The sequence below is a fragment of the Odontesthes bonariensis genome, chromosome 18 (assembly GCF_027942865.1).
Source record: "Odontesthes bonariensis isolate fOdoBon6 chromosome 18, fOdoBon6.hap1, whole genome shotgun sequence".
Classification (NCBI taxonomy): domain Eukaryota; kingdom Metazoa; phylum Chordata; class Actinopteri; order Atheriniformes; family Atherinopsidae; genus Odontesthes; species Odontesthes bonariensis.
The window spans coordinates 20,763,095-20,867,459 of record NC_134523.1 but is presented as its reverse complement, the minus strand read 5'-3'; the positions used below and the strand labels follow the sequence as shown (position 1 = coordinate 20,867,459).

Genomic DNA, 104,365 nt, shown 5'->3' with positions numbered 1-104,365 from the left:
GTCAAGGGTTTCCGCATTAAATCAGTCAGCAACCAATCAAATAATTACTTTACGGTTGGTGGGCAGATTACAGTGAGAAACGTTTGTCAGGCATTTGATTTGAGTCGTCGTCTAGTGTCTATCCACAGAGATGGATAAAGTATTTAGACGATTTAAAATCAATGTTTCTACACAATAAACCTATTATATTAGCAGTAAAAGTCTATCATTCAGTGTAGGAGCTATTTGTAGAGTTAGCTTTTGTTTTTTGGTTCTAGTTGTAAATTTAAGTAACTAATTATGAGTAACTTTATTTGATTCATTTCAGTGCTTTATTTAGATTAGATTTTTCTTGCTAATATTCTTTGTTAGTTATTTGTTTTGAATATTTTGTTAATTGGGTCACACTGTGCACCTGAGTCTATTTATGTAGGTAGGCACCTGGAGTACCAGCATGCACTGGGGTGGGCCAATGGTTTTTACCAGGGAAAGGGAGAGAGCAGTAGGTTTTCTTTGTTCTTTTGTTTGTTTTATTGTTTTGGAAATAAATCTTCAGAAAAACGCAAGAATTAATTTTTGGACATTCATCTTCTTTTGCCTGCGTTAAACCACATCCCCATGGTGCATCAGTGGCCTTTTGATTTAGTTTGGTTTAAGTTTAATTTGTTTTTTATGGACAAATGGCCACTACAATCAAGTAAAAACCAGCCCTTGGACTCAAAGGAAGGATTATATTCTAATCATTGGACAGATTGGATTTCCTTGGATTATGGACTGATGATCAGCATGGATTGCTTTGTTCAACACCTTTTGTCATCAACATTAACGGGACACTGCCGGCGGCTCAGATAAGTGCTCAGCCTTCACACTGCATGGAAACTGGTATGTAATACTACTGCTGTATTGGACAACAGACAAACGAGTGGAGTTTGAAAGTCAGTATTTCATATCAAACCGGGAAAGTTTGAACGGCGCTGAATTGCCGCACGTCACCATTACGCACAACAAGCAGTGTTGAAAGAATCAGTAAAATGTCTGATACACCGAAAGAGACTGAAATGTTGCCAGCTAAAAGGAATATAAAACTCACTCCTAAAGGATTGTGCTTCTTTATAGAAATGAGTCAGGAAAAAAGGAGTGTAAAATTCAAACAAGCAAAAAAATCTGTGGAAACAATCACTGCGTTAATGGAATCAAATGAAAATGTCAATTCTGTGAATTTGGAGCTTGTAAATCTTATCCAGTGTTGTCAAGACGCAAAAGAGCTGCATGAATCTTTAATAAACTTAGCTTTGCCACAAGATGAAATTAAAAGACACTGTGAATACTTCGAGGCAAAGATGACAAAGTTGAATGATTTTACTGAAACTGTAAAACACTGGCTTTCCGAACTGGGGCACCCATATGTGTATCAAAATGTTGAATCTCCTGATGATCAAGGTGCCACTGATGAGATAAATCCTGATGATAGCGTTTCCAATGTGTCAAGTGTCAAGGGAAGCTCAGTAAAACCAAACTCCCAGCTTTCACGAACCTCCTCGACCGCATCAGCGCGTATTAAAGCCCAGGCCGAAAAGGCAGCGCTGACGCAGCGCGTTGCTGCTCTAAAAAAGAAACATTTAATCGAAGCTGAAGTGGAAAAGCTGAGGAAAGAAAAGGAACAACTGGAACTTGAAACTGAACTGGCTGCAACAAGTGCAAAACTTAACGTTCTGGAGAACAATTCATCTGTGTGTGACTCAAAACGTTCAGACGGGATGAACTCTTATTTTGAAAGGAACATTTCTCAAAGATCAAATGTATTGAAGCCTGATGCTGACATTTTTGTACCAGTAACCTTGGATAAAAGGATGAATGTTATTGATGTGCCTGTTATACCTCAACCACAAGTTGTTAGGCCTAAACAAATCCGAGAAACACGAAAAGATGAGATGTTTTTGGATGTTAATGATCCAATTCGATTTAGATCGGCTGCTGATCAAAATCAAGCAGGTCTGGTACACCCTCAATATCATTCTCTGACAAATGGCTCTCAAGATGAAATTGTAAACATTATGCAGAGACAAAATGACATCGCTGCTCTGCTAGTTCAACAAAATCTGAGCTCTATGCTTCCATCAAGAAATATCCCCGAGTTCGATGGAGACCCTCTTCACTTCAGGGCTTTCATTAGAGCTTTTGAAAATGGAGTAGAGGACAAAACAACTAACTGGAGTGATCGTTTACATTTTCTTGAAGAATACACCAGGGGGGAACCAAGGAACTTAGTGCACAGTTGCCAACACTTGCCCTCAAAGATGGGATACAACAAGGCCAAAATTCTTCTCGCAGAGCATTTTGGAAATGAATACAAAATTGCAAGTGCTTATATGGAAAAGATTCTTAACTGGACACCTGTTAAAAGTGAGGATGTTAAAGCATTACAGTCGTTTTCTCTATTTCTACGAGGATGTTCAAATTTAACAGAGCAAATGACACAAATGAAAGAGCTGGACTTGCCCTCTAACATGAGAAGCATCATCATGAAACTTCCGTACAAGCTAAGGGAAAGATGGAGGAATGTTGCTTGTAACCTACTTGAGCAAAAAGGTCAGAGAGCACTATTTGTCGATCTTGTCACTTTTATTGAAAAGCAAGTCAAAATTGCCTCGGATCCGCTTTTTGGCAACATTCAAGACTCACCACCTACCAAATCCATGTCCTTCAAAACCAGCCATTTCATGCAAAGGAAGAAAGAAAGTAGTTTTGCTACCAATGTAACCACGATAAAGGAAGGAGACATGACTCAATGTATAGGAAATAAAATCAAGCCCTCCTCAATTCAAAGTTGTCTGTTTTGTTCACAAAGTAGTCACTTACTGGATAACTGCTCTCAGTTTAGAATGAAATTACATCGGGATAAGATTAATTTCATCAAAGAAAAGGGAATATGTTTTGGTTGCCTGAAAGTAGGCCACATGAGCAAAGACTGTCGCAGTCGCTTGGATTGCAGCGTGTGTCACCAAAAGCACCCAGGAATCCTTCATATTGAGTGGCAGGATAAAGGTACATTCTCCAAACAATCACAACAGACTGCGAGCCTTCCAAGTGTTTCTACCGTAATGTGTCAGACCTGTGGTCATATTGGGGCCGGTGCTGAAGATGATTCTATCTTTTCTGTTGTTGCAGTTAAAGTTAGGAGCCCCAAGAGTAACAAGACTCTATGGACATATGCTTTTCTGGACCCTGGAAGCTCAGGAACATTTTGCACAGAGAGCCTGGCAAAAAAATTAAATGTTAGTGGTAAAAAAACAAGTTTTTTGATGAGAACAATGGGACAAAAGAAAATTGTAAATGCTCACATTTTGTCAGGTCTTGAGGTGTCTGCCGTGGACAGGAACGATTTCATCCAGTTACCTGATGTTTTAACACAGAGATCCATGCCGGTCTCCTCACTCAATGTCCCTCGACAAGAGGATCTTGTTCAATGGTCATATCTGAAGGATGTAAAGGTCCATGACATTGAGGCAGATGTAGACCTCCTAATTGGAACTGATGCCCCCAAAGTAATGGAGCCTTGGGAGGTAATAAACAGCCAAGATGAAGGACCCTATGCAATAAGAACCAGGGTCGGTTGGGTTATTAATGGTCCACTTCGTGGCACAAGCTGTAAAAGTGGCCGCCCTGCTGTAACAACCAACCGAATCTCCATTGAACATCTTCAAGACATGTTGGTTCAACAATATAACCACGATTTTAATGAGAGATCAGCTGAGGAGCAGTCTGAAATGTCCAGAGAAGATGTCAAGTTCATGAATGTTGTAAGCAGCACAGCAGAGATGATTGAAGGTCATTATTGTATTGACTTACCTTTCCGACAGGAGGATTGTGTCCTGCCAAATAATCGCTGTATTGCAGAACAGCGCCTTCAAAGCCTGAAAAGAAAATTTGACAGGAACAGCACATTTAAGGAGGAATACGCTGCATTCTTAAATGACATGATCGCTCAAGGATATGCTGAAGTGGTGCCTGCTGATGAACTAAAACAAACTGAGGGAAAGGTGTGGTACATTCCCCACCATGGAGTCTATCATCCCAGAAAAGGCCAACTTAGAGTTGTTTTTGACTGTGGAGCAACATATAAAGGGACATCACTGAACTGCCAACTCTTGCAGGGACCTGACCTGACTAATACTGTCATTGGAGTCCTCATTCGATTTAGGCAAGAACATGTTGCAGTAATGGCAGACATCAAAGCCATGTTTCATCAAGTACATGTCCCAGATAAACACATCAACTTTCTCCGCTTCCTCTGGTGGCCAGATGGTGATACTGCACAGTATCCACAGGAACATCGCATGAGAGTTCATCTGTTTGGTGCTGTATCCTCACCAAGTTGTGCAAATTATGCTCTGAGGAGAACAGCAGAAGACAATGCACAGCATTTCCCACTTGAAGTGATCAATACAGTGAAACATAATTTTTATGTGGATGACTGCCTGAAAGCGATGTCTTCAGACGTAGAAGCAGTACAGATGATCAAGGATTTGACTGCTCTCTGTGAAAAAGGAGGATTTGCTCTTTCAAAATGCATCAGCAACAGCCGTACTGTGCTGCTGTCAGTCACAGAGGAGAGGAGAGCAAATAAAATGATGAAGCTGGATTTGGACATTGATCAATTTCCAACAGAGCGAGCACTAGGGCTACAATGGTGCATTGGGACTGATATGTTTCAGTTCAGAACTTCAGTTCGAGAACAACCACAGACCAGAGGAGGCATTCTTTCAGTGGTCAGCTCTCTTTATGACCCCTTAGGATTTTTGGCCCCATTCAGTATGCCAGCCAAATTGTTGCTACAGGAGCTCTGCAGGAGAAACCTGAAGTGGGATGAAGTAATTCCCCATGCCTTCTCTAAACAATGGTCTGAATGGCTCCAGGATCTTCAAAAAATGGATGAATTCAAAGTGGAACGCTGTATTAAACCCAGAGACTTTGGAGTCCCAGTTTCAGAACAGCTTCACCACTTTTCTGATGCCAGTCAAGTTGGATATGGAACTGTGTCTTACCTGAGACTGGAAAAGGATGATAAGATACATGTAGCATTTATTTTGGGAAAGGCTAGAGTTGCTCCCCTCAAGCAGACCACAATCCCAAGATTGGAACTCACAGCTGCAGTTCTCGCTGTTCGAGTTGACAAAATGCTACGGAAGGAGTTGCAACTTATGCTGGAGAAATCAGTTTTCTGGACAGACAGCACAACAGTTCTTAAATACATCGCAAATGAGACCAAACGATTCCACACTTTTGTGGCAAACAGAACTTCTGTCATCAGAGAAGCCTCAGATGTTGAGCAGTGGAGATATGTGGCTTCAAAAGAAAATCCAGCAGATGAGGCATCAAGAGGAATGAAAGCTCAGGATTTCCTGACAGGCAGGAGATGGTTAAATGGACCTGAGTTTCTCTCCAAACCAGAGGAGGAATGGCCTAATCTGAAAGGAGATTGTGATGTGGTTTCTGACGATGACCCAGAGGTCAAAAGGGACTTGACAGTGAATGCTATTGTCAAGGATGTGGAAAAGGCCACCAGCCAGCTGATCAATTATTTTTCATCCTGGAATAAGTTAAAAACGTCTGTAGCTTGGTTTTTAAAAATCAAAGCAGCGCTCATGACATTGGCACAAAAGAGGAAGGAGTTTAGTGCTTCTGCAGGCCCTAATGAAGAACAAGAGGTGGACAGGAAAGTTCAGAACTTTAAAGTCACACTGAAAGGGCAAAGTCTGACTCCTGAAGATCTTGTGAAAGCAGAGGAGTCCATCTTTCTGTATGTTCAAAAGCACAAGTTTGAAGCTGAAATCGCCTCACTCAAGAGTGGATTTAAAACCATCTCCAAAGAAAGCACGCTGTACAAACTGGATCCAATGTTGGATGATGGAATCCTCAGAGTTGGTGGTCGGTTGAATAAAGCAGCATTGCCAGCAGAATCTAAACATCCGGTGATTCTTTCTAAAGATATGCATGTATCCACACTCATTTTGCGCAATATCCATAACCAACTGGGGCATGTGGGGAGGAATCACATGCTGTCCAGGTTACAGCAAAAATACTGGATAACTAACGCAAACTCTGCTGCCAGGAAGGTAATATCTGACTGTATTGTGTGCAGATGCAAAAGGGGAAAGCTGATTGAGCAAAAGATGGCTGACTTGCCTGAAGAGAGGGTGCTGCCTGAAAAAACTCCTTTTACAAATGTGGGAATTGATTATTTTGGCCCCATTGATGTTAAGAGGGGCAGAAGTCATCTTAAAAGATATGGAGTGCTGTTTACATGTTTAACGAGTCGTGCTGTGCATCTGGAAGTAGCTTATACACTGGATACGGACTCCTGCATTAATGCAATTCGGAGGTTTATCTGTAGACGAGGTCCAGTCTCCGTTATCAGATCGGATAATGGCACAAATTTTGTTGGAGCCAACCGGGAACTGAAGGAAAATCTGGCTGCTCTAAATCATAGCAAAATTCAAAAGGCTTTTGTTCAGGATGGCATAAAATGGAGCTTCAACACACCAGCAGCTTCCCATCAAGGTGGTGTTTGGGAACGTCTGATTCGTTCAGTGAAAAGCATTCTCACCTCAGTACTGAAACAACAAACTCTGGATGATGAAGGGCTCCAGACCGTCTTCTGTGAGGTTGAGGCAATTCTCAACGACAGACCCATCACAAAAGTCTCGGATGATCCAGATGACCTGGAAGCTCTTACACCAAATCACATTTTAATGTTGAAAGGAAAACCAATCATGCCACCAGGACTGTTTGACAAAAATGATCTGTACGTAAGGAAGAGATGGAAGCAAGCACAGTATATCGCTGAATTGTTTTGGAAAAGATGGCTTTCGGAGTATCTACCCATGATTCAGGAGAGACAAAAATGGACAAGGCCAAGGAAAAGCCTCGCTCCTGGAGACATTGTTCTTGTCGCAGATGCCTCAGCTCCAAGAGGATCTTGGATCATGGGGAAAGTTTTGGACATCAGACCAGATGCAAAGGGCCTGGTACGCACTGTGCGTCTTCAAACAAGGACCAGTATTCTGGAGAGACCTGTGACGAAGCTCTGTCTACTAATGGAAGCAGCAGTCTAACATCATGACTCTCGTTCTCTATCTCAATTTCTCTCTAATTAATATGTGCTTTATTTTGCAGATTCATCAGGAAGATGGTCCATTTAGAGCTTATATGACATATAGAATAGATCTGTCTCGTAGTTGTAGATCCAGAATTAGCTCCTTTTTGTAGAGAACTGTAATTGTGATATTATGCACAATTAGGGGCCGGAATGTAGGAGCTATTTGTAGAGTTAGCTTTTGTTTTTTGGTTCTAGTTGTAAATTTAATTTACTAATTATGAGTAACTTTATTTGATTCATTTCAGTGCTTTATTTAGATTAGATTTTTCTTGCTAATATTCTTTGTTAGTTATTTGTTTTGAATATTTTGTTAATTGGGTCACACTGTGCACCTGAGTCTATTTATGTAGGTAGGCACCTGGAGTACCAGCATGCACTGGGGTGGGCCAATGGTTTTTACCAGGGAAAGGGAGAGAGCAGTAGGTTTTCTTTGTTCTTTTGTTTGTTTTATTGTTTTGGAAATAAATCTTCAGAAAAACGCAAGAATTAATTTTTGGACATTCATCTTCTTTTGCCTGTGTTAAACCACATCCCCATGGTGCATCAGTGGCCTTTTGATTTAGTTTGGTTTAAGTTTAATTTGTTTTTTATGGACAAATGGCCACTACATTCAGAGTTTTACGAGTTTAAAAGAGCAAAATGTGGTCCTAAGAAGAGCTTTAGAGGAACCTATGACACCCCATAGTACAGTGTACCATATAAGCAGTGGTGCAGAGCAGGTTGTGTATACCCCTCACATTCATTACTGCTTTACAAGTCCATTTCTTTCTTCCTATAAAGGAAAAGCCAAAGCCTGCCAGTGTCTACCTTTCACTCGTACTAGTGGCCTTCATTTTACGCGTTGGTGACATTTCTGCTTGAGATTCAGGACAAGAATCTTGTACTGGTCCTTTTTTTTTTTTCTGTCAAGCCAGCAGAGGAAATGTGCTCATGTGCAAATACTGCTAGACCAGGAGCCCAGAGGGGTCAGCCTAGCTGGGAAGGTTACCAATTTTTATGGGTACTATGATGTCTGGCATGGTCCCCAGATAAAGGAACGGCACGTCTGCCGGGTTCCCTCTGGTGGGTGTGGCAAGGGGGGGTGTAAAACTGGCACCCAAAAAATGGGCTAGGTTAGCTGGTGAGGTTACCACTTGAAACCTGTTGCAAATTGTTTGTCATGGGCCCCTGATTGAGGAATGGCCACTGCCAGACATTTTTGTTGGTGGGCGGGGCTTGCCAGACATAATTAACTGGGGGGGAAAAAATGGGCTAGGTTAGCTGGTGAGGTTACCACTTGAAACCTGTTGTAAATTGCTCATCATAGTCCCCTGATAAAGAAATGACCACTGCCAGACATTTTTAGTGGTGGGTTACCCCCGGCAGACGTCCCCGTACGATGACACCCCCATAAATGGGCTATATCAGCTGGTGGGGTTACTGATTGAAACCTGTTAACAATTGTTTGTCCCCTGGTCCCCTGATTGAGGAATGGTCACTTCCATACATTTTTGTTGGTGGGTTATACCCACGCCAGACACCCCATTGTGAATGCACCTTCTTGTGAAGTCGCCTGCACACAAAGCGACTGCCATCTTGACCATGTGACCCAAATATAATCAGTTCATGTATTATAGTGTAAGCACACAAGATTTATTGCAAAAAGGTTGGCCATCTAGAAAGTGTTGGGCTGAATCTCAGATGGCGCACTTGTGCACTTCGGGGACTATGTTTTAGTGCGTAATTAATATGCCATACGCACTAAAACATGAACACTTCAGTGCACAAGTGCACCATTTGAGATTCAGAGTAGGTCTCAAGATGTAACCTGCACTTAATATGGAGTGTTGGCAACATACAAGGACTGGAGCAGATCCAAGCACTTGTTCAAAAGTAATGGGCCAAACATAAAGTCGCTCGTGTTAAAAATCGGTCATCTTAAAAGCCTTGCCCTGCGAAATCAAAGCTTTTCATGTACCAATCATAGAGCATTACCACACAAAATTTGGTGAAGATCCGTCCACTCTTTCAAAAGTTATAGCATTTACTCGAAATATCTGTGGTAGTTGCCAGCAAAAAACATAAAATCTTAATTGTGCGCTGAATAATGTCCTGAAATTTGAATCAACATAAGTCCGTGTCACTTTGTCTACCGAGTCAATTACTAATAGTATTTTCGACAACTAACACCTTGAGTGTTACTTTTTTTCCTAACACAACGTAAGGGATAAAGGAGCTGTTCCTTGCCACATGTACAGTAATATCCCATCATCTGAAGGCTTCAGATCACCGTCCTCATTTTCCAGATTTTTCACATTTTTTAAAATCTCAAATTTCTGTGTTCATTCAATCAATGGGAACGGACTGTTATTTGGATCAAGCCGAAGACTGCTGAAGGTTGGTTCAAACATTTTCTATTATCATGTAATATTAATATTCATGAATTTTCCCATTTCTTTATAAATGTAGCCCTATCAGTATTTGCCCCTCCTTGTTGAGTTCACTATTTGCATATGCATGTATGTATGTATGTATGTATGTATGTATGTATGTATGTACATACTGTATGTGTGTACATATATCTGTATATCTGAAGGTTGCAAAATCACTGCCTGCAAACCCATTCTTCCAGATATAGGCTTAGGATCTTAGAAAGTCATTCAGTTGATAATTCTGAATATTTAATTGATAGACCTAAGAATTATTTAAGCTTATAGGCCTTCCACGATGAATTCTGGTGGTGACTTGATCATAATCTATCTTGCTTCAGTGCGCTGATATGTACTGAGATGGACGGAGACAATGAGGAGGGAGAAGAGCCAACCCAAGGCAATGGCTTCGAAGAAGGACTGCCCCAACAGAGTACACAAGACACAAATGAAGCACGCTACCTGAAACTGATGGAGATGAGTGGAAACATCAGTAAGGCAAGTGTAGTTTTTTCAGTACCAGTGTAATACAGGTTCCTCACATGCACATCACCCCCTCCCCACCCTATGGAATACACTCGCCCACCAAGTGCCCCTTCACTGGCCATGTTCAGAAAAAGATGAAAAAGATCTTTTTTCAGAGGCCTTTGGCTGCAGGTTCCCAAAAGCACGCATACTTACACACACACACACACACACACACACACACACACACAGACACCTACTGTATGTCTATGTTGACCTATGCCTCTTACTTTTGCAGGAGAGTCCACTGACGAATGTGAAGAGGGTTGATTGTGCCTTGCTGCCACCGTCACGACGAGCTCTGGAGATGCATGTGCTTAGGACACGTTATGTGAGTATTGTCTGGACGCTGGCAACACTGCCATGTCCGACAGATGGCTTGTCAGTGACCGACTATGGGTGGTGTGTGAAAGACGGAATGTTGCAGCCAAACTGGTTCAATGGTCCAACTATTCCACACCACTTATTCTCAGCGAGTACCGAGTCACACAGTCAGGAGGACAACACTGAGTCCTCAGATGAGCCTTGGAGTGAGGAGTCTGAAGACTCAGACCAGGAGGACTAACACTACAGTTCACTGTTTGTCTCACACACCTCGGTTTCGAGGTAAATTTTTATTGTTCTATGTTCTGCTGTACTGTTATGTCACATGTGGTATTTTTAAACTATATGTTAGTTTTAATTTCTATGGTTAAGCAATTTACAGAAAACAGCTCCAAGATTAATAAACTGAACAGGATCATTAAATTTAACAGCAAAATAACATTTCATTGGTGTGTTCATTTGTCAAGACGTACTTTGAGTGATGTAACTACAAACTCCCTAGTGGTCACGAGGGCAGGGGTACTCCACTACTGGAAATGTCAGAGAACCATAACTGACAACAGGATTCAACTGGTAACCCCACCAGTTGATCTTTCCCATTTTTAACCCATTGTAATTGATGTCTGGAGAGCCCCGTCCACCAACAAAAATGTATGGAAGTGGCCATTCCTCAATCAGGGGATCAGGGGACAAACAATTGTTAACAGGTTTCAATCAGTAACCCCACCAGCTGATATAGCCCATTTTTGGGGGTGTCATCGTACGGCGGTGTCTGCCGAGGGTAACCCACCACTAAAATGTCTGGCAGTGGTCATTTCTCTATCAGGGGACCATAGTGAACAATTTTGAACAGATTTGAATTGGTAACCCCACCAGCTAATCTAGCCCATTTTTGGGGGTGTCATCATATGGGGACGTCTGCCGGGGGTAACCCACCACTAAAAATGTCTGGCAGTGGTCATTTCTCTATCAGGGGACTATGATGAGCAATTTACAACAGGTTTCAAGTGGTAACCTCACCAGCTAACCTAGCCCATTTTTTGGGTGCCAGTTTTACACCCCCCCTTGCCACACCCACCAGAGGGAACCCGGCAGACGTGCCGTTCCTTTATCTGGGGACCATGCCAGACATCATAGTACCCATAAAAATTGGTAACCTTCCCAGCTAGGCTGACCCCTCTGGGCTCCTGGTCTATGCTGGTCAATTTTGTGTCAGTTAGATCTGACAGTACTCATGACTACATGTCATTGTTTATAACATTGTTTATCATCCCAGACTCAGAGTGGCCTCATAGAACATTAAAAAAATGTCCAAAGGTTAAGATTTATCGCCTTTCCTGGCACCACGGCATAAAAAGATGATCTTTCAGAGGACCTCATAAAAATGTTAGAAATGAATACAAGCTACTTTATTTTAAAGTTTTTAAATTAAACTTTCAGCTAATTCTTATAAAGTGTGACCTCGCACAACACTGTGTGTTATTATGAACCCACTGTATGTCATAACATTTGGGACCATATCTTTGAAGCATGTGGCTGCCCTTTTCTCACAGTTGTATATCAATTAGTTCCAGAGCAGAAGTCCAAAGTCTGACATTCACATTGAAGTATTTCATAATTCAAATAAAATTTTATGATTAGATAAGCTTTTACTTGTAATCTCAGACCTAAACATTCTTTTTCTTCATTTTCATTGTTTATGTAAATTGCTGTAACACTAAATTCCTAATAAATCTGTCTCTACAATTATGTTCTCCATACTTCATTTTTTGCAGATTTCATTCTCTGTTGTCTTTTTAAATATGAGAAATGTTGTCACACAAAATTTCAGACAAATGTCTCAAAACCCCGGAGATGTGCATAAAAAAAACAAAGTTAAGCAACAGACACCAAAAGCTACTCAGACAAACATCTATTTTAGTTACTTGGGTGCACTCACCATCTGAGAAAAACACTGAAAGTTAATATGCTTTAATATCTGGAATCTAAATAACAAACAGCTGACAACCATCAAATCCTTGATGAGAGTTTTGCACGAGAGTCTGAATCTTCCAACTATTTATTAACTACTTATGATTAAGCCAGCAAATAGCACGGTTGCAAAAGCCTACTGCCGTGTATGTAGGTCCGGGAGTGTCTCTCTACAAAAATAAATATAAAAAAATATGGATAGAGAAAAAGACTTTCATTTCCCCATAACTGCAGAAGGCTGTGTAATCACATGAAATGATAACACAACAAATATTAGAGCATATTACAAGATAAAGCAGATACATGACAAAGAAACCACATTTAACGTTTTTACTCAGTTTGGCTAATACGCCGCTTTCTTTTTAGAAAAAGGTCAATGTTAAATCTGTGAGTCAAACCAAATTTTTAATGTATCTGTCATGTTCCCAGCAAACATCTAAAGATTGTGTCAAAAACTAAACTCCACTAAACTCACACCACTTCTTTTGAGTTTAAACATTCAATTCTCTTGTATAAAACACGAAGAAAATCTGTAAATCTGCCTAGAAAAGATGCTGGAACTCATGAGCTGAACTCTGTTTGCTTAAGAAATTAAACATCTACTCTCTCGTTTTAAAAGCTACAGATAATTAGGCTGTGATGCACAACTTCATGTGAAAAGAGCCACATAAAATCAAGTGGAATCAGAATCATCAGAGGAATTTTGAAACTCTCAACTGTGTGAACGAATCTGCCAACAGACTCAGGAAGTAATAAAGTTTCACAGTCAGTGTTCACGGCAGCACTGATCATTGCTGAAATATGCTGGAAATGTTGTCCGTCCACATGACATACCTTTTGTTGTTTTCTGAAACCTCTCTGTAAATGAGTTTGTTACTTCATATCAGGGCATTACAGGTAGTTCAGAGAACTGGATGCAAGTTGAATAGATTCTTTAAAACTATGTTAAAGTTAGATATAGAGTGCATATATGTGTCTTATCTCACTTTTACAAATAAAAAAAATTAAACTGCCACAACCCTGGCTAATCTACATTTATTACACACTTTTCTATTTTATCAAGGCAATCTGATGTTTTTCACAGATTAATCATTTGCAATTGTTTTTCAGGCTTATGACCTTAACAAAAACCCAGCACTGTTAGACTTTGGGGGTGACACTAATATTTATAGTACATTCCCTTTTTCAGAGCTTTTTAACATTTGTTACTGAGCGAACATGCTGTCTTGCTCTTGTATTCTTATACACTCCAAAATAAATAACACTTTCTTCACAACTCAGAAGCAGACATAGGAGAACATTTCTGTGTTCAATGAATACAAATACATAATTGTTACTGCTTGTTTTCCTTTTAATTTTATTCTTAACGTCATACTATACAGACATTTTGTCATGTGAACATCGTTTCTTTTCTTCAGGACAATCTGACCAAAAAACAAATTGCTTCTTACTTCTAAAGGCAGTAATGCAACTCTTTTTGGAAATGTAGTGGTCATGGCTGGCAGCCTTTGTTTTGAAAATAAATTTGCAGGGAGTATGACCACTCCCACAATGTTACTGAATCATCAAATCGGCTTGAAAAAGTTCAACTGGACTTCTCTTCTGAGTCATGCTTGCAGTTGCCCTTATTCAAGCTCTGAGGATTACCCTGAATGACTGAGACACATCTCCACAGAGTTTCAAACTCTTTTTCTTTCATCAGTCTCATCTCTCATCCTTGTTGTAACCCCCCTCTTTTTGCGCTTACTAAATGTCCTCTGTGCTCCCTCCCCTCTCCTCACCCCTCCATCCAACCTTCCCCTTTCGGTCCACCTTTTCCTCCCAAAGCGGAAACCAAATCCTCCTTTCTCGCGGCTGACAGCTTGGAGTCCTCCAGCCATGGAGGTCAGAGCATCGTTTCGTTTCCACCCATCTTCCCCCTCTCCTCCATCCTGATAGTGCATGCTTTCCAGGGAGTTAACCCCAGGGAAAGGAGAGAGTGGCAGGTCCATGAAATCTCCTCTCTGGGACCTCAGCAGTGCTCCTTCTTCTTCCCATCGCTCATCATCCTCCTCCTCCTCCTCTCTGGGCTCTAGCAGGTCTGAAAGATGGTCTTGAAGCCACCCTGGTATTGTTACAGGGTCCTTTGAGTTCTCCAGGGCAGCCTGTAGGTGCTGCAGGGCAGACTCCAGCTCACGTCCGTCCACTGTAGGTAGGAGAGCAGTGGAGGTCTGGGGATATGTTGTGACTGTTCGTGGGATGGGGCAGAGGAGGGCAAGGAAAAGGAAGGTGAGCTGTGAGGCACCGAGATGGAAAGACAGTCTCATCTGAAAAGAGACGAGCAGGGATGAGGAGGTTATATAATATATTTGAATCCTTTGTTAATTACCTTTGTTGGATAAAAATGTTACTTCTTCTTCACTCAACTAGTGTAACATCAGCTCATGGTGTAAAAAAAAGAGTGACGATAAATGAGAAATTAATAACGTTCCATGAATTATCAAACACATGAAAAAATGCAAGAGCAAAATAAGTAGTAATGATATCATATATATTAGTAATATTTTAAGAGCAAACAGAAATCGAATAAATGATTTGTATAGATTGAAAGCCATCCGGACATAATTGCAAATGTTTCCAAAATCTGAAAGACTTTTTACGTCATTAAACTGAAGACTCCACACAGTCATGCACGAGTGGCAGAATAACACAAAAACAGTTTCCATGCGAGCCTGGTCACTTAACAACAGATGTACTGTGCACTTGCTTTATTGGTTGATTAGAAATCCATTTTTTTGATGTGGTTAAAACTGATACTATGTGTGAACTACATAAAAGCAACATTATATCAGCAAAATCTCCAGTGATGGGCTGAACAATCTATTTAGTTGCCGTAACACAAAACTGGCAAAGTTTTCTGGGGTAGACTCATGTTAATTAGTATGTCGTCTACATCTCATGGACATTGTGGACTTTTTATGATTTATGGAGAAGTTAACTCTTGATCTTCCTGCCAATATTGTAGGCCTTTAGATGAATAGGTTACAGTTCCCACTGAGTCTGGGAATTTACTTAGAAATATCTGTTTGAAAGAGATTATTCATCTGCTAAGAAAATCATCCACAAAGAGATCGGTTACAGCTATACTGTGACACAGAATGATACATGAGGTCATTCCTGGCAGCAACAATAACCATGCATAAAAGCTTCTATGATGGTGGAAAAATGGACTGCAACAGTATAATTTCCCTTTGGGATGAATAAATTATTGTTTAATTTCACCAGCATTGACTGCTAGTTTGCTTTGGCCACCCAAGAAAATTAAGTCAACAGCAGAGTATTTGATGCCAAATCAAACCTCCAATAAAGATTAATCAGACTTGCTACTGTTTGTGGATGAGTCCAATTAAAAAACCAAAATTTGACTTGCACAAAAAATGTGCCAAAAAAAGACTTTGCCGTTCAAAAGCTACATTGGAGCTCTAAGCAATAAGTTTGCCAATAACTGCACCAGTTTGGCACGGAAGGAAAATGTATTTTTTGGAGAAGATACTCGTGTGAACTGTGATGCATGGTGATGAAAATGGCATGATTTGGTTATTTTTCACCGGGTAACTCTCACGCATTGATACCACTGCAAATTTGAAATTTCAACAGGAAAGCAATCCTCATTACTGGAGCAAGAAATGTCTCGAAAAAAAAATAAAATTACAAACAGCTACTTGTAATAAGGCAAATTACTCCTATTTGACAATAGTTTCTGGATGCCACAGCCACCGTGCATAACTAAGCTATTTTCCAGCTGCTTTGGATACAAAGAAAATCAATAAACAATTCACTGAAATCTGTTAAGAAAAATAAGGCAGACCAACAAGAGAACTTCACCACGTCCCCAATTTCCCTTTTCTTACCTTGAGCGCTGTCAGACTTGGTGAATCTTCTCTGACATTTGTCGCTTCTGACCTTTTTAAAGCTGCCAACCTCCCCTCCACCACCCATCTATCACTCATTGGTCCCTCAGCCCTCTGACGCATGCAACCCCATGAATCGAACGCCATAACTGTCATTCTTTTAGCTGAGAAACGTGGGCCCATTTCAGCGCCAAGGCCAAGAAAGTTCACCTAATTATTGCGGCTTGATTGGGGGGAGAGGAAGGGGATGCAGACGGTTCATTAAGATTTTTCTGAGGTGAGAGTCTCGGGAAGAGAGACAGCTTTCTTTTATTCTTGTGCTCATAATGAAGATCGTCTCACTGGGAAGGAAAGACGCACCTGAAAGAATGCCATTATCATCTTGTGATAAATCCACACGTTAAACCAAATGGTGAATTAAGACACCATCAATTTATGCAACAAAAGATGAGGAAGACCAGTCTTATCATAAGGTCTTTGATTTTGGAAAAAACTTGAGATTTATGGCCGTTTAAATATTGAAATGTTAAAGGACAAAGCATTTTATCTTTTCAGCAGAGCATTGTTAAAGATAAATAGTTTGAGGGGATACCAGGAAGTTGACTACATATTAAGGGTCTAATAAGTTCGTTGATCAACAGCTGATGAGTAACAAATGAAGGAAAGCAGCACTTAATGCAAGAAAGATGTGAAAAGCAATGTAAACCAACACTTGATTTGAAACCCAGCACAACTTTCAGAGTATTTCATATCAGTAGGATGTCTGGTTTGTGTGTCCAGCATGTTTTCTGTGTTTATCCAAGGGGACAGGACAAGGATCTTTCGATGTTTTTGATCATCAGGTCAATTTTAATGCAAGCCATGATTTTTAACTACTTTGTTTTTAATTCCAAACCTTAACCGAGTAGGCTGATTTGGAATGTTAACAGATGAAAACAGGATGAAACAGAGTGAAACTGTATGAGAACAGGGACTAAATGCAGAAATGACATTTCAAAGGAAAGGGACTTTGAGGTACTAGTAGTCTAGACATGACTCGTTGTAACTTGGCAAATGTGAAATTGTCTGTTGAATGTGTTACAACAGTTAAAATGCGACTATTTCACATTACGACAGTAATGCATGAAAAAAAACTGTCTGAGGACACTCATCAATAAATCAATTCTATGTTTCACATCTTGTCTTGTGACTGGGATGGATACAAATTCAATTTTGCAGATTCTCTTCCACTTGATTCACACGCTTCCTGTTTAAAGTCTGTGTAAACAGAAGCAGTGACACAAAACTTAGAGGAAAGAAAAGCCGGTTAACAGTTGATGGTTTATTCACTAGTCACCTGAAACATATTGACGCCTCTATGAAAATGTAGCCACAATACTTTATGAAAGTGTTTGTTGTTGGACTAACACACCCCATGATTATCAACCACACTTTATATAATCAGTATGAAATTAACAGTTAATCAGAACAATTAAAACCTAAACTATCATCTCACATAAAAAAAACATAAACATAATAATTTTTGCTGCACAACTCTTAACTAGCAGTACTGTGGTGTGAATTGATCAGGATCACCCTCCCTATCTATTTCTTCTCCTGCCTCCCCAAAGTCCCCATGGGAATCTAAAGAGGCGATACACCCTGATGCACCATGGGAATTGTAGTCTAGGAAAAAGGCAGGGCTTTGTGGTAGCTGGTGTGACGACTGATTGACGACTGGGCTTGTAGATGGCTCGTTGATTGGAGCAGTGAGCAAGGAGAGCTGCAACTGGTCGATGGTGCTAGTGGGGTAGGGCTGTAATTGATCTGAAGGGGAAAAGGCTGAGGGTGGGGAGGTGGTCGCCATGGCAACAGCTCTGGGCGGAGCACAGGGAGAATTGACCTGAGAATCATCAGAGTTGAGGGAACGCCTCAGTTTGGCCCGAGCGTTCTGAAACCATACCTGAGGGGATAGAGAGGTTAGGCAAAGGTGACAGTCTGACACAAAATGAACACTGAGAGCTGCAAAAGACTAAAAAGAGATATAACTGACCAAAGAGAGACTGAAAACAACCACAAAAAGAAACAAAATTACTAAAAAGAAATGCAAATAACCAAAAATGGAGACTGATCAGTAAGAAATTAAAAACAACCCAAAAGCAGCTCAAAAACTACTAGAAACAGATGAAAATTTACCAGAAGATTAGGATTAAACTGTGCAAAAACACACAAGTGAAGATCCAAATAAGAAAGGCTTGAATCCAAATAAGAAAGGCTAACAATTACAAAAAAAGCAAATGTAAAAAACAAAACAAAGACAGTGACACAAAAATGAATGTTTGAGTTTGTTTGTGTCTGTTAAAAAGCGTTATAGAGGTCTGTACCAGCAACCTGTTTGATTACCAGACAGTTCACCTGCTGCTGACATTTTATGTAATGCAGATTTAACCACTTTTAGGCTCACTATTCTCACTCTCTTTAGTATTTTATAGGGTCATTGTGTTTATTTCAAATCTTTGTATAAATCTGTACAATGGGTATGATTTGTAAAATTCTACCATTTTTGGACATGGGCCCTTAAAGGCGTGTACCTGCAGGACCCTCTTGGGCAGGCCGGTCTTATGTGCAAGGTAGGTCCAGTCTTTACCATCAGGGTTGTGCTTCTGGGCAAAATAAGACTCCAGGGCTCTGAGCTGCTCGCTGCGGAAACACGTCCTGATTCGCTTGGTCCGCCTGCGACTCCGCCCACCTGCCACCCTGTCATCCGGTCGTGGTTCTGGACTGCTGAGCGACTCCTCCCCTTCACCTGACACCCGGTTTTGACCTGTCTCTGACATTAAAAGTGCTCTGTGAGCTTGATGAGATGTATTTTAGCCTCATTAAGTGCATTACTTTGATTTTACAGCAGATTTTGGGTAAGTTCAACAAAATTGATCGGACTTTCAACCTGGTTTTAAATGACTTTTCTTTGTTTTGAATTGATTTATTTACGCTCATGTCATTGTTTCACTAACATTGCATATTTATTTATTCTTCTTTTAGTTGTGGACCTGAAATACACTGTAGGATTGTATGATTTCATGGTTTTACTACTTTTACACTTAGTGTATCCTCACACAAATGTCTGATTTCAAATTCAAAAGTTTCCTCAGTTTTTCCTCATTTCATCACTCCTTATAGTGAGTGCTGTGCTGAATAAAATCCTTCATTGCATTAGAGTTGGGGTTGGACGAGGTGGTATTTTTAAATACTTATTTCTGTTGTTTTTACTACTTTTTGCTTTTTCCTTCTGTAAAGCACTTTAAATTACGACTACTGAATGAAACTGCTGCATAAAATCTTAATTCAACTTAAGTTCTTTGATCAATGTGACTTTTTTTAATCTTCTCTATCTAGCATATTTTTGGCAATTTTTCATCAAATCAGGTCAAGAAGTGGCTCTTGGTAGGTCAGCAGGTTAAGCAGGTCCAAATCCAGACCCATGGTCCTTTTTTACACATCAGTTCCCCTCTGTCCCACTACCCTGACTTTCTACTTGTCAAACAAAGGACATGAGACATTTGGTGACCAGCTCTAATAATGAGAGTTTAATTTGAACTTTCAAACCCAAGCAAGAGGACAATATGTGGACCTAAATTTGACAGCCCAACCAACACTATTTTGGCCATGTTTGGATTAAAAAAATACTCCTTCTAAATGATGGATTTGATAGAAAGTCTATTTGCTTCAAAACCTATTTGGACCTTCTTTAAAGTGTATCTCAGTTTTGTAGCTGAAATCTGAACCTAAAACATGATTTTTTTTTTCATTAGAAAAATAGTCTAGTAGCTGAATCAAATACAATAAAAAAAAAAAAAAACAACGGGCACTTTTTTTAACAGGCAGATGATGTAACCTAAAGGTTTCTCAGCTATTTCTAATTTTCATTTGCGTCATGGTTAGTTTTATCACAGCCACTGAAATTTCGTCTTTCCACATAAACATTCGATCTTCTTTGTAAAACCATGCAAAAACTCACCTTCTTTCAGATTTAGTTTGAGTGAGGGGTCATGTGGTGGCAGGTTGTCCCCATCAGCGTAATAATGTGACTGGCAGTAGAGGTTTGGGCCCTGCATGCAGTACAGGTTCCCTGGCATTAACTTCACATCACATTCCTGTAAAACATCGTGAAAAATTGTCTGCATTCATTTTGCATTTTCAAAAGAAAACAGCTGAGCTTTTAAGCTAACCTGGCAGGAGAAGCAGTGAGGGTGGAAGGTCAGCTCGCCAGACCTCATGACCAAAGCGGAGGGTGGGATTGGCTGGAAACAGCGAGCACACTGACCACCTCCGAACAGCCTGGCCAGCAAGAGAAAGCACAATGATGTCAGAAGTCTTATTTGTGTGCCTGAGACGTTGGGGAGTAAACTGCTTCAGAGTGGCAAATCAGTTGGACCTGCAGTAGTCCTGCTGGCAGTAGATGTTTCCGTCTCTCCAGTAGAGGGAAGGGTGTGTCTGCAGCTCACAGTGACACTGGCTGCAGCGGAGGCAGGCGCCGTGCCACACCCTCCCTGCGGCCAATAGGAAGAAGCGATCGCACACCTGCTCACCACATCCACTGCACATCAACGGCTCATGGATGGACACAGCTGTTGGAGCCTGAGACAGGTTTAATGTTACTGAAAACATCCTACAGCAACGGCTTATTGTTTGAGTCTTTACACCCTAAAGTTATTATGAAGAAATAAATAGCCAACCGTGATCAAACCCAAGTCACGACGAGCGTCATCTGTTGAGCAAAAGTTTGTCATTTTTTGTTTGATTTTATTTCAGGATATGAATTGTGAGCATATTCTGAAAAAACAAGGGACTAGTTCAGCATTCTCATCCAGTAAGTCTGAGAAGGAGTGTAACTTTCATAATTTTTTCTAATTTTCTCATAACGCTCTACAAGATAAGTAATTAACACGCTTGTGTTCTGTGTGGCATAATATCAGGATTAACATTTGTGTCTCTGGTTCATTTGGTTTTCTTAAAAAAAAAAAAAAAATTGCACGAGTTGTAATCAATGCTAATTAGCATTTAGCTTCTGGGAGGATCAGAAAGTATTTGTCCTTTTTGGCGTGTTTCATAATTTAATATTTGTAAGGGTGTTTTTCTTTAAAACAGTAGTGACAAACATTTCAGTGTTAAATATATTAATTCATTGGGGAAAAAAATATAGACAAGAAAATAACTACTATTAAAATCATCTCCAGGAGTTGGGTAAGACAGTGAATGGAACACATTCATCACAGAAATATTGATGCAGCCATTATGATTACGTTTTCTGTAGCTGAACTTTCTTCTACCGCTGCCGGGCCAACGCTGAGTCCCCCCCCCTCTGCGTCATCACCAAGGTCGCTGCCATACAACAGGTCCTCGAGGGCCCGGTCGTCTGGAGACATCATAGCTGTCCTGAGAAGGCAGAGGGGATCATTATCAGTCCTCTCTGCAATCACAGCTTTCTTTAGAGAATTAAAAAGAGATGCATTTAATGTTTCCATTAATAACGACGAGTGTTTGACATCAACAAACTCTTTTAATGCGATAAATATAAAGGTTGAATCAAGTTTACAATATTCTGTATCTCTACATAGAAGGCTTTGAATGGTTTTACAACTCTATAAATATACAATTTTGTATTGATCTATTTTTCTTTATTCTTTTGAGCACAATTGCGTTTTCTTGAACTGCTTTTATGTTTTTGAACCAAAGACAGCTACTATCATCATTATTGCTACTGGACTCAACATATCTCCACTGCAAATGTGATTAAAATTAAACGTGGCCCAAGCAACTAAATCTTATTTTTACCAGGTTGATGAACACTTTGCAAACGACATTGTAAGATTGGGCCTTTACCACATTGACAAAGCTTATATTTGTGATTTATATCGTGCTTAAAAATTCCTAAAGAAATAAAAAAAGTCACATCAGAACCACATTGTTTTGTAAATGGAGTGTGTGACTTTGTGAAACTATGTTCAGATATAATCAAATTAGAGCAAAATTTGCAAAAAATTCCACAAATGCCTTTTTTATTCTTCAATAAGGATTGCAGAGTTTGGATCATTGTTCAACATCGATTTTACATTTGAAAGGCTACAACAAAATAAAGTCTGCAGAAAGAAAGTGGACCTTTAACAGTCTGGTAGATAGAAGACTGAATTTGACAAATTACAGTTTCTACATCAATTTTTATTATTTTCATGCAAATTGATTTAACTTAAGTTAAATAAATGTGTGAAACAGCTCTCACGGTTCGTGCAGTTTTGAGTTATATGTATAAATTGAAGAACTCTTCATAAATAAACAAACTGATAAAGCGAAGGAAAGATCAATTAATGAAATTATTTACAGCCCTGAACTACACAATAAAAATATATGTGCAGGTCTATTGAGAGAACTTACCGGTCTGGTATAGAGGCTTTTGATTGGCTTTCCACTGAGTGTGCGCTGTATGAGCTCTACAGACACAACCCTTTAAGAAAGATCAGAAGAGGAAGGTCCAACTGTACGAAGTCCTGATAACGAACACCTCCCTGCTTTTACAAAAACACATATAGCATTTTCGTCTCAACCACAAATCAAATGAGCACTCTCTTCCCGCTCCAGGTGCCTTCTGGATCCTCCTGTCTTGTGGTTTTGGGGTCAGTTTCCCTGACCTGGGATCTGCTACTCCTCCTCATCCTTGTCCAATCCCTTTTCAAGCATCTGATCTGTCAGCTGTCCCAGGTGAAACACCTGTAAACAAGAACCTAGCTGGCTCAGAGAGCAGGTGAGAAGCAATGTGATTGGCTGCCTGGTCAGCAGGTGGATGGGAGGGGTGAGGGCCGCACCCCGGGGACCAATTATAAAACAAAAGGTGTTTAGAAGGACATCTGGGACCTGTGCTGGAAGATGAAAAGACGCCTTTACCATTGATTCTAGATTTGAACCAAACTTTTTCTTTCATTTGGCTTTTTCTCCCAGAAGGAACATGACAGATAATGTCTAGGACACAAAAATGAGAAGTGTGTGTCTGATACAATAATATCAGTTTATTTACAAAACTACAGACACAGCTGTAATAAAACCATGTATAAGCCTCTTTCATCACCCACACACCCAAGGGGTGTAAATATAAATTAAAAATATCTGCAGTACTACCTGGTGTGTAGATGCAGAATTTTGAAATTGATTTAAATGTAACATAAATCATTCAGCAGTCACCCCTAAAATCTGTATCATATAGTTGTAACTGAGGAATATGGAACAGCTTGTGATCTCCAAAAAGAAAGCAAAATCGGAAGTTTTATATGGCTGCTGTTGTTTTGTAATTCATGGAAGTACACTTTGAGTATATAAAGGCTATTTATAGGTAAATAAAAATATAATTTATAACTATAGAAACATTAAATCAAATTATATCTATTCAAACAACTCAACCTGATAAACTGGCACCCACACACAAGGTGGCGCTCAGAAAGGTTAGTCACCAGCAAATGATTTGCCAAAACACTATTTTCTCCACTTAGTGTACATGTTAAAGGCTAATTTTAAATAAGCAAGGCATAACCAAAGGCATTTCAAAGACTCTGAATTCTGGTTTAGATAGTTTTTATTTGTTTATTCATAATTAGTGCAAGAATATTGGTAAGAAGCAAAAAAAGAAAAAAGAGATAAAAAAAAAAAATCAGTTGAACAAGGCAAGGATAAGAATGATAATAGAATATGTTTGACTTAAATTGTGGAAAAAGTCATCATTAATACCCTGTACACAGTTCAAAATTCCAAAATGAAGACGTCATTAAAGATCTGCTTCTCTTCTGTGACCTTCAATGCTCAAAGACTCTGAAATTCACGACATTTTACTCAAACACAGCGTAAGTCTGTATAAAGCAGATAATGATCTTCACCTTAAGTTGTAGCTCAATCAGAGAGTGTTTCTTTTCAGAGGCAGTGAGTCTGCCGTTTTCTACAGCTGATGGCATACATGAACACAGCTGTGCACAGACCTTCTGCTTCTTTAAGGATCCACACTGTAACTGCTTTTCATTATAATACATTTTTATTTCAGGTTTGTAGCAAAATCCAACGTACAAAAGCATAATGATTTGGGTTAAGAACAATATAAGTTATGTTGTGCCAGAAATAACGAACGAGAAACAAAACAACTGCATCAAGTGTATCCATTTAAGATCTTTGAACTTTGTTCTTCTGTGGACACAGTGCACACTGTATAAACTGATTAAAATTTAAATACTGTAGTATTTTCCGTGCTTCCAATCGCACTGAGCTGCCTGAAATCCCACCATATTTATTACATTGGGGACTATATCTAAAATGGGATGCCACAGTTTTTGGATCACTTTTGTTTAGCTTGGTACTTCAGTGGCCATTTTGTGCACATGACATAATGTTATATGATATAGACTTTAACTCATTTTTCCAAGCCCCCTAAAAAACATGTCTGGCACATATGCTTATTGGGTTTTTCTATTATCATGAGCCATGTAGGATTTCTTTCCAAATTTCTTTCCAAATAAAAGTTTGCAGATTTATTATCTCCCACAGAATGCACTGTCCCTGAACTCCCTGACAGGCCTTCTTTAACTTTATGACACCACCAGTAGGCCTATTTGCATATAGGTTAGTCTATTGGCTGTTTCTGAATCCCATCCATTCTGAATGTACATGTGTAGTTTATAGCAGTTTATACATCTTTTACCAACATGTGTCACAAAAGATGACTGAAAGGCTTCACAACTTACCTCTCCCCCTGTATTATAACTGTTGCTCTCTCATGGTATTTCCAGGTGCAAATTTCATAAAACTGGATGGGAAAACTCCCACTGCTGGAGGAAAGTTGATGTCTTACATTAAACAGCAGGGGACATAATCCCAATATCAAAGACCAAGAACACATGAAAATGGAAATTTCCAAAATACGTCAAATTTCACTTTTAACCTTTAGATTTTGTAACTATAGAAGACAATTCAGCAGCTGCTGAAGTTGTTTTAGGTTCTCTGTATTATAAAGCCTTAAACTCTTTCAGTACTTTCATAAGAGTCTTTCATAACATTTAATAAGGATTTAATGTTATGACGACTTCTTGTATTTTTACTGATGATTATGAGTGATTCCTGTCATCGATCTCAACCGTGCTGATTTTTATAAAAGACCAAATTTATTGTTAACACTTAATGTGCAGTTTCAGTTGAACAAGATGAGTCGCCACCAAGGTCGCTGCCATACAATCGCATTACGCAATGCCGAAAATCTCAATTTACTGCTCACCTGTGGCTGTAAATTAATTAGGGATTAATGCAGGAGTAAAGATAAAATATTAAGCAACAAATGAATGTTTGCAGTATTTTTTTCTGTAAACAGGGATGAATCTAAATACTTTCAATCCAACAAATTCAACTCTGCGGCTTTCAGTTCAATCATTTTATTGTTGTATTCTTTTAGGAGGCACCGTACATAAAAAAGGAAGATAAAACACAGAGATGTTTGCAAAAAGACAACAAAGCAACACACAGAAGACAAACACTGAGAGGACGGTTGGCAGCTGAACCACAACAGGTGCAAACTCATTCACCTGACTGTGTCCATAGGGTGTTTACTGAGGAGCCACAGTGCAGGGGACGTGTCTCACGGTGAACAGTGGGGGGCGCTGCCGAGCTTTAAAACTGGGCTGAATTAGAGTTTGGCTAATACAGAATGGGGAGCTTAAACAGGCCTCAAATAACACCCAAGTCCTGAGTTTGGTTTGATTGTAAACAGTCAAAATGAACAGACAAAAACATAACAGACAACCTGGAACTGTAGCTGTATCCACGAAATATGCACAATTTCTGAAGTTGATCAATAGACCAGACTTCCACAGAACATTCTACATAAAGAGCCAGAGTCACCTGGAAAGCCAGGGGTGGCCCTGAAGCTATGTTTATTCATACAATACAGTTTGTGATGCCATATCATGTCAGGTAATCTGTTTTAGTCTGAATAAAAATTGTGACAGATGGTTAAGATATTCCAAGTTCATCAGTTTCACAAACCATCAATCTGATGCTTTGAATATTTTCATGATAATCTCTGGAGACTTTTCATGTTTTGACTCTTTTTTTTTTTGGATTCTATCAAACATATCAGACAAAGATCCTGATGAAAGGTGCCAACGTGACCAAAGCCCTGTAGATTAAGAATGTGTTTGCTCCTATTGAGAAAAAAAACAAAACAAAACAAACAAACAAAAATTAAAAATATATATATATAGGATTTATAGGATTTCTAAGTGGCCTTTTTGAAACCTAGACTCGCTCAATATGTTACCCTAAAGGTGGCTGTGACATGATAAGCAATCACCCCATGGCTCTAACATTTGGGATTTCTCTTCGATATACTTTCATTTTCCTTCTAAAAGACATAAACACGAGCAAACTGGGCGAGGTGAAAAATGCCTGCAGGCTGACAGAGACTGACCCTTTTGTTTCCAAAATGTTTGATTGATAAACATCTGATTGAGCTGTGTAATGCTAATAGTTGTCTGAGGACCCAAAACCTGGACTCCACTGGCTGAAAATTCAGCTCAGTCCAATCAGGTCTGGCTGTGGTCTCTTTTCAAAAGATGTTTGAAACATGTCAGGATTTGGGAAATTTTGCGTGGGTTCAATGAGCATTTTCTATATCTACAAAGCCCTTTGGTTTAGGTTTCAGTTTTCTGAAACTACTGGCACACGAAAGCGGTGGTGGCTGCGAAGGAAGGCATAATTTGTGTTATAATTTGTGAGAACACCACCTCTATATATTGAGCAAGTCAGAGCCGCACTGCTATAAGATGATGCTGATAAAAAGGAATCTGTACAATCTACAGTAACATACTGATAACTGACTTTATACAAATGAAAAAATATGTCTTAATCTTTTGAAATGTGTGTGTGCGAGTAAATGTGTGTGTGCACAAAATCATGAACACACTTCTGTCAGAGAGTGTGTTTAGGAGTCCATCATCATCTTTCTCACTTTTATCCTCTGGCTGGAGGGCGGAAGGTTGCTGGTCTCATCTTCATCTCAGTGAACTGGATTGAATGCTCTTTTCCTTTCCATGAGGTCCAGATCACACCCTGACACACACACACAGAATTACATTGAGACCCGCTACCATTAACACAATTAAAACTGAGTATAATTAGTCTTGACGTTTTGTCCGCACTGGTATATTTTCAGTTTAAGTATCCTAGATACAGAACCTGTAATGTAAAATGAGTCAGCGTGGCTTATTTTCCATCTGCTCATCCATGAAGATTCTCACTTTCTGCACATCCCTTGTAATTAGAACCAAACTTTGTAAGGCTTTCTTTTCAACAAATTATAATTCACCCCTACTTTTTAAGACATTGAGACACCGGGAAATACAGAAGCAATTAAAAAGAAAATAAACATGCTGGCAATAAGTGTTGATTCTCTGCCTCTTTACTTCATTGTTTGTCACACAAATCAAAGCTCATCTCCACGGTGCTGCAGAATGCCTTATTCTGGTATGGGGCAAGAAAACACTGGCTTATTTTAACTTATCTGTGATGGCACGAAGCCTTGAACAACAGCACCAACAGTGTCTCTACAAAATGTTGCTAAGAAGGAATTTGCAAAAATGCGACAAAATCCTTGTTAGAAAGCAAATGTAATTCTTCGCATAACTTCTCAACAAAGAGGAAGAAGCACACAGGCCTGCCATTTTGTGCAGACTGAATCTTTATCAGCTTCCAAATTCCAGTAATGTTTCCAGGTTGTTGTTTGGTTTGAGTTTGGTTCTATTAGCAGAGGATATCACATGTCTCCAGTTTTAGCTTCTCCTCATTAGTTGATGAAGATTCTCAGTCATCCAGGTCATGGTAATGATTCTATTCATTAGCTCACTGTTAAATCCAGAATAGAATTAAAAAAGTTTCTCCTCACATATAAAGCTCTTAATGACCAATCTCCATCATATCTTAAAGATCTCATAGCTCTGTATTTTCTCAACAGAAAATGCAGAATTTAGAGTTTCTAAAAGTAGAATGGGAGGCAGAGCCTTCAGTTATAAGGCCCCTTTCTTGTGGAACCAGCTGCCAGCATACGTCTGGGAAACAGACACCTTCTCTACCTTTAGGATTAGGCTTAAAACTTTCCTTTTTGATAAAGCTTATAATTAGGGGTGGCTCAGGTGACCCTGCAACATCCCTTAGTTATGCTGTTATAGGCCTCAACTGCTCGAGAACATCCACCTCTCCTCACTCTGCTCTCCGTACTCTCTATGTACATAAAAAATTATTGGTGTCATTGACTGGTGTTTCTCCCTCTTAACCAGGTATCCCTGGCCTGGTGTTACGGTGCTTGCTGTCTCCTCTTTCCTGTCCTCTCAACCCCCAGCCGCTCGAGGCAGATGTGCCACACCCTGAGTCTGGTTCTGCTGGAAGTTCCTTGTTGTTTAAAGGAAGTTTTCCTCTCCACTGTCGCCTTTTCGTCTCTTTCCAAACCATCAAGTTTCTCAGGTTATTGAAATCAGGATATGAACTGAAACCTGATCATACACTGAATCTAACCCTTCAGACAACCATCAGGACCTTAAATGGTTGGCACTGAGATATTAGGAAGAACTCACCTGCATTTGCTAGGTACATCCAGAAATTTGCTTTGCTTAGGGTGTGACAATGTAGACTGTCAACCACGAAATACAGATCTTCAGCTTTGTTTATGGTCTGAGGCGCAGGACTTATTTGAATGTAATTTAATCAGTTATGCAAAAAGAACAACATTCGTTAAATAGAATGTAGAGAATCATTTTCTAACTGTAGTTTGCTGAATGAGTTTAGATGATGCTTAAATTATGGTTGATCGTGCACCAAAGCTGAGAAAAACTGAAATAAAAAAAGATTAATAGACACATAAAAACAGGGAGAACACGATGCCTGCGCCGGAGACAGTAAACTCAATGCAAATTCAAGATCTCATACTGTATACCGCAAAGTTAGGGCAGTAAGTTCAGAGTACACTTCTCCGCCCTGTTCCACATGTTACATGGACTGGAACATTAAAACTGTTCGGTTAAATTTCATCACGGTTAGTTTACAAACCAAACACTGGCTTCATAGATGATAAACAGGAAAGAATGAATACAGTTTCTGGAAAAAAAGCCAGATCAAATATTCATCTAACTGTCACGGTCACACTTGAACATGATGGTTTGACATGTTACACATGAATTTTGGGTTTCTTACTTTGCCTGAGAGCACACTAGTGCATGTTTTTTTGTGGACTGTCTGCCGTTAACAGTTCAAAATGCAATTATATTTAATGTTATGAGTGGTCCATTTATGTCCGATCTTTTCTCTTTATGATGCATTCTATTTACTCATGTCCACATGAACACAGTAGGTTTAAGCTTTGTCTGATTAAAGTACCTGGTGTTTGACGTCGATGCCGTAGAGGCCGTTCAGGTTTGCTTCATGGCAGTTCTTGTACCACCATCCCGCTCGATAAGACATGGCACAGCGGGTAATGAAGGGGGCTGGGTCTCGGTCTTTGGTGGAGAAGACCCGGTTGTTGTGGTAACTTAAAGAGTCCCCTGTAACCATAAAACATGACAAAGAAATTAAAAACAGAGGGAAAGTTTTAGGAGTCATTTTGCGTTTTTTTTTTTAATCTTCAGCCAGGTTTTGAGAGCTGAATATTTAATCAACTTTCACGAATTCCCGCCTCACCTGCATTGCCGCTGTATCCACCTACAGTCAGTTTGTAGTTCCTCTTGGCCACCTCGAACGTTGAATATTTTGCAAATACTGACTCGCCTTCATCTCGTAGGTCGACACGTAGAGTCATTTTGGTCATCGTCGTCAGGTTATGGAGATTTTCAAGGCCTGACAGAATGAAAACATAGTAGCTTGAGACATCCGTCCATCTGTTTTCTATACCTGCTTAGTCCAATTCAGTGTTGTGTGGGGGTCTGGAGCTTATCCCAGCTGCCATCAGGCAAAAGGTGGAGTACACCCATGACAGGTCGCCAGTACATCACAGAGACAAACCAGAAACCATCTTGCTCACACTCACTCTTAGGGCCAATGCATGTTTTTTGGATGGTGGGAGGAAGCTGGAGTTCCCAGTGAGAACCCACACATGCACAGGGAGGACATGCAAACTTTGCCTCACACCTGCTTTTTGTTCAGATTAGCTTTAGATCTATTTACCTGTATTATTCTGTATTTGGAGAAAATGGCTACTTGATCTTTACTTCAATATTTGTTTAAATACAGGAATGAACATGAGCATGATCCTCAGTTTGACATTTGATGTTCAGTGTGAAACGTAGTTAAACTGATCAGTTTAAGCTAAACTGATTCTACAACCGTAGTCACAAATCATGCATTCTCCACACCTTTTATTATTCTGTTCAAAAATAAACAGAACACAGATATGTTGCAAAACAATTTTTGTTTAATGGCCGAACATATTGGCTTTTTTGAAAATTAATTTTAGGTAAAAGACAATTTTATGAGAAACCTTTAAAGAACTTAATGTTAAACAAATCATGATCTAACAATGGACTTTTCTTAATGATCTGGCTGCGAGCAAAACATAATTTACCACATATGCTGTCATATCGTCTCACTTCACTGGTCACTTTATATTTTTATATTTTTATATTTTTATATTTTATATTCTTAAACAGTTTTTTAAATTCTTATATTGTTTTTAAAGTGTTTATTATTGTATAAACATTTTTATTGCTTTATTATGTCTGCTACTGGATGCTTGAATTTCCTTCGGGATCAATAAAGTATCTATCTATCATCAATAAAAATATGTGTCAGTATCACGAAGAGCATCTCTCACCAAGCCAGAACTCTCCGTTTAGATCTCCAAATCCTTTTATGTACTCCCTCCAGCCTCGGAAGAAATCCACCGAGCCGTCTTTCCTCCTTTGGAAGACCTGCACACAGAAAACAAACGTAAAGTCTGAAGTAGATAGCAGTCAAAACACTCTCAGTCTGATGAATACATATTTTTAGCCATTTAAAACAACTCAAACCTCAAAATTTTCATAGCAGTTCAACCAAGAGCTATTTGTGGATTTTTACTTTTGCAAAAATACCATTCTAGTGCTCCTGCCCTAAGTAGCATTTAGCTTTAGATTGTCATTCTGCAGACTGAGAGCACTGACTGCTGTTCACTGCAGGTAAGACACCACTTCAGAGAAACTGATATACAAATGGCTGTAACATGGAGTTCTTATCATTCCTATGTTTTATGCAAACTCAATAATATGTATGCACTGAAAATACAAACAACCCCTAATGCAAAATGAATGCAAAAAAGTGTGACAGTGGTACCCCTTAATTAAAAAATCTCCTGCTGTTAACATATCATTTCTCTGGAGCTTGAACGTTTATAAGGATGTAAATGTAGTCGGCCTAATAATTAGAGCGAAGGGACACTTAAACACAATGCTCAGAGATGTGGCTGTACCATCCAGCCGCCGCCATCTGTCTCCATGTCACAGTAAACCATTATTGTTGCTCCGAGTTTCCCTTTAGGGAAAATCTCCACCACATCTGATGTGTGGATACCGTTCAGCAGCTCCTGAGAGCAGTCGGTGGGGAAAGGGAACCTGAGCATGCCTGGGGAAAAAGAGGAGAAACAAAGTAAGAGGAAGCCTTTATCGGTTAATAACAATGACAATAATATACCACGAAAGAAGTACCAGTGGTGAATTCAGTGGAGATTGAGGATGTGTATCGTGCTCCTCCTCCCCCTGCCTGTAGCTGCACTGTGTACAGGGATCCTGGATGAAGTCTGCTCAGATTGTATTGTGTTATCGTGCCATCCACAATCACTTCCTGTCGTGGATAATGCAAGAGTCATTATCAGAGGGAGACTAATGTCAGAAAGTACATTTCCATCCAACTCTGACCTTCCTTAGAACAAAAAAAATTAATGAAAATAATGATTTGATTGAATTTATATTTAATATTTTCAGAAAAGATTTTAATCTGTGCTGTGACGTAAGTACTGACAGGCGATTAAGTAAGGACAATTTTCCCACCTTTATTTCTTGACCTTCAGTTTTGTAGGTCAGTATGTAACTAGCAACAGGTTTTGATGAGGGTTTCCATGACAACATAGCAGTACGAGGGGTCACATTGCTGGCCCGGAGGTCTCGTGGACCGCCCTTGTCCCTTGCTGAGTGTAAAGAAGAGAAATTCTTATCTTTATGGACAATTACTATCACAATATTACCATTGCACTTCTGTTCATTGTTCAAAATGAAAAACAACACATTTACCACAGGGCTCTTTGGAAGGTCTACAATGATTGTGTGGTGTGTGTTTGTGTGTGTGTGTGTGTGTGTGTGTGTGCTGACCGCTGGTGGTGGTAAAGCTGGTGGTGGCTGGGGAACTCTCCAGGTTGCCCAGCTGGCTGGTTATGGTGACGGTGTAGGTGGTGGATCCCTCCAGGCCGCTGAGCTGCTGCTCGGCTGCGTTTCCAGACACTGTAATCCTCAGCTCTGAACCTGCACAGAGGAAAAACCCAACAAACTGCATCTCAGTTCCAGCCGTTGAATGTAATAGGACACGATGTCTTGACTAGATGTTTTTTAATGAACGACGTTAGAAAAATTCTGGTTAGAACTGATGTAGAATGATGTTAGAGGAGCCTGAAGAAGTTAAACGGGCTTGTTTTACATTATTTAGAAATGGAAAGGTGAGAACCTGCAGAGACAGGTTGTACCTGCAACACGGATAACCAAGAAATCTTTTAAACATTTGTTTTACATTTGGAAAAGAAACTGTAGAGTATCAGTTCCTACCTGTACCAGAGCCATAGACAATGGCGTACTTATCTATGGCAGCCAACGCTGGACGCCACACCAACAAAGCTGTGGTGTCAGTGACATTCATGCTCTGCAGGCTTGTGGGTGGGTCAGGGACTAAGGGGGAGAAGTAGTAATATTAACCAGGAGAAAAACAACATCTTAATTAATAAAACAAATAAATGTTAATGGATGGTGCACAAGAGCCAAAACATCCTTGTGAAGTTCTTGGAAAAAATTTTCATACAAAGATGGTCATTGTGTTTTTGAAGGGAATCATCTGAACTATCTTAATAGTTTTGGAATAACACAGGGTGCTGAAATGCATCCAGGATGAGACTCCACATGGGAAACCTAAAAAAAAATCCACATCCTATCCAGATGCAGCACCTGTTACAGACATTATGAAACATGCAACAAATTTTATTGCTACAAAACTAAAAGAAACAGAAAAATATACGGATACGTTTTTAAATTTTTTTTACATCTCTTTATTCCCAATGCTGAGGGGGCCAGCTGAGCTAAATACCAGGCGAACCTGCAAAACTCACGTGTAATGACGGAGTCTTTGATTGGATCGCTCTCATCGAGTCCAAGGGTAGAGATTATGGTGACCTCATATGAGGATCCAGGAGAGAGCTGAGACAGGTCGAGGATGGAGTCCTCCGAGTCTACTGACACTGACACCGGCTCACCTTCATGAGAAGGACAGAGGATTAGTCCGTTTTGGGTAGAGGTGAGTTTGGACTTCAGTGGGATTTAAAAGGTGAGCTACACATTCAATCATCTACAACACAGACTGAGGCTGCTGTGAGAGAGAGAGATTTACATCCCTTGTGACTTCATAGTTTTTCGATTCATAGACATATGTATACTGGAAGACAGATTGTTATAAAACACCTAAACAACAAATTGGATTTCACGAGGACTTTGAAGATTGAGTACAGTGAAGAAAAACCCCTTCAAGAGAGCACAGAAGTCAGCAAGACTTTGAACAGTGTATGTGAATGTATCTACTCATCAACGATCAATAATCAAGGACCACCACCTCAGAGAATAGAGCTGCAAATGCAAACCTTAGGTAGCTTAAGACAAAAACAGATGCTCAAAAACACTCTGGGACAAAAAATATTGGTCATACATGGTGGTGCACTTGTTATGGTTTGGGCATGCATGGCCAAGGAACTGAAACACCAGCATTTGCTGATGATTTCATGGTTGAACATTTTGCTACCTGAGGTAATTTCTCCATTATATCAACAAGCAAAATATCTGTTAAGTCAACAGACGACGATAATTCACCTGGCCTGTAGGGTTTAGTAAATTATATAAAATATATTTCTTGATGCATGCAAACTTATTGATTATTAACTCTAACAATGGGTCAAATTGTAAATATAGCCTAAGATTAGCATTCCAGCTATGAGTTGAATGTTGGATATTCATTCTTGCTAACTTGAAAAGCTTCTCGATGATAAAAAAATGTAATCAAAGATTATGTTTGTTTCTTACCATCATCTGCGTGGGTGTATGTGACTTTGAAACCACTAACAGGATTTTTTGGTTTGGTCCATGACACTGTCAAAGAGTTTTCTGTCACTTTACTGAATTCTATGTTGGATGGAGGTTCTGGGCCTGGAAGGTAAAAAGAAGATGATGAGAGAGGTCAATACAAACAAAGGTAGTGGGGGAAGGAGATGGGCTATTGAATGAGATAGAAAAGAAGGAAAACACAAAAAAGAGAAAGAAAAGAAAAAGTCAGGGGACAAAAGAACAAATGGATTTCATGAATAAGACAAAAATAGCCACTGAAAAGGGGAAAACAGTGTGTACATAATTATTTATTCATCCACACATTTGCTATTAGTGCTCCAGCTTATGTGTATATATGTACAGTGCAAACATATATACAGTATACAAATTATATACAAACAGGGTAACAATTGAAGGAAGGATGATGGATCCTGGGTAGCAGCAAATGAGAAAGAAGACTTTTTAATACAGTAGTTAGATGGTCAATCAAACCTGAAAATAAAAGCGTGGCAGGAATAATTGAAGATGAAAAAACAAAAGAAAAAGGGAAAATTAACAATGAACGAACACAAATACAATTAGGTATCAAAAAGATAAAATGATAAGAACTGGAAATTGTTTGGTAGTTTGGATAAATATTTTTTATCAGAAACCAATTTGCATTCTAAAAACAGTTTGGAATTAAAATACCAGCCAATTATGACTGGACAAGTTCAACATTATCTTTCTATACTAAATATGTTTGACAATAATCGGATTCTGTGAAGTCAGATAGGGTGTGTGCCATACTGCCAGTACTGGCACATACCAGTATTTGACACCCAGACTGATCTAGTTATGTTGATTATTTTTCGAATTTCCATATTTTGTATTTGAATGGAAAAGGGAAAGACAGACCAAATGTACAGTGACCAGCCGTGGTCTTACCCTGGTTTGGGTGAGAGATGAAGGGGTGTCAGTGAAGCTGGCTGTTAGCTTACCCTGAATGAGAGAAGTACAGAGCAGCAGTGAATGAGTGGTGTTATGTTGTTACTGTTGTTTTTGATGTCAACTCAGTTGACTACAAAAATCGACCAAACAGACTGGGTTTCGATTTAGGACAGTCCTATCCTCAGGATACTATTTTGTATGATGCATCAAAGCAGACTGTTGTGTGGAGTTCCCCATGGCTTAATGCCAGATCCAGAAGATTTAAACATAAACCCCAGGTTAAAGACATTTGCTGTACTGTTTTACCTTGCACAATACTTTATGGACTTAACATTACAATCTAACTGCAGTATCTAAAATGCAATTTAGCTGCTATTAAATGGTTTGGAATAAACTTTGCAACTTTGGCTAATCTATTTTACGTATAGGCTATGTGTGAATGCACAAATGAACCCTGCCTCTATCTCCACCGCTGGCTTTGAAGCAGGGGCTCACCTTCAACTGCTCTCAATCTGTAGCCTCAGACATGAAGCAAAAGTGGTCATTTAAAAAAATAGATTCAAGGTTCAAGACCACTGTTGTCTTCCAGGTGCTGGGTCTAAAAACACTCTAGTTCTGATAGACTCCAGTTCCAAAGCATGAATAAAAAAAGATAGAATTCTTTCCTTGGTTGCTATGGGATCATTAGCTAGATTTACTCTGTCAAACGCTACACCCGAGTCTACAAAAAGGTAATTCACAGGCAAATGAACAGGCAAAGTGAAAGAGGCTGAGGTGGCCAGAAGTATCAATGCACATCTGAAGTTTGACATCAAATAACAGCGTCTTCGTAGGTAAGAGGGTATTGATTATGATGATGTAATTCATGAATATGAGTATTTCACATATTCATGGAGGCTGAAGAATGAGCGCACAAGTACAGCATTTACACAAAACAACTTCACAATGGGATTGTTCAGCATCAACATGTACTGAAGACAATGAAAACAGGTATGTCAGTAAACACGTTTAGGTGACAAACAAATGGGACAAACAAATCTGAAACTGTAAATCTCAAGCTTACAGCTTTCAAGAGCACAGCAGCACTTGAGCTCTTGAAATGGAGATTCAGGAGGCGTTTCACGGGAAAACAAATATTTCCGGTTGTACTCCAGACAAGTGATGATTAGTTAACAATAGATGTGCTTTAATCAGCACAACATGAAGTGGAGTAAAGATAAAAGGCCTGAACGGCCTTTTTACCTTGAATAGATTGAAATCGACGGAGGGACGAGATCGAGAAGAAAAGAACAGGTTTTCTGAACAAGAATGTTGTAGCATTGCACAGTAGGAATTCATGTTGTTCTACTGTCGCAATGTCTTGTACCTGTACTGATGACAAGCTTGTGCAGTCTGGACAGAAGGCCAGGACCCTTTCCAAGCAGGGTCAAGGTGTACTCGGTCTGTGCCGGCAGATCCTCAAACTGGAGAGAGCGAGCTGAGCCAGGAAGCACTTTTTTGAAGGTTTTATCACCTGCTGTTGGTTTGACTGCTGTGCTGCTTTGGATCTTTGGAGCCTGAGTGGCAGAGCTTTCAGGTACTCTGTTATTATTTTCAGTACCTCCAGTTTCTGATTTTGGCTCTTTGGTGTGTTGATCTTGATCCTGTTCTTGTTTCCTTTCTATCTGCGTTGGACCTTCATCTTTCTCATTTTTCGTTCTGCTCACAACAAAATTCTTGTACTTCCCTTCTGGTGAATCCCATATCAGTGTGAATCCATCAGAGGTCTGGTTTGTCACTCCAACATAGTCTAAAGGTTCTTTTGTGACCCCAGAAGAAACCTCTGATGCAGTCCCTTTTGCTTGTTCAGTTTCAGTGTCCAATCCACTTTTTATAGTATGACTTGTTGCTGGAAGCTCTCCTTTCTGGCTCCCACTGACACTGTGGGTGCTGGGATGCTGTGCTGTAATAGTTCTGGCTGGTTGTCTCTTTGGAAGAGTGACTGGTCTTGAGTCTCTTGAGTCAGGTTTAATGGATGGTTTGCCTCGATCCGTAGCACCAATATGTCTGCCAGTATCGACTCTCTCTTTGTGGATGTCAGAATCTGTAGTTTCTTTCATTTCAATCAGAGCATTGTCTCCTTTTCCTAACTCGTAAGTCTGTATGCTGGCACTCATTTTGTTGCCATCTATTTGGGCACTTTGAGTTACCTGTGAAGTCTCTTCTTCTCCAGGCTGATTAATTTGAAATGGTGGAGTAGACCTGGGAACATTCTGCTGTTCCGATTGGGTTTCAGGGTTTTCAAGGGTACTATCTTTTCCCAATTGATTATTTTGACTTCCTGTAGTTAAGCTGCTGCCGGCATTTTGGTTTCTGTTCGGGAGAGGCTTGCGCACGGGATCTCTGTGTGGAGGCAATCTCATATTTGTATGGGTTTTGTTTTGGAAAGATCCCCCATGTAGCTGTGGGCGACGGAAATTTGGACGACGCAAGACAGGACCTCCACCACCTCTTATGGTTCGATTAAACTCAGTGGACAAGCTTGTTGTGGAGATACTTGTCTCAACTCTTCCTTCATTCCCTTCTCCTTCTGGCACAATATCAGATGGAGGGGAATCTTTGGAAATTGGCAATTCAGTGGGAAACACCTGCCCCTTCTGAGTATCTACTCCATTTTTTTTAAGTTGAGGGGATTTTAGAGAAAGCCTCAAATTTGGACGAGTTCTATTATGAACATTTGTAAAGGGGCGACGTAGGTGATCTCCCTTTGGAGGTGGACGGCGAACAGGAATTCGTCCTCTTTCAGTTAACATCTTTTTTTGGTTTTCTTCCTCTCCAGAGGATGCCAATGTACTTGTTTTATCTTCTTCCCCACTTGTAACCTTCAAAGGTGCATTTACTTCAAGTAAGGACGATTCATCTGAAGCAGATGAGGATGATGAAATTGCAAGTTCCCCTGTGGGCAGAAGTCTGGTCTCAGTCTTTCTTCTTGGGTTATGATTCAAGTGAGGAGAGCGATGAGGAACTCTAAAATTTTGCTGGGTTTTGTTTTGAAGTAATCCAAACTTTTGGTGCGACTGCCGTATGTATCCCCGTTTTGGAAGTGTGTGGTGGAAAAGCGGGACATCACCCCCGGCAGGGGGGGATAGTTCACTGTTTTCAGATGGTACAGAGTCAATGCTAGTTTTACCTTTGTCAGCATGCAGTTCATTGCTCCCAAGTGAATCAGATTCATCTGATCTGGAAGAGGATGATGGAGGCAATAGTGATGATGGTGGTGGTGAGGAAGGTGATGGTAATGCTGGGGGTGAGGATGAAATAAGTGAGGATTGTGGTTCCAATGATGATGTATCTGAGGCTGATGGATGTGATGATGTTTGTGAGTTTGATAAGGATGATGAAGAGGATGACAATGAGGACAGCGGCTTCAGTGCACTTAAAATCTGTGTCGCCACCATATCTGCATCTGCTGAGATGTTCAAAGGTTTGGACAGGTGAACTGCAATTGTTGTGATATTCAAACTGTCAAAAGTATCTATGATCAGCTTGTGTAAAGGTTCGGGTGTATGATCAAGGTCTGTCTCTCCATCAGGGGGCGTAATATTTGGATCTGAGCTTAATGTGTTCCCTTCCAGTCCTGCTCCATCCCCTCTACACCCATTGCTTCTGTCCTTTAGGGGTGATCTGAAGTGTGTCAATTTCATTTTATTCATACATTTCTTCTCTTGGCTTTCAACAGTTTCAGTTGGCTCTGAGGTAACATCTGGTTGCCTATTTGAGCCAACCGCGGCAGTTGGTTCCTCTGAATTTGATGCCTCTACACTCAGGTCTCCCATAGAGTCTCCAGTGATGAGAGTATCTGATTTAGTTTTTTTTGGTAGTATCTGTTTGCTTTTTTTTGCAACAAACGTTTCCCCTCTTGTTGAAAGTCTGGTCTCATTGAAACGTAGCAGGCCTGGGACCTTTGGCCTCGACAGGATAGGTCTTCTGAAGACTTTGAGTCTGGTGCCATTTCTTGCCACCATTTTGCCAACTCTTGTTCCACCAACCAGAGGTTTAGTCCTGCCAATCACAGTGACAGAGGAGTCTTTATCAGGGCCATTAGAACCTCTCCCTCTTACAGAGTCATCTTCGCTCCCATCCTCCCTCCTACGCTGCTGGTCAAATACTTGCAACTTAGTTGATGGATTTAACTCTTGGTTCATGCTGCCAGTATCTTGTCCAGGTGCTTGTGTGACCTGCATGGTTAAAGCCTCTGTGGTAACCCCTGGTAATGTCTCACCTAAAGATGTGAGGGGAGTAAGCATTTGGATTAACTGTTAAGGTAATTAAGTGCTGTGTTGATAATCCAGACGAGGTCAATTCTAATAAAGGAAGAAGAGAGTTATTATATTTGTCTTCATACTGTCATGGGAACCAGATTTAAGATAGTTTTTCAGTTATCAAAAAATAAACAAACAAGGCCAGTGGTATCCATGTAAATGCTGCAAAAAGAACATCGACATATGATTAATGTTTGACTTGGACAGACATAGTGTTTGTGTCACTTCAGGGAAGGAAATATCATGACTGAGCTCAGCAGCAGATGGGAAACTTAGGGTAGTACATTACTTCATAAATTTTTATTAATGGCAGTGAAATGTGCTTTATATGATGTGATTTAAAATTATGAGGTGTCTGGACACATAAAGGTTTACTTAACAGCACCAAATTTGTCTTCCCTTGAATACAGCTTGAGGGAGAAACATTTGGCTTGGAGTGTTTTGTGTTTGTTTGTGTCACTCACTTTGAAACTGAAAATGTTGTTATTTTCCAGTGTAACCATCTGTCTGTTTGAGCATTAAGCAACAAAAAATTGTGTGCCAATGTGACTTTTGGGGCCTGAAACTAGTTGGTTCACTACTCACCAGGAACTGCCTGCGTGTTCGCTGGTTTGCTCTGGCTCCGACCCTTCTCAGCAATCAGTAAGATGTCATACAAACGCCCCGCCTCCAACTGCCGAATGTGAGCAGAGTTTTGGCCAGCTGCTACTCTCATTTCTTGACTCCTCCCTTCTCCGTCGTTGGGGCTGATGGTCAAACGGTACCTGTCAATCTCCCCTTGTGACTGCTCCCATTGGACCACCGCTGACGTGGAGGTTGTCTTGACAACTTGGAGGTTGGTGGGACCAGAGATGACTGAAGATGAAGAGGGCACAGAGGATGAAAAAGGCAAAAGACACAATTTATGATTCTGACCTTCTTGATTCTACCAGGTAACATGTAGCTTTTGGAGTGAATCTATGGACCAAAGTAGATCCACCAATATCCATTCGCACTTTTTCAATTAACCCTGCAGCCATGGTTCAGTTAAAGTCACAGTTTCACTCCTGCGGCTTCAACCTTCCTCTTCACTGCCAGGCAGCTTCCCCGCAGCTGCCACAGATTACATCTTTCACAAGAAGGGCAGCAAGGGGGATGTTTAAACTCTGGCTGCCAGTTTTGCAATTTGAGACGCTCACATGTGCCAATGTGTTGGTCAGATACTCCTTTTTCTAACCACCACACTTCACACTCTAATTTTATACAGTTGGAAAATATTTCAATCGTTTTGAATTTCCCCCATTGGGGGATGAATAAAGTATTTTTCTATTCTATTCTATTTCTATTTCAGTTTCTAACATGACACTGACCCTAAAACCTCTGTTTAGCAAATTACAAAACATGCAATGAAACGGAAACACTTACATCCACTACACCTCTACAGTATGGTAGCAGCAAAAGTCTGAAATTACACTTTATCAGTGACATTTCACTTTCAAAGTGGATCAGATAAAAACATGAACTGTATATAAAGTATAAAAAAGGAAACTTAGATTCAGTATCAGTGTAATTCTTATGTTTTTGTTCAGTTCCTACTGTTTTTGGTATTAAAATATTTTCAGTTATTGAAGAATTGGCTCAAATTACCCAAGAGGAAAAAGCCAGTATTACAAGAGATTGTAATCTTCAATAAACAGACAAACAAAGGCAAAATCTCACGGGTCATAAATTCAGCGGAGCTCTCAGCTCCCCTCCCGCCGTTGATCTCTCCGATGATGCTGACGCTGTACTCCTGACCAGCTGCCAGGCCCGTCTGGGTGAAGGTGGTCAGGCTGCCCTCCACCTGCACAGATATCTGCTGGTCGCTATCTTTCTGTATGGTTGAAACAGAGGACAAAACATAGTCAGTTAAATGCTACAGAGATTCTTGCATAAGCAACTATGGTTGAGGTGTAAGTGCATCTGTGAAACCTGTTTCTAAATACCCATCATTGTTAACACAGACTTATGGTGGTACAACACAGCTCAGGCCACAGATATAGTTCATTTGGACTATGCATCTGGAGGCCCACTGTGTCTTTCTCTCCCTTTGTTCCTTAAGATATTAACTCTATGCATCTGCAAGTTGCAATCATTTTTTTTAATCTCAGACAATAAAAATAGCGTAGTTTCTAATTTTTTAGCAATGTCCAATTGTAAATTAGTCATGTAAAGTGAAAATACTTGTGATTTATACCGATGAAAATGTTTAGTTATGAGAATAATATCATGTTTGTAATAATATCATACTAACAGGTTATCAATTAATTAATTGTGGAATTTTAATGTAGAAGCAAAAAAATCCCACAGTGGGCCTAAAGACAAAACATGAATCATTCCTGATTACTTTGTTAAGTTCTGCTGTGAAAATCTATAAAAACTCTTTTACAATAGCTGCTGAATACCTGAACAACTGCTCTTTTAGTGTGTGATTTGTTATTCAATCTTTCCTCTAGGTTTTCTCAGGGAGAGAGTAGCAACCCTTCTGATTGATGTTAAAATACGAATAGTTTTCTCCCACTCCGACATTGACTGATTATTAATCCCACTAATGTTTCTGTTTGTTGATTTGAGTTCAACCAGCTTTGCAAACAAATACATTCCCATTAACAACAACAAAAATAATCCCAATATGATCATCATGAGGAGCCTGATCAGAATGGAAACACGGCATTGTCTGCAGGGCATCCACATGTGGGTGGGCAGAAACACACTAGTGCCATTGTTCCACTTTTTTTTTTCCTTTTTTTGGGGGTTCAGAAATCTTAACAGGATGGAACAAAATAATTAACATCACTGAAAGTCTTAAAACTGCACTATGACACAGGTTTTGGAGCCGTTTATGTCTGATTTTACATTCCTGCCTCAGTGTTTTGTTTTACAGTGAAACCACTAACATATGAGTAGTATAACTCTTTAAATTTTCATGGAGGCCACAGTTCTTGTCCACAAGAGAACCAAAGTTCTTGGAGTCTCTTGGCTGAAATTTGTATAATTTATTACTTGATATAATTGGCCACTATTTTGGCTTCAGGTGCACTATAAATACACTTTATTATTAGAATTTCATGAGGTGTTTACCCACTATTAAGGAAGTTAAGTCATGACTGAGAAAGACTAAAGATGGAGAATGATATTCTACAACTGCATGAGTTAAATTTATCAATTGTTGGTGAGAAAGTTTATCAATTTAAAAAAAATCTGTTAAATGAGCCAATCAAATCTGAGTCTTGGTCGGTTTACTATATTGTGGCATCCCATAGGTTGAGGCTGTAACCTCCTGATTACTACTTCTTGGGTGACCTCAGCTCCACCCTTTTGGCCTGAGGTGGAAAATGAATAATAGCTAATTTCAGGCTTTCAACTACCCCTTCAAAAACCAATGGGTGACATCAATGAAACATCTGCTGATGAGAAAAGAGATGGGATCTGTTCACAACTGTTGCTGATTTCCATAATTCAAGTCCAAATCTATTCATGCGGCTGGCTGATTTAAAAAAACCACCAAATTCATATTATTAGTTGTATGCATTTGCAATTGTTAAACTTTCCATGAATCAAAAGCTGTAGCTTGTTAAAGTGCAGGGCTTTCTAATAAATGGATACCATTTTTTCAAATTAAGCAGAGCACAGCTGGTTGCCATGTTGGTCACTATGGTGGTTGCCTGGATCAGTGTCCTCATGTCAAAACGCCTCCATTCATTACCATACGAATGAGGGTGACATCATTAAAACTGAGGCTTCCAGTAAATTCACAACACATTTTAAAACAAGCAGAGGCTCTGTGGTGTTCAAAGCCAGCGATTAGGGGGATGAGGAGGGCTGACTGGGCCACAGAGTGACTCTGAGTCTGCATGTTTATGATGATTTTCCTCCTACGAAGAACATCTGAAGTCTCGAAAACCAGGCTTTCTTTGTGTTTGGTTCCATTCAACCACACACACAAACACATAATCACATGTGTAAAGGTGTGTTTTTTTTTAACTGAATCAGTAAAACTACAAATATTTCAGCATAACATCATTTTAGTACAGCCCTTGATGTAGAATTACAGAAATGTATCTGTCATGAGTCTCTGGATTCAGGTCTGTTTCCCTCTTGTGTCATTTTCACCTTTTCTTCATGTATGTGTTTGTATTGTATCCCTCTGTTGAGTGCTGAGTGTGAGTGTCAATGTAGTGTGGCTGTGGATGTGGCTGCTGCTCTGTTCCTGCAGGTTCTTCTGACACAGCTGTTTCTCATCAAGCTCATGAGCCTGGCAGCATATCTACCCCAGTCACACCTCCACTCAGTGCCAGATCGTTGTGACTCATTCAGTGCCATCTAAGTATGACGTTTCCTGTATCTCATCTCATGTCTTGTCCTGAGCTAACCTAGTTTCCATAGTCTCTCTTGAGAATCTCTTCTTGGAAAGCCGTTGCCGTAAACCTTGGAACCTTTCACAGCCAGCGTCTGGAAAATACCTACCAACAGTGAAGTAACACCTGCACTCACCTAATCGGAGGAGCTCTTCCTGGAATTACCTACCCGAGAACTTGGACCCTGGGTTTGGATCCCTGTTCATCTGGAAAACCTAGCTGTCTGCCCACTCGTCAACCTCGTTGCAGTAAACTGCTTCCTGGATCACCATTCCCACCAATAACTCAATAACATTTATTGGTTTCATCCCAGAACTCATATTTTTGTCAATAAACCTGTTTGTTTTTTTTATCTCCAGCCAGCAGCCAGCTTCTTGGGTCTAAAACACTCCCTTGTGACAATCGTAAAATGTACCTCACACATTAGCCAATGGAATATCCTCCAACTACAACCCACGGTTGAGCAGGATGTTCACATGGTGAGTGTTTCTCATTGTCAAGGATGCTGTCTTGGAAGGATGGGTCGTCATGTCATGTCCTCCTTACGCAAGGAAGAAGTTCATGCTTATATTCTAAAAACTCTTATTGGAATAGTCTGACATGGACAAACTTAGGCATGAAGTCCAGCTTACCTGAAAGTGCCCTTGGGCAAGACGCTGAACCAGTAACTGTTAATGTGTGAGGCAGAGAAAAAAAAGCCTCAAACACTCTACAGACTAAGAAATGCTGTATGTGTGTGTGTGAGTGTGTGAGAATTGGTAAACGTTTTGAGTGGTTTTGAGGCTATATAAGTACAGTCCATTTACCACTATTAATCATACACACAAAACAGCACTGACCTGACTGTCTGTGTTTTTGATGGAACAGTGCGAAGGACTACATGGTAACAACAGACACGGTGAAAGCAAAGTTAGTTAATAACATGCTGCGCCAACATTGATCTCCTGTCTGTCTCAGACACACGCAAAGGATTGTGGGTGTATTGTGAATACATCCATGACATTTCAAAGAATGAAGGATTAAGTCCATTGAAGTACTCTTGAGATTGGAACAGTTCCTTGGCAAGATTTGATGACGCTGCATTCTAAAAACGGCGGCCGTTAACGATCCTTTCTTGACTTTAACAACAACGCAGTCTCATTACAGATTATAAAACATGTATGTTGGTCCATGGAAAAATAGGTAGCTCTTTCATATTTCAAAGAAAGGCTTAAAAAGTTCACAATACCTATGTTTTGCCTCCATTTTTCTCTATTGTGAGATAGTTCCCATCAATCTCAGATGATGTTTACAGACGTCAGTGTTCATGACTTGATGATATTGATTATTGCTACTGATAACTCGTGGGAAAACAAACCTTGTTAGTGTGAAAGTTGGGGTCAGCTAAGTCTCTAACCTTTGAAGAGAGTGATTGTTTCTCTGTTGTGTGTGTTTCAATTATCTACGTTGCTCACACTCACTATTCGTTACAGGAGGAGTTAAATGTACATGGTTATGGTTAGAATTAATATACATGGTTAGGTTTATAGACTTAAAAAGTGTATGAAAAAACTGGTCAGCTCAAAATTTTGAAGCCTGGATTGTGAAACTATGACATATTATAAGTGTAAAGAATTGTTCATATTTTACAATTTCTGGTGAGAGTGGGCTGTTGAGAAGCACCTACTACGAATACTAAAATAAAGATGGACTTTTAAAATCTTATTATCTGTGGTGGATGTGTTCCTATTGGTTGTTAAAGGCTGTGTTCCAGCTTTCTTAAAGAATTAGGAGGCTATGTGAACCACAGAGGTAATAATAATTAGTAAAAAAAAAATATGTTGAACTCAAGTATGTTGTCCACATACTTGAATTGAAGTTGTTAACCTCACAGATGAGCCAATAAGAGACTAGCTTTCCAGTTTTGCCTCCATGTTGCAGATGTTCATTAATGCTCCACAACTCATCCTGCCAAGATTTTATATTGTGATGATGTCAACAGACAAAGTCTTTAAGGTTTTAGGGAAGATTTACAATAATGAACATCCATAAAAGAAACATTCACGGTATAGTAAAAACAGACCAGCTGCTTTGTATTTGTTTTTGTTAGAATATTCCCACTAATATTACTATATAATGAAGCTATATGGCCAAAACGGGCGGCCGTGGCACAGTGGTTAGAGTCGGTCGTCCAATAACTGAAAGGTTGGCAGGTTTGATTCCCACTCTCGCCACTCAAGAACATTGGTGGAACTGACAGCTGGAGGGGTGTCAGTCCACCTTGTCACGGCCGAGGTGCCTTTGAGCAAGCACCGTACCTCCATGCTCCCCAGGCGCTGCAAATGGCTGCCCACCGCTCCAGGTTGGCATCTGTCTCTACGAGTGTGTGACCCTGTGCATGTGCATGTGTGTGTCAACAGGTGCCAACCTGGATGGGTTAAAAGCGGGGGACAAATTTTGTGTGTATGCATGACATATAAAATCTGATCTTGATCTGATCTTAATCTGAAAACGCCTTTTTTTCCTCCTCATTGCAGTACCACAAATGGCCACTGGTACAAAGTGAATGACCTCTTTGAACTGCCGTGACCACCGATCCGTTTCGTTCTGACTGAATTTAGCTTCATATGGTTCAGCCACATAAAACTCAAAATTAAGCCTACAATTTAGTTCTAAATTTGCCGAAGAAAAGCAGAAAACCAGCATGCAATCATCACTAGGCAACAATGCTGGTTGTACTAGTGGCTGATTCACCAATGACATAAACTCACTTCATGCCACTAAAGAGGTCATGTTGGGCAAATCTTTTTGTCCATGTCCATATAAATGATACTGTTACATAAAATGTAAACAGATGTCATTTAACTGCAAACATAAGAAAACATCTGTATAACCCAACACGTCATTATGTTAATGTTGACAGATTTTTCCCGCATGCTGTTGCTGTTTCTGTAAAAATAACATCTTATTGAGGTTCACTGTTGTTCTGAACCCATTTCATGCTGGCTTAGTATTTGTATGTTTTATATTTCCCTTAAGCCAAATTTATAGAAAAAAAAACAATACTAAGAGATCTTTACAACTCTGAAGAGAAAAGATTCTGTCAGCTGACCCTAAACATGTTTCGGAAGGTTTTGTCAATGCCTTTTGCTGCCACAGAGGAAATGAAAGAATGACAAGTGAAAATGAGTTCATCGTTAATAGCCTCATGATGCCTGCAAAAGTGAAGCAGGAAAGAAGCAGAAATACAGCTGTCACTGATGATAGGCTCACAGGGACAATCTGAGAATGCTGTCAGAGAAAATTGTGCAGAGAGAAGTTGGTGGCTACACCCAGAGAGAAGATGACCCACATACAGTATGTGCGAGAGGAAATTTTAGCCAGCAGCTAAAAGCGGTTCAAATGTCAGATAACTATAACTGTTTCTCTTCTAGGGAGCAGAAAAAGTTGTGAAATTTCTCTCTATGTTAAAATTGTGAATGGCACTTCCTAAAAGTTCAAGTAATAAAGTTAAAAAAAAAAGACGGGTTCCCTCACAGCGGCTCTCATTGTCTGGAGTTTGGACTTTTAATCCTGCTATACTCAGCCACGTTCATTTTCCTACACTGTCATACTCATCTCCTCCTAATTCTGTCATCATGACTCTGGTCCAGTGGTCTTCTTGCCCATATTTCATTCAAGCCAATCAGTCTAATCCCTGTTTTTAAAACCATCTTCTCGCCTGTCATTTCCACTTCAGGTTGATATTCTCCCAGCCTGCCTCTTCCCCATCTCCACCTTTTCCTGATGGAGGAGCCTCATCTATAGTATCTGCCTCCACCTGTTTCTGCTCATCCACCACGACGTCTAGACTACGCAGGCTCCTATCCAACATCTTTCCTCGTTCATGTCTCCGATCGACTAAGACGACACATCGGAGTCTAATCGCCAAACAAAACTACTTTAATTCAACTCTTGCACATTAATAGCTTTTGTGAAATGATTTAATTTGATCTCTCCTGGGAAGCCTGTTGTTTAGTTTGGATTACTGCATTTTAAATGTCGTGAAAAGTTGGGTAAGAGGAGTTGTTTGGTGTTTTGTCGGATAAGTGGCTCTTCTTTCTTGCCGGTGCAATTTAATGAAAGCAGACAACAGTTAAATTCATATGTGACTGAATATTTCATGTACGTGACAGTTCTCTCCAACAAAACGAGTATGCCTTGACAGTTTGATGAAACTCAAATGGTGCTGTATTGATAAGGACAGCTGCGGAGTCTCTTAGGTTTCCCCAGAGCTATCATTCTTGCTTCAGATTTTGGCCAAAAGTCGACAGTTAGCATAAACACACACACACTGACCTGAGACATCTGTAGGACGTCAGTATGAGTGACACGAAGGTCACACCTTTACTGTCTTTGTTTCAACAGCAAAAATGCTGGGATGTCTACAGTAACAGAGCCTTAAGCCTGATGCGTCACTGTTGCTGTTAACATATTGTTTTGATGAGTTGAAAAAGAGAAAAAACAGGTTGCTGCTGTAACCTGGAAACCAACAGCAAGCACTCATCATTTTACTTGTAGATAAAATCCATATTTTTTATCAGCCAGTGCGGCATCTCCGGACTGAGACTGATCTCTTTCACCCTGCGGACAATCTGTTCTGATGTTGGCTGTTTTTGTTTGCCTGTTGTTTATCTGTTGGTCTTGTAAACACGCCCTTATGAATGCTGTCTGTTTCTCTTTCTCTGTCTGTCCATCTGTCTTTTTGTGTCACAGATGTGGGCTCAGCAGTGATGTCATCCCTCTGGCAGTTGCCGTGTTTTCGAAAGTGTTTAGTTGTTTCCATAACAACAAGCATCCCACATCTGCATCTTTTTCTCTGGACCCCAAAGTGTTCACTTCATTCACTGCTGTCGTGTTTGTACTCTTTCTGAACTTCATCTCCAGGTTCTGTCCTGCTTGTTTGCTCTATAACCATCTGTTGTAATTTTGGACTAAATTTAGAAGCTGTGATAGAAACACAGGGAATTCTGTGGTCATCGGTTTAAAAACATTGTGGAAGTAAAAAGAGATTTTCACTGGAGGCTAATTTAGATCCTTTGAGACCAATAACTGTCCAAAGTCTCAAATTTAAAGCAGGATTCTCACAGTTGGACTGCAGCAAAAAGTCATCCAAACCACACAGCAAAACACTAAAGTTTGATCTTTGTGAAATTACATATCTGAGCTTTCTCTGATCCGATGCCCTTACGGACAGGCTCATAATGGACTGATCCAAGACTGAGATGGGAATTTTTCATGATGATGTCATGCATAGTTTTACTTAGACACCATAATGTATGACTATCCGCCGGATAGTCGAATCTCGGATTCAGGAGGTGCAGTGTGGTTTTCGTCCTGGCCGTGGAACAGTGGACCAGCTCTATACCCTCCGCAGGATCCTGGAGGGAGCATGGGAGTTCGCCCAACCGGTCTACATGTGTTTTGTGGACTTGGAGAAGGCGTTCGACCGTGTCCCTTGGGGACTCTTGTGGGGGGTGCTCCGGGAGTATGGAGTGCCGGACTCCTTGATATGGGCTGTTCGGTCTCTGTATGACCGGTGTCAGAGTTTGGTCCGCATCGCCGGCAGTAAGTCGGACATGTTTCCTGTGAAGGTTGGACTCCGTCAGGGCTGCCCTTTGTCACCGATTCGGTTCATAATTTTTATCGACAGAATTTCTAGGCGCAGCCAGGGCGTTGAGGGGGTCCGGTTTGGCGACCTCAGAATCGGGTCTCTGCTTTTTGCGGACAATGTGGTTCTGTTGGCGTCATCGGGCCGTGACCTTCAGCTCTCACTGGAGCGGTTCGCAGCCGAGTGTGAAGCGGCTGGGATGAGAATCAGCGCCTCCAAATCTGAGACCATGGTCCTCAGCCGGAAAAGGGTGGAATGCCCTCTCCGGGTCGGGAATGAGATCCTTCCCCAAGTGGAGGAGTTCAAGTATCTCGGGGTCTTGTTCACGAGTGAGGGACGAAGGGAACAGGAGATTGACAGACGGATCGGTGCGGCGTCTGCAGTGATGTGGGCTCTGCACCGGCCCGTCGTGGTGAAGAAGGAGCTGAGCCAGAAGGCGAAGCTCTCGATTTACCGGTCAATCTATGTTGAGTCAGATGAGGTGGCTCGGGCATCTGGTGAGAATGCCTCCTGGACGCCTCCCCGGTGAGGTGTTCCGGGCCCGTCCCACTGGGAAGAGGCCCCGGGAAAGACCCAGGACACGTTGGAGAGACTATGTTTCTCGGCTGGCCTGGGAACGCCTCGGGGTCCCCCCAGAAGAGCTGGAGGAAGTGGCCGGGGACAGGGACGTCTGGGTTTCTCTGCTCAAGCTGCTGCCCCCGCGACCCGATTCCCGGACCAGCGGAAGATGATGGATGGATGGATGGACCATAATGTGTTCCTTCTTGCTCCCAGGGTGTCTTTTTTATGCTTTGGGATCGTGTTTTTAGCGCACACACTGTAGGGATAGCCCCAACAATCAGGTCTCAATCCATTTCATGATAAAATGCTGAACATGTTCACTATGTCATCAAAAAAAACCTGTGTTATTGAGATTTAGATTACAGCAAAACTTGATTATTCTTCTCATGAAACCTATTGTGTACATCCATAACATGAACACACAGCATGAACGTTTTTGGAAGTACTAAAATGAATTTACTGTAGTTCGTAGCCCAAAACAAAACACCTGCTTGTTAATCAGTACATTTTGTATTTGGTAGCACGGATCATATTCTTCTGGTCTGGTCAGTCTACTTTCTCCCGAACCTTTCTCAATGTCTTACTTTCTCCACTACGTTTGACCATTTCTGGTAAAACAAAAGGTAACCAGGCAACAACAGTCGCAGCACAGTTAAAGGGAAATACTTCTTTACAAGATAACCTTCCTGTACAAGCCTACAACACCAAGTGGGAAAATAAAAAAGAAGATTTGATCCTATTCCGGTCTCGGGCTACTCTACCGGTCCACATGTTATAAGAAGAAAACAACAAAGGACCCACAAAGGTTGGTGCTGACAAAGGCAGTGAAGAACACAATTACTATTAGTATACACGGAAGCAAAGAATACAGGGAATCCGACATTTTAAAATCTGAAAGTGAAATGAGCATAAACAGAGTTCCCTCATCATAAACAAGAGAAACCAACTTTGACTAACAGCAGAAGATGGGCCATGATTAGTGGTCTCGTGGTTTATCTAAATCTACCATTAGACATTTCAAATTACAGAGCAGTTGAGTCAGCACCTCCAAGTCTGAGGCCATGCTACTCCGTATATGTGTTTATTAGGAGATTTTTTTTTGTTTGTCTTTTTTGATTCAAGCCAAAACCACTGATCAACTGTCGAAAAAAAGAAAGCTAAACAGAAACCCTCTCAGAAGAAAATCAGTATCGATTATGAGCCTTCTCATGCACCCAAACAGACTTTTTATCATAACAAATATTCTTCTAACAAGGAGTTTTCATCAGCTGCAGTTCTGGTTTGGCTCATATTCACACTCACTTACAAAGAGACCAAGTTTGTAGAAACACAAAATCATTGGTTGAGCCGTTTTATGCAGTGCTGCATCCCTGAAATATTATTAAATAAATGTTTCTAATGTCTTCCTTGCTCCTGGCAATGTAAAGAGACACACAATTAGCAGGCTCTGAAGACTTGCGCTTCCGTTACCATGGTTACCAAATGATGATCGGAAACATTTCTCAAACAGATGAATCATCGGGTCACTTCCTGCATGCTCACCAACAACAAATAGATAATCAGTACGTGTCCTTTTGAGTTTTTGATGAAATCATACACCTACTGTTACAATGTTGTATTTCAGAGAACTGAAGGCATTTTCAAAAGTTCTTGAACAGGCTGTTTCGTCAAAACAACCCAAATAATAAGGTAAACAAACCCAAGCTGAAAACAGGAAAAAGCTACATGCCTTTATTTTCTAAAATGTTGAACTATGTGCTTTTTTTCACATGTGAATATATTTAAAAATTTGTCTTTGTCTATTTTCTGCTTCCTTTCTGTCCATGTTTAACATGGACTCCAGTCAAGATAACTTATCTCCTTGGGTTCATGAAGACGAACACAATGTGGACTAACCTTTATCCATATCTGACTCTCTCTGTCCATTCATTCATCCATCCATCCACCTTGTCTTTTGTCTCTGTCTCTCTACAGTTGTGGATTATTCCTGGTGTTTTTAGTCCCTTCCAAGCATCTCTTAGAGCCATTACAGTATCATAATGTCTCGATGATGTCACTTTAGGGAGATCGCTGGCTTGTTTTGTTGAAAAAAAACAAAACAGTATGAGGTGATCATAGTAACTGTTTTTTATGTGGGAAAACATGTTCAAGAGAAATCCAGGACACGTGCAATGAGGCAGTAAATTGTCCAGAGTGTGCACAGTAATTTAAAGCAGCATACAGCTTTCTTCTTTTCTCAGCAACAGTTTTGAATTTAAATTATTTTGAAAGTGAGGTCAAAAAGTGTTTTGGTTGTTCGGCTGCCTTCTCCGTGTCAGTCCCTCTCCTACCCACGACTAAAAGGTTCCAACACATTTCGTAATTTGCCACTTCTTTAATGTCCTCAGCTGCAGACTGACCTCACATGTTTGTGGCAAGACTGTCATATTTAACAAGTGAAGTAAAGCTTACCAAGTATCGTCCAGAGTTTAATGGTTGAAAACTCAATGATCCATTGGTGTTCAATATGGACTTTAAAGCAGATTCTTGTTTTTATGCAAAACAATATCACACACAGATGCTTGCAGTGTTTAATAATGTGACGCATTAGGAAAACTACGAAAGATCTTCCTTATTTGGCTTAGAAAAAAGGTTGTCAGATGGTTGGATAAGCTCGGAAAAGACCTCCCCTGCATCTGTCCACGGATCCATTGTCACAATAAAGGCGGAGTTGTTTTCAGGAGTTTGTACACTGAAAAAAGTGACTTTTTGGTGAAGTAAACTCTATTAGTGTCATAATTTCTACCTTGTATTTTTAAGATTCAGTAAGAACTAGAGCTTCTTAAGTAAAATTAAACATTTTATTAACGTAATACATGAATTATGGGGGAAGAGTAAGTTTTACTTCGGTTTCCTCATATAATTCAAATGTTTAACAGTTGTATGTACATAAACCTAGAAATACTACATAAACTTTACTTTGAAAGTGTATCGTTAAAATCTACTAAGTTACTTCATAACAGCAAATACTGCACATATATAAAATTTACTTAAAATTTTGAGTAAAATGATCCCGCCTATGAAAAACAAGTAGAGTTTCTTATTTGTTTAAATAAATATAACTTAAAACTTAGATGTAATTAAGTAAATGTTACTTAATATCTTAAAAACTGTTAAACTAATATGTTTTATGGTAAGTAAAATTTACTTGATACTGGCAAGTGAGTGTTACTTGATATTGCAGCATTAAATATTACTTAAATCATTTGAGTGCAAATACTTACAAAGGGTATTTGTAAGTATATTTGTAAGTTGTTTTTTTCAGTGTACTCGGTAAGTTGTCAGTTTTGAGAGATGGGATAAAGGACCACTATGTATGAACTCTGCAGTATCCACAGTAACATTGCACAGTTTCCCATATTTTAGCTCCAGCTGGCTAACTACAGCCGTAAAAGTTTACACATAGATGTGTTCAAATGTCAGTGATATAATTGTTGGGTTCGCTGTTCGTTAATCTGTTCAGTCATTTGTTTATCTTCCTGGCACACGTTATGGTCTCTCCCCAGAATCCCCAGCAAAATCAAAACTTTTTCTATTTACTCAAAGTAAATTCAGGAGGTGAAAAGCGGCCGTTGCAACATGGACGATAAGAATGAGCGGCAGCAGAAGGTCATGAGCTCAGTGTTCCTCTCATTTTCTGGCACTTTAAAATTCTGCTTTGCCAAACAGGTTTGTGAACGTAGCCTAATGTGGCTTATAGAGTGGCATTCACTATCACTAGCCCCTTTCACACAGGAATAACCCGCGTTTAATACGCGAATTTAGCGTGCCCGCTGTTGCGTTCACACTGACGACCCGAGCTGCCGCGTCAACTCGACTCGCCTTTCGACCCGCGTCGGACCCTAGTCTTTTTGCCGAGCCGAGTTTGATGTGAAAGCAATTGACGCGGGTCGGACGTGGGCGTGGCGTGAGGAGTTTAAAAGACAGAATGGACAGCTGATTCAGAACAACAGCGACAGGTGAGGACAAGTTTCACTCTGTTTTACATCAAGTTCGAGACATTTTTGAAGATGGCCAACTGGGGAGACAAGGAGGTCCGCAAGCTCCTCAGCCTCCGAGCAGAGGACGTTATTTACCGCCACATGTTGGGGACGGTGAAAGATGGACCTCTGCTGGAAGGGCTGGCGAGAAAGATGGGAGAGCGCGGTTTCCCACGCAGCAAGACGCGCAGGTAACCAACAAACTAAAGGCCATGAGGAAAAAGTTCCATGCGGTTAATGACCACAACGGCAGGAGTGGCAGAGGGCGATTGGACTGGCCATATTTTGACATATGCCACGCCATCTGGGGAGGAAGCCACGCTGTATTTAACCCTACCTCCGACGCATTGCTTGTGCCTACGTCATTGTACATGCCCAGCATTTTATGTGTTCCGTGTGACGCTCTGCCACTAGGCAACGCCCCCTGAACTCGGCTTCAGGCGACACGGGTCACCTAAAGGCTCTAGCATGGTTGCCGCGTCTGCTAGCGCGAGCGGTGTTGATGACGTCACGATTTCGTGGCCGCCATGTATAGTGGCGCAAGTCGTTGCGCCAGTAGTTGCAATTTTTTCCGTCACAGAGGTGGCGCTGCTACGTGACGGTTACCTCTACTCTACAACCACGAAAGTGGAGAAGAAAACAATGCCGCTGTCAAGAGCAGGAACACTGTAATTAATGATACTGCTGCAGTATTCGGATCCTTTTAAGTTTTTAATTCAGTGAAGGTGAAGGTTTGAAGCCCCCGGCATCAACAGAGTCTCTGCCCTCTTCTTTGCCTTCACGTATCTGTCCCGTAGCTTCTTCCACACATTCTTACAGAACTCTCCCTCTTTCACCAAAGTTCTGCCAATCTCTGTGCACGAGTTTCGGGAGTTTACGTGCTCCCTGTGCTGTTTCACTGCAGTTTCGTACAGCTGCCTGTACAAACGCACCTCCTGACTGAGCCGGTCTCACATCGGTCCATCCGGTTTTTCGTTGGTGGCGCCGCCAAGTTACAAAAATCGTCTGGTGCACGACAACGCGCTGCGCCGTCTGTTCAAGGGAAGCGCCATGCCTAAAATGTCATTGTGACGTCACGGTGCGACACCGCCGTGACAGACGCGGCAACCATGCTAGCGCCTTAACACACCAAGCGTTCACATTACTTGACGCGGTTCGAAGGTGCAATTTGGACCCGCTAAGGTAGCAGTGTGAAAGGGGCTGCTGTTTCAAGCTGACTTTCTTTCCTTTTAATCAAAAGCCATATTGACACAGAATACATGAATCCCATTTGCATCACGATTCGTAAATATCACTTAGTGCTTGGAAACCCCAGTTGTCATTGCAGAAGAGCATTCACAAACATCCACTCTTGATGATGACTTTAAGACATGAGTTTGCAGGGAAAACAAAAGACTGATCCGCAGTTTTTTTTTGTGAAGATAAACCGTTGCCCTGCACTGTGGTCCTCTACAAAAAAACATGTCAAACATGTATTGAGGAGACATTTAAAGACACAATAATGATGTGGCTTTATTTTGGCTCACTGGCTGTGGAGAACCAAAGCCTTAAAGGGATAGTTCACCTCTTTTGACATGAAGCTGTATGACATCCCATATTAGCAATATCATTTATGACCATTTTTTTACCCCCTGCTGCGTCCTGTGAGCCGAGTTCCAGCCTCGTTTTGGCGTTGGCGAAGGTAGTCCGGCTAGTTGGCTGGGGCCACAAAAATAAAGCGTTTTGCTACTCAAAACATCCATCCATCCATTTTCTATACCCGCTGAATCCGTTGGTCGGGCCGCAGGGGCGCTGGAGCGTATCCCAGCGGTCAATGGGCAAGGTACACCCTGGACAGGCTGCCAGTCCATCACAGGGCCACACATAGACAAATGACCACACACACGCTCACACTCACTCCTAAGGACAATCTTTAGAGACACCAATTAACCTAACATGCATGATTTTTGGACAGTGGGAGGAAGCCAGAGTACCCGGAGAGAACCCACGCATACACAGGGAGAACATGCAAACTCCACACAGAAAGGCCCAGTCGGGAGTTGAAATTGGAACCCTTTTGCTGCAAGGCGACGGTGCTAACCACCACACCACTCTCTACCTATCTATCTCGTATCACTGCGTGCTGTGTAGACCGTGCAGACCGAAGTGCAGACCGAGCAGTAAACACCGTAACAGGTGCGGCTGTCGGCAGGTGGCAGCACGCAGTGATATGAAGGGAGAGAAAATAGTGCCAAGCTTTTTCTGTTGAACGATTTTGTGATGCAAATGTATTACTCTTTTGAACGCATATTGTTTTGAGAAGCAAGACGCTTTATTTTTGTGGCCCCAGCCAACTAGCCGGACTACCTTAGTCAACGCCAAAACTCAGCTGGAACTCGGCTCACAGGACGCAGCAGGGGGTAAGTCAATGTTCATATATGATATTGCTAGTAATGGATGTCATACAGCTTCATGTCAAAAGAGGCGAACTATTCCTTTAACTAGAAACAACTTGGAACTGGTTCTAGCACCAGCCCTGAACCAGTTCTGAGGCCCCTTTGGTTGAAAAGGGGTGTGTAAGATTGCAGGAGTTCCCATAGGAATAAATGGATAATAGCCTGGTCGCATGTGAACACACACATCCGTGGAAAGGAGTTTATGTTACAGATTTCGTTTTGCGTCATCAAATTCACAATTTCTTGTAATAATTGCTGCAGAAGGACACTAAATTGACAATTTTCCGGGTGCTCCCCCACCGCATGCAACAGCAACCCACAACTTAGAAAAGAGGAGCAAAATGAGGTTTGTCTCGTTAGTTAACTTCTCCGACACACTGAGCTGGTTCCTCTTCCAGAGACTTTGTTGCTATGTTGGTGTTTATGTTTGTCCATTGCAACCAGAGTAGCAGATGCTTTGAATTTGTGTGTGTGTTGCTAATACAGTCTCTAACAACACAAGCTCTCTGCCTGCTGTATCCTTTTAGGTCCCCGCGAGGGAAGCAAACGAAAGTCTTGAAATCTGGTTTGAGAAGAATCACTGAGGAGATGCAACACATGTTTTACAGGAGAAGATGAGGTGTTTGCGCCTTCCACTGCCATTTTGACTTGTGAGTTCATCCCACAGCAGAGATTACAAGTCTTTTCTTGGCGTGACCTGATTCATTTGTAAAGCAACAGCAGTAAAAGAAGAAAAAAGACCTGTAGTTGCTCTGATCATTAAAAACATCCAGCAAAATCTGCACTGAATCCACAGTTTTACTTATGCGAGTTTATGTATTTAACAGTTCTAGCTTTTGTCTTTTTCTCTCTGTGCATTGCAGCAAAAAAACCTTATCAGCACTCTAAAATTTCTACTTCAGAAATAAGTTTAATCATAAATCAGAAAATACAAAAAATATACAAACAAAACATGTAATTCTTGCCGTCATGGTTTTCTGTTTCGTTTGAGTTTTTAAGTGGCTCTGGGCTCTGAGTTTGTCAGATAAAAGAAGGAGGTGTTGTAAAAAGACCCTAAAAATGACAAAAGAAATATGTCAAGTTATCTGACACATCTCTGCTCACTTTAAGATTTCCAAAATAGAGTTGCATCTGATTCAAAGCTCATGAGGAGAGTGTTTCCGTTTTAGTCGAGAGAACATGAAAGTGCCATGAAATCCTGCTGTAATTGATTGTTTATGGTGCTAAAAAAATCTACTCTGAGGCTGTGACTCAATTTCACAGGTCCTTTTTTTCAAGCATCTGTCAAGAAAATGACAAACTGTTCCGTTTCTCTCTGCATGTCCTTTAGCTGAGGTGTGTTTCCCCACAAAGAGCCAAAATCCTAACATCACTCACTCAACACTTAGGACAACTTTTAAGATTTTTGCTGACAGATATTTCAATCAAGTATCTGCCTTAAAGACTTTGGGTGCAATATTTCATGCTAATATTGAACATCATTGCCAGATTATTACAAGCATGCGCTATTAGAATGTCAGAAACAAACATTGAATGTCTCAACTGAAAGTGAGTCAAAGTGATATTGGAGACAAGAAATGAAATGATTCTTGAAGTGTCTCTGAAGCTGTTTGAGGCAAACAGATTGTAGAAAAACCTCAATGAAATAGTTCTACATTTACAAAACTTGGATAGATTCAAATCTATAGTGGGACTTCAGATGTTTGCTGTGTAGACTGTTATGGGGATAATCAGTGTCTATAATGTTAAATACTACATATTTGTGGCAAGATTTTCTGAAAATGTACTGGCATGAACACAAGGATGGTTTTATGTCAGATTTATTTGGTTCAGCAATGTTTTTACAATAGAATTCTAATTAAAAGCCCCATCCTTCCTCCCAACAGGTTTAATAAATGAAAGAATATTGATTGAAGAAAATGAAATCTATTCATACACACATTGGTACTGATTCATTTTAGCAACATGTCTGTCATCTAAGTTCCTGTCTTCTTATGAAGGATGTTGTGTACTACAGTATATATATCCTGAGTTTATCTATCGGACAGCGAGGGCACTGTAAATCTTTGGTATTTTCAAGTCCCAACGGACATCTTACGTCAAGAAACTATTTCTGGAGCAGCGTCTTTGCTGAATTTATAATCATGTTTTTAGGGTTTGAGAAACTTTCATGGGTGTTTTTTTTTACTCCTTTATAAATCATTTTCCAACACGATCCACACAAAGAGCTGCCACTTTAAACAATCTCTCATCCAGACGTCCACGGCATCTGATATGGAAATTTATTAGAGAGAGCTTTCTTTCAATCGTTCCTGTTGGATTTTCTGTTTTCATATCTTTCTCCCAGCTGAATGTGCAGGTCTTTAATTTGAAAACTTATTATTCTGAGATCAGAGGTCACACTTTTGTGTTTGTAATCTTTTCAGGCAGTGAAACTTCACACAGCAGTTTTATGGCTCTGCCTGCAGACCTCATTTCACATCAGACACGTTTTAAATCTCCCTGAGGATCCTGTAAAAACAGTATTTGGGTAGTTTGTGCCGCAGACTTCTCCGTCCTCTCAACATGACCTGGCAGAGAGTTTTGACCCCCAGAGTCCCGACTGAAGGCACAGCGAGGACTCAGTGAGAATCAGCTTTTCACTGTCAACAACTACATCTGCTGTCTGAATTACTTTCAGGAAAGTGTCTGTGTGTGGATTAGATTTTTTCGCCCATCTTTCTATCTGTTGTTTTATAGATTTTAAGACAAAATACATCAGCGGCTATCATAAGCCACGATGTTCAATGTTTTCATTGTCGTTGCTGAAAATTACCAATTTAATTTAACCTTTCATTTGTTTTCCTGTTGTAATAAAATGCGAAACAAACTATCATTAAAACTTTGTTATTCAGATATAAAATGTGAACCCTCTTAAGAAGAATGCAACACCGATTTTTCTTCACAACTCAAGCTTCTGATTTTGTCCCCTTCTATCCAAACTCATCTTTCAATCAACATGTATTTGGTTAAAGGCATAGCTGCAAATGTGTTCCTCTCTGAAGAGAGAAATAAAGAGTGCACTTAAGAACTAAATCTACGTAAGATCGGCTTACCTTGCTGGTAAAGGTGATGTAGTAGGTCTCATACTGGACAGGAGGTGGAGTCCAAGCCAGAGTGACAGACGTCTCTGTGATGTCCTGAGTGCTCAGCTGAGAGACTCCTGACATGGCTGAAAGCGAAAGGGAGAGATTAGCTCTTTCAATTGTCCATATACAGTGTTTCAGTGAATGTTCCTGTTCGCTGTGGAAACACCAACAAGTCCTGCAATCAAAATGACCAAATACGACAATTTTTGGGTTACAATCAGTCAACAACATTGACAATAACACCCGCTTGCTATAACACTTCTTTCACTTCTTGTAACTTCCTGCAATAACATCACTTGTTTGGAGTTGGAAATGAAAACTAATTGGTTGGGGTTATAAATATGGACAGGACTGAAACACATTCTTTCCACTACAACACCATCACCTTAGTTGATGCAAATTTGAAGCTTCACATGCAGATGCTCTCATGACAATAATTATACAGTAGGTAATTATTGCCAACAAGAATAATGGTGAATGGTGAAACTATGAGCAAAACAGATGCACATTTTTTGGTTATATTTCTATTGTATCTTGCTTCGTAAACTTTCAGCTGAGAACTTTCAGAACAAGATCAGAGTCCATTGAGTCATAATTAATACGGAGACACAAAACAAACAGGCACAAAGGTGCAGAGATACAAAGCAACTGTAAAACAAGAAATAACAGAGAAACAAAACGAAAATGAAGAGAGACACAAAACAACTAGAAAGACACATAACAGCAAAGGAGTGAAAACACACACACCATCACAAAGAACCAGAAACAAAACATAACAGGAGACACAAAAAACTTCAAAGAGAAACAAACACAAGGCAATATAGCATGTGCAGAGATCCAAAGTGAGCCAAAATGACAATATGACAAATTAGCTATGAGGAACAGTTTGGGATGCTAAAATACAACAGAGACGAAAACAAATTTTATTCCATTTATTTGGGTATATTAAAGGGATAGAAACCTCAGAACTAAAATGCCAGTAAATTCTCTAAAGATTTGCCTTCTTGTGTAGTATAGTCTCTTACTGGAACCAGTTTGTGACATTTAGTAACCTTTAGCTAGCCATGAAAAACAAGCTAAAGCGTTTTGTACATGAATCAAACATTTTTAATTTTTTTTTTTTTTTTTAACGATAATTTTTGTCCGTGAAGAAGAATCTGTCACCAGTCTTCTCAGTCTCCAAAATCTCACACTAAAATGAAGCAATTTGCACAGGAATTGCTTCATTCCTGTGCAGAAATATCAAATTTCTGAATAATTCAGCTTTGTTTGTTGCATATTTCATACACGTGGTCAGGATCAGGTTAATACATTGTGCCTTTATTGGCATACATCTGTGAATATCAGTGTTTCAAAGACAACAAGGCGGATGGCCGCCCTTCCTGACTCTGGCTCTGCCAGAGGTTTCTTTTTTGTTAAAGGGGAGTTTTTTCTTTCCACTGTCGCCTCATGCACGCTCAGGACGGGGGATTGGATTTGATTAATTGGCTTTGTATGTACGAATTGGAATAATTTGGAATTTTAATGATTGAATTTGATTGGATTGTGATTGGATTACTATTGGATTCTAATTGGCTTGAATTGGATTGTATCTTTGAAGTGCTTTGAGGTGACATTTGTTGTAATTTAGCACTAGATAAATAAAATACAATTGAATTGAACAGTGAATGAGGTCTAATTTTCTCTTGTAACAAACTGTAGTTTTTAATATCTTGTTTTCTTTCCCGTGTGATTAAAACAGTGGAACAAATGGACCAGTGGGCATTGATTTGTCATTTTACTAAATTTTTTTCCTCCTTTTATTGAACCAGTTGTGATATCCATCTTACCAAATTCATAGTTATGTATGTATCAGAGTTTGGCATTGGCCTCAATCAAATCCTAAACCATCTGCTCCCTGGCACCACAACAATGAAACAGACTGTTCAATCCAATCTGCTAGCTGAAAATGATATAGCTCAGTTGATGAGGGATGGTTTTGTCGTTAAGAGTTGTATCCAGATTTATGATTTAGGAGCCACATGAGCCTGGCTTCAGAATTAAATGGGCGACATTCAGTCTTTGAGATGAAGTAAACTTGAAATACCAAGATATTTCTACCAAGAGATGGCAGAGACCGAACCAGAGCTAAAACAATAATGAATATCCAAGTTCATTGGATGGACACAAGCAGCACTCGAAGGTATGATCTGAATGACGATGCTGAAGAATAGCCTGTGTGTGGCCAGCATGGTCATTGTATTTTCATAAAGTTAATAATAGGTCAGACTTTCTTATCATATTTTTCCACCTCAGGATTCATTCAGCTCATTTTCCACCCATGGGGATGAATACAATCTTATTTTCTCTTGTTTTTTCTTAACCCTAACCTGGTTGATTTTATAGTGAAGTTACTGGTTAAACCCAACCAGGAAATGACAAAGTTTCCTCGTAATGTGTTGTGTTTACATGTAACCAGGGCAAAATGGTGTCCATATGGGTGATTGTGGCTTCGTAAACAGAATGTATTTTAGTGCTAATCATGACGTTTTTACTAAACCCAACCGGGTAACAGGTTGCTGTTTGGGTCTTATTTATGAATTAGATGAACAAAGGACTTCTATGAGTGTTTCATGGGAGCACTTGTTGAAATGAACAGTTGTTCTTCTTCTATGTTTAAGAACGAATGGAATACTAATCAGTGCTATGTAGTCCAACTCTGAACCAGGCAACGACATCACTGGTGTGTGTGTCTGTGTGGGGCGGCTTTGACAATAAAGTTGATTCCTGTACATATGCAGTTACTTGTCACTGTATAACTTGTTTTGTTCTGGTTAGATTTCTGTATGGATGAAGGTTTTTAGTGAATGATAATGTATGGTCAAGATTCTTTATGAGGATGCACCAATGTCTGCAAACATGTGGGCTTGGCTTTTATTCTCATTGGAGCAATCCACCCCCAGAGCTGGAGGCACCAAATTACTTCAAAAGAATCCTACTTGATGATGCATATCTCCTTAAACCCAATATTTACCCACACCCAGGCAGCACGTAGCAAAAAGAAGCCTCATTAACAAAATAAGGTTTTTGTTTGACCAAAAACTCCATCTGAAGCCCCATGAGCTGATTCAGAAAGTTTGTCTCTTTTTTTCAACACTCACACATTGTATAGATATATTTATTCAAAGTGTACAGCTGTACAAAATTTACATCCAGTGTACAATACTACTTTTTTTTTTTTTTTGGAAAAGAAAAAAAACAAAACAACAAAACTTCAGAAACAAAACCCACCCACCCCGCCCACTCTCTCGATGTAATAATACATGCAGTAATATTAAATTTAGCATCAAACACTCACACATTGGACGATAAAGCTTTCAGCCTGGTGGAGCCACACTGCTGCTGCTAACTGCACAAAATGAAGGCGTACTGCGATAATAATTCACAGGTTTGTTTTATTGCACCGAGTCTATCGTAAAATTAGTGCTGAAAACCCACCACTCACTGAGAGCATGATGTAATGTTCCTGTAAGCAATTACCACAATCCAACATGCATGTCACACAAGCGCAGCTCAGACAAAGAAACATCCTTTGGCCAAGCTGCCTACACAGTTTTTTTCTAACATCTTTTGCATCTTCAAACCTTGTTAAAAAGGAACCAGAACTGCCGTCAAACTAAGCTGCTGCTCATTAAAAGACTTATAGAATAAAGAAAAGGAAACTATTAAAAAAGGGCAAAAATAAGTGTTGCCAGCTGACTACTTTAAAGACTTCTGTGAACTCTTTTCCAGCAACAAAATCGAGGTACAAGTTAAAGGAACAGTTCACTATTTAAGACCTTGAGTCCCAGTTCCAGCTTCTTTATCAAGAATAAGAAATGAGGAGACCATTTTCACAACAATAGCTCATTTCTATCCATTTTGGCTGTTTTCGCTGGTCCATCCTGCTGCTACAGACAGGGTTCCATTGGGCACTCTGCTCAATGTCCTTAAAACAATACTAATGTTAATTTTAAAGAAAAGGTCAACTCACCGGGTGGTTAGTGGTATTAAAAAAAAAAATGTCGGCGCATTTTATGGTTTTCCATCCGTGTAATCCGTGTTCTTTGCTGTTCAGGAACTATTTTTCATGCTAAATCACGACGCACGTAAACATCCGCTCTATATTTGAGTCTGAGGCTCTAGCCCTGGCGCAGTGATCTGACAGTGAAAGTGAAAGTGAAAAGTCTTCCAAACGGAATACAATTGGATTACAAAATGCTAAATAAAGCAAGAAATAACTTTTATTTCGCAACGCAATTTTTTTTGGGACACACAGGAACATCCACGAACCACCCGGTGAGTTGACCTTTTCTTTAAAATTAACATTAGTATTGTCTTAAGGACATTGAACAGAGTGCCCAATGGAACCCTGTCTGTAGCAGCAGGATGGACCAGCGAAAACAGCCAAAATGGATAGAAATGAGCTATTGCTGTGAAAATGGTCTCCTCATTTCTTATTCTTGATAAACAAGCTGGAACTGGGACTCAAGGTCTTAAATAGTGAACTGTTCCTTTAAGGACAACATTAGAAAACACTTTATGTCCTCTGCATATATATCTTTTATGGTCCCTAGAAACAGCTTTTAAGATCATACTACTGTAAATGATTTCAATTTTAGCTGTGAGAGTTGAATACTACTAAGTTCACAGCCATGCTTGCAGCAGTGTGAGACTGTGCTTAAACATAGTTATACATTGGCCTAAATTCAGCATTGAGATATACTGTGTTGTGTTTTGCAAGTATGCTTCCATATGTGTATTTGCAAGTATTTGGTTTTAAAGATCAAATTACAGGACAAAAAGTAATGTAGCGTAGTGGATAAAAAGTCAGGGAATCACCTACGTTTTGTAATTAATCCTGAGGTGAACATGACTGAGTTAAACATACATTTTCTGGCTATCCATCTAATAGTTATCGAGATGTTTCAGTAAAGACCAAACTCTTTCTTAAAAAAGGCAGTGCAGAGTAAGAATTCAGTATGCATGTATAGATAAAAGATTGGTGTTTATTTATAGAACTAACTGAGCAGTTAAAATAAATGCACAGTTAAAAAAGTTTTAAACATCTTTTAGGTATCTTGTCAGACTTTTCCAAGAGGGGAAGGTATTGTATTGTAGAAGTTGGACTTATAATTTTCCAAATTCCCCCTCAATAGTAAAACTGTCAGGGCTGTCTAACTAAAAAAAAAGGAATATGAAAAAAAAGATTTTTTTTCCATCAAGCTTTTTTGCATCATTTCAATGCCACCATTTGTTTTCTTATTCCCTTTTATTTCTCTTTTCTTTGGTGAGGTATTTTTGCACAAATGCCAAATGTACAAAAACAGGTGGATGGAAACACATCAACAGTTTCTGCTGCCCACTCTGTATTCCTCTACAGGACTGCGGACTGTGGGACATCCCTCCGTCAACTCACAGTATACGATCGGTTACATTTGGGGAAACACTTAGCACTCTTAAACGCATAAATGTCTGTCCTGCGTCAGTCTCAGGCAGCACAGAAAAACATTACGCAGCAGTCTGAGGGACTTTTATGGTCTGGGTCCTGCTTCTCGGTTAATGAAACAGTTCCATCACTGGAATCACCACAGCATGAACCAGCTCCAAACAGAGGAGCTAATACGCTAACACACTTTAACATCAACACTGACAACCACAACAACAAGAATACACAGCTAAAGCAGGTAAGTGACCTGACTGATGCTGAAAATAATGATGGATTAGAGCAGAAGTGACAAGGAAAACTAAGCTATATACAGCTGCTGAATGACTTATGAGTAACTGTAATTAAGGGTTAATCTTTTATGATAAACTGCCTGAAATGATAACCTCCTTGTTTGCGTGCGTTTGTCCCATTATATTACTGTGCTAAAAGATAATACACTAAAGCATTTGTAATTTGACCTCTGCCGAATGTAAATTGTCTCCTTGAGGTTTTAAACCGCTAACACCCATGGGGAAAACCAAAGCCAATGAGATGCTGCAAGAGATGAATATGACAAATGTAGAAAAATGTGGGATTTCTTTAAGACTTGTTGCAAACAGATAATGAGCAAACATGGTGCATGAGTTCATAAGTAAGAAAACACAGCATACTGTTAAATGCATTAAATCTAGAGGCCTCACTAAATCATATGCAGTAGGAAATACTGGTAACAGATGTAAATGTGGCTTACTGACCAGCACCTAAAAAGATCACAAACATTTTGAGTTACAAAGCACTAACTGTCAATTAGATAATTAACTGCAGCACTGTCTTCTTGAGTCAATAATTCTCAGCTGAAGAACAGGAACAGTGCTCAAGCTTTTACAGCCATTTGACGCTGGGAAAAACAGTTCTTGGAACACTTGAAGCAATTGTGTCAGTCTTTTCAGGCATAAATTAAAAGATTATCTATTCAAGGTTGAAGCATTTCCCATACAAATTATAAAGGATCCAGAAGACCACTTTGTGGTTCACAAAAAATGAGCCTGTGTCATTACATCACTGCTCATTGCTGTGGAATAATTTGTTAAAAATCAGACAAGAATATACTGCAGGAATAAAAAAAATTGTGCAACTTTGTTTTTAATTGTTAACTTTTAGTCTAAGTTTAATTTAATAGCTTCAGAATAGCCCCTTTCAGACATAGACTCCTTTTCATTCATGTGAGAGCAACTGAACTTTTTAGCTTTCTGTCTAAATTGGCAATCTGCTCGCTTTCCATACAAGTTGCAATGTTTCTTGATCAAATCAAGTAACATTTATGTGCTACTTATGTATCACATACAAACACAAAACTCCTACATTTAGCATGATTGTTAAGGGTTATCAATTTTTTTATGAGTAGTTGTTTAAAGTTGTCAGCATCTTTCCTGCACGAGACAGCAGTCAGAGCACTCTCTGTTTGAATCAAAAGGTTTCTGAGCAGGCAAGCTAAACTAAAAGCTACTCAGAAGGGGGCCATGACGAAAGAAAATTTTCATTGCAGTTCCAGCAAACACATTGTAGACACACTGGATCATTTTGCACAAGACAGTTACACGGACAGGACCTTCTGCGGTTGAGTGATTTCAGTCAAAAAGTGAATAACGCATAAGTGGTGTAAAAACCCACAAGATAGCTTTAGCTTGAACAGCTATTACATTTTCGAAGTTTGATTTGAGTTTAGGTGTCAAAACATTCACTCTTCTAATTGCACTCCTCTGTGTGGCTTTTTGCTTGGTTGGTCTATCAGGATTTGTGTCTGAATCTCCAAACTGAGAGTGCTCTGACAGTGTTTACTGCAGGTACTGACGTATCATACAGTAAGTACTTCACTCAAACTCGCTTAAAATCAAAACAAATTTCACGTTTAGTTTGGCATATAATCTATTTTTCAGAGAAATCTTACAGATTGGGTCATTATATTATCACGAGTGCTGTCCGGTTTTCCCTTCCACTATTAGATCCAGCACCTAAGGGTATTTTTCAACAATGTCGTTGGCAAACGAACAGGAAAAAAAGCTAAATGTTTTTCACTGTGATGCTGCCTCGCTGCAGCCTCCCCACTCTGTTTGACACACACAGTGGACAGTGAGGATGTGACAAAGAAGACAGGGAATCCGGGGGAAATTAATGTTAACATTAAGAACAATGCTTGTTACTATAGGCACTATCAATCTTTCAATAGAAAAAAGTCCAAACAGATCATTTATTACACTAAATATCCACCAATCTGTGTGGAAGACGACTATTGTCAATTTTTCCGATTGATTCCTGGTATGTTTTTTCATCAGGCTCATATGAATTGCCATGACAACATAACAAGAAGTCAGGAAACTCTGACCTGATGCCTTACACATCAGTTGGTAGCATGTTGTGTATCTGTTATAGTGTAGTATCTGTATATGACTGACAAGGGCTTTCTCTCTGCTATTTCTACATTACAAACTACACTTATGTGTTTGTCTTTAAGTCCACTATTAACTAAATATGACACTTCTCAGTGAGTCTGACTTACCAATATCACAGTTGGGTCCAGTCATGCCCTCCTGACACTGGCTGCAGTCGTCCCCAGTGAATCCACGCCGGCATACACATCTTCCTTTGACGCACCTTCCTTTGTTGCTGCAGTTGTTAGGACAGCCTTTGGCAGCACAGTCTGGCCCAGTGAAGCCAACATCACAAATGCATTTTCCGTTCACACACTTCCCACGTTTGCTGCAGTTGTTGGGACAAGCTCTTTCAGAGCAGTCTGCACCAGTGAATCCATTGTCACAAACACATTGTCCATTGACGCAGCGCCCCCTGTTGTTGCAGTTCTCAGAGCAGGTGTTCTCAGAGCAGTCATCACCACTGAAACCGCTGTCGCATATACATTTACCGTTAACACACCTCCCGCGGTTGTTACAGTCATTAGGGCATGATCTTTCCAAGCAATCCTGGCCAGTGAATCCATCATCACAAACACATTGTCCATTGACGCAGCGCCCCCTGTTGTTGCAGTTTCCAGGACAGGCAGTCTCAGAGCAGTCTGCACCGGTGAATCCATCGTCACAAACACATTGTCCATTGACGCAGCGCCCCCTGTTGTTGCAGTTTCCAGGACAGGCAGTCTCAGAGCAGTCTGCACCGGTGAATCCATCGTCACAAACACATTGTCCATTGACGCAGCGCCCCCTGTTGTTGCAGTTTCCAGGACAGGCAGTCTCAGAGCAGTCTGCACCGGTGAATCCATCGTCACAAACACATTGTCCATTGACGCAGCGCCCCCTGTTGTTGCAGTTTCCAGGACAGGCAGTCTCAGAGCAGTCTGCACCGGTGAATCCATCGTCACAAACACATTGTCCATTGATGCAGCGCCCCCTGTTGTTGCAGTTTCCAGGACAGGCAATCTCAGAGCAGTCCGCACCAGTGAAGCCGCTGTCACACACACATTTTCCGTTAACACATTTGCCCCGGTTGTTGCAGTCATCAGGACAGGCCTTATTTGAGCAATCTGGACCTGTGAATCCAGGATTACACACACACTGTCCGTTAACGCAGCGCCCCCTTTTGTTGCAGTTCCCAGGACAGGCTTCGTCTGAGCAGCTGGGACCTGTGAAACCACTGCTGCAGACACACCTGCCATTGACACACCTGCCCCGGTTGTTGCAATTGTCAGGGCAGGCTGCTTGGGCGCAGTCAGGACCAGAAAAACCAGGATCGCACAGACACTGTCCATTCACGCACCTCCCATTGTCGTTGCAGTTCCCGGGACAGGTGGACTCACTGCAGTCCGGCCCACTGTAACCGGAGAAGCAGACACACTTGCCATCCACACAGCGTCCCTGATCACTGCACTCGTTGGGACATTCGTCGGTCTCTGGTTTAATGGTGCATCCAGCACCTGAAGCAAAGGAAAAGGGTCAAATAGCGTGATTAAATATAGATTGTTTCACAGAAAATATAACAGCCTGTTCATTTTTACTGTTTTCTTTTATCAACATTTGGGGGAACCTTCCACTAACTGGACATGAAACAATACATATAGTATGATAACATGTCAAAAAATGCGGAGAATTAATAATAATGAGTGGTGAAATTCTCACATATTTAATAAGAGTACAATGTTGTGATGTTGAACAGAAAAAACAAGTTGTTACACATCCTTGAAGTGATGGCAGATAGTCATTTGAAACATTTGAATGTTACCAAGGCTTGCCATAAAACATGTCTTGAATGAGTTAGAACCAAATTCTTTTCCTTCACTGCCCCACTTTAGCTTTTTTTGAAGGGTGGAGGTCTAATCCTCTCTAATTAGACTGTAAAAGCAGCCCTGATTATGACTTTGTGCGTGTGTGTGTGTGTGTGTGTGTGTGTGTGTGTTGTTGAACATATGGGTGGAGGAACTCCACTGGACTTGGAGGAAATTGAGATCACAGTGGGCACGGAGCTGAGAACGAACACACTCACACACATTGGTGTTTCAAATGTAAATTTCTTTACATCTACCTCCTGACGGCTAACCCTAACCTAAACTATGACTAAACTGGCTTTTTAACTCTAAATGTAATTCAATTCTCAACAAAAAGAGTAATACAAGTACACAGAGTTCTGTTAGCTCATAATTTGATCTCTTTCAGTTAATCATGTGATCAGCTGTGATGTCTAACAAGCTCTGAAGGACTGATTCTAACAGACGTCTGTCACAAATATTCAGTTACACATTCAGTTTCAAACCAGAATATGAATTCTCCTGTAGATTGTGAGGTCAACTTTTAAGTTTAGAGGTAAAGACACGACTTTAAAACATGTAGGGCACTTTCCTTGATACTTAAACACGGAGTATATCAAACAGTATACAAACTATCCAATTGCAGAACTTCCTACAGTACAAGTAAACAGTCTGAGAAGGTAACTTTAACAAAATACGTTGTATTCTTTTTTGTTTTACATGTTTTGATCGTTTACTCTACTAACTTTATATTTAACTTTATATTGATTAATCTACTTTCAAAAACAGAATGTATTAAAAAAAGATTGAATTTATGAAATTGAATATGTGCCATTTCCTGGTTTCTATGATGGGAAATAAATTTTTTTGAGATCTTTGATTGTTGGTGAGACAAAATAAAACGCATTTGAATGTTTGACTAAGCTTCAGAGATTAAATGTAAACTATTTTCTGCTAATTTATGCCTTGGTCTTAAAGTAGGCTCCTCAGCATGGAAAGTGGCACACTTACAGCTCCAATGCCCCTTCCTCCATCCTTATAACTTGGGTTCAGATTCACATTGTTGATTCTGTACATTGTTGTGTAGACAGACATCAAATGCCAAGGTCATCGCTTTGGGAAAACACTCATTGCACAGTTTATGCTTTGCTGTGAAAATGTTTGTGCTTTTACACGTTGTGTTGTGAGATCACGTTGTGTATTATACCTCTTTGGACACTATCACTCCATCTACTATTTTAGGTAGAGTTCTAAAACTTTCTTTGTATATGTATTTTTCTATTTTTATTGAACTTCATGCTTGTTATCCATTTCATTTCAGAGGGAATTTTCTGCAGTTAGACTGCTAATAATTAGTTTAGAAAATATCTGATCTGAAAGCTTGTTTTGACCGCTGGATTTAAATGTAATTTGTGAGTGAACTGCGGATGGATGTCACACTTTAATTCATGTGTGTGTTTTGCAGGATGAGTCAGTGCAACGAGCAGCCACAGTGAAGTAATATGAACTCATGCAACTGGCTGAAACAGCGACATGTGCACATGATCCGTTTCCAGCTGTAATGAAAGAGATCAGATGTGGGGGGAAATATACTAAATGCAGTCGGAGTCACCACTTTTATCTTGAGGTAATTTCCCTCCTTAACAAACTGCTCACTCTGAGGAGGCGGACAAGTGCCTTGCTCAAACGAAACATTACTGTGAACGAAACCAGACTAACAATAGCTGTTGTTCACGTCATTTATTATTGCTGCCTATCAGTTCTTGGTGATTTTAACACAATATGAGAAACTAAACTGCATATTTGAGCTAGTTTTCGATGAAACTGAACCATTTCGATTACCGTTTAGTGCCACCAAAATACCAGAATTGCAGCTTGAAAAAGAAACATCATTAATGGGGACATACGATAATCACAATGTGCAACACATGAATTCTGGGCAGTGCTTCTTTGCTTCTTTCTACACAGTCAAATAAAGGAAAGCTAAAATATTTTTTTTGTAATTCTTTGTTGAGTACAGTTCTACATCAAGGAAACTTTTACATTTCTCTGAGAAATTGCTGGAAATTACACAGATTGCCAAAGAATTTACAGCATAATTTGGTACTAATTACAAGGAAAATGGAAAGCTGGAGTGGGTTTTAGGAACATTAAGAGTGAGTTTGCTTGAACTACAGAGCCACTTGTGGTCTAATTTATTGAAAAGAAAAAAAAGTGTCTGGCGTTTGTTAGTTTATGGCTGCACAGAGTCTGCATGCTTGGGGAAATATATGTGTCATGTGAATGTAACAGTGTTTGCAAAAGTATTCACCATGTTTGGATGTTTTTTCTATTTTGTTGCATCACACCCGCAGTTTTCATGTTTTTGGATTTAATGTAATGAATCAACACAAAATAGTTCAAATTAGTGAAGAGTTGAAGAAGTTTCCGATCCCTAAATTATGATCTGATACTGCCAATTACCTTTAGAAGTCACCTAATTTTTTTTCAAGTAAGTCCACCAACCCAAGAATGGGCAGCCCAATAAAACTCAAGGACCACACAAGAGGGGCATTAATCAGAGAGGTAACAAAGAAGCCAAAGCTAAGCCTGAAGGGGCTGCGCAGCTGAAACGGACACATCTGCTCATAGCCCCACTTTAGGCAGTACACTGCACAATATTAGACTATATAGAAGAGAGATCGGAAAAACGCCGTTGGTTAATCGAAAGGAAAAAAAAAAAAAAAAAAAAAAGGCCACCCAAACATGTGAAAGAAGGAGCGCTGGTCCAGAGAGGCTCACTTTTTGGCTATCAAGGAAAACACTTCAAAACCCAACACTTCTCATCACAGCTAGAATATCATCCCCACAGTGAAGCACGGTAATGAGAGCATCAAGCTGTGAGGATGTTTACCAGCAGCATGGACTGGAAAACTGGTAACAATAGAGAGAAAAGGTGGGAAAACCTGCTGCAGGAACATAAGAATTCTGCTTATGATTTGGTTTGAGAACACCCCGTGTTCTAATGTTGATGATCTGTTGAACTCTTACACATCAAGTCTCTTAAATGTTTTGGATACCATTGCTCCTGTCAAGGTTAGAATGGTTAAAAGTAGGCAAAGGGCGCCATGGAGGAAAGAAGAGTCGGTCAGGGCACAGAAAAGGGAGTGCCGGAGAGCCGAACGGAAATGGCGCAAGTCAAAGCTCCAGGTTCATTATGAGACTTATAAAGAAAAGCTATATGTGTTCAACCAGACTTTGCGTCGAACAAGGGAGAGTTATTTTTCTGAAATCATCAAAAACTGCAGTAACAACTCTTGTGTCCTGTTTGCTACAGTAAACAGATTAACAAACCCCACCAGTTTCACTGCCTTTAGAACTCATTTCTACATCCAAGTGTAATGAGTTTGCAATATTCTTTAATGACAAAGTTCAAGGCATTAAGAATGCAATAATTTCCACAACACAAATAACTACTCTGCAGCCAGCTGGATACCTAGAGCTGACACATTTCACACCTGTTACTGACAAAACAGTCGAAGAGACCATCTGCAGTCTGAGTTCATCAACGTGCTGCCTTGATGAGTTGCCCACTAGATTCCTAAAGTCTGTGCTGAGCAGTTTGTTACCACAACTCGCTCATCTAGTCAACGTCTCACTCCAGACTGGAACATTTCCAAAGGCCTTAAAAACGGCTGTCATGAAGCCTCTTCTAAAGAAGAGCAATCTTGATGCCACAGTCCTGAACAACTACCGGCCCATATCAAACCTGCCATTCTTAGGCAAAGTCCTAGAAAAAGTTGTATACCAACAGCTTAGTGACTTTCTCCTGTCTAACAGTGCTTTTGATACTTTCCAATCAGGCTTTAGGCCCCACCACAGCACTGAGACAGCTCTGATCAAGGTGACAAATGACATCCGCCTGAACACAGATGCAAGTAAAGTCACAGTCTTAGTTCTGTTGGACCTGAGTGCTGCCTTTGACACAGTTGACCATGCGATCTTTTTACAGAGGTTAGAAGACTGGGTGGGAATCTCTGGTCGTGCTTTAAACTGGTTCAAGTCCTATCTGGAGGACAGGAAATATTTTGTTGAAATTGGTAACTGTGTCTCAGACCAAATGGCTATGACCTGTGGGGTTCCCCAGGGGTCAATCCTGGGACCCGTATTGTTCAATCTGTACATGCTTCCATTAGGCCAGCTAATACGCAGCTATAATGTGTCCTACCACAACTGTGCAGATGACACTCAGATCTACGTGTCACTGACGGCAGGAGAACTCGGGCCTGTAGATACATTGTGTCACTGCATCGAACAGATCAGTGTGTGGATGCAAAACAATTTTCTGCAGCTAAACTCAGACAAAACTGAAATCATTGTCTGTGGCCCACAGAAACAAAGATAAAGTGTTTTCAGTCACCTTGAGACTCTCTCTCTTAAACCTAATAATCAAGTTAGAAATCTCGGGGTAATATTGGACTCAGACCTGAACTTTAACAGCCACATTAAATAAATAACATCAGCAGCTTTTTACCATCTAAAAAACATTGCCATAATCAAAGGAATAGTGTCTAAACCAGACTTAGAAAGAATGATCCATGCGTTTGTCTCCAGCAGGTTAGACTGCTTTAACGGCCTGCTCACTGGGCTCTAAACGGGCTGTAAGACAGCTGCAGTACATCCAGAACACTTCTGCTCGAGTCCTGACTAGAACCAGGAAATACGACCATATTAGTCCAGTGCTCAGGTCTCTGCACTGGCTTCCTGTCGCTCAGAGAATAGACTTTAAAACAGCTCTGCTTGTGTACAAGTCTCTTCACGGTCAAGCGCCAAAGTACATCTCTGACATGTTAGAGCCATATGAACCAACTCGGGCTCTGAGAACCTCAGGGAGGGGTCTCCTGCTGGTGCCCAGAGTCAGGACTAAACAAGGTGAGGCTGCGTTTCAGTTTTATGCTCCTAACATCTGGAACAGTCTTCCAGAAGATGTGAGACAGGCCTCAACTCTGACAATGTTTAAATCCAGGCTGAAAACAGTTCTATTTAGCTGTGCATATGACACCTGAAAGTATTTTATCTGCACTCTTCACTTTTAAATTAATTAATTAATGATTATTTTTTATATTTTTATTTTTTCCCCTCTTCTTTGATTGCTTTTAACTGTGTTTTAATTTTTATCTTTTAAATGCCTTGTCTTTATGTAAAGCACATTGAGTTGCCTGTGGTATGAAATGCGCTATATAAATAAATATGCCTTGCCTTGCCTTGCCTTGCCTTGCTGAAGTAACACCAGTGGTTTTGGAGAATACATTTAAATGTCTTAGAATGACCTCAATCAGTTGACTACTTCCACACAATCCTTTTTTTCTTATTTGTTTTACAGTTACAAATATAATACAACTAAAACAGAGACTTTCGTAAAGCACGACATGTGTATGGATATATGCAACGTTTAGACAGTTCTTCAAAGAGATGTTATGTGAAGAAGAGGGTAAAGTGTGTTAGTCCTTTAACAGCTAAGCTCAGAGACAAACAGTCAGACTTAAGCCTCAGCAGTAATGCATGAGTGAAACAAGAATCAGATGCTTGAACAGTTAAGCTGACTACATCGTGGGCTCATGGCTCCCCTCAAATCTTGTTTAGTTTAGTTTGTACTGCCTGTTAAATTTTACAACTTTATAAAAACAAAAACAAGTAGTTTATGTGGCTCAGAGGTGTTGTGTAAATACTTTTGTTTGTATAATGGACTGAGTAATGTTTTGTCTACGTGGGGCAACATTTTGAGGCCGATGTCCTTACGCTGTTGGAGGTCTCTTTCTGCGAAAAGCAACTTTTTCCCACTTGCTACAGGATTAATTGTTGTTGTTTTTTATTATGATGACGTATTGACATTATTATGAATCTTGAAGATGACTTATATTATGTTATGATTTGGTGTTAGATAGAAACATGCAATTTTAACTCTTTATGGCATTTGTATGAGAGGATTTGAGTACACAGACACTGGTATCATTCTATTTATGAAGCTTTTTTTAGGTTGTTTTCCTCTATTCTGTGGCTCACAGAGCTCATACTTGGTATTATCTGCATTAAGAAGACATATCAATATAAACTGTCCCGAATGTTGAGGCTCATACTACTTGCTCATAAAATGTTCCACAATATGGTTTAAAACTGAAGGCATTCATTCCTCTCAGCAGATTTTCCTGCAGGGAATAAATGCTTCATTATGTTTTCCTGTCTTTATTTTAACAAAAGTTCAGCCTTGGTAAATGGGGCTCATGCACAAATATGCCCCGTTTAAGTTAATTTCCAAGCTTACCCACGTTAATAACATTCATTTATGATTTCAAGATTTTATAACAATGTTATCTGTGAGATCATTTGTCTGCCAATCTCGATAATGCTGTTAATACACTTGATAGATTAAATCCAGAAACTTTTGTTTTATTTTTGTTCTGAGGAAACGGTAGCTGTTTAAAAGTTATATCTAATATCAGTTCAACTTTAGATTCAGACATTATTGTTTAAAATTTAATAATTTGACCCTCTCAAAAATAAAGCATGTTTAAAAGACAAGCTTTATAAAACCTAAGCAGTTTGAAAACAGCCTCTTATCCACTAAAAGAGAGTTTTTAAAACAAATAAGACTGGCTAATTGCTGTAATAGTTCATCTATTCTGGAGTAACTCTAACTCTATGAACTACATTTGAAAGAGAGAGACTCAGTGCTGCTAACTTTTTATTTGTTCAACTATAAAAAAAAAGTTTTGTTCTTGTTGGAAAACAAGATGACAAAGTCAGTCCCTGATTTATTTTTCCAAAGTATTCCAAAATTTACACATGAATACCAGCTATTCATAAGGGCATTATGAGGAAAAATTTCAAGAAACAAGCTGGAATTCGGAAAATGTTCACATGAATAGGTTTCTGTAGCAACAGAAGGAAATACAGGGTTCTTTATGCCCTGCATTTAGTTTTTCAGGCTGCATGTAGTCAATAACTTTGTGATGGTTATTGGGGTGGATCTAATCCTGAGATGAAATTCAAACGCTGTTAAGTGATGTGCATATCTTCAATGTAATGAAAGGGTTTGATTTACTGTAAATATTTATCTATGTTAACTAGAGTAGAAAGATATGTGCTGGAATTAAACTTCAAGTGAGGGTTATTACATTTAAACAAATCCATAATTTAACCTCTTAGTGTGTGGTATAAAAATTGCGTCATTATCTCTTGAATCTTGAGCTTTGCCGGCTGTGTTTAGTTTAAAGTAAGAGTTGATTTTTTTTTTTTTAACAAGCGCAGTGCTCCCTTATATCATTGTGTCAAAAGAATCTGCTTTTGAAGTTTTGGAGCATAATGGTGTCACAAAACAAGAATTCAGCTGCAGAAACTGGAAAACAGGAGGGATTTTTTTCTGCAAACAAAGAAAATTCAGTCAAGCGTTAAACACATGTTGCTATGAACACAAGCTGTGCTGAGAAAACAGCAACATGTCTCATATCAAAGTTTCAGCGTGACATGAGCTGAAAAAGAAAACGCACAGCAGTAAGGGTCTGCTCATTAATCACCCCAAGGGAACCAGACTTAAATGATTAGTAAATGTATTAACATGATTATGGCTAGTTTCAGTCATCATTATGTCTTGTTTCATTTCCCCCTCTTGTTGTCATGGTGTCAGTGTGTTGTTTTGTGTGTTCGCAGCTCTTTGATCATCATCCACAGAATCAGAAAGATTACTTTATAATTAGTTTTTGGTCTCTCTGTGATCACACTACTCAATTCTGGATTGATTTTCTGTGTGCTGACAACATGGACACATTCAAACAACCTTTATGCCATTTAAGAGTTGATTTTCGGCTGGGTTGGGGGTGCAGTGAAGAGTTGTCTGAAGGACATCATCAGTTCTGTACAGATGAAATTAACTCATGACTGTAATAAAAGGATGTCAATTTGATGCACGCTAGTTGAAAAAGACGCTAATCTTAAAAAGTTCAGACGCATCTAGCTTTTTCTAATTGGCTTATTTTTGGAGCTCAGGTAGAGAGGCATGACATCACCTACCTAAAATAGCAACTGTCCATTTAACAATCAGTTTGAGCTGATTTCCTCTTGCTGAGTCTAATTGAAAGTCGAAAAGCGTGTCTGTTTGTTTTTTTTCTTGTTTCCTGATCAACCATTGCTTATTTAAAAATTACAATGTCTCATCAAATTATTATTCAACTTATAAAATACAACATTTAAAGTCAGACTGGTCAACAGTGGAATTAAACAACTGTCCGGGTTACCTTTGCTTTCAGAGGTGCAGCAGCTTCCATGAGCTCCTCCACACTTCTCCCGGAGTTCAGACACCTCCCTTTCCAGCCTCTCGAGACGCTCCCGCAGGGCAGCGAAGTCCGCCTCGCAGCCACAAGACCCCGACCCTGATCCCGATGGGACCAGTTTGATCTTATGGGTCAGGACCAGAGGAGAACCAGGAGCCAGATCAATCTCTTTACCTGTGAAATGCAGAAATCAGCAACTGACCGATGGCGGAGAGGACAAAACAGGTTTTATCATGACATTGTGCTGATGTGAATGCAGAATGTAGAAATCAGTTTTACCTTCTTGGCTCACACCAGACGAATCTCCCTGAGTGGCACATCCCTCTGAGATCACTACCTGCAGCAACAACAATAGAGAGTCATTACATTCTACTGTGTTTTATGCTGTTTGTCATTTCTGGACTGCACGCATTCCAAGACTAAACATGCCACATGTCATCAAGGGCAGTGAATGATTGAAAAAGAATCCTTTGAATACAGTTGAGTATTTTTTTTTCAATACTAATATGGAGAATATGGAAAAGCTCTGATTTTGCATTTAATATGGTTCATTTCTGTGACACGCTTCATGTGTTTCCCAAGTGTGTTGATCCTGTCTTCTGCTGTGGGTGCTGTGCCTGGCTACTAGCTGCCATGGTGTGCCTTTGGCATGATTTTCTATTTACCCTGGGATATTGCCTTGCTTTAAATAAACTTGTGCAACTGGGATGAAAGGCATAAAAAACTCCATAGAAATTCCTTGCTCAGGATTCCTGGAGGCCAGTTTAGTTTTCACCACATAAACAACCACATGACTTTGAGGGCACCCGTTACCTGTACATCACCTTGAAGGTTAAGGGGGGCATATTTTTTCTTGAGAGGATATGTTGTATTTGTGTCTCTGAGGTCTTGGCCAACTCAGAAAAAACACAACTCAGGCATTTTGTTTTTGGCTCCTTGCATCCAAAAATGGATCACACAGCGAACCCCTCAGATTTGCAGGCAAAAATTACATCACTTAAAAGGTTATCCAGCCCATTTTGCCCCATCAACTTCAGATGATGTTACATTCACTGTCTCTCGAAAGCAGAAACTCTTTTGCTCTTGCTTTTTCATCGCTATTAACATGAAATTTCATCATTTAATTCACTTAATATGAAAAGTAAGTACTCTTTCAGTACTTACTTTCTTTCAGGAAACTGAATTATTGTCGTCCTGTCATGTGTTTTAACAAATGGGCTCAGTTTAACACACGACTCATGAAAACTTGAAAACTGTGAAAAAAAAGAGGGATCAGTAGCCTACGAGCTGTCCAATGTCAGTCTGCAGATGAGGGAAATATATGTGTTTGAGAATAAAATTGAAGGCAAGTAGAAATGTATCAGTTGGATGTGTAGTCTGAGCTCGCAGGCTATTTAGTTCTCATTCCATAATAATGTGCTAAACTAGCAGTCCATGAGGAAGAGAGGCGTGGAGTGGAGTCCAGTGGGTCACTCCACACCCAAAAATAATCCATTTGAAAATAGTTGACCAATTGTTTCTGTCTCTATGTGTTATTTTGACTTAAGCATGTCACAGACATATGATGAAGACCTTAAGATAGGGCATAATATGTCTCTTTTTAGGATTTTTACTTATTTAAAATGATGATTTAACTGTAACTCACAGTGTGGACGTTCTTCAGTTGTTGTGGACTTAGTGTGTTGGCTGTAACATTTAGTTTTCATTGAGGCTTGGGCATCCGTGCTCTTTTTTTTTTAAATTATTTTTTGGGGCTTTTGTGCCTTTAATGGATAGGAAAGTCCAGAGAGACAGGAAGCAGGGGACAGAGAGAGGGGGACCGACACACATCACAGGGCCGTCCAATGCGGGACACGAACCGGGGCCAGCCACAGCGAGGACTACAGCCCCTTGCACATGGGGCGCCCGCCCAACCCACCACGCCACGGACCACCCTGGGCATCTGTGCTCTTACGGAAGATTTCTGTTCCTGTTTTTTGTTCATGAGCATGTTTCAGCTGATCTAACCAAGCAGAGAGTAGTAACACACTGAAACCTGACAGAGAAGTCTTATCTCTGTGGTAAAACCAGCCATCCGTGAGTTTGGAGTGCCCCCATATTCAGATTTTTGTGGCCTGTGGTTCGCAGTTATTTAGAGCCTTTTAACCATAGTTTGGTCTTACAAAGTGCTTTACAACGTGTTTCTTATTCAACCATTCATTTCACATTTTATTCTACAGATGCAGCCCCTGTTCCCAGTCATAAACGCAGCCACGCATAATAAGCACATTAGAGCCCACAGGTGCACTTAAAAGGCATTCTGTCATTTCCCTGACTTTACAAAGACAACCAGTGAAGTATGAAAGCAGATCATTTACAACAAACCTTAACAGAACCCACGGAAAGCACATAATTGTGTCAGAACCGGTGTTACAATTCATGTATAACTAGCCAGTATATCCAGCCTTAAACACCACACAGGTATCAAAACAAAGCAGCAAATATGTTACATCAAAATCAAACAAGTATTCAATCATTGAAAACGTCAGAATAACTTAAAGTATTTATTTTGGGCTGCTGGAAAATGTGAAATAAATTCCGCTCACTCTGTGACGTTGTAACACATTTACCATAAAGGTCTGAGTTAGATGTATTCCACATTTTGGGGTTACAGAGACGTGAATACTTTGGTAGGTTACTGGCCTCTGCGTGCTAATGCTAAGCTGAGGCAGTAGCTGGTGCCGTGGGTAGATGCATCAGTTACATGAGTTGTTACAGACTGATTTCCCACCATCAGCCTATTAGTTACTTTTTTGTTACCTTCATTTTTGCCCTTTTATAGCCCCATAAAACCGGTTTGTAACAAGCACTTCTTTACAAAGAGATTGTAAATGCACATTATGATGCAGTGACTTCCAGATGCAGTCAAATAAAAACATCAAGTCAGGGTCTGTAATTACTTAGATGTTGGGAAAAAATCACTTCGTATAACTATGAATTAATAGGAAACATTTCAAACAAATAAGACCCAATCTAGGTTTGACCAACTTTGTATATTTTGACCAACTTTCAATCCGTCCATTCATCTTAAAGAGCCAAAAAAGTCACCTTGATGGAGTTCTGCGCGGTGTCCCTTGGTGTCCTTTGACCTCTGATCTGTAACTCTCTGGAGGTTGATGGAGTCAGGAGGGCCGGGCCAGCCAGGAGGAAGAGGAGGAGGAGGGAAGGAATGAGGGGAAGCATCACTGGAATCAAACCAGGGAAAACCTTCCTCGGATTATGAAGGGAAGGGAAAGATGATGGACTATTTGGCAAAACTGGGCTGTGTGGTTGATCTGGAGCCGGTTTGGAAAGATGAATGCTTTAGTAGCACCGCAGGTCAATGAAATCTTTCAGCTGCTGTCGCTTTGTTTCAATCAGATTTGACAGAAATGATGATGTAATTCCTGTTGCCTTTTTGTACTCCAAAGATTTTCTTCCTGGAAGAGACGGAATAACTCATTAAGCTCACCTTAAATTTCATGTTAGCTCAGCAGACTCCACTTTGGCCACAATTAGCACAAATGGGGACCATAACCTGTTTATGGGCCTGTCAGTGTAGCATGTCAGCCAATAAACCCCATGGAAAAAGTAACTTGGTCTGAAAGAGTAGACTGTTATCCTGCAGCTAGATTTCTAACACGTGGAGCAGACTGAAACCTGGCATTCTGGGATTTTTGTTACACTGTTGATCTGTTGGGATAGATTGGCCTCGTTTATACAGAATTTGATGACATAGTTCTTGGTTTAGTATTAATTAAAGTATTAATATGAATTAAACTGATTAAGCCGGTGCAATATATAGTGCAATATATTTCAGTTTCTCAAAGAAAGGCTCACATATTTTCCATATTCTATAGGGAGAAACATTTTATATGAGGATGTATACAATCAGCATACACCCACATCCAAGCTCATCATGCTCCCATGATGATGGCATTCAGTTGCCTCTGCAGGTCATACTACATAACAAAGCACACACATTGGACAGTGTGGATCTGGTTGCTTATAAGGAGGAGGACAACTGGATGTTGTCACATAGCTTGCTGATTGTTAAACATTTACATCAAAGTCCCCAAACATTCATATTTTATAGAATTACTTTGTGAATTCATCTAAGGCAAGCTGTGAAAGGGTGACAAAAACCCATCAAACCCTCAAAGAACGACATTAATCTGACATGACAGGTAAATAACCCTCGATATGTCCTCCCACACTAAAACAGTAGTAATCACATTCTCAGATATGAGTCAGACATTAGATTATCAAACCACCTGATTCTCTCCTGTGAGGTTTATAACTAAAGCTGGTTGAAACTTGACAGATCCACTGTTCAAATCCACATTCTGCAGTGGCAGGTCTGAATGCAGAAAGCAGCTGCTGCGAGCTGCAGCACATCAGGATAACGTCATTCTTCCTGCCGGTGGAGCAATAAATACTATTTAGGAGGGGATGTGCACATTTTCAGAAATGTTCTTTAACTATAAGGGTTTGCCCTTATAGGTATATAAGGTATCATAATGCTATTACCTTAAATAACATTTTATATAGTGAACGGAAAGATCTTCAAAATCTGATCAGGAAATTGAATTATGACTGAGAACTAACATATTGTTCTGTCTTTGTTCTCTTATCAGTGTAAGTTTTTACAGTTCAGACAGTGTTTCCATTTCATTTAATGCATGATGAAATTTTCAATGTTTGTCCCATTTTCAGGATAACACTCAGAGAGGTTGTCCAATTCAGACAATGACTTTTAGGAATCAGGAGGTCCCAAGTGTCCAAGAACACAATCCTCACAAATATAACAACCAGTAGCCTGGACTGTTAACACAAGGCTCATCACACCAGACTGTGTTTTTCCATCTTCAGTTGTTAAATTTTGGTGAGTCTGTGCCCACTTCTGTTCTTGGCGTGTTCTTCAGTTGTTGTTGCTCATCCAACTCTCGACTGGACGTGTCTGAGTTGCTTCTCAACTCAGTGCAGTCGTAAACATTTGTTTTTTAAGTTATGTCATCTCTCTGCTCCAACCAGCCTGACCTCTGCCTTTCAGTCTGCAAAAGTGCTGCTCACTGGATAGTTTCTGTTTTTTTGCCTCCATTCTGCATAAACTGTAGGAACTGCTGTGGTGAAAATCCAAAACAGCAACTTAAGAAACTCTCAAACCAGCCTGTCTGACGACAACAATCATACCACTGTCAAAGTCAATGAGATTAACTCAACCTCCTGACTCGTATCTGCAAGATTACATTATTTGATATTCTGCTTATGCACGAGTGTTTATACTAACTTGTTAATCATGGTAGCTGTTGTTCAACATTAAAACAACTGACAGGTGCAATTAATAACACTGATTTAATTAGATCGTACTGATCTTGTCACAACAACACATGTCAAGAGCTGAGATCTATTGGGCAGCCAATAAACAGTCAAGTTGATGTGTTAGAAGCAAGATAGATGGGCCAAGGAACTTTGTCAAAGAGCCCATCATCTGGCTCAGAGCATTTCCAGAATGGCTGGTCTTATGAAGTGTTCCTGGCACATTATTCCAATTATGGAGAACTAGTGAACCCGCTGCAGGATGCTCTGTGCAGTGCTCAGCTGAGAAACGTGGGGTCCTAACATTCGTCACCTTGTAAAATATCACCTACCAAAACCATTCTGCACACCATGTAAACCACTTGCACTACCCCACATGGCAAAAATTGCTCATGTTTGAGGAACACGGCAAAAAGTTCAGGAGTTTGACTTTTCCTCCAAAGTTCCCTACGTTTAGATTTCAATTTCAATTCAGCATCTTCAAGATGAAAAACAAGTTTGAGTCATGTCACAAGGCTCAATGTCCACTTTAAGAGGATTAGAATACTCCGCTGCTACATTGTTGAATTTATATATATTCTGTACCTTTGAATGCACATAACATGTGATGTTGTTCATTTGACAAGTCAAGGCTGATTTGGCGTCACAAGTGAGAACGAGACAAAATTGATTAACTGAAGTGTTTTTTAATGCAAAAACATTTTTGCAACCTGTTCTTCAGGAAAATGCATTGCCATTTCATGTTTCTTTAAACGTATTTTACACCTTTTAAAAGCAAGTGCAGTTTCCATATACCTCATGTACCTATGTAATGCTTCTTTGGAACTTTTAGAACACATTTACAAACAACTTTGGCATCTGGGTCTATGGTAAACTTTGTCAACCGACAAACGAGGCCTATTCATTAGGTATACTGGCATAGTGGATGGGTATAATAAATACACTTTCAACTGACAGACTCTTTTAACCAGTATTAAACCCTTTTTTCTTTACTTTACTGTGTTTTCACATAAAAACCAAAGCTACTTGGATGAGTTCAGAAGCTAACATGCCTGCTAGAGTAAGAAATGAAGTGAAATACTTGGAGTGAAGAAAAAGCCCTGTTGCCACAAAATACAAAATAAGGCATGTGGACACGCATGCAGCTCAAATGTGAACCTGCTACTTTTCCACACCTTCCCTTCACATGTTTTTTTTTCTCTCTGCTGCTAATTTTATTTGGCCTGACAAAAAAGCATTCAGCATCTGCTGTTTAATTTACATCTGTTTGAACCTCCGACAGTAAGATAAACCGCTCTTCGTGCTTCAGTGGGAACGAATAGCTTGTAAATACCTGCGAGTGACAGCTGCCATACAGTTGGACCTCAGGAGGGCCACAGAATCTTCCAGAAATCCTCCTGTCTATCTTCAAACCTTTACTTTCTCTTTCTGCTGGTAGAGCCTTTTCCTTCTGTTCACTTAGCTTTCAGCAGCCAAATAAATTCCCTCTGACTGGCTCTTTAAATGCAAACTTGGCACTCAACATCGAAACTTGGTTTAATGATTTGATACTATTAACCAGGAGGCGTTCATATGAGAAGTGGATGAAGTGTTCCTTCTTTCCACATCATCACTAAACACAAAACACAGACAAATCCTACAAAATGAAAACTTATCTGGTGATTGATTAATTCATTCCGAGTTACACTGTTCAACATCTGGTCAACAATTTCACTTTCTAAATTAACCTATCCTTGCCACGGTTGTAAATGTAATGCATATCCAATGGGACTCAATTCTTTTAATGAAGAAATATTTGAATTATTGTTCAACCAGATATGTTTTTTGTTCAAATTCTGAGCTATTCTTCCTTGGGTCCAAAGTAGACAACAGAAATATTTTTCATATATTCATATTTGTTTTGTTAAAAAAGGACCATTGTCAAATGTTTGACATTTTCCATTAACAAATAAAAACCATACAAAAATGCTCTAGAGATAAAAGGACATCTTAAATTCAATGTAATCCTGTCATTCCAGGATTAATAGCAGCACTCTAATTCCAGTTCTATTGTATCTCACCATTGATTATTTCTTTTTAAGCTAAATATCGAAAAGTTGGCATACTGTGTAAAATGTAAATAAAAACAATGCAATGATTTGTAAATCTCATAATCCTAGATTTTATTCATAATAATCAGGGGACATGGCTGAAAATCGATATTGGATAACCATAATCTTCGGTCCCTCAGCTGGCTGTGCATTAAAAACTGGTCTAACTCTGCCATGGAAATCACTGCATGAACACCTCCGGAAATCATTGTTTGTGATCAAAGTTCACCATGCCACCCTCTAATGCAGGTTAAAGCTCTATCGTGCAAAGAAGAAGCCATGTGTGAACAAGATCCAGAAGCACTGCTGTCTTCTCTTGGCCAAGGTTCATTTAAAATGGGCCGAGGCAAAGTGGAAAACTGTTCTGTGGACAAACTAATGGAAATCTGAAATTGTTTTTGGAAAAAAGAAAAATAGATGCTGAATTCTCCAGACAAAAGAGGAGAGGGGCCATGCAGCTTGTTATCAGGGCTCAGTTCACAAGCCCACATCTCTGATGGTATGGGGTTACATTACCGCTTATGGAACTGGCATGTTTCACATCTGGAAAGGCACCATCAATGTTGGAAAGTGTACACAGGTTAAGGAGCAACATACCCTCCCATGCAGACATGTTTTTCAGGGAAGACCTTGCATATTTCAGCAACATAATGCTAAACTGAATACTGCCCCTATTTCATTAGCATGTGTACCAACTTTGGGAACTGGTGTTGTGTCAAGTTATCCCTCTTCTTTGCAGTGGAGAGAGGATCCATTTGCAAGACAAAGGTATATCCATTTGAATCTTTTGAGCCATGAAAACATAATCTCGAGGTTTAGTCTGGGATTTGTAGAAAGTGTCTGTATCGGTGCTGTAACATGCTGGCCACTGCAATACTTGTTCATATCAAGATTTGTCCTCTTGTCTACACCGGAATATCATCAACACAATCCTCCAAAAAGTTGTAGAGATGGTTGTGGCTTTATTTCCACAAGTCTTATTCAGGAGACACGTGTGGAACTCTTTGTGTTTTCATCCACTCTTTGATTCAGGTGGCTAAACTTGTGTCCTTAATCCAACTAAAGACCAGAAAAAATACCTGTAACAGTGGTAACTGTACACAGAGATAGTGACAGCTGTAGGCTCAAAGTGGATGGAAGATAATTCAATTTTTTGGAATGTCTCAAGTTTTTTTAAAAATGTCTTTTTTAAGTGATGTTAGTGTGACTGCGGAAAACAAAATTGAAATCCAAAAAAAATTAGACTTAAAAAACGCATTAAAGTCAAAAGATTTATACATGCAGTTGTGCTTAGTGCGACACCTGTAAACGCATATAAATCTGTGAAATCAGTTCATTCCACTTTAACAACAACAAAGTGAGGACTTTTATTTCCTATCCACCATGCACCCCTTTTCTATACTTGCTTCAGCTCTTCAAGGTTGAGGTTGGCTGGAGCCAATCCCAGCGCTCAGCGGGTGAGAGATGAGGAGCAACCTGGACAGGCTGCCTGTCCATCACAAGGCTAACACACACAGACAAATATGAATGCTCACACTCATCCCTGCAGCTAAATTAGAACCATCAATAAACCCAGAACATACGTCTTTGGACTGTGGGGGGGAGAACCTAGAGGAAACCCATGCTTACACAGAGAGAACATGCAAACTATAAACAGAGGGACTCTGTCCAAGACAAATTACAATGAAAACTGATCGAAAAAAAGGGAAATAACTATACAGCAAAAAGACGCTAAGAGATGTTTTTTTGATCAAAACAATTTTGATTTAGAGCAGGTGTCATGTTACAAGTGTCTGATCAGCTACTTTTAATGTTGAGCTAACGAGCATTGTTAAACACACTCACTTAAGGCAGCTGCTGTGAAATCCAACACAGACCAGGGCAAACATCTTCACAAGCCAACTTCATGAACAACATAATAAACTACGAAATAACTTTCGCAGGAGAAAAAACAGTGAAAAACAATCTGAATGCTTGCATCTGGTCTGGTATTTCGCTTCTCAAGCCAAAATGTGAGATAATGTCAGATAAGTGAACTTTGGTTCCACACAACAAACTTGAATAATCGTCATTCTTTATTGAATCGACTGGTTCAGTACAAGTCTCTCTTTATAGGAATTTTCTTCATATTATTGCAGCAGGCTGCCTCCCTCTGCTTTGTATGGAGAAGCACACCCTTTTCATTCAGTTCTGTTAGGAATAATGCAGGATTATATCATTCACCATTCATTTTTTTAAGTAGTCGGGATAATTCAAGATAACTGTTGATTATTGTGCAAAAAAATTGATTGATATGTAGAACATTTGCTTTTCCCCCTCAATAACGGACAAAGACCGTTGATACTATAAGAATATAATCATCCTCTTTTCTGTATATACGAGGTGGTAAAAAAGAGATATTTTAGGCGTATAAAGTGTTTTAAGTTGATTTGGACTTACCGGTTTTAATTTTTGTTTTGCCAATTATTGCCAATTATTATCTGATTATTTGCTATTGAAATGCAAAGGAAAAAATTTTAGATGTCATATTTCACTGTCAAATTTATATATTTTTTTGTCCAAACAATATAAATTGGAAATTGATTGAAATTGATTAATCCATTTTCCGAGACGTTCGAGATACATTTTTAGACCGCCTGACTTTGCAACAGCTTAAAATTGGTTGGTTCGACCAACCAACAGGACAAAAACACAAAAAGTATTATCTTGATCTTAAAGAATACTTCGCAGTTTTGTAGAAATGCAAAGCGAGAATGAGGAAATTTTTGTTTAGCCGTATATTCAATAATCCAAATGATTGGATTTTAATTTTATTCGCAAAAAAATTATCGGTTTAAATCATTCAACTAAATGATTTGCAAATATAACTCCATCTCGCACATGTCGATGAAACATCCATAATATTAGGGACTTTTCTCAAATAATCTAAAATGATTCAAAGAACATGCAAAAAGGAGCATTCTGCCAACTTTTGAACTTGAGAGAATATAAAAAAGCATCTAACCTGCTCAGAGGAGTTTCTCTCCTCGCTGGTCCAGGAGTCTCTGTGTCTGTTTCTGTCCGGCTCTGAGAAGCTTTCACTGAATGACCAGCAGCAGGAGGGGGATGGACAGAAGGAGAGAGGGAAGGAAAGAAGGAATGAAAGAGAAAGAGCAGGAGGGGAGGAGGAGAGCAGTAAAATTTTCTCATACTTGAAGAATTTTTCTTCCCTCTCTCCTCTCCTTCTCCTCCTCCTCCACTCTTTCACTCTGATGTCATTCTATGTGCTTCACAGGTCCCTGCTGGGCGGAGGATTTGCGATGGAAAACATCTGAATTTTGAGATGTTTTTAAGGGCCTGAAATCCTTAATGTGTTTTTGAAGGGGTCCCTGTCTTCTGCTTCTGGACGCTCCGTGACGTTGGAGACGTCGCAGACAGTCCACTTCTGTTTCTCCTTCTGGCTCTTTTGTTTGTTCACTGGAGTCTGATTTTGATGCAGCACTGACAGACCTGTTCCTCCGTTGAGTGTCAGGGGAGTAGCTCCAGGATCTGACATCACAAACAGACACTTGGCTGCCTTCACTCTTGTTTTTCTCAGATAGGATGTAAAACAAATCTCTGACATGGAATACTTTAATCCATATCTTTTTACTGGCTCTGCAGGTTGGGATGAGGTTTGTTGAGAACATATACAGCTGGATTGGATAATCCACAATTTCATGTGGGACTCTCCCTGGATTTAGGCAATTCAGGATAAATTGGCAGTCTTGTGAAATCCACACTTCTGAATAAATTATTTTCTTTACAGTAGAATGATTTTGTTGTACAGTTCTCAGATTAAATGATATCCCTGAGTATACTGATAGATTCAGGGCTTTTCCCTCAAGAGTCCAAAAGACAGCTCACAGTTTGTATGTTTCTGCAAACCATGGATAGCCTTCGTATAATCTCAATGTTTCTGAATAAGAAAACTCAGGACCATCACATGCTAGCGCTTTGAGGTATGATGGACTAGCTACCCCAAGGAGAAGAGGGACATAAATGATTATAGATAAATAAACCTTGGGAATAACATGTTGGAAAAATACAATGTGGGTTAATGGAATAATCTTATGTGTAGGGCTCTGAATGGGTTTATTTCTACCACAATCAAGCAGTTTTGGTGCTTGAACCAGTCAAACGGTGAGTGAGTGAGAATAAAAGGAAGGTTCAGAATGAAAATAAATGATATAGTAGAATCAAATTTTTGAAAACCAGATTTTTGAATCTGCTAAATACTAAGTGGCATAGGCAACATGTCTTATGATGCCTTGTAGCCACAACATTCAAATGCTCAGTTCGTTCACTATCTAATGAAAAAACTTCTAATTGCTTTGTTGGTCCACAATGCAAAATGTTGCAGTTTCACAAAAAAAGGCTCCAAAATGGTCGTGACTAAACTTGTCATGATGACATATTTGTTCAACATTTATCCACATTCTGGCTACATAATGTTCAACTGCAGCATTTCGTTGTATATTGATATATTTCACATGCAAAGTCTTGCTACATGACAACATATGAACACACTACAATGTTGATTTTTCTTACTCGTAAGTAATAGGACAGGTACTGGATTGTATTAGTCTGCTGTTTCTCACCAATTTCTACAACTCTTTCACTTCTTAACTTCTCCCTCTCGCAACTTCTTTCTACTTAACTCTCAACTGCAAATGGTTTAGGTTCAAATCAATGTACACAGATAAGTTAAGATATCAAAAAATGCTTGCAGGTGTATTAATATTTTCAAAGTATTGTAGCATTTATACAGCATACATTAAGGCAACACAACAAGAATTGGGTGAGTGTCAAATGTTGTCCATTTACGGAGCAGTTGTAGTCTCACCTTAGCAGACTCACTACTCAGCCTAACACTAAAATCTAACACTGTTTAGATTCTCTGTGCAGAACAACTGCCCTTTCCATCGTTCCTTGACAGTTTTCAATCAAAGCAAAGGAAAGTGTTTTAGAAAAATAGTGGTTAATCGTTTTGACTGCTTTCTGAGTCAAGTATGATTTTGCATTTCAGCACCAACAATAAAGGAAACCGTGAATTTAATCTGAAAATTTCTGATACTTTAAGATCATCCTAAAGAGCCTGCAGGTGAACCTTGAGAGATCGTCGTGATTTGTATAATGTAGTGAGGTTTTAACTCAGATCCATGCCATGTGTGTCTTAGACTTGTGCCAATATGGCAATAGCTAAATGCAGAACACACGGCTTTAAAACAGCAGTCCACAAAACAATGGATGGCATCACACAAGGCATGTCAAGGCAAGTTAAAGAGAAAGCAAACAAGCTCAACACAAATCCTCTATTTGAGGACTAAAATGCTATCTTTCCCCTTTCGGTGAATGTGTTGCACAATCATGTCACCTTTGCACAGCGAGGAGAACACCAGACGCCGATGAGAGAAGATGAAAAAAAAAAAAACAGGTTTCAGTTGACCTTGCATGACAAGGATCTGATTGTCTTGATCTGGTCCTGATCTGATTTGGATTCGAATTTTATAGACATGAAAATGTGAAGTTCTGAAGGACACACTGAACACCATGCTGACATATGCCAAGTTTTCAGCTTGTTAGTACAAAAACACAATACGTCTGCCAAACTTATCTTTGGCATTTTTAATGGATGCAATCAAAAAGACTGGAAGCAATGTGCTTGTGACGGGCTGCTAGTAACAACGCTCCTAAAGATGAAATAGTTCTGTTGCTAAATTGTATGTTATGTGTAGATACAACACTAGTACATTCCTTCAGTTATTTGCCTTTTTTGTGATCTAACAATCCATAGGTCAGTGTGGCATGGCTTTAAACTAAAAACCCTAATGTTTAAAGAAAAACATCATAATTCACTTGGAATTAACCACATCTATTACTGCCTTCATCTGCAGTTTGTTGACCACCACAATTTCCAGTTGATTAGCCATCACCTGAACATACCCTGAGCACAAGATCAATAGGGGATGGGGTCTACCATGCCAGGCAGTACCCCAGGTGCAGGCTGTGAAAAACGGCCTCTGAGATAAATCAGCACATAGTAGCGGGGTGTAAGATGAAGGCAGGTACGGCATACATGGAGTGCCATAAGCAAGTCCTGGGAATAGTTTACAGGAACATCTGTGCAGAGTATGTGTACGAAGTCCCAAAATCAGAGTGGAAGACACCTTCAAGATCCAGACTGATGATGATGGTGATGGCAAATCAACCAGGCATTATGATGGTCAACAACTGCAGAAGAAGGCAGTAGTGACAGATGAAATCGGAACACCTGGGGCAATGGCCCCCAAACTGGGAGAGTGGCTCCAACAGATCCCAGGAACAACATCAGAGATCTCTGTCCAAAAGAGCGCAGTTCCAGGAACAGCCAAGATACTGCAGCCTGTGGTCGAGGACCCGAGCTTGAAAGAGGGGCCCACAGTGTTACAGGGAAATATGTCAAACACACATAGCTGTCAGAGGGGGCACGAGTTGTTTCGCACGATGCTTTCTTCTTAGAGGCCGCTGCTTTCTAGTAAATTCTGTTTTGTTGTGAATGAGTGAAATGACTCAAAGTCAGAGGTCAAATACGACAGCTTTGAATCAACTCCAGGGCGAGACAAATGCTTTTAAGGTCAAGTTGCCAAGAAAGAAGAAAGAAATAAGAAGAAAAATGACTGTGAACGTGATTCCACTCTGTGGGAGGTTCAGGTTGGATTCCAGATTGAATTTCTTTTTCTTTTAGTCATGGATAAGGTTAGGCATGCAATACTTTCCAATATGCTCAGTTACTCTGCTACAGTGATATTACCAACACTAACTTACCTTTTAAGCTTTATATTGTTTTAATTATTTTTTATTGACTCTGTTGTATTAATAAGACAGCACATTCACAATTACATTGACAATGATAAAAGTTTGTGAACTCATGAGTTCTCTTTATTACTTTATGAGGATTACTTGAAAACTACACATCTTTAAACAAGTACTTTACACAACAGTAGCTAGAGAAACCACACTTAAAGAGATTAGCAAAACGTTTTATAATTGGTCATTTACTTATTGTGTAAAATGCTCAAATATTTAAGTACCTCAGAGGAGGAGCTTTTAAATGCAAATCAGGTTAGAAAAGGTTTGAAAAGATTCTCTAGAAAGTTTAGACTCCGATGATCCAGAGTCAAACAGATTGTGTACGACTGGAGGACATTTAACTCCACTGTTACCCTTTACAGGAGTGGTGGGCCAACAAAGATTCGACTAGGAATAAGGAGATTAACAGTCTGGGAGGTCATAAAGGAAGTAGTAGAGGTAGAAGTTGACAAAAATAAGCAATGAGCTGCTGAAAAACTGCAGTTGTACTTCTGGGTTTATATTTGCAAAGGAGAACTATTTGTGAGGGTAAAATGAGCTGAGCAGTTCAGCACAAAGATGCTGTGAATGCAAAGCTGAAGGCAAACATAATGGTGCTTTCAGACCTGTTATAAGTGAGCTGAAGCTAATCAGCTTTATTGTGCAACAACTCCCCAACAAGACCCTGCGCTCTCACTGACCCTTGACCTTAAATGTTTCCTTAAGGAGATTAAGTTTTAAAAAAGTAAGATCCGAGTTTTTTTTTCATATTATCCAAAGACTTTACTCATTATGCCATATTTCTTTCTCGTAATCAGACATTTTGGCTAATCTTCTTTCAGAAACTTAACTTAAACACAGCGCACAAAGCTGATCATAAAATTGTTCCAGACTGCATCTGGATTGCTTGTTAGACACTGTTTCAAAGGATCTCTGTTACATATTGTGAGCTTTCCACTGCAGGGTGATGCAGATTGAGTTGGCCTCAGGCTCAGTAATCAGAGGCTGAGGGCCAATCACCTTTAGAATAAAGTTTACTACCTGGACCCAACGCCTAACAGACCTCCAGAGCGCACTAACACTGCTCATAGCTCCCTCAGGCTTCCTTCATGGCTGCTTGTGTGACAGTAGCAGGGTCACTGCAGTACATATTTATTCCATTCCACTTACTAATCTCCATTTTATTACATTCTTTACACTTTAAAAACACTTTTAATTTGATATGAGATTAATTTTATTGGACCTATAAACACGGTAACACATTATGGTCAGGGTAAATGAATGAACTCTTATATGACTTCATGCATTTATTCATGTTAAACTACAAAGAAAGCACAACACTGTATGAAGCATGGCTTAATGCAAGATGCCTACATATTACTAATAAGGTATCGAAGTTATGATGATTCATGAGGTATTGTGCTAATATCTCCTTCATAGTCAAGAAATGGCCTCAAAGTTCAGTCAGTGACAGAGTGCAACATCTTTCTCACCAGATGTTTTTGCAACCTGGTCATTGTGTAAAGATACCGTCATATGCCACACATGTGCTTTAATATCATATCAAAATCATATCAACAATCAGATGTTTGTCAACATGTTTACTTCAAGGACCTTTACATATGAATGCATGCATATGTGGCTTTGGGCAACTTGAAACCAAACACAAGATAAGGATAGACAGTGGAAGGATTTACAATTTTTTCCAACTAAGTAACCAGTTATCGACACAAATAACCAGTTATTTACACTTTTGAGTTTTCAAAACAGAGGGGATAGCTGTGTTTAAAAAAAAGATGACTGACACCTGAGGATAGTTGAGTTAGAATGGATATTATTCAGTTTTAAAAAGGATTGTTCTTTTCCGAATTCAAAAGAATCCACATTTATAGAGGTCACTGCTCACACTTTTAGTCCATTTTATGAGCCACAGACTCAGCCACATCCTGTAAGGGTGACATTAAAACAGCTAATAAATCATGTTGGCTTAAGAAGCTAGTTTAATTGTTAAATTTAAGGCAGAAAGAAGTGCACAATATTAATTATAATGATTTTTCATGGATGAAGTCATGATCATTTCTGTACCTGTAAAGTGTTAGCTGTATTTTGGATGTCAAACATTTGATAAAACAGCTAATCAAATATTTTAGTAAAACCACAAATGTTACTCTGTTAACAACTCAAAGTTTCGAACCACTACAATCTGTGCATTCATTAAAATTCTTACACAAAATTGTTCAGTGCTCGATCCAACATTGCCTCAGAAGTATTTCACTTGTTTTTGCAGAGAGGACGGAGTGTGCAGGACTGTCATCATACAGAACAGAGTTTGTCTTCTGTCAGTGAGGATATCCCGTTGTGCATTTGTGAACAGAGAGAAGTCTGCATCTGATTCTCCTCACATTCTTCCATGTTCATATTTCAAGGTAGCCAAACTGAATAGAGTCATGGTTGATATAATCAGAAGCACTGAGAGTTCTTTTATCAATGCAACCCAAATGGGAGTGATCTTTGACAGAGGAAATGCCACAAAATCAGCAGCAAAACATAAAACACACAAATATATATATATATATATATATATATCCAAAATGTGGTCCTACAAAATAAACTGTAGTAAAACATCAAAACAGAAGTTCTTTTTGATGTTTTATGAAAGTTCTTTAGTGTCTAGTGCTATCATGTATGTTTTGTTTCGACGCGTTTAAGAGAAAACTGGAGATGGATTTTATGGCGCTATAAAAGATAAAGTTCATGTCAGATTTGTTTATGGAGCATGTATAAAAACACCAGTTGAACCAAAGTGCTGAAGAACTTAAAAGACAAACCATGAAACATAATTCAATCATAAAAATATGAAAATAGATGATAAGATAATATTTTTGCAAATATCAAAACTATCAAAAGAATAAGTCTTGTTTTCGTTAGGGGTTGTGTGAGAGAGCCCAAAATGCAGGGATACTCTGAAGAAAGACAGATAAAGAACAAACCGACTCCAGTGAACTTATGACAAAAAACACAAGGGTCTGCAGGGCAGGAACTTCAAAGAATTCACAACAAAGGGGTACCAAAAGAAACAATACAAAAAGAGACAGAACAGGACAGGAACAAAAAAGAGAGAGACAATGATCCAGCAAAGTACAATTGAAACCAGGAAGAATACAAACAGAGGAAGGTAATGACAAACAGAAACAATATCAGAGACTTGGGGCCAAAGGTATTAAAAGGCCAGAAAAGTAAATAGAAATGATTTTTGTCCGATTTATAAAAGTGTGCGTTCATATGGTGCATGTGCACGACTTGATTTCCACTTGCTTTTTAACCCATAAATGGAAGCAGACAAAAATATCATCAACACTCCAACTAAATAGGCATAGTAATGATGTAATGTTACAGCAAAGAAAAGGAGAAGTTTCAGGGGATGTAAAGCTAAGACACTCATCTGTAATGGGCAAGAAAATGAAATAAGTTTATTTTGGTGATACCTGTACTATCATAACCAGCTGAGATTAACTGTAAAGTCAGAGCAAGATACCTGGTAGTGGTTAAAAAGAAATAATGGGATTATAAACACAAGACAATCATGTCACGTAAAGACAACATCAGAGTTATGGGCAGAGGACAGGCGACTTCTGTTTTATCTGTAACAGATGAACACTTCACCCGTGCAATATGCAGTCTGTAAGGATAGTTGGATGGGATCCATTTAAAAGATCAGCTGAACTCTGACTGCTGCCTCCTTAAAGTAAAGGCCAAGAATACAATAAGTTTTTTTTCCTTTCTGCGCTCAAACTTTTGTCCATCAGTTGATTTTTTTTCCCCCCCCAATGAAATCAGCAAGGCTTTAGAAAGTATTTCCTTTTATCATGTCAAAGACATTTGTGAAGCATTTAGTGATGGAACAGTCGCTCTAATCATCTCGCTACCAAACCACATTAAACATCAACATGTTTATATTTTAAAGGATGAATAAGGGTACAGAAAAACCCCTCGGACCCAACAAGTTCTTTGTATAATCAACAATCCATTAACAACAATCCACTTGTTGCATCTTTAATAGATAACATTAATTGGCATCGCATGAGGACGCTTTTTTTCTATCAATCTCTGCCAGCAAGGATTCATATGTTTTCCTCAGTCTGATTCCAAGAACTGATCCGCTTAACTGTCACCTTTAACGACCCTCCTCAGAAGCCTTTAGAGTGCCCCCGAGACTCCTCTTTGGAGCTTTTGTGGTCTCTGAAATGACTGAAATGCCTCAGAAACCAAGAACACGTGCTCGATGAAGCGAAGGCTAATTGTACCACATGTGTTGCTGGCCAAACCAAGCTGATTCTGTGGGAGCGAGAGGCTGGCCAGAAAATAACGAGAGCGTGGATCTTGTAAAGCTGGAAAATGCTGATTGAGGCCGACACCTACGTCTTGATTGTGCTGTCAATAACTCTGACAGAGTGCGTGTGTGACCAGGAAACAGCCATTTCCACTGCGGGTCATTTACTTATTTTTTCCACCGTGGTGTCTGGCAGTTTTTGACCCACACATGACAAACTGTGAGGCCACAAACCCCACTGGTTTCACTCAGACCTCAGGCAAAGATTGGATCTCTGTTTTAGGTACTTTTCACTTGAATCCCAGTGTAACCACCTCATTGTGCTTTATCAGAACCTTTGCGTAGGGATTTGTCTCTCCAATTAAAATCAAACAAAGACATGTCCATAACCAACCACTTGGTGGGTTTGTTTCCACTTTGTCTTGTTTTATCTTTAACACCCAGTAATAGTGCTGAGAGGAACAAAAGTATAGAAATTGTATGTAAGTAAAGGCAGTCTTATGTCAGTATAGTAAAGTATCACGACCTGGAAGAAAATCAGGACTGAGAATAGCATTGGACAGAACATTTCATGGATCTGTCTCATGTAGAGGATCACAATAGATATCTATACTTGCTGGTTCTTGAATATCATGCCAGGTCCTCCATTTTGCTTCTGTCATGTGAAAACTACCTCATCCTTTCAGTGACCTGACTAAATGCCCCTTTACCTGATGCAGACGTGTACTGTAGGCACCAAGGAACCTTTGTTCTATCACAAAGGCAAGGCCCAAGGCGAACATTGCCATGAGTCTCATTGTTAGCGAAATAAAGCAAAAAATGCCAAGCTAAATTTCATGAGCAAAGGAAGAGCAAATCAAATTTTTGATCCATTTTATAAAGACAACTACATCTAGCATCAGCCTAGGAGGAGTTATGTAATTATTGATTCTAGGCATAAGTTAGGAAAATCTACCATACAAAAGTTAATGTGGTTTGGTGGAGATTTATAGGCATAGGGGAATGGAAAATAAAGCAGTGGACTTGGCAATAGATGCAGTCTGATTCAAGAACTGAGGGGCAGTTATGTGAACGTTGTTTGTTATATGTTAGGAAAATATGGTAAAACTACCAAATCAAATCTAATGATACTTTATGCCAACATGGAGCACAAGCAAAGGGAAAACCTTCTACATTTTGTTGCAGATCAGGGTTATTTTGATTGTGTTTTACTGTCCGGTTAGAGGGCTACATTCCAGTAGCATTCCCAGAAAAAAAGGTGTTCTTACAAAGTTCACTTTCTTACATCAACGTTTGAGGTACACGGTGATCCACAGTGAGCCTTACACACTATGATGACAACAGTTCTACCATGCAGACACTGGAGTTTTACAGATGCATAAGGTATCCCTGTCAGCACAGAGACTGTAGCCATAGTAACATTAAAGACTTTGGTGCAGCCCACAAACATTTTTCTCTCTTTTCAGCTTGTCCAAACACATTGCTTTGGACACCGTTGTTTGTTTATGCATTGCTTCCTGATGGGCCAGAGCTCTACACCGGTTTCCTGTCCATCAAAGAGTTGATTTTAAAATACTGATGTTGGTTTATAAAGCTTTGACTGGTTTAGGGCCAAATTACATCTAAGATCTTCTGATACTTTAACCTTCAAGAATCCTTAAGTTGCCAGGAACAGGTTTGCTTTCCATTTCCAGAGTTAGACCTAAACATGGAGAAGCTGCTTTCAGTTTTTATGTTCCATATTTGTGGAACAAACTCCCACATAACTGCAGGTCTGTGTCAAATCCTGCTTCTTTTGATTCAAACCTTAAGGCATTCCAATTCAAAACTGCATTTGATTATTTGATTAAATTCAACTGACTTTTGATCTGCAAAGAAAATGCACGGCCTTCTTCTGCCGTGAATAAACCGAGCCATCTGTAAATGAGCTTGTTCAGGTGGAGGCCTGTTAAAAAGGTCCAGTTAATGATCCAGAAGTTTGGAGCTGAATCCACAACTGCTTTGTTCACTGTCTGCAGAAATGATCTCAGATGAGAAGGAGGTCCTCAGTGAGTTATACCGCCTTTGAGGTTTGATGGTCCTTTTTGCACAGTGTAATTTTTCCATGAGAGCAAGAAAACATTCTAGTGGAGTCACATCAAATCAGTGTGTGGTCCCAGAAGCTCAGCAATTGTGTTAAGATTATTCTAATAATGCAGACAAAAGTGAATGGAACCATCCCAGAATGTGGCCTGAGGGATTGGCTCTGAAAGCGCTCAAATCCATCACGAATGTGTTCACACCTGTACTGAATGCTGTCTGCTTGTGATCCAAGCACCAGGATGCATTTTGGCAACTGGTCTGAACAGCCTCTAAGAAACCCAAACTGATTCAGTCTGCCACTAACCCTCAGGAAGTCTTTGCCAAGCTCCTCTCTCCTGATAAATTCACACGGACCGTGAAAGACTGAGATCAATGACAGGCTGAAAATCCATGTGAGAAGCGTCATGTCTCTCAGCCAAGTCACGGAAAGAATAATGACTCTAAAATCAAATGATCTGAAGGAATGACCATCATCCAAAAAAAATCTGTGGGATAAAAGAGGATGTGACTAAAGCAGTTAAGTGTGATAGACTGAATAAAATCCTGCCTTGTAATATGGGTCATTCTATATGATTGCGTGACTTTAGCTCTACGATGTGTAACGGGGGAAAATGTTTTATGAGAACAACACAGAAATAATCTGTTCTTTGCCAGAATTGCACAAATTAAACATAACTTTCTTTTATTTATTGGCTTTAGAAATATTTAAATATCTAAATATTGTGATAAATTGTAAATTAGAGCAACAATTCATCAACCCCACTCCCCTATTTTTTTTGTCTGACCAAATGTCCAAAATCCAAAAAGTACAATGTGAAGATCAGCAGCATAACCTGAAAATGTGGGTCATTTTGGTTGAAAATATACTTGGCATTTAAGGGGTTTATTGTTATTTTCTATCAATTAATTCTAAACCAGCACAGAAAGTGTTTGAGTATAATAAATAAAGCTGGACGTTTAGAAACACTGTTTATCCCTCACAGCTGCTGTTATTCCAAAGCTCAGAGACCAACAACATCAATAAGTGTTTTAGCTGACTGGGTAAGAAAAGTGGAGGCTGGAAAGTTCAGCTGCTGGTTCTCAAATTGCGGCTGCTAAAGTGCTGCTTCTGTTACACACAGCGAATTAATTTTAATGTGAGGAAACAGACGGGTGCCGAGGTCCTCTGGACCAAACAAGAACTGCACAAACACAGTGACACGATTCATTATATGTGTTGTATGTAGGCATGCATTTGAGGTTTTAGACGTGCAAAGGATGCTTTAATGAAAACAAGTCAGGCCAGAGTGTTTAGCTGTAATCTTTGATTCTTAATGACAGCCACTGCAGTTAATCCAATTAGTCTTTGACTGTGTAAATATAACAGAGACAACTTAAAAGCTAGGAACTAGAAAAAAATTAGAAAGTCCGTCTGAAAAGCCTTGTCTGCTCAACTCCCTTGAAATAAACAGGATTGACTGAGATTGTGTTTTTAAGTCGGAACAAAAAGAAATGCTCATTGTAGCCACTTTTACCAGACCTTGCAGCCCACGGGCATTTTGGACGACCCTAAACCTGCCGTGGAACATCCCACAAACCCATTTTAGTGCTTCCAGCAGATCAGGTTCAAGAACAGTGGTTCACATTCATGCTTAATACGTTCCAAGTGTCATTGTAATGCCAAATATCAATGTTATTTACTTCATATGTCCGGGATTTTCATGTTGAGGTGTACACGAGCAACCTTCATTGTCTTGTTTACCCTCAAAGGATGAAACAGGAAGTTATGTTAATTGCCAAACTCCCCAGCTGATGGATGCCAAACCTCTCAAAAGAACTATTATTTAATTTTAATTTTTCTAATCTCACCACCACAAAACTAATCAGCTGTTTGTTTCCTTACTTGTTGTCAACTCCCACCCTGATGCCTGAAACCCTAAAAATAATCAAAATCCTCTGATGCGTTGACCTCAGACAGCAACAGAAAGAGAAAGAAAAGAGGGGAAAACAGCCTGTTTCAGTTTGAACCAAATCTGCAGGTCTCTCCATTTGACAGAGTGAGCGGTCTGATCATTTTGCAATGAATATGACCTTATGATACATAGTTTCAGAATGTGTGCAGTTTTTATGTTCTGCAGGCCACACACACAGTGTACAAATAAAAAAATAATAGCAAGACTGGTGACTTGTTGTTTGACAAAACCATCATCACCATCAAAATAAGTTAAAACCAATGTCTGTGCTGCTTATACAGCTAGTTTTACTCATTAATGATTGGAAAGTCAGACTACTGCATGTCTGTGTCGGCTTCTCTTCTATCCGTCACTGAGGTTTTTTTTCCTGAGAAGCAGCAGTTCTCTTAGAATTTACAACTTTAGACACTGAAGCAGCTGTGAGGACAAGTTTGAAAAAACAGGGGGACAGATGGCAGCTCGAACAGTCAACACGACATGTTTTACCCATCACTGGAAGGACAAATTCCAGGGACATTAATCTGCACAAAGATGGCAGAATTATGGGGCCTTTGAAATATTACTGTTAATTCACTGTAGTTCTAGTTTCCATTATGTTGGTGTATCTATCATTCTATCACTCAAAGTGAATACTTACATGTGAAACTAATTAATCCTAAAACTAAATGTCAGAAGTTTAGATGTGGTCCTGCTGTTTTGAAATCAAAAGCATCTTCCAAACTCCAATTCTCTCTTTATTACAAAGTGTCCCATGTGTAAACTAAAGGCCATTTCAAGCATTTTTCAAAGTCAACTATCATTGCAACAAGAAAAAGTCTTATACTAATGTAATCCATTGCCTTCAGCTTCAACTTAACAATACTTCTGTGATGTTTACATGTACATGAGAGGTTATTGAGCTTTAAAAAGCTCTTTGTCCCAAAGAGTTGCTGTATTTAGGAGACCTGAATGGGTTTCTATGTCTTTTTATGATTTATTTGTTGCTTATTTTTGATTTTCTACTCCAATTTGGTGGAGGCAAAGCAGGTGAGTCCTTTAATAAACATTGTCAGAGCAAAGAGGAAATCTGATAAAGAACATGTGGAAAGAAGTCATTTAAATGTGAGAAACAGTGAAGTCATTATGAGTGAATGGGTCATTAAAGAGGTTGAGACAGCCAAGTAGTCAGAGGAGCAAAGGGAGAAGACAAGTCGAAGAAACCGTTCAAAGACCTGAGGGCATGGAAAAGAAAGAGGAACATTCATGAATGAAGGAAAACAAAGGCTCAAAGTGTCTTACAGAGCTTAACAGAGTATCCAACCAGCATCCAGGTTTTTCCATCATCACCAGCCTTTCAATGAAGACAAAAAAAGTGCTTTTATTAACCTCTACACAAATCTGTTCTTCAAAGGTAGAAAATCATAGTTTTAATCATTTCTTTTGGATGACCATAAACCTCAGAGACTAGGCATGGACTCCAAAGTGTCCATTTCCAATAGTCTCCCATTCAAAAACATCAACTGAAATACTAATTATGGTGTCACTGGCATTCACTCTTTCTGATCAGTTTAATAGCGGTCCTTCTGATAATTACATAGTTATCAGGCCTCAATGCCACATAGTGTCACTCAATGGACAGTGGCTAATGATTCGTTCATAATCAGCTCAACGACAGCAAACGTCTAAAGAATAAAGAGTTGGAAGTCTTTTTGACACTACAGACTATTCAAAGTCACAGTTCACGTTTTAATGTCTGCTTTCTTTTTTTTTATCTTTGCAACTTAAAGGGATATGCCACCCCCAGGCCAAATTAAGTGTATCCCCGCATTCCCGATACATAAATAAGTGTGTGGGAGCGTTTCCAGTGGCTGCTTCACGCTGGTTTGTTTGAAGAAAGCGGGGGTGGGGATTCCCAAAGAAGTAGCGGGGAGTGTGCTTCGGCTGTGTTTTCCGCACTGGAAACTAGTTCCCAAACCGACATGAGCAAAGCAAGCCTTCTGTGTAGATTTACACAGTCATTTGCACTCGATGTGAAAGTACACCACTCACACAGTAATTAGAAGGTAAATCAAGTAAATTAATTCACGTTGGGCAAAATATTTCGAGTGGCGACGCTGGCGACGCTAGCATGTATGTATTACGCGCAACCAAGCAGTGGTCAGTGCTGTGAGATTCGGACAATGCCTGGGTCGCCAGGAAAACGCTCCCACACACTTATTTATGTCTCGGGAATGCGGGGATACACTTAATTTGGCCTGGGGGTGGCATATCCCTTTAAAGTTTGAAATGCATTGTGTCCGATTGTGTCAGAGGTTGTGATATTTGGAGGCACTCTTGCAGAAAGCCCCAACGATGCATTGGCTGTCCAATAGGCTTGTAAACACGTACAACTATTTGTTTGATGACTTATGCATTCCTCTTTCCACTGTGACTCTGGTAAGGACACAGTTGTGTCAGAACATTAGTCTGTTTGCACCATTAAAAGCTGCAAAAATAATCAGTGATCTCCAGCCCTCTTTATCCTTTGGAACATCTTGCATACCTTTGTTACTTACATCAGCCTAGTCTAATGCATCAATATATAAACAACTTAAGGCATTTATGTTGCTGTCATTAAAATGCATTTTGTGTTTTTTTGAGCAGTTAGTCACTGTGACGGGATGTCTGTACTTTTAAATTAACACTTACTGTTTAGTGTTGTTTTAACAGTGTAAAAACATGTGCTAAAAATTTTAAATATGGATAAATAAAGCCTTGAATGTGCCAGAAATGGCAAGTTACTTATACATTTAAAAAAAACTCCATGAGAACATGTAGTAAATGGAGCCATCTGTAAATTAGCTTGAATCTAGCTTCTGTATATGTGGTGCACTTTAACCAGCTGAGCCACTTGGTGGCCCTTAAATTGGTCTCATATCATTCCGTTTTTTATCAAACTACGATTTCATAAGATGCTGCTCTCTGCCTCTTTGACAGTCTTCTTGTTTAGACAGGTATGACCTCTTTTTCAGGGGGTTAGTTTAAATCGAAGTGCTGTAAATGTGGCCCGACTGTGCTGAGTGACAGATTGTTGACACAGAGAGCAGACAGATACATCAGCAATCACACTGACATTTACTCTGAGGTTCATGTGAAACCGAGAACTTTGGTCTGTGGCTGGTGGTTGATCACGTGTGGTATGGTTTCTCAGCTTCCTGTGTGCTGCATGGGCCTCGCTCTGTGGTGTTAAAAGAACTAACAGCCTCTTCTCACCTCAACCACAATACCACCTCTGAGCAGCAGACACACACAGTTACAGGTTAGAAGCTATCATTTAGGTTTACTATATCTGTCCAAATACTGGCTTTAAATGTAGCAATAGTACACACAAAGAAAGCAAACTCAAAAGCACTCACGGAGTGTACGTGTTCATGCTTGGAAAATGATATCAAAGTTTGTGTGCGAGTCCTTCTCTTCTCTGCAGCTGCAGTGAAATACGACTTCAGGCTGAAAGTATTAGCGACGAGAGAATCCAGCTCGCTCCCCGTTCTCCGCACCACTCCAATGCAAAGTGACTGCAGCATTACATCAGGACAGATCAGATTTTCATTGCAGCTCATGTACAACAGGCCCTTTAGGACCTGTCCGTCTGTCTGGCTGCACGCCTGCCCTCTCCTTAGCTTCATCTAACACACAAAAAGTCATCTGTTGTGCCCACCAGACCTGTCCTGCCTAATGCAGGTTTAACAGACGCAAACAGGGA

At 39.8% G+C, this 104,365-nt stretch overlaps 2 protein-coding genes across 3 annotated transcripts; both read right to left on the bottom strand.

The window, feature by feature from the left end:
* Positions 1–14,045: 14,045 nt before the first annotated feature.
* qrfp (pyroglutamylated RFamide peptide) lies at positions 14,046–16,286 on the bottom strand. Its single transcript, XM_075450384.1, has 2 exons — positions 16,257–16,286; positions 14,046–14,672 (listed from the first exon to the last, which is right to left on the bottom strand). Exon 2 carries the CDS (start codon positions 14,670–14,672, stop codon positions 14,046–14,048), a length of 627 nt encoding a protein of 208 aa, XP_075306499.1. The 5' UTR covers positions 16,257–16,286.
* Positions 16,287–25,685: 9,399 nt separating this feature from the next.
* tnxbb (tenascin XBb) lies at positions 25,686–88,503 on the bottom strand. Of its 2 annotated transcripts, XM_075449826.1 has the most exons (20): positions 88,436–88,503; positions 81,092–81,462; positions 78,284–78,341; positions 77,969–78,178; positions 68,004–69,371; positions 59,968–60,083; positions 41,551–41,704; positions 40,438–40,707; positions 36,918–39,812; positions 34,601–34,723; positions 33,640–33,783; positions 33,086–33,205; positions 32,639–32,788; positions 32,321–32,457; positions 31,979–32,114; positions 31,744–31,895; positions 31,111–31,207; positions 29,982–30,137; positions 29,682–29,845; positions 25,686–27,365 (listed from the first exon to the last, which is right to left on the bottom strand). In XM_075449826.1, exons 2-20 carry the CDS (start codon positions 81,224–81,226, stop codon positions 27,267–27,269), a joined length of 6,684 nt encoding a protein of 2,227 aa, XP_075305941.1. In that variant the 5' UTR covers positions 81,227–81,462; positions 88,436–88,503; the 3' UTR covers positions 25,686–27,266. The 2 variants fall into 2 exon arrangements, with proteins under 2 accessions (XP_075305941.1, XP_075305942.1); XM_075449827.1 differs by lacking the exon at positions 36,918–39,812.
* Between the last annotated feature and the right edge of the window lie 15,862 nt (positions 88,504–104,365).

What these genes read in the sequence shown, in the direction of transcription:
- qrfp (XM_075450384.1), bottom strand. Translation starts at nt 14,672, where the DNA reads ATGAGACTGTCTTTCCATCTCGGTGCCTCACAGCTCACCTTCCTTTTC.
- tnxbb (XM_075449826.1), bottom strand. Translation starts at nt 81,226, where the DNA reads ATGCTTCCCCTCATTCCTTCCCTCCTCCTCCTCTTCCTCCTGGCTGGC. An exon ending in CTGAAGGTCAAGAAATAAAG is followed by an intron (nt 32,115 to 32,320) that starts GTGGGAAAATTG and finishes TATCCACGACAG; the next exon opens with GAAGTGATTGTGGATGGCAC. An exon ending in CTCCACTGAATTCACCACTG is followed by an intron (nt 31,896 to 31,978) that starts GTACTTCTTTCG and finishes CTTTTTCCCCAG; the next exon opens with GCATGCTCAGGTTCCCTTTC.